This window comes from Cupressus sempervirens, chromosome 3 (assembly GCF_028749045.1).
Source record: "Cupressus sempervirens isolate cs-2001-9-10 chromosome 3, ASM2874904v1, whole genome shotgun sequence".
In the NCBI taxonomy this organism is placed as follows: domain Eukaryota; kingdom Viridiplantae; phylum Streptophyta; class Pinopsida; order Cupressales; family Cupressaceae; genus Cupressus; species Cupressus sempervirens.
Window position 1 is genome coordinate 63,631,634 of NC_143120.1, and position 144,179 is coordinate 63,775,812.

Consider the following 144,179-nt stretch of genomic DNA (forward strand, 5'->3'; position numbering starts at 1 on the left):
CCCCAAAGTTCTAAATTACATCTCCAAGTTCTCCAAAATACTGGTCAGGGTTGGAGGGACATTACACCCCTTTAAATTAAGATACAAAAGGGAGGAGAATTAATTAGAAAGAAAAAAGAAGGGGGATAAAAAGAGAGGACTTAATGAAGGATTAATAGAAGAGCAAAATAATTTGAAAAAAATAAGTACGCAAATATTTTAAAAGAGAACAATGATGAAAATATGACCTTTTGATAAGGTTGTAATTATGAAGAGTTGTATCTTTTTTGAATGGATTATGATTGTAAAGGAGAATATAAATACAATGGGCACACATAGACACAAACACACACACACATATATGAAAATTGATCATATATCAATAAGTAAAACTATTATAGTATTAATATCATTTATAATAATGGGATTGTGTTATCATAATATCAATTATAATTAAAAAGTTAGAAATATATATCCACATTCCAATCCTATTGCTACTTGGTTAAGAAGGGAATATTGAAGTGTTTCCAAGAATGGGATTGTGTAAATTCCAAGAAATAGATCTTTGTCCAAAGACAAGATAAGGGTTATGTTGATCTCAGATTGGTTTTGACAATTGAGTGTCAACACACTTAAGATATTTACTAAGTTCATGTCGAGCTAGTAATACATGCCAAGTATAATATGTATAGATATCGAGTTGAAATGAATGTTGAGTCACTCAAGTGCCAAGAAAATAGACCATGCCGAGTGAATTAAGTGCCGAGTAAGTAGTCAATGCCAAGCAATTCACGTGCCAAGCCAGAAACAAAACTATAGTATGTGTCAAGCATTAGTATTATCAAGTGCCGAGTAACACAGATTATATCTAGTTGTTTGTGATGGCACAAACAACCATGCAAATCATTTTTATGCTGACTTATGGATAAATCTCGAAGCTTTGAAGATACGGATGAATCTATTTGGATTCCCTATGCAATCAACATGCAACCAATCATAAAATTGGAAGGGATTAAGAGGCAAAATCAATGAATCTCAGTTGTAGATTCATACCTAACCATAAGCCACCAAAGTCTTTATAAGGAAGATGAAGCCCCATAATATAGTATGCAAGTGAGGGAAGAGTAGAACGAAGAAAAGGGGTGAATTGATTAGAGAGCATTCAAGGTGACTTAGTAGAGTGAAAGAATTGTAGAATCAGTTTATAGAACAGAGGATCGAAGACACAGCATTGGAATATCAGATCATAAAGGATTAAGAAGGACAGAATGGTGATCTAAAACTAGCAAATTAAAGTTGTAAGTCATTAGATCAAACATTCTACTGTTACTTTCTAACAACTATATCAGTAGAGTGAAATCCTTTGGACTAATGTTGACTTAACAGTCATTGCAAAATCCTTTAACAGGGTGACATTCCAAGTGAATGTTCTAAAGTCCTTTAATCAGGAACACTTCTAATAGGGAGTTAAAATCCTTTAACAGGGTGGGCTTAACAATCTCTTGTAAGCCTTTAATAGGGCAGGCCTTTCACAGGGTAGATCATGTTTTATGGTCAACTTATTCTAACCTTAATTAGTGACACTTTATTGCTACAGTAGTGAAGAATTTTGGGTGTCATCCCCACCCCAATTTTACCTTCTCATTTGGAGGGTTTCTATGTAATCATATTAGGTCTAAAATGTGTGTATGCTTATTTGATGCATTTGCTTTACATTTCATTTCATTTTATTGCATGCATCTAATGAATGGTAAAAGAATTTTAAGTGATGAAGTTTGAACTTCTGATTCACACCCCCACCCCTCCCCCTCTCAAAAGTATATGTTTCCCATTTGTAATTCCAACAATTAGTATCAGAGCTGAATTCTCAGGAGGAGAAGCTTTACAACTTGGAGAAAAGTTCTTGAAATGGAAGTCTACAAGTTGGGAAAGACCATTGAAAACTAGCAGATTGATATACATCTCATACTACACCAACTGAATGAAGCCAACGATGCTTTGAAGAGTTCCCTGAAGAGAAGGAAAGAGATTGCTATAGCAGAAAATGACACACAATACAAAGAGATTGACACCACAAAACTATTTACAGATGGCAACTCCAATGAATTTGATATAACAACTGCAGATCTGATGGAAAAGAATAGAGCACAAGCTAAAGAGATCAGAAATCTCAAGTTGGAACAAGAATCACAAGCTATACCATTGTGTGAGGCGACTGAACAAAAGAAGAAAGCTATAGAAGACAAGGCCATGATTGAAGAAGACAAAAGAATTTTGACAAAAAGATTGAAGGAAGAGTTAGCAGAGCTATCCAGGATCTAAAAAATGCAATTGGACACCTTAAGCCAAATGATGAATGCTCATCATGAGTTGAATGTCAAGGACATTGAAATAACCACTTTGAAGCTACCAGAATGAACAACTACAGAATGACTTGAAAAGAGAAAAGGAATTTGTTGAAAGTTTCAACAAGACAAATGAAGCCATTAAGTACTTTGAGAAACTACTGAAATCCCCTAGGTCTAATAAAGATACATCAGGATTGGGCTACATAAGCACTGAAGAAGGAGAATCATCCAAAGCTACTGAGGAAAGGAACAATAAGGTAAAAACTCTAAACCTACTTGTCATCATTGTGGTAAGAAAGGACATACAGCTAATGTTTGTAGGAGCAAGAATGCAAAACAAAATGGTAAGCCAAAGAACATGACTCATTGTCACAAGTGCAACAAACAAGGTCATTTGGCACATGAATGCAGAACTAGAACCATGCATGAAGGACACTGCTACAATTGTCAAAAGTATGGACACAAAGCCTTTGAATGTAGATCCAAGTCCACATGGTCATCAAGCAAGCCAACAAAGGTAAGAAGCTATGAAAATTCCTATAACTGGGATTACAATACAAGATATAGCTATCACTATCGTCAAGAATATGGGCATATACCTAAAAATGGCAGTAGAACACACTTCAGTGGTAACTACAAGAGATGGTTGAGTCAAACCACATGTTTTAGCTATCACAAGATTGGTCACATCAACAAGCATTGTCCTACTAGGTCAAAGGCACCCAATTCTAAATTTGACAAAGGTAAAGGCAAGATGTTTTGCACATCAAGAACAATATGAACAAGACATAGAAGAAGAAAGATGTTGGGAGTACATCAAAGGTAGAAGGGACCACTTCACTTAGTGGGTCAAGTGGTCATACTTCATCAAAGTAAGAAAATAAGAGGTATGTGGGACTGATATTAAAATTATTGCATTATACATCAATTCCAAAATAAATTAGCACTGAAATGATTCCATTAGCATGAATTAAGATGCAAGAATTCAGGTAAAATTCAAGGTTAAAATCTTCAAGTTTTCATTTTGTTGTCGAGTATGAAAAGTCTTCTCTATATGCCGAGTAAATACTAGTGTGTGCCGAGCTATTAGTCAAAGTCAGTTGGAGTCGAGTCAACAGTAGCTGCTGAGTGAGGGAAATCTCTATAGGAGCCGAGTAAAGGTAATTCCAATAGTTTTTGAGTGGTGGTAAAATCAATGGATGCCAAGTTTTATAGTTGTACATAACTAAGCATTAATTGCAAAGTTTTGAAGGGTATATGGTTGATTTTCACGTATTTTTCATCATTACGAACTCAAATCAAGAACGAGTAGAGAAAAGAAGTGATCTACAAACTAGTTTAAAGCATTTGCAAGGATTGAGCATCAATTAATCGAATCTAAAAGGTATTCTTCATAAGCCAAGTTGTGCAGTTTTAAAATTTGATAAACCCTGTTTTGTCAAAATGGCTTCTAGTTCAAAAACTATGAAAGACGAAGAGGCGTTTGATTTTCAATTAGTTAGCAATGAGGTTAAAAAACCAGATTTCAAAGCTATTCCATAAGTTGCCTATAAAAATGACCCAGCTAGAGCGTTATCTATGATCTCACCTAAGGTTATAATGGTACAAGATGTAAGAAAGTGCTACAACTGCAAAGTAGGAGCCATAGGTGACATGGAAATAAGACAAGCATATGAAAAATTGTGTGAAAACGAAGTTTTGAAGGAAGAATTCAAGATTGTGGAGAGAAAGGGTTTGACCTGTGCCCTAGATTTTCCCACGATTTTCAAAACTAAATGGATTAAAATAGTTCTGAGTAGAATACATGATGGATATCTATGGTTAGAGGGTGGACCAATTAAAATTTCAAAGAGAATTGTCCATAGGGTTACTAGTTAACCAACCCTAGATCAGCCCAAGACATTAAGAAGCCACTCCAAAGAGGCAATAGAGAAAAATATAGGTGTTATGTGGAACAAACATGGAATGACCATTGACACTATTATAGATCCACTTCTTGATTTTGCAATAAGCGTCATATCACATAAATTTTATCAATCAAGCAGGTTAAACAGTGTTCCTTGCATAGCTGTTGATGTAGGTTATAAAATTGTCAAGAAGGATCATACTTATGATCTAGTAGAACTCCAATTGCAGCAAATAATGGAGAATCTTGGAGCTATTAGAAGATCAAAGAGTGCTCAATGCAAGTTTGGATCAATACTTGTATGTATGTTTTTCTATGTACAAATGAATTTCCATCTTTTGGAAAAGTAGGATAGAAGACAAATAGGTTAGTTGTTGTTCAAATCAATGAGTATATTGAGCAAATGGGAGACAATTTTGAGTCAATTATGACAAGCTATTTTGAAGACTTTAAGAAGTCTATGAAGCATAGGTTAAGGATTCCTATTTCCCTAGTTGAGTAATACTACAATGACATTTGTTTCCTTGTAGATATTGATTACACTTACATCTAGGCTATTGTACCTAGGGTTAGATGGCTAAGGCCCCTAGACTATGAAATAAATGTTGATGAAGCCTCAACTACCATTACTGCACTCCTGGTTGAAGAAATTGACAAAAGTGCGAAGATATTTGGCAATTATGATGTTGTGAAGTCAAAGGTTGAGATGAAACTGAAGAGAACCTCTACTTTGGAATTGAAGGACAAAATGGTAAGGAAACTGAAGGCCAAGTTTGGAGAAGGTGCAGGTGATGATGAAGAAGATGAAGAGGAAGAAGAGGAAGAAGAGGTGCAAGGTCAAGAACCTTTAGCTTTAACCCAAGGCATGGGTGAAGACCAAGAAGAAGAAGGTGCAGAGGAAGAAGAAGCCAACGAAGCACTAGTAAAACCAAAACCTTAAAATAAGGCTAAGGCACAACCTGTAGCCAAACCAAAAGCAAAGAGGGCTACCAAGCCAAGCACAACAAAGCCAATTGCCCCAATAATAAGGGCTAGTACAAGGGCCACTACTCAAAAGGCCAAAGAGCAGGCAAAGGAGAAAACAAAAGCAACTGAATAGAAGGGCCCAATGCAAAAGAAACAAAGGAGAAAGCATATTGCACAACCTAAAATAGATGATGAAAAGATAGACTCAAAAGATACAAGTCAGTTTAGGGTAGTAAGTCATGCACCTAAATCTCATCTTGATAATATTTGTGATAATGTAAAGATAATGCAGATATGATAGGATTAAAGAACATTAATTTTGGAAAACTTGCTAGAGAAGAGAAAAACAAGGTAGAAGAGTCAGTGTATGCCATGATGTCTAAGTTCAAGAATACTCCGCTTGAACTAGATGACACAATGCCCAAGGAGCTCTGCACCCTTGAAGAAAATAAGTAGCATTATTGCTTAAACCTGGAAAAGAAAATAAGGGAATCAACCCTAGCCCAAGTGATGCCTGAACTAACAAAGGGGAAAATTATTAAGGCAACTAAGAAGTATGGTAGCATATTTGCACCCAAATATAGGGCATTCAACATACTTCAAAACAACATTGAAGATGTTGTAAAGAAATCCATTCAAATGTTGAAATTGATATATGGGTTAACAACTATCAAAGAAGGAGAAGAGGATCCCTTTGAGGGAAGAAATGATGGAGAAGGAGAGGAAGAAAAGGAAGAGGAGACAAAAAAAGAAAAAGAAGATACCAATGTGGAGGAGACACAAAATAAGAAAGATGAAATGGACATAGCTGAAAAATAATAAGAAGAACAAAACATGCAAAACACACAAATGCCAGCCATGAGCCCTCTACATGATACAAGCACACCTATAGAAACCATAATAGTAAAGGATGTTCCTAATAACTCACCTCAGAACATCAACCCATTAACTATAGAGGACCTGAAGAAAATCCTTGACCAATCCACACTACAAGCCAGATTGTGTGAGAATCCTATGTTGGTCAATGTTGAAGAGCTTCAGAAGGTAGTAGTTGATATAATAAGGGATAAGGTGAACACATAAGAACCATCTTCTTCCATCCCTTTAGCTACCAGTGCTCAACCTCTAGTGCAGACATCAGATGATACATTTGCAAATGTTGACACTATTGTAAAAGTTGACATGGTTGAACAACAAAATCAGACTGCACAAGAAGAGAAGGCTCCAGAAGCACAAGCAGGACAAACAGTGATATATGTACTTGAAACACAAACACAAGGAATAGGTCAAATAATAATGATTGATCAAGATAGAACTGAAGAAAGGGACATACCAAAGGAGAAGGAGCAAGAAGCCATACCAACATTTGGCACTCCAAAAAAAGTCCTTCAAAGATCGAGCACTAATGCAATACCACTGCAAATTTTAGCACTAGGCTCCAACTCATCCAAGCTTACCAAGGTATTTCACTATGGAGATGCAATTTTAGATGAAGAAATAGTGATACCAAAATATTACTTTGGAACCATGACACTAGAGAAAATAGGCATAATGCAAGAAGTCTTAGAAAAGAAGAAACAACAAGAAATACTCAGAAAGGAGTATAAACAAAGGCAAGTATTACAAGATATTAAAGACATCTTTTTAGATGCTTTTAGCTTGCAAACACCTGATGAATCAAAACCAATATTAGAACAATTATTAGAAATTGTGGAACAGGTGAGTAATGAAGACTAGGAAAGCCAATGTCAAACTAATGGAATGATCTAAAAGAAAATTCCAAGGGAAAGTCAGTGAGAAAATATCAAGTGATACAACACTCTCACAAGTTGAATTGGCCACAAAAATTGAGAAAGTGAAGAAGGTACTTGAGAATATATTTTCATTGTACACAAAATTTTGTGATCCCACACTCTTCACATAGGAAACAAGCCATAGGATTCTGAGTCAGGAGAGAAACTTAAAAGTATTAGGTACACAATTATCTAAGAATATAGCTCAAAGTGAGAAGCATTTCCATTCATTGCTTCACACACAAAGTCAACTAGTTGTGTTAACAGTAGAAGAGGCTAATATAAGAGCCAAGTTGACTAGCATTCAAGCCTCCCTTACCCCCCATATGGAGATACTCCACAAGGAACTAGGATATGCAGAGACCTTGATGAAGAAAGATCCAAATCTTTCAACATCAAATGGACTAGTTCATCTTGCAACAAAGATAGCCATCCAAATAAAATCATTAGATGTTGCATTAGACAATTGGGATGCTACTTTAAAGATTATAATGGAAGTCCACAAGAACTTTTTGGACAAATACACAATCAATGTATAGACCCTTTGATATAAGTGTCAAAAAGGGGGAGATTATATAGAAGGGGGAGATACACAAATATGAAAGGGGAGATATTAAGAAAAAGGGGAGAATAAAGATAGAAAAAGAGGGGGAGATAAACCAAAGGGGGGGAGCACACAAAAAAGGGGGAGCAAATAGCAAAAAGAATAGAAAAAGAATATATATCAGATAAAGAGTATTAGTATTTTTGAAGCCAAAGAGTATCAGCAAAAGACAAATCTATGGAGAACAGATTTTTGATACAGAACAGGCACATTAACTCAGGGGGAGTTACAAAATTTTGAGGTATATAAGTCTATTACAGAATTGTGATTTTTTTTTGAAGTTTTGTGTATATGTCGAGCTGTGAATGTATTATACTTGAGGAGATTATATCTATTATATATAGTTAAGTGTTTTTGACACTCATGTCAAAGGGGGAGATTGTTGATCTCAGATTGGTTTTGACAATTGAGTGTCAACACACTTAAGATATTTACTAAGTTCATGCTGAGTTAGTAATATATGCCGAGTATAATATGTATAGATGCCAAGTTGAAATGAGTGTTGAGTCACTAAAGTGCTGAGTAGATAGACCATGCCAAGTGAATCAAGTGTCTAGTAAGTAGTTGATGTCGAGCAATTCAGGTGTCGAGCTAGAAATAGAACTATAGTATGTGCTGAGCATCCGTATTATCAAGTGCCAAGTAACACAGATTAGATCTAGTTGTTTGTGATGGCACAAACAACCATTTAAACCATTTTTATACTGACTTATGGATAAATCTCGAAGCTTTGAAGATAAGGATGAATCTATTTGGATTCCCTATGCAATCAACATTCAACCAATCAGAAAATTGGAAGGGATTAAGTGGCAAAGTGAATGAATCTGAGCCGTAGATTCATACCTAACCATAAGCCACCAAAGTCTTTATAAGGAAGACAAAGCCCCATAATACAGTATGCATGCGAACGAAGAGTAGAAGGAAGAAAAGGGGTGAATTGATTAGAAAGCATTCAAGGTGACTTAGCATAGTGAAAGAATTGCAGAATCAGTTTACAAAATAGAGGATCAAAGAAACAACATTGGAAAATCAGATTAGAAAGGATTAAGAAGGATAGAATGGTGATATGAAATCAGCAAGTTAAAGTTGTAAGTCATTAGATCAAACATTCTACTATTACTTTCTAACAACTATATCAGTAGAGTGAAATCCTTTGGACTAATGTTGACTTAACAGTCATTGCAAAATCCTTTAACAAGGTGACATTCCAAGTGAATTTTCTAAAGTCCTTTAATCAGGCACACTTCTAACAGGGTGTTAAAATCCTTTAACAGGGTGGGACTTAACAATCTCTTGTAAGCCTTTTAACAAGGCAAGCCTTTCACAGGGCAAATCATGTTTTACTTATTGTAACCTTAATTGGTGACACTTTATTGTTGTAGTAGTGAAGAACTGTGTGTGTCATCCCCACCCCAATTTTACCTTCTCATTTGGAGGGTTTTTGGGTAATCATATTAGGTGTTAAATGTGTGTATGCTTATTTGATGCATTTGCTTTACATTTCATTTCAGTTTATTGCATGCATTTAATGAATGGTAAAAGAGTTTCAAGTGATGAAGTTTGAACTTTTGACACCCCCCCCGCTCTCAGAAGTATATGTTTCCCATTTTTAATTCCAATAGGTTAGCCTTCCATAGTCCTTTATGATATGAACTTGAACTTTTAAACTTTGAGGGAATCCATTTATAGTGGTATCTAGGTGACTTGGTTAACACCCACTACTTTTGTCATGAGATGGAATAACTAATAAGGTTGGACATAAGTGTTAAAGATACCTTTAGGAGTATGATGTTACCAAGGAGGTGTTTGCATAAATTCAAGTTAATGAATCATATCCCAATAGATGGTAGAGGCTAGTGTTTCATTAACCTTCATTGATCCCTTTGAGGGAGTTCATAGCTAGTGTCTAGGCAACTTGGGTAACATCTATACCATCCATCCATAAATCAAATAATAGTATGATTGGTTAATTACAATTATTATTATGGACACATTCTTTAGACTTCTACACATTATGACTGACTAAATAAGTATCACTCATGATTGACCCCAAAAAGAAAATATTACAATTTGATTGACCAATTGCCTCCTATACAAATATACCCAAATTTAACATTTTTGGAGTGAAAATATTCTTTACTAATTGGAAAGAACATCAATAATTATCTTTTTTGGTTCTTTTATTGATGTCCATTATTTATTGTTAAATTCATACTCTAATGCATTTATCTAGATTTAGGTGTAAGCTCATGAAATTACACTTGAAGTTTCTTATTTTCAAAAACTACTAGATCATTGGGAGAATGTTCCCTACACTATTTCTAGTTTTCCATATCCCATCAATTCTTAATGAGAGTATCAATGTGAGTTCAATCAATCTACAGTATGTGATAGTGGATTGTGTTGTGGTCATTGTATCTCTCAACCTTAACTTCTAAGAATACTACTAATCTTGAAAAATGAGATTGACCCTCCCAAATGCCTCCATCTCTTCTTATGGTTAGTGAGGTACTTTTAGTTGGCATAAATTAGGCAAGTTTGTTCTAAGTTGGCAATCTTTCAATCACTACCTAATAATATGCAGACAACCCTAACGAAGAAGAATAATATGGTATCATTGGTTGGGAGTTGATTGATGATATCAGATGATAAAGATCCTCTTCCATCTAATTTTTCTTTAGTTGTTTAGGCTTTGTTGGGCTTCATCCATTTAATGTTATTTCATCTTTGTTTTTGACATTGTCTATTTAGATTTTGTGTACCTATTTATCATTGTCTTTTTTTTGGTAAATCTTGTACACTAATCAATAGATTAAATAAAAAATATTCAAATATATCAAACATTATTACTTAACAAATTTCATTACTATAATTTCATAAAGTTTTCCCTTGTATAATGTGCAATCATGAAACCTCACTTACTTACAAACCACAAATTATAATATTGAAATGTTCAAAACAACCTTTGTAAAGTTCTTTATACACATTTGACTATGGGTATTTAATCTATGATTTATTTTTTTCTTAAATTGAAATAGTTTTCATTATTTAGTCAATAACATTTGCTATTTAGACTTTATGTAATGTATATTTTATTCTTATTGTATTTGTCGCAGGCTATTACTATTGCAATCACTTGTAGTTAAGAGTGATTAATTTTATCTACTTCAACGAATAGAATGCAAGTATTTTTATTTTTAATTTATAAGTTTTGATTTTTCTAATGTTTATATGTCATATTTTTAATTTATAAAATTGTGAAAATTATTTTAGCTAGTTTGATTGGCTCATATAATTTGAGTCTTATAGGAGTAGATTTCCAGAAACCACTATCCATATTGTATGGTGAAATTTGAGATGAAATATATACAAATATATGAAACTGACAATATTAAATACAATTATAATACTAACATTTGATAAATTAAAAATTACTTTTAATTATAAATATATTTAAATTAGAAAAATATTATTTTTCAACTTCTTAAATATGTTTGTAGATGAATGATCATTTTTAAAACCTTAATAAACTAAAATTTTGTTTCTATTTTTAAAAAACTTTTATCACAATCAATCTGTGTAGTTACCAACTTTTTAGTAACTTTGTAAATGTCACTAATTCTCTTATAATTCTAAATGAAATATTATTATAGGCTAACAACCTACAACTCCAATTGTTAAACCTCCCAACTAGTTATTATCATTTTTAAAATACAATTCTTTTGATAAAAGAATATTTATATGATTCAAATTAAATTATAATAAATTTTATATGGATATAACTCTTACCACTCTTACATCATTTCTATCTCTTATAATTTTTCCTACAACAAAATCAACATACCAAAATAAATATTGGTTAAAATATATTAAATATTTTCACTACTTTTTTCTAACTATTAACATTACAACAAATACAAGTCACTACGTGGCACTTGTTTATAAATTTCATTTAAAATATTAATCTTGTAATAGTAAATTGTTGATTAATTGGTATAACTTAATTAGATAATAATAATATACCCGCCAACAACCAAAAGCTAACATATTTGTTTGTTCAAAAAACTTAATCTAGAATTGTTCTTCCCATAAACTTTATTAAAAGAAAATGTCTTTTATTCTATGTTTAAAATAACTGCATCTATTGTTCAAACTGCTACCCAAAAATGGGGACCCATCTCTTGTTCAAAATTATAGACCTATAACCTTATTAAAGCTATCATACAAGATCATTGCAAAAATATTGGCAAAGAGAATTTTAGATATCGTTAAATCCATTACCTCTAAGACCCAAACTAGCTTCATCAAAGGGAGATGTATTCTCATAACCTCACAACAAGCTGGGCAACTATGTGTTAGGCCAAGATGGATGGTAAATCTATTTTTTATGATTTTGCTTGACTTCAAGATATCATAGAATGGGTATTTGTACAAGAAATGTTGAAGGCCTTTGGGTTTCCACCTTACTTCTATGATTGGGTTAAAATAATTTTCAAAGACTCTTCAACTGTCAATGAAGTAATGATGAACTGTCAGACCCTATACCTCTTGATAAGTCTATCAGAAATGGATATCCTTTGACACCGACTCTTTTTATAATTATTGTTGATGCTTTATCCTACATCTTCAAAAGCTCTCAAAATTGGTCATCTTGCCAAAGGAATTGCCCTTCCCAATAATGAGAATCTCTCGATTGATCAATTTGTTGATGACACAACTATATATGTTGAACTCAATGAGGACAATTTTAATAACACTCTATTGGTACCCAATATAGACCCAGTGATTAAACTTTCAGTGTAGAGTCTTGAAACAGTTCGAAGTGGTTCAAATTGATTGGAATAGGTTCAATGTTTCTTTTGGCTTGACATTGTTCATCTTGTAGGTTCAAGATAGAAGCTCGGTGGTTCAAACTTCAAAAATTGAGATGTACAAGCAAAGTTCAGATTCTTAGTTCACATGTGCAGTTTCCTTGAATCTGAAGGCTCAAATTGAGACCATGTGAAGATATAATCAACCTCTTAGTAGTCTAATATGGAAAGGAATATGATCCAAATCATATGATCGAGCACACATCGAGGTCACTGATCAATCACTTGATTTAGTGCTTGCATCTGATGTGTCTTTTAATATTGAGACCCCAGATTTTAGAGTTGATCTTATGACTAATGAACTATGCTCTATTTTGATGATTCAACATGGATAGTTTTAAGAACTATCCTCTGTTGAATAGATTTAATGTCCCCTAGTTAATATGACCATTAGCGTCAATAGATTAGCCTATGATAGGAGTTTCTGTAGGCTAATGAAGTGATTGGGGAGCTCATTTGGCAGTATTTTTAGGAGTTACTATTTTAGTAAGTTAGTGGGAGTCAAGTGATATGGAAATTCGTAGTGTTCAGCTTGGTGAATTTGGTTGAGCTCTTTCCGACGAGCTATTATACATGGTATTCTGAGTTCGACTCTTATACGATTTTATTGTCAAAGTTAATTTACTTTCTTATAAAGTAATAATTAAATTAAAATTTTATTAATTAAGTCACTTATTATAAAGTTGTTTTAAAAAGGTATTTTCCCATTTATCCCACATTGCTTATGCAAATGAAGCCAACTACTTGGAGGGCTTTATATTCTCTTGGTTGTAATGAGTTGGGGCATGCTTAGATGATATTATTGTTATGCTATTGGATTTTTGGGAAATCTAATTGTTGAGCTTGGAGGATGAAACCCCTCTTTACTAGCATTCTATTTATTGTTGAAAGACACAGTCAAGAGGATTATCGAGTGTTTTCATTTAGGAAATACAGTGGGATTTAATGGTAATTTTACACATGATTTAAGAGCTCTAAAGTTCAGGTTATGCAGTCGTGAATAATGATTTTGCTACAGTGCATGTGAATAGTACTTTTGCTACAATGTGCATGAATAATGTGTTTGCTACAATGCCCATGAATAGTGATTTTTCTACAGTGCACGTGAATAGTGATTTTGCTATAGTGCGAGTGAATATTGTTTTTGCTATAGTGCCCGTGAATAGTGATTTGGCTACAATGCATGTGAATAGTGTTGCAATAGTGCATGAACAATATTGCATTGAGTTTTCTTGCCCACTCTTGCCGGTTAAAAAGTTGGGACGTTATCATTTCATCTGCAAATCACTGCTTCCAAGTTCCTTCCAACATACTATTCATTTTAGGCATTGTAATTGTTAAATATTAGTATAAATATTTGCTATAGCCTATAAGGCAATTGTATGTAAACAATTCTATTGCAAAATCAATATTTTTTCAGCAAATAAGGAGGTTGCAGACTTTACATATTTACCATTGTATGTTTGCTTAGTGTCTGTCAAAATGCCATGTTGAAAATAACACTCTAATTGATAATACTTAGTAATCTACAAGTCTCCTCAAAAAACAAAAAAAGGGGTGGCCATTACAATAGATGTTCCATGTTTAAATGTATAAACCAATACAATGAAGGTGCATTCTATTATTACAAAACAAGTAAATCATCACTTTCGGGCATGCATATTAGAGATAGCATTGTGGGTGTGAAAACATTACAAATATGTTCTAATACACTTGACTAGTTCAACACTTGTTGGAAGATAGGAGACACCAAAGTTATGAAAATTGTGGGAAGTGCATAGAACACATATTGATTGTGTGAGGCAAGACATCCAAATGCCATCAGCTTATATTGATAGGTGTAAACCCGAGTTTCTCAAGGGTCCGTTTGGTTCATGGAAGATGACAGGAATTGGCTTTTTCAAAACTTGGATTTGAAAATTTGTGCATTTGTTTCAAAATTTGCAAAATGGAATTAGCATACGCGACTTCCAATTTTGCCTCAAAACCAGGTTTTCCAAATTCCTACTAGCAGGCAGGGATTGAAAATCAAACCTGGTTTTATTTTTTAAGGAGTGTAAAAGCAATAGATTGGACTACTTTTTGAAATTTTCCTTCAACTCCAAGCTTACGCACTTCACACGCATCTTCCGAGTGAAACAAACACTTTCAGTAAAATTCCAAAAATTGGAATGAAGATATGCAAAACCTTGATTTGGCTAAACCAAGATTTGTAGAAATCCAGGGTTTTTTAATTCCACGTACCAAACAGACCCTAGGAGAAGGCACGGGTTAGTACCGAAGACATTCACTCATGCTCGAATTTGAGAAGTATACGGAGACAACTAGCACCATTGTGTACCGTAAGGAAGAATTGAGGCATCATTCTGACAGGCAACATAGAACGTCTCTTTATTCTCCTCGGATGTCCTGATCCGTGATCAAAATGGGCAGTTCCATCCATTAATCTAAAGCCACAAAAGGAGAATGATAACTAGAGTTTTCATCGTTCTCTACATTTTCTCAAGACAGTGATTTCATGACCCGATCAAGGATCAACTCAAAGTTGGGGTACCAGACCTCTTTCAAATCTTTGGGCAAGTATGCAGTGTGCAATACGAGGATGCATTGCAAAAAAAGGTGGAAACAACTCTGATATGTGAACCAAAGCCTCCAAGTGCACCCCAATCATAAAAAACTACGGAGGATACCCGATATCTATCTTTGTTAGCAGTATCTATAAAAATTATGAATCTATCCATCCATATAAGACGTAAAACATATACCATTCAAATGAAGAAAGTTATTACCTCGATGTGCAAAAGCATGACGGGTAACTGCCAATTGTTTGACAGAATGTCAAGCTTGGTAAGAACAGAGAGGTAGATGCGGAATCGTATTAGGAAGTGACACTATTTTAAAGATTCGAACCCACACATGACACCTTGAATGGGGATAGTTTCAGTGAAGAAAGTGTTGTGAAAGTTTTTAAATACTTCTTCCACACCGATAGAAGGCTTCAAGTGCAGACATGAAGGAATGAATGCTCGATTTGGGGGAACAAATTGGATGGATCGCAAACCCATATGGAGGTCAAATAAATATGAAAAACCAAGTCCACCTACAATGAGAAATATATAGGACCTGAGCTTGGAACAAGTGTCAATACAGATTTAAACACCTGATAGTTGATGGGATGCCACAGTAAGGCACGATGCACAACGCATTGCCATTGGATGTGATGGGTGCTGATGGTAGGAACATCACCCGCAGCCCCTCACAGACTCAATGTCACAAGGACAGGCAGAGATGTGTGTTTACAGTGACATCAATGGGAGCAATGCCACTAAGTACCCAAAACCCGACTGGTCAAGCATATAGGTTTTCATTTTGTTACGAGGTAGTCAAGCCATCAAAAGCATATTTATATGTTTAGGATGATGATCAAACCACAACCAATGGGGATCATCACACAATAGAAGAAATGCATAATGAAGGGTGACTGTGCATATTGATCAGACACTCAAACCATGAAATCGACAATTGATGTTCGAGAGAGGCCAAGATTATGATAAGCCCTGCTCGGGTGGTTATCTATGTACTTGGACATGCTATTATTGTGTTTAGAAATAGAGATCCTTCCATTAAAGCATTTGATCCATCAATGGTAATCTAATCACTCCGTGTAGTTGATTGGAACCTTTGGGTGCCCCACCATGAAATGATAAACTACCAGGATGTTCAAATTGAAGGGAGGCGGCATGAAGATAAAGGCACATCACAAGTGGAACACGAAGACTGAAAGATATGGCAAGATCGTCATTACACCATCAAGTTGTATAGTCTGGTTATTCAGGTAGCCATCCGCACACAACAAAGAATGGACAATTACATTCAGGCCCCGTTTGGTTGGGGAAGATGAATTTCTCTCATAACCAAGTTATCTAATAACCAGGGTTTTGAAAACCTGGTTATGTATTTTAAGAAGATAGTTGGACCGTTTGGTTGACACGGAAGATGAATTTTCAAATCCATATTCTACGTTTGGTTGCCAATTTAGAAATTGGAATTGGAACAGAATATGACTGGGAATATCTTTTTGTTGCGTTTGGTTGTTCATTTTCTAATTGGAATTGGAATTTGATGTAAATTTTTTTAATCTTATTTGATTAGTGAAACACAAGGATTATAATGAGTAAAGTATTAATATTTATGATTTAATTTATTTATAATTAGACTACATTATTATTATTTTTTATTCTTGAATATTCACAGTTTTATTTTGTTAGTCAATAATAAATAAAATGATTATTATTTTTTATTTTAATTCTATTTATTAGCAAAGAAAAGTAAAAAATAATCATACATGCAATCATTTGTATGAAGTTATTTTTTGTCCCATTGTTGGAAATTGTGATCATATATATTATATATTTTTGAAAAATTATGTGAGACAAATTTATCGTCGAACTGAATTTATTGTCAAGTTCATCCGAACTTCATAATTGTCGAACTCGAACTGAAACTTGAACCTTGTGACTTAGCCGCTAAATATGTGTGTTTGTGTCCTCCCTCTATCCCTCCCTGTGTTTGTGTTCATCCACGTGATTTGGCAGAAGGATTGGACACAATAAATGTTGTTTATGCAGATGAATTATTGCCTACACTATATGAGAATTCTCGCATCTCTTAAGACTAGTTGCCGACACAGAGAGGGATTGTGAGGCGTGTTGTGGCTCTTGGTCGGTATCTTCAGAATCCATTGGCCATGGTTGCAACATTATATAGTCTTGGCAAAGAAATATTATCATTGAAGCTTCATTCACTGGAACATTTCCTTACTCGAGATGAAAAGTATGAAGCTATTGAGCAGGTAATAGTTACAGCAACCAACTGAAGAGGCTATGAAGCGACTTGTCTTTATAAATGCTATTGGTTTTTTTAAGGGTTAGAGGGAATGGACAAGTAGCATCCGAAAACCATGTTATGGATCCATTGGATGATACTAGAATTCATCCAAAGTCATATGAATTTGCCAAGAAAATGGCTAAGGACATATATTGTGAAGAAGTTGGACATGATATAGATGATATGGATGAGGAAACACAAGAAATGGTTGTTGAGCATGTCAAAAAATATCCTGATCTATTAAATGCCCTTGATATTGATGAATATGCTAGAAGTGTGGAGCAACGGACATCCAATAAAAAGCAGGAAACCCTTGTTGACATAAAGAGTGAATTGTTACATGGATTTCAGGATTTGAGATCGCCATATAAAGAGCCATCCCAGGATGAGGAATTTTATCTGCTGACTGGAGAAAATGAAGAGACCCTGTTAATGGGAAAAATTGTCCCTGCAGAGTCCAAAATCATCGTATAATTTGTGATCTGGAATCAAGCTTGACATGAATAATATTGAAAGAGGAGCTTTCTGATGATCTAGATATAAATCCTGTAGAAAAAATTGCAGAAGGCAACATCCTTACCTGTTGGGTGAAAACTATGACAAAAGTGAAGTACCTAGTTGAGTTAACTTGCAAAGAGAGTTCACTGAAGAATGATAACTATCAGGGTGAATAGGATAAGGATAAGGAGGTTAAGGATCCATATTTTGCGGAAGAGGATTCCATTTCACGAAGTGAACAAGAGAATGAAACCATTAAGTTCCTAACAGAGAAAGAGCCAGGAGAGAGTATTATACGTCCAAGCTTGAAAGGGCCTACTCACTTAATTCTAACACTGAACATTTTCAATGGAGTTTATGCACACAAGGATATTGTGGAGGGAGGAAAAGACCAAAAGGATTTTGCTAGCTATCTTCGACTTGGAAAATACTTTCAATTGGGGAGGAGACATTTGAAGATCTTGATGAGGTCATAGACAGATGTATATTCAAGAGAGGATAAGATATTTCAGTATTTTGTTCTACTGTTTGGTGAGTCATAAAACACACATCAATAGACACCTTTCTACAGATGCAGGAACACACAAGCTCCTCTCTCTCTCTCTCTCTCGCTCTCTCTCTCACTCTCTCCCTCTATCCCTTTGTCCCCCCTTCTTATCCCGCACTCTCTGCCCCTCTATGTATCTCTCCCTTTTAATAAATTTATTAAGTTAGTTAATTATTCAACAAAATATGCAACTAAAATTTTACGTGAAATATTATATAGGAAAAAATATACCATTTTACATTCACATACATTAAACATTTGATGATAACTTTAACAAGAAAAATGATGCTTTGTCAATAATTGCTCTTAAAAAATGTGGAATTTTGGCAACATAGATTTTACATGCAATTTTAAAAAAAAGATCATGAAAATCATTAATCATATAAATCATATTTTAACATCATGAAATTCTGATAATGAATTTCACATAATTACTACAATATGAAAACTTGCTAACTTGATGGAACAATATCCATGATTTGATGGTGGTGTGAAAACACACCGTTAAACACGAAAACATTGAGAAATCCACGATGTATGCCTTTATGCCCCACATTCGACGACACACCGTTACATACGAAAACACTGAGAAATCCACGATGTATGCCCTTATGCCCCACATTCGACGGCAACCCTCTCATGCTGCTCAATCTTCCCATTACTGTTTGTATTGTTAGATGGTCAATCTTGCATATATGAACTAAACATGCTTGAAAAATTAAAACCTGATTTTTTTTTTAATCGAATACACCAAGGAGTGGCATCAGAAATATTGATCGTTTACAAACACAGTAAACAATCATCAGATAGCTCATTTTTTATCAGCATGTGTGGTCTTGCAATATTAGCAAATCAAGAGCAATAAAAAAATACAAGAGAAAGACACTTTATCAATACCGTTGACAATCTTGGTAAGAAGCACGTACATAGGAAACCAAATTGTGAAAAAAATAAATAAGAAATTTAAAAAATATCCAAGCAAATTAAGAATATACATATAACATGGGACAAAATCATGACTGTACAATCATCTACCAGAAATCCTCAATACTTTTGATAATCTTGTCAACGAGAACATACATAGGAAATCAAATAGGGACAAAAAGACAAAAAAATAAAAACATATGCAAGCAAATTAGGACTATAGATATAGCATAGGATAGAATCATGAACTATACAATCATCTAGCAAATCACATTTCTATATGCTTTCAAGTTCTACAATTGAGCATTCATCATTTGCCACTCCTTGTGAATTCCACGTATGTATGGTTCAAATATAACTCTAATTAACAATGCAATGAACAACTATACCAAACGTTTACGAGATCATAAACTACGTGTTGTGAGAGATCAATGCAATACCATTAAACAAAGCCAACTAACCCTCTGGAATTATTTCACATGCCAATCGTGTGAATGCCAATGAAATGAACAACTAAACTATGTATTGACCAATGCCAATCATGTCAATGAAATGAATGACTAAACTATGCATATATCAAGTATGTATACATACGTACATACATGCGTGAACATACATATGCACAGACATACATACATACGCACATACATACATACATACGCATGTACATACATACACACATACATACACACATACAGACATACATGCTTAGCAAAATAGAAAAAATGTGCTTAGTAATGATTTCTAATATAGTGTTGTGACAGATCAATGCAATACCATTACACAAAGCCAATTAACCATCTGGAATGACTTCACATGCCAATCGTGCAAATGCCAATGAAATGAACAACTATCCTGCGTATTGACCAATGCCAATCATGTCAATAAAATGGATAACTAAACTATGCATAGATCAAGTTTGTATACATACGTACATACATGTGTGTACATACATATGCACATACATACATGCATACATACATACATGTGTGTACATACGTATGCACATACATACATGCATACGTACATACATGTGTGTACATACATACATACGCATATACATACATACATGCTTAGTAAAATAGTAAAAATGTGCTCAGTAATGAGTTCCAGTATAGTGTTGTGAGAGATAAATGCAATGCATATATAGATCAAGTATGTATACATGCGTACATACATGTCTGTACATACATACGCACATAATACATACATACGTACATACATACATACATGTGTATACATACATACTGTTTGTTTCAAATCTGTTTAGCAAAATAGTCAATATGTGCTCACTAATGAATTACAGTATAGTGTTGTGATAGATCAATACCACTGAAATGGACAACTAAACTTTGTAACAGTTTCTTGCCAGTAATGAGTTCTAGTATAGTGTTGTGAGAGATGAATGCAATACCATATAAATAGAGCCAAGTCATAAACTATGTATAGATCAATGGCAATCATGGCTTTTATCTAGACATAATCAATATGTGCTCAATATGTGCTCAATCATGAAATTTACAAGTATATCAGTAGCTTTTATCTATACATAGCTGACCTATACATAGTTTATCATGGTTCTATTTCTATCTACTATCTGCTTAGCATAGTCAATAGATGTGGTAACTATTTGTTTCAAATCTATTTAGCAAAATAGTCAATATGTGCTCACTAATAAATTCTAGTATGGTGTTGTGAGAGATCAATACCAGTGAAATGAACAACTAAACTTTGTAACAGTGTCTAGCTATTTGTGTCAAATCTATTTAGCAAAATAGTCAATATGTGCTCAATAATGAATTCCAGTATGTGCTCATGTGATTACTTGTATATATCATAATGACAATCATAATAGCAAAACATGGCAATCATGCTTTTATCTATACATAGTTGACCTATACATAGTTTATCATGGTTCAAATCTATTTAGCAAAACAGTCCAATACATGTTGTAACAGTTTGTTTAGAATCTGTTTAACAAAATAGTAAATATATGCTCACTAATGACTTCCAGTATAGTGTTGTGAGAGATCAATGCAATACCATTAATCAAAGTGAATCATGCCAATAAAATGAACAACTAAACTATGGATATATCAAGTATGTATAGATCCATGTAAAATCATTCAACATACTTATGACATCATAAACTATGTACAGATCAATGCAATACCATTAAATGCAGCCAACTCATAAACTATGCATGGATACATGTAAGATCAATGACAATCATGGCTTTTATCTATACATAGTTGACATATACATAGTTTATCATGGTTCAAATCTATTTAGCAAAACAGTCCAATACATGCTGTAACAGTTTGTTTATAATCTGTTTAACAAAATAGTAAATATATGCTCACTAATGACTTCCAGTATAGTGCTGTGAGAGATCAATGCAATACCATTAATCAAAGTGAATCATGCCAATGAAATGAACAACTAAACTATGGATATATCAAGTATGTATAGATCCATGCAAAATCATTCAACATACTTATGACGTCATAAACTATGTACAAATCAATGCAATACCATTAAACGCAGCCAACACATAAACTATGTATGGATACATGGAAGATCAATGACAATCATGGCTTTTATCTATACATAGTTGACATATACATAATTTATCATGGTTCAAATCTGTTTAGCAAAATAGTCCAATACATGCTATAACAGTTTGTTTAGAATCTATTTAACAAAATAGTAAATATATGCTCACTAATGACTTCCAGTATAGTGCTGTGAGAGATCACTAATTAAATAGTCAAAATGTGCTCAATAATGAGTTCCAATATAGTGATGTGAGATCAATATAGTTTCAGTTTAGTGCTATTAGAGATTTATGCAAAACCATTGAATAGAGTAATCATGCAGCATAAGTCATTGCAATCCAGTCAGTAGCTGAAATAGCTAAATGGTACCAAATGTCATTGCAATCCACTCCACTCTCTCCACCTCATCCATCATCAAGAACCCTTTGGCTCTTTCACGTTGAAGCACGAAGGTATCATGTGCTTTCACGAAAATTGCTCGACTCAGTTCAGGGACAGCTTTGAGAGCAGTATATGCAGTAGTCAAAATATTATCATCTTCATATTTATCCACTTTTACAATCTGAGGCTTAATGAGGCCATCTTTCAATTCCTTCATAGTTTCGCATATCACATCCAATGATGCAGCCAAAGATGTCTTCTTCCTCTTTCCCCTCCTTGATGATGATGGTGGAGGAGTCACTCTAGCACTTGCACTCGACTGATTGGAATGATATAACTCTTCATCAATATTTGGTTGGTTGTCAAGAGGTGTACCACAATTGGTATCATCCTCATCAAGCACATTAAATGCATTGTTCATAGGGTGCCCTTCTTCAGCATCAAGGGGCGTTGTAGATGCGAACCCTTCAACAATGTCATTACCGACAATTACAGCCAACTCATTGAAATATTGGAAAGGTGACCTCTTATACATTTTTGCATTTTTGAATTCTCTCCTCTACATATAAGCATTAATAGATGGATTAGGTTGTAAGTTTTTCATTATTAAAATAAGAAGGGAAAATTTCTTCAATGAAAAGAGTACAAAGATCATCCTACCTTCAAAAGGTCATCCCACACTGAATCCTCAGCATCCACAGTTTGAGTTTCTTCATTCCAAGCTAACCCACTTGTATTTTTCAAGTCCTTCATTACTTTATATCCTACTTTCCATATTTTCAGCTTATTCTTAAAATGATCTCGTGACAGATTCAAGTTCATCGCTGCATTGAATGTCCTCTCTATCGCAATCCACGCCTCTTTTTTAAACCCACCTTCACCTTTCTGTCCGAGATGGACTTGTTCAAGGAGCAAGTCTAAAAACTTGCGTTCCATCGATTTTGTCCACATTTTCTTCTTTGAAGAAGAAGATTTGTTGCTCACAGCGAGGGATCCATCTATATCACTCAAAGTAATGGGAGAACACATCTGGTTCACATGATATCAGAATAACGAAATCACACACCATCATTGTATATGCATACATCAATTTAATCATATAAAGCACATTGCTTTCTAATAAATCATTTATTCTTGAGATCTATAATCTTCCCACATCCTATTTGCTATATCTTCTCGAAATTGGGCCCACTCATTTCTATCCTCCTGAGACAACCCATATGTCTCAAGTAGTGGCACCTCTATCCCATCACGGTCATCTTCCTCTTCAATAGCTTCTTCCGATGGAAGGCCATCCTCTATCGTAATGAAATTGTGAAGTATGCAACATGCTAAAACAATATAGGATTGTGTCATGATATCATAAGACGTTGCATGTCTTAAGATTGGAAAATGCTACTTTAGAATACCAAATGTACACTCTACTGCATTTCTAAGAGAGGAGTGTCGATGGTTGAACAACTCATGTGCAGAGTTTATTGGGTTTTCTCTTGACCACTCTTTCAAGTGGTAGCATGTACAACGATAAGGATCAAGAAATCCAGGTGCATTTGGATATCCAGCATCCACGAGATAATATTTTCCTATATGAAGAAAGTATATTGTCAATACTTGAACCATTTAGCATAACCTTGAGTATATTAAAATGTGATTTGGCTTACCAGGGGGAACTACAAGTGGATCTGATCTAGATAGAGCTAAGGCTAGAACACGGCTATCTGCAGCAGAGCCTTCCCAACCAGCAAGGCAATACTGAAACTTACAATCAAAGGAGCAGACACCCATAACATTTTGCGATAGGTTCCCTTTTCTATCATGATATTTACCCTGTATGTCGACATCAACTCGCACTGGAATATGGGTTTCGTCGATGACTCCAATGCAATCCTGTGGGATATCATACATTGATCAAATGTATGCTCAAGTAATAATAAGATAAGGACATCATTCTAGACAATAAACTTGTAACAATGTGTGATTTACCTTGAAGAATGGTTCAAAACGATCCTTCCCACTAATTTCAGGAGGAGTGCCTGGACTAGGTGGTATGAAGTAATCTCTGTGAAGGGCTAAGATAGCCATCAAAACCTTGTGGAAGTACCGACTGACTGTCTCTCTTGAGTGCCCAAAGTTATGGGCAATCTTGCGGTTCCTTAGATTGTGCCCAAGGGTGTGGAGGAACATCACTAGTTGTTCCTCTAACTTCAAGTGGATCGTATCTCTCAAGCTTCCTTTCAGCCTCAAAATACAAGCTAGAGAAAAGAAGGCTGCCCTACTCATTCGAATCTAATCATGACAATCCACCTCATTCGAATGAACAATGTCTCTACAAAAGGAATTTCCTTTTCTTATTCGTTTACCCATTTGACTGCCTTCTCGGGCTACCGGTACTTTGGCTATGCCAACAAAAGCAAAAAGAATTGTGAAAATGTGGGTGTATGTGGTCTTCCTTACTATGCTTCCTTGGACCTCTATACTCTCCATAGGATCCATCAGTGACCTGAAAGGTGGACAATTTAAACACTATCAGTTATGAGATATCAACTATCACCTATCGAGATACAACATGATTATTTGCTAGCCCCATTGCATTAAGAAGTCAATTATTTATTCAAATACAACAAGGAGTACCAACTACAGAGGATCATAAGCCCATAAAGAACAAATTACAATGTGTCATTATACTCCATGTAATCTATCTATACCAATGAAAGCATAATATTGATTCCATTTGTCTATATGTATACACACATGTATGTATATATGTATGTGCACACACATGTATGTATGCATGTACGTATACACACACACATGTATGCATGTATGTACGTACACACACACACATGTATGTATGCATGTACGTACGTACACACACATGTATGTATGTGTGTATGTACATACACACACATGAATGTATGTATGTATGTATGCATGTATATACACACACACACACATGTATGCATGTATGTACGTAGACACACACATGTATGTACGTACACACACATGTATGTATGTGTGTACGTACATACACACACATGTATAAATGTACAGACACATGTATGTATGTACACATACACATGTACAAACTATAACCTGAATTTGGGCTTTTATGAATGTGTTTTAATAAATCGCCGGGTTCGCTGAAACTGAGGCTCATCATTTAGAAGATGAAAAGTAGCATTGTTGGCAATGGGAATAGAGTTTCTTTCTGCATTGATCTATACATAGTTTGAAATCATGGCTTTTATCTATACATAGTTTATGACCTCATAAGTATGTTGAATGATTTTGCATGGATCAATACATACTTGATATATCCATAGTTTAGTTGTTCATTTCATTGGCATGATTCACTTTGATTAATGGTATTGCATTGATCTCTCACATCACTATACTGGAACTCATTGGACTATTTTTCTAAACAGATTTGAACCATGATAAACTATGTATAGGTCAACTATGTATAGATAAAAGCATGATTGCCATGTTTTGCTATTATGATTGGCACTATAATATATGCAGGTAATCACATGATCACATACTAGAATTCATTATTGAGCACATATTGATTATGTATAGATAAAAGCCATGATTGTCATTGATCTATACATAGTTGATCCATACATAGTTTATGATTTGGCTCTATTTAATGGTATTGCATTCATCTCTCACAGCAGTATACTAGAACTCATTACTGGCAAGAAACCGTTACAAATTTTAGTTGTTCATTTCACTGGTATTGATCTCTCACAACACTATACTGAAAGTCATTAGTGAGCATATATTGACTATTTTGTCAAACAGATTCTAAACAAACTGTTACAGCATATATTGGACTGTTTTGCTAAACAGATTTGAACCATGATAAACTACGTATAGGTCAACTATGTATAGATAAAAGCCATGATTGCCATGTTTTGCTTGATTGGCACTATGATATATACAGGTAATCACATGAGCACACACTGGAATTCATTATTAAGCACATATTGAGCACATATTTATTATGTATAGATAAAAGCCATGATTGACATTGATCTATACATAGTTGATCCATACATAGTTTATGACTTGACTCTATTTAATGGTATTGCATTCATCTCTCACAGCAGTATACTAGAACTCGTTACTGGCAAGAAACAGTTAGAAAGTTTAGTTATTCATTTCACTGGTATTGATCTCTCACAGCACTATACTGGAATTTATTAGTGAGCACAAGTTTATGACTTGGCTCTATTTAATGGTATTTCATTCATCTCTCACAACAACATACTAGAACTCATTACTGGCAAGAAATTGTTACAAAGTTTGGTTGTTCATTTCACTAGTATTGATCTCTCACAGCACTATAGTGGAATTTATTAGTGAGCACATATTGACTATTTTGCTTAACATATTTAAAACAAACAGCCAGAAACTGTTACAAAGTTTAATTTTTCATTTCACTGGTATTGATCTCTCACAGCACTATACTCGAATTTATTAGTGAGCACATATTGACTATTTTAAAAATAGATTTGAAACAAACAGTTACCACATATATTGACTATTTTAAAAATAGATTTGAAACAAATAGTTACGTTTGAATGAACCAAAAAAACTTTAAAAAATCCAGTATGCAAAGGTGGGTGTGAGAAGAGAACCGTTTACCGCCGTCGCTGTTCAAAGTGGAGAAGAGAAATCACAGAAAATGCCACGGCCACACGCCACGGCCACAGGAAACCATGGCCATAGAAAACCCACAAACCAGAAACCCTTGCCAACCACAGCCACAGAAAACCCACAAGCCCAACAAACGCAGCAAACCAGAAACCCTCGCCTTCGCACAACAGAGCACGAAAACAATACAACCGTCGTCTTCCAAAAAACCCAATTTGTTCTTCCAAAAACCTAAGGCGGATTCGGCGGACCCGACGATTTATTCAAACGCATTCATAAAAACCCAAAACCTGGTTTTCATTTCAACTTCCACCTATTTCCTGGAAGAAATTTCTTCCAATTTTTGAGTGAAATTGGCAGACGAAACCCGAAACCAGGTTATGCGTTTGATGAACCAAACGCCACCGTTTTCTTCCATAACCCGATTTTGGCGCTGAAAACCCTATTTCGCGCTCGGTATTCCCGTAACCAAACGGGGCCTCAGAGAATGGACTCCCTAAAAACTATTTCCAAGAATGTCGACATGTCACCACATTAGTATTCACCTAGACATAATGACAAATGATTCCACGTCAAAATGGGCATCTTCTACACAAATCATCTCCTAATGACTTGGATGTCTAAGGGGTGGTGTTTGTTTGGTAGAAGATTTATCCTACATAGATAGTAAGAAGAGTCTTCATGTATCTAATGTCAAAAGCTTGTGTGATTGGTCTCAGAGGACATACAACATAGACTATAGTTCCCTTGTGTTAAAAGAAACAGAGACACATGTGACTTAATGTTTATATTTAGAATTGGCATTGAGAATAAACCAAATGAAGTTTGAAGGTTAAGTGATTTGACACGTGTCATTTACAACAACTTAACAACATTCCAATTTATTCAATTCACCATGTGTTCCTATATATATATATATATATATATATATATATATATCAAACTCGATAAAGAAGATAGGAGTTATAGAATTCTTTTTATGTTGAAAACCCGAAAGAGCCATCAAGTGGAAAGTTAAAAACAAGATATTCCAAGTTTTTCCAAAGGCTTCCCAACAACTCATCAAGTTTAATAATGACTTAGCATTATGATAACAAGTGTTATTAAAATGAAGATGCTTGGATACACAAGGAAAGAGGAAAATAGGTCAGTTATGATAACTGGAAAGTACGGGAAAAGAAAGAGATAAATAAGCTGACAAAAGAAAATAGAGAGGTTCTAGTTCTTCAGAGGGGGGAAAGAAAGCAGACTGTGTGCTATGCAAGAACAAAGCTTTTGTTCTTTTTTTTGGACTTTGTGCTAAGGGAAAGGGGGAAGTCTTGATTTTAAGCATAATGTAAGGGAGAGAATTTCTGTTTCTTCTAGATAATAATTCTGATTGCAAATATGTAATAAGATCTATATAATCTTTTACGTTTTAGAGAAGAGAGATTTGAGAGATAATTGCACATCAAAACTTGGAGTTTGGGTAGTTATCTTTCCATTGATTATGGTCTTTGTATAATTTTCAGTTTTGTCTAGATGCATTTTAGTATCATTGTTTTCTAAATATGTTTGATTTCAAGATCTTTGAAACTTTGATTCTTCACTCTCTCAAGAGGATGGAAAGCTCATTCCTTGTTTTCATTCTATTTGTTATGTAAAATATGGATAAATGGACTTTGTGTCATTTATTTCCTTTTAGTTAGTTTATCTGCATCTATATCATGTTTACGGATAGATGTTTGTAAACTTTTCTTGCTTTTAGGTTAAAAGCATTGTCAATTATAGTATAATTGATTTATTGTAAATTATACATGGGGAGTTGTACCCAGATAAATTCAGAGGGCACTTACACTTTTCAATAGAAAAGTGACCCAACTATTAGTGCATATTCAGTCTTTCTATTTGGGCTTTTTTTTTGGGGTTAATCTGTATGTATTTCTTTGGAGGATAATCTGTTCACTATAACACTCTAAATAAGATACAATTGTTTTGTCTAGCCTTAGGTGCTAAGTGTATATGAGCAATGTTAGTATGCTAATAGAAACCAAATTTAAATAAAGCTTCTACAAACTAAACAAAATTTATAAACTTAAAGATAGACTAAGATGAGCTCTCAATTGAAAATATGAGCCATTAATGGGCTCTCTCAATGAAAAGCTCTCTTGTTGAGTGGCTTTATCTAAATGGATAGGATGTATGTTGAATATGCTTCCAAAGGCTTCAATGGATGATTGTGGATTTCTGGTGTGGATAGATGGCTTTAGTATGATTTTGATGTAAAATGGCTTCTCAAAATGGCATTATGACTTTACTTCATGGATTGTGTTAAAATGGCTTGGAAGAGGATTCCTTAAATAGGCAAAAGGCTTGAGGGATGGAGGGCTAAGATGCAAGGATGAGAAAAAGCTTATGGAGGGCTCAGATTGCATGAGAGGAGAGCACATGGATTGTGCTTCCTTACAACCAATTAGGGAGTGACACATGTCACAAGGTGAGAGGATGGAAGAAAGGGGAAGGATGAGTCAACAAAGGAGGCTCAAGGGATAAAATCTTCATAAAGACCCTCATAATGGCTTGTAAGAGCAATAAAAGGGCTTGGAAGAGTCATTTATGGCCTAGTGGGCTTCATAAAGTTTTATGGTTGAGATATTTTGAGGGAGATGAGAGCAATTTCGACTTGGGCTTGATTAGGAAGGTTTTAATCTTGCTTAGGATTGTGCAAATGATTAGAGGATGGATTAGGATGGTTTAGGATTAGCTTAGGGATAGGCAAGTGGATGGCATTTAATGAGGGTGGGTGAAGGAGGAGATATTTGTTAACTTTGGCTTGGGTTAGTAAGTTTTAACCCATGTTTAGGGAATGCGACAAGGTTAGGAGGGGATTAGGATTAGGTTTAAAGACATCTTCTAGAAGAGTCTAGACTTTGGATGAGGATAAAAACTTTCTAGAATAGTCTAGAATTTCCTAAGATGAGGATGAAGACTTTCTAGAAGAGTCTAGAACTTCTTAGGATGAGGATAAATTAGATTTTTAAGAAATAAATAAAGTTTTATTTATTTCAAAGGTTTGGGTTGAGGAGATATTTATTAAAACTTTTTTAATAAACATGAGGATTAATATTTAATCTTAATTAAATATTTTGAGTTGGGATTAGGGGTAGGAAATGATGGGATTAGCCTTTAATTAAAATTAAAGAAGGATTAGAAAATTTTGGAAGAGGTTAGTGGTCTTAAGGAAATTGGCCAAGTTTTGGGCAAAAAATAATTTTTTTATTTATTTTAGAATTTTTGCTCAATTTATTAATTAAATAATTAATAAATAAGGAAATAATGTTTAAATAAGATTTAAACATTTTTCGGAGGGATTTCTTAATTAAATATTTTTAATTAAGATAAATGGATTTAATGACATAAAAATAAATAAATTAATTAAATAATTAATTAATTAATAAATGATGATGTCATCAGAGACTTTTTTTTTTCAGAAAATAAAAATATTATTTTCTAAAAGATTTTTAGGTGTCTACATTTTGCCCCTCTTTGATGTGATGCCGCAAGTGGCATGGCATCAAAGATAAGAAAATAAGATGCCCAAGACTAGAGCAGAAGAGGAGAGAATGGACTGTGAGATGCCCCCTCAAGAAGGCGGCAAGGAGAGAAAGTGAAGCTCAACGACTTCTTGAAAAGTACAAGAATTCGAGATGAGCAAGGAGACTCAGATTGACAAAGAGAAGAGGTTGAATTAGCTCAAACTCTCACCATGGGAGAATGACAAAGGAGAATCAGATGCACAAGAGGAAGCAAGCTTAAGACTTTAGGGAAGGTGGAGGATGAAGGAGTGGAGTGCTATAAAAAGGAATCCAGGATGGGGAGATGGATGAGGGGATTAAAAAAGCTGATGCAACAGGATTTCAAAGAGTCAGATTGGCGGAAGATGGGTTTCGGAGATCCCTAGGACTAGGATTGTGGATCTCGAAAGATGAGGCTTGGTGGATTGATTTGGATTAGTGGATCCCTAAGACTAGGATTGTGGATCCCTAAAGCGAAAGGTGAGGAGTGATTCAAAGAGATACTGATGCATAAGCTGGGGTAGGAGAGATGGATGCTAGATAGGGATGGGGGATAATGGAGATGAAGGAAAACCATTGAAGCTTTTTGAGCGGGGGGATACTTCAAAGAGAAGTACCACCATGTAGTTGAGCACTAGATTTGCTATAGGACTGTTGGTTAATTGCCAAGGTTACCAAGAACATCAAGGCCTTTTCACCAACTATCCAGAGGACTGACGGACTGACTTAAAACAAACACACAAGGATTGCCCCAGTATTACACATGAATCTCGAAAGAATCAGAGTGGAACCGACACTGGGTAACCCACAAGCAGAAAAGAAAAACAAACAAAAGACTTGATCAAGACCTTACGCTCTGATTGCCCCATTTGTAGCATACCATGATATGGAAGATCGTGGCATCCTTGAGGAGGGAACAAGGAGATTGCTTGGAAAAGATACTTCAAGACCCAAAAGGGGAGATTCCAAATCAAAAGAAAGTGAAAATCCAAAAGAGAGTCGTTTGCCAACGAGATGGGTAGGACGAGGTACTAACGGACCAAGATCAGACATGAGGAAAGCTATATCCTGCAAGGACCTATCGAAGAGCACCTAAGTTGGTGGATTGGGATGAGTGGTGCGTCTGGCAAGCTGAAATAAGAAGGATAACACTTTGGTGACAGGAGATCTAGCTAAAGGATGCATTGGAATAGCTAACCAAGTTGTGCGGTGTGTACAAGATGCTGATCAAGGACAAACTGACACGAAAGATGGATAGATACAATGGTACTAAGTTAAAGAGGATGTACAAGCTGACAGACCAAGATATTTACAAGTGAGCTAATCAAGATATGGTACAAGCTAACAGACCAAGATAGTTACAAGCAGGCAAAAGCTCAGGATGATAGGATAGCGGGATGGTTCGATGTTGTGCAAGATGCGAAAGCTAAGGGTGGGGTGATAGCGAAAGATATGGATTTGGCAGGATGCATCCAATGATGATGAGAGACTTTGTGACCAAGGATAGCTAGAGGAGCAGGATGAGATGGCTGGATAGGATGGTAGATAGCTAGGATTATGATGGATATAAAGAGATGACATTGGGTTTGCATGAGGATAGCCTATAGCTAGATACCAATGACAAGGGAGGATGGACAAGACAAGATCTCCAAGGAATATAGTGCCCCCAATCAGAAGATAACATGCAGAAGGAGGTCTTATGATGGATGTGATAGGATTGAAGCTAGGATGGAAAAAGCTGAAGGGGCTAGGGAGATGGATGATAGCTGAGATGATTGGCTGAAGCTACATAAGATTAGTGGATGGTGTGAGATGGAAGCTGGAGGATGGAGGATAGGTGGATAGATTGGAAGATGGAGTTGGATGTCAAGAGATTACCAAAAGCATGAGGGTGATAGGCTAAGCGGGGGATGGCGGGATTACGCATGACGCTTGTTTGCCAAGTTTTCATCATGGTACTTGTCCAAGGTGCTTGAATTGCCAAGTTTTCACCAGTGGACGCTTTATTTTTCTTTACTTTTGTTTTTTTTTACTTTTTGACTTTGGACTTAGCTGGAATGATTTTGGCTTTCTTCAGCTATTTTGGCTTTTTTGGAATTTTTCACTAGCTGTTGGAATGTTCAAGTTTGTTGCTAGTTGTTGGTACATCAGATGTGTGATTTATGCAATAGATCGGATTGGATGGGATTGATGATAGGAGATGGAGGGATGAAAATGTTGGACAAGAGCATGAGATGGGGATGCTTGCAAGAGCAACATTGGCACATGTTGGGATGGGTGTGAAAAGAGCATATGGGGGATAGATGGTAGATGCGGGCGTGATGGAGGATTTGTGGAAGCGTGCTTGGGGATATAGGCACCCAAGATGGAGTTAGGAGATGGGGGACATGAGTCACTAGATGGGGGATTAGCAATGGTGGATGCCATTATGCATTGGGTTTCAACTTTTTTCTTGGGGATCCACATGGTTTTGGATTTTCTTTTCATAGGCTTTTGCATTGTTTTGCATTCTTTGATTGGATTTTGCCTTTTTGGAGTATGTCTCTTAGAATAGACATATGATTGCCTAGGATGTGGATTTTTAGCTTTATGCATTTTGAAGTTGGCATTTACATTGTTGTGGTAAGCTTTGGGAAGATGGTTAGGAGAAGCTTTGTGAGATGGAGAGGATATGAAAGAGCATGTAGGGGGATGATGATGGATGATGTGCCCTGATATGTGCCTTTGTTGATCTTGCATAGGAATGGATGGAATAGGATTTTTATGATGGCTAATAGGAGGATGGAGGATGGTAGATTTTGGGACATAGGGACCCAAAATGGATTTAGCGGATGAAGGGGGGATATGGTAGGTTGTTTTGGGTTGCAAAGATGGTGGAGGGGGGATGACATAAGATTTCTTGAAGGAGTGATGGGAGGCTGGCATGGTGGGCTTGGAGATAGGCTTGGTTTGGGGGTGTGGTGTACCAACACCTTTAGATGGTGAGCCTTTGGATACATATCCAAGACCATGAAATCCTAGATTTTTTTGTGCAATAATAGGCTCTCTGATTCCTTGCTCTTGTGGTCCTAAACCTTGACCTTGATAATGCCATCGATTGAGCATTTGAACAAGCTGAGGAAACTTTTTGCTTGCAGAAAATGGTAGAAGTGATTTATTAGGTGTATTGCAATGGGGAGATACTGTTCTTAATTCTTCTGCTGAGAGAGGGCCACCGTGGATGAATGTAAGTGAACCAAGAGGGTAGATTATAGATGGTGGAATAGCTTGGATAGGTGGTAAGATGGAAGCATGGAGTGGGGGAGATGGAAGGATAGGATCTTGATGTAGCTAGTGGGATGACAAGATATCTTGTAGTGGAGGAGATATGGCTTGAGGTTTTGGAGATGGAGGAGATGGTGACTGCACTATGGATGGAAGACATGGTAGGATGATATCTTCATTTATGCTTTGGGGTATGTCAACATGCTTTTGGGCAGGATCTTGATAGGATTGGTTTGGAGTGGATGGTGTGATAGGAGGTGAAGGGATGGATTCTTCAAAGGCAACAGATGGATAGATGGGAGATTCAGTAGTGGAGATGGGTGAGTAGAAGATGGATGCATAAGGGTCATTACGAGAGATTTGGGAAATGCTTGGAGGCGATGTGGATAGGATTTGGAGGGATTTGATAGGTGGTGGGATTTTGATGCTTGCGGGAAGTGGAAGGATTTTAAGCAATTTGATGGATGGTATGGGGATGATAGCTATGGGAGATGGAGGTGATATTATAGATGGGGAAGCTTCATCACTGACTACTTCACATGGTTGGATTAGATGACATGGCTTATCGACTGTTGGAGACAACTTTTCTTGTATTTCCTCTAGGAGATTCCTTGGAGACTCGTGTGTCGAAGGTGGAGGTGGATTGACAGGAATAGCTAGTGTGATGGGGGTGGAAGATTGGAAGCTTGGTTGATGGGGTGATGGAGGGTAAGCTAGAATATCAGATGGCATGACTAGATAGTTTGGAATAACTCTTGGATTTTGGGGGATGCTTGGGGGACTGTTTCTAAGGCTTTCAATATACCCATCATAGTCAACAAGATTTTCATCATCATTGGAATAGGAGGTGGCGGGAGCAAGGACAATGCGACCAAACACATCATGATAGGATTGGTACTTCATGCTTTGATGATGAGTTTGATGGGGATGGGGTCTTGCGTATGGATGAACACGAAAGCTCATGGTTGGATTTGGGTTAAGCACAGATTTTGGATTGGCTGATGAAAGATTTCCTAGGGAGAGTCAAAGTTGCATGACAGACCTAAGGAGGATTGGCTAGAGATTTTTGGCTTTCCTGTGGATGGAAGACTTCAAGGGCATGCTATCAAAAAGTGAGAGTTTTGCTTTCCTATGCGCTGGATTGGTGGAGATTGTGTTAACCTAAGAATAGACTAATGATCCTATGTGCATGACACAAGATTGATCACTTGTGGATCCCAACCTTTAGCTCAAGGTGATGAGGGATAACAGGTGACAAAGCTAGATTACCCTAGACAAAGCTCTGTCAAAAGGATAACCGTGGTGAGGCTCGTGGATTGGTTGGATTGATTGGATAACAAATTCTAGCAGAATGACAACAACTCTCTAAAGGTTTGGGTGTGATTTTGGATTGGGTTTCTAGTTGGCTAGGGGGGGATGATTTGGAGAGACTTTGGATTTGGGATTGTTCTAAAGCAAGGAACTAGATAGATTTGGTTGTAGCGGGGGAGCTTGGATGATTTTCTGATGAGGCAGTAACTACGCTAAGTATGCCTTGAGCTGGAAGATTTTTGCTTTTTTGGGATTTTGACCAAAGTTGGCAAACATTCATTCAAAAGCTATGAACAAATAAGCAGACAAAAGTTTTGAGCAAGCACGTCAAACACACCAACATCCTAGGAAGCTTTCTACAAGGATGAAATTTGGTTTAGCTAGGGAGTCCTCGATATACGCAAGGTACGTGAGGCCCAAATCCGTAGATGAAACCAAAAAGATGTCACACAGCCAAGAGGAGCGGTAACCCACTTCTCCTCTTTCACTTCTCAAGGGTATAAAGTTCCTTGAGGCTTAGCCCGAGTGACAAAAATTTGATCCCAAGAGAGGTGTCTTTGGATTCACCTCTCGATCTTTATACTCTGTCGGAACGCTGGAGTTGAGGTCGTCCCAAGGGATGATGAAATTCCCAAGTAGGCCTCCTAAAAAGCTAAGACAAGATTTTGGATCCTAATCTTATGCACCCAAGATGGCCTCGAAAGACGACAAGGGGAGAGAAGACTTGGATGACCTTGGGCTAAAAAACACGCTTGTTCTTTTACCAACTGACTCTTATGTGTGCTAATCTAGATTTTGCAAGCACTCATGTTTAAGAGACAATGTTCAATTCCAACTTGAAGCGCCAACAAAAGTAAATCGATCGAAGAATGCAAACAATAAGAAGAGTTAGGGTCAACAAAAGAAAACTCGCGCGCCCGGAGGCCCTCCACGTCAAGTATCGATTAATTTCCTTTAAAGCATTCAAGAGTTGGTGTGATTTTGTTTTAAGCCCAAAGCAAAGATGTGTGAGACTCGATTTTGTCAAGCGCGCGCCCGGAGGCCCTCCACGTCAATATTTGTTCAATTTTAGTGCCCAAAATTGAAGTGTGATCGATTTAATCTAGAGTTTTGGTCATTTAAAATTTTTGATAAAGTTAAAGAAAAAGTTCAAAGACCAAGTGAGTGAGTTAGATTGTGGAACATTTAACACCTTTTTCAAGTTGACCCATCCCCATGAATGGTGCTGAGATTGCAACCAATGGTTAATATTTGATGGGTGATTAGAAAAGAGGTGAGTCCAAGGAACTACTCAAATTGATTTTTGCAAATTTGTGTTTAACTTAACGAAGTTTCTCAAATGTCCAAAAATCAAACTTTGCCTAAATTGCATGTGGAAAAGAGATTTGTTTTGTTCAATTTTAAAAGCTCCAAATGAAGTGTTTGATATTGCAATGGTTAATTGATCCTTGGCATTCAAGATTGGATTTGTTGTTTTAATCATGCATTCAAGGAAAATTTGATTTTAATCCATGGCATTCAAGAGTGTGTTTAGCAACATGCATTCAAAGACAAGTGATTAAACATTCAAGTTTTTTCCTTTGAGCATTCAAGATTGAGATTTTGTGTGTTTTTTTAAGAACTTTGAAGTGCTTTGTTTAAACCTTAGATCATTCAAGATTGTTTTGGACTCAAAAGTGAAAATGACTCTTTGGACTTTGGTTTTTATTCAAGATTTTGTGTTCTAGTTTGCATATTTTAAGCCCAAAAATGATATTCCTAGATTGTTTTGATGCATGAAAAACCTAAGAAACATTCAAGATTTTGCAACAAGACATTTGTTTGGAACAAATAACAAAGCTTTTAGGACAATTTTTGGCAACCATTTAGGACTCTTAGTTTTCATGAGATTTTTAAAAGAACTTTAAAATATTTGCAAATGAGGTTCATTTTATCCTTGATTGATGCTTTGAGTTTGATTTAGATTTTAGTGTGCACTTAGTGTTCATTTTGAAATGGAAACTTGAAGTTCTTTTTAAATTCTCAAAAATAAAGTGTTCCTAACTTTGCATGAATGCATCTAAAACCTTGATGTTGCAAGGATGCAAATGATTAGATTGGTTTAGTTTCACTTGTTAAAAGATTTTTTATTTTTTGCAAATTTTTAATTTTTTAATGGATTTAAGTATGATTTGGGGGTTCATTTTAAGCACTAAAAAGAAGTGTGTATGATTTTGCTTCCTTAAAAAAAAAAGAAGGCCAAGATCTCCCACAAGAAGAAGAAGAAGAAGTAGATGGAATAAGAAGAATATAGACAAGAAGAGGAAGAAGAATTCCAAGTGCTTTGTCCACCTATAAGCTTGAAAAATCTGCAAATACTATGAGATAGACTATGAGTTCCTTTGTCTTCTTCATGCTCATGTGGACCTACAAAACCAATTTATACAATCCTACCAATCACAAAAACAAGCAAAATTAGCCAAAATCAGCAAATGACATACAGAACTTGACTAAAAAAGCTAATGAAGATGACCCATGCGGGGTCCCACTGGGCGTGCCAAAATGTATATGAGCAATGTTAGTATGCTAATAGAAACCAAATTTAAATAAAGCTTCTACAAACTAAACAAAATTCATAAACTTAAAGATAGACTAAGATGAGCTCTCAATTGAAAATATGAGCCATTAATGGGCTCTCTCAATGAGAAGCTCTCTTGTTGAGTGGCTTTATCTAAATGGATAGGATGTATGTTGAATATGCTTCCAAAGGCTTCAATGGATGATTGTGGATTTTTGGTGTGGATAGATGGCTTTAGTATGGTTTTGATGTAAAATGGCTTCTCAAAATGGCATTATGACTTTACTTCATGGATTGTGTTAAAATGGCTTGGAAGAGGATTCCTTAAATAGGCAAAAGGCTTGAGGGATGGAGGGCTAAGATGCAAGGATGAGAAAAAGCTTATGGAGGGCTTAGATTGCATGAGAGGAGAGCACATGGATTGTGCTTCCTTACAGCCAATCAGGGAGTGACACATGTCACAAGGTGAGAGGATGGAGGAAAGGGGAAGGATGAGTCAACAAAGGAGGCTCAAGGGATAAAATCTTCATAAAGACCCTCATAATGGCTTGTAAGAGCAATAAAAGGGCTTGGAAGAGTCATTTATGGCCTAGTGGGCTTCATAAAGTTTTATGGTTGAGATATTTTGAGGGAGATGAGAACAATTTCGACTTGGGCTTGATTAGGAAGGTTTTAAGCTTGCTTAGGATTGTGCAAATGATTAGAGGATGGATTACGATGGTTTAGGATTAGCTTAGGGATAGGCAAGTGGATGATATTTAATGAGGGTGGGTGAAGGAGGAGATATTTGTTAACTTTGGCTTGGGTTAGTAAGTTTTAACCCATGTTTAGGGAATGCGACAAGGTTAGGAGGGGATTAGGATTAGGTTTAAAGACATCTTCTAGAAGAGTCTAGACTTTGGATGAGGATAAAGACTTTCTAGAATAGTCTAAAATTTCCTAGGATGAGGATGAAGACTTTCTAGAAGAGTCTAGAACTTCTTAGGATGAGGATAAATTAGATTTTTAAAAAATAAATAAAGTTTTATTTATTTCAAGGGTTTGGGTTGAGGAGATATTTATTAAAACTTTTTTAATAAACATGAGGATTAATATTTAATCTTAATTAAATATTTTGAGTTGGGATTAGGGGTAGGAAATGATGGGATTAGCCTTTAATTAAAATTAAAGAAGGATTAGAAGATTTTGAAAGAGGTTAGTGGTCTTAAGGAAATTGGCCAAGTTTTGGGCAAAAAATAATTTTTTTATTTATTTTAGAATTTTTGGTCAATTTATTAATTAAATAATTAATAAATAAGGAAATAATGTTTAAATAAGATTTAAACATTTTTGGGAGGGATTTCTTAATTAAATATTTTTAATTAAGATAAAGGGATTTAATGACATAAAAATAAATTAATTAATTAAATAATTAATTAATTAATAAATGATGATGTCATCAGGGACTTTTTTTTTTCAGAAAATAAAAATATTATTTTCTAAAGGATTTTTAGGTGTCTACACTAAGATTGCTCCAAATAAGTCTATTATGTTGGCATGTTTGACATTCCTCTAAAATTGGCTCATAAATTAAGGATGGCAATGACATGCATTTATCACTATTATGAGTTGAGATTTCCCCTTTCCTTAATTCATTCAATCAAGGATATGTGGATTTGGATTTTTAAAAAGATTAAAAAGAAACGACTCAAATGGAAAACCCATATGTTGTACATTGTTGATAGAGCACAAGTTGTGCAAAAGGTGATATCCTCTCATGTAATTTATTATGCTTTGGCTTGGATGTTGTCTGACTACCAAACTAATAAACTGCAAAAAATATTGAGGGAACTCCTATGGTCTGATGGTATGGGCAACAGAAAAAGACATTATGTTAAGTGGGAATGGTGTTGCTCTCTAAAAAAGCATCGTAGGGATGTGTCTTAAAGACCTTAAAATGAAAGGAACAACTCTTGCCTCTAAACGGATAATCAAGGCTTTAAATGACAATGGACCATGGAAGATATTGATAAGAAACAAATGTGTCATCTATCAAGAAAGACAAAACTTGGAAGAACATCCCTTTTTTAGATATTTTGTTTAGGGACTTTTAAATTGATTTTTTTGGGACCACTATATTCTCTACTATTTGGAAGGCTTGGTGTCAAGTTAGACTAGTGATTTGCACCAAAATTTCTATTGGAAAACAACCCTCATATGCTATGCTAGATAGATCTATTTGGCGGGGCATTTATTTTATTGATAAACCCCTTCTATTAACTTAATGTTGTTCAGTTATAAGATGACATAATTTAGGCATTTCTCTTATTCAAGATATAGTAATTGACAAGCGTTTGGGGTCATGCAAAAAAATCAGATGCAAATGTAACATTCCTAATTCATACAAAAAAACATATACACTCATCTCTAAGGCAATGGGGGTATTCTTCTCAGGAAAAACAATGAACTCTAAGCAGTGGCTTGATCGAGTAAAATATATAGAGAATGATGGTTTAAGTAGATATTCCTACAATAAAATTTGCAATATGCTTAACCATGATGGAGATATTATTACTAGGATCAATCAAGCCTAGGGCTTTAATTGGTTGAACAATATATGGCACTTTATCTTTGATGCTTTTTGGCACTCTTCTATTGAGCCTAATATTGTCTACCCTAGATGGATTTTACTCCTTAAACAACTTGCTATTGTGATTGTTCTCTCTTGTTATGGTTTACAACCTATTTCTCGTTCTCTTTGTATCTGTCATTAAATATTTGAGCACCTCTTCTTTAATTGCATATTTGCTAAAAGGATTTGGTCTATTCTTTTTGGTCATCCCATTACTTGGAATAGCAAAATTGGTCTTTCGTGGCATGAAATTATTCCTAGCTTTGTTCCTAATTTTGATTTAAAGTTGAATAGATTTTGGTTTGTGCTAACATTTGAAATCATGTTGCTTATTTGGAAGAAGAGGAACGAGGAGATTTTCCAAAACAACAAACATGACCTTACTAAGTTTAACTTTAAACTCACATATTTCTACATTGTTTTATAGGCAACAATCACCATTGAAATCTTCAAAGATGGATTCTTATCTCTTCTCAAAGATGGAGCTATGATAATTTTCAAAAACAATATTTAGAACTTCATCATGATAAAGAAAAATAAGATAAAATGTTCTACCACTAGCATCACGTACAACTCATGAGAATAGAGAAAATCTAAATACCAATGATCCAACAACACATGTCAATACTATCACCAGGCAAGAGGAAAATATGATCAAGTCTGCCAATAGTGAGAGAAGTCTTTCTGATGGTCAGGATAATTTAGATGGATGAGACTATGCTAAAGGCTGGAACAATGGAAGTGAATAGAATAATGTTGATATCAGACTTCATGATGATAATCAATGAGATTAGATTCAAAACAAGTTATATATTCTACATTTTTTGTTGAATTTCTGTTGTTAAAAATGTAATTTGTTAAAGAATATCCATCTGTCAGCATAGTATTATATGTACTGGTGACTTCCCTATGTTATAATGTATTTCTTTTTAAGTTGATAAACTATCTCAATATAATTATTTTAATCAAATCAAGCCATTTCTTCAAAACTAATCATCAAATTCATAACCTCCAATAGTCCATGCTTCATATTAGTTTTATTATAAATTAAGGTAGAGATATTCATGAAAATTTCAGCCAACCTCTCATCTAGATTTCACCTCAAAATCCCCTTTCATATTTACATTTTACACCACAATGTGGTTGAATAGTTTTCATACCCCTTTAGGTGAAAAGACACCACCCTTTTAAATAACAATAACTCTAAATCCTAAAATTGCCTTAGCTTATGTATATAACTACCATTTTACAAGTTGTTTAGGCATATCAAATGAATATTAAGGTTATTTTAGGGGAATATAATGGATAAATGGTCTAGAAATGATGTTAATACTCTCTCTAGTGCTTCACAATCCATTAATTATGGTCATCATTGTAATTATGTTTCGTTCCATATTCTTCCACATATTACTTATACCTTTTGCTCTTGAATGCATCTTATAACCATCCTTTGTATATTAGGGGGATTTTATATTTTGCAAAAATTTCAAGTTCCAACATGAGCTTAATTAGGTATTCTAGGTTTAACTCCTCTTTAAATACTCATTCTTTTCATTTTACCCTTTTATTTTCTTTAATTTTTATTCTCTAGTATGTCATATTCTTGTTAACATTTTATTCAACGATATCTTGCCAATATATTACACATACATATTTACATACAAATACATAAAGGTATACATATATGTGTGCACCCATATATGTATATTTATATATATTAATTAATAGTTTCCTTAGGTGATCTAAAGATTGTGTGTGTTAAAAAATCTAATATTAATATTAACATCTAAATATTTTATTGCTATGTTAATATTAGATTTTTTAACACACACAATCTTTAGATCACCTAAGGAAACTATTATTTACTATAATTATCATAAAGATAATATGAAAATCATAAGCAAAACCATCGCACGAGAACCAAACCAATCATTCGAGAAAGGACAAGAAGAAATATGCCAAACGAATGAAAAAACTAGAAGAGACAACAACTCAAACCATGTACAAATCCACCAATCAATAATGAGTATGAATATAAGACCATAATTAAGCCCATTCTGGGTGAATGGTGAATGCATTAAATAAAATCCTATTTCCAAAAAGGGAAGATTTATGGGGAACCTTGATACTACCTCCAAATCAACAAATTTTGAGGTTTTTAAGACATGCTTAAACCTATACAACCAGGTAGAGTCGATGCATGGTACCTACAATTTCCTACATCACTAAGACAACAAAATATATACATGCATATATACATAAGCGGACAATAATACACAAGGAAGAGGAGTGTGACATGTGTAGATCCCCTAAAGGATTCAATACGACTACCTCCCTTCATCCTATAGGCACATCACACATGATCTGTTCTAAATGATAGATAATTGGTTCGTATTGTTAGCCCATAAATAATCATAATCTTATAAATGCAGTAAAGAAGATAAATCATTATTATTGATCGTGCATACATGTGGACATATACATCATTACAAATAACTTAAAATGATACTTAACTAAATGATATTCAAGATCATTATCAGAAATATATCGTCAAGGACATTCCTATAGTATCTAATCATCTTATTCAAGGAAAACATAAAAGCGTACTTATCATTGTCGCGCTAAATCATAGATAGGACATAATATATAGATCCAAGTAACTTACAAAAAATTGTACATTTGTCCGCAAAATAGCCCCAAAGTTCTAATTACATCTCCAAGTTCTCCAAAATACTTGTCAAGGTTGGAGGGGCATTATATCCCTTGAAATTAAGATATAAAAAGGAGGATAATTCATTTGAAAGAAAAAAGAAGGGGGAGACAAAGAGAGGAGTTAAAGAAGGATTAATAAAAGAGGAAAATAATTTGAAAAAAATAAGTAAGTGAATATTTTAAAAGACAATAATGATGAAAGGATATGACCTTTTGATAGGGTTGTAACTATGAAAAGTTGTATCTTTTTGAATGAATTATTATTATTATTATTATTTTGATCGATAAATGGCCGAAGCCTACATTAATTATTATTATTTGTTGGAATTAATTATTATTATATGTTAAGCGAAGTTAGATTTGAACCCAAGACCTCCCAAATGAGAGGCTCGCAAACTACCGTTGCGTTGTAGGCTTTTGCCTCTTTTTGAATGAATTATGATTGTAAAGGAGAATATTAATATAGTGGGCACACACAGATAAAGACACATACACACATATACGAAAATTGATCATACGTTGATAAGTAAAACTATTATAGTATTAATATCATTTAGAATAATGAGATTGTAACATCATAATATCAATTATAATAGAAAAGTCAGAAATATATATCCACATTTCAATCCTATTGCCATTTGGCTGAGAAGGGAAGATTGAATTGTTGCCAAGAGGGGACTGTGTAAATTCCAAAAAATAGATCTTTGTCCCAAGACAAGGTAACGGTCAGCCTTTTGTAGGCTTTCATGATATGAACTTGAACTTGTAAACTTTGAGGGAATCCATTGATAGTGGTATCTAGGTAACTTGGTTAACACCCACTACTTTCATCATGAGTTGGAATAGCTAATAAGGTTGGCCAAAAGTGTTAAAGAAAACTTTAGGAGTATGATGTTACCAAGGAGGTGTTTGCATAAATTCAAATTAATGAATCATATCCCAATAAAAGGGTAGGGGCCAATGTTCCGTAACCCTTCAGTGATCCCTTTGAGGGACTCCATAGTTGGTGTCTAGGGAACTTGGATAACATCTATACCATCCACACATACATCAAATAATAATATGATTGGATAATTAGAATTGTTATTATGGACACATTCTTAAGACTTCTATACATTATGATTGACTAAATAAGTATCACTCATGATTGACCCCAAAAAGAAAACATTACAATTAGATTACCCTTGCCTCCTATACAAATGTACCCAAATTTAACATTTTTAGAGTGCAAATATTATTTACTAATTGGAAATAACATTAATAATTATCTCTGCTTCTACTACCATGGGTAGAGTGGACCTTAGGCATGGTAATAGAAACAGATTTTACCCACGTCTCTACTTCTATTACCATGGGTAGAGTGGACCTTACATGGGGCCAGTTCCCAGAAACGGTGGAAAGAGCCCCCTCCCCTACGACGGTGTCCTCTTCGGCTAGGGCGATACCTAGAGAAAATATTATTTCTAACCCCCTGATTTTGCAGGATAACGACATGGACATGGTGGAGGGTAATTCAGGCGGTAAGTTGGAGGTTTTTGAGGAGACCCATAAGTTGGAGGTTAAAGATCAGAGAGAGAGGATGCAGGCTCTGGAGGAAAGGTTTGTCAAAGTTCACCATCAAGGTGACACACATGATGACCACTACGCTACACCTGTTAAAGGATAACCAAGAGGAGGACTTGACTCACGAGGACTCCAGAATGCTGTTCAATTTCGTGGCAAAAGATTGGGCCAACATCCTCCTTAAAGAGAAGGATGAGAAGAAGCCCAATTAGGGCCTGCTCCTCTCTATTTTTTGTGTTTAAGGGTTTGCTAGTTTAAGGACTTAGTCAGTTTAAAAGCTATTATGCCTTTGTTTAAAAATTATTTCCATTTAAGTAGTACTATTTCAGGCAATCCTAGTAGGATGCCTGGTAGACTTTATTATTATGCTCCTTCAAATGATGTTTTTGTTTTGATAAGCAATAGTAGGGGGTAATTTTTGTTTGGATGGTAATCTACTGGTTGTAGGCCAGCTTGTCTTTTGTAAGGGCCAACCCCCTTATTTTGGTTGCTTTATTATTCAAAAACATTAATAATTATCTCTTTTGGTTCTTTTGTTGATGTCCATTATCTTTTGTAGATTAAATTCATACTCTAATACACATATTTAGATTTAGGTGTAAGCTCATGAAATTACTCTTGAAGTTGCTTATTTAAAAAAATGACTAGATCATCGGGAGAATGGTCCCCACACTATGACTAGTTTTCCCTATCCTATCAATTCTTAATGAGAGTATCAATGTGAGTTCAAGCAATCTACAATCTACGGATCATATTGTGGTCATTGTAGCTCTCAACCTTAACTTCTTAGAATATTACTACTCTTGAAAAGTGAGATTGACCCTCCAAAATGTCTCCATCTCTCTCAATATATTAAATAAGAAATATTCAAAAACATCAAACATTATAACTTAAAATTTTTCATTATTATAATTTCATAAAGTTCTCCCTCGTATAACATGCAATCATTAAACCTCACATACTTGACAAACCACAAATTATAATATTGAAATGTTCAAAACAACCTTTGTATGAATATTTAGTATATAATTTATCTTATTCTTAAATTAAAATAATTTATATTAACTAGTTAATAACAATTGCTATTTAGTCTTTATGTAATGTATCATTTGTTCTTATTTAAAAAATTCACTTCAAATATTAATCTTGTAATAGTAATTTGTTGGTTCGTACAACTTAATTATATAATAATAATAATAATAAAAAACCCACCAACAACCAAAAGCTAAATCACTTGTTTGTTAGGAAAACTTAATCTATGTTTAAAATAACTGCATCTCAATTATTATTAATCTCTGTCAGACTGCGACTTTTCCTTGCATTACTGTTCCTTACTGTTGCATATTGAAATTGAATAAAATCTCCAAATCTTTTTTAATTAAAGCGATAAGCACGGTTAAACAGTTGATTTGGCTCGACACCAACAATTTTTTTATTGCAAGATTAATAATTGAAATGATGGTTTTTGTAAACACAGAATAAAAGGTATATTAAAATGTGGAGATTTGATTTGATTTTAATTTCAACATGCAACGGTCCGGCAACGAAAGGTCTGTGTCTGACAGAGATTAAAAATCCACTACATTACCTTACAAAAATCAACCCCATCTAAATTATTTTTTCCAGCGCTGCATAGCCGGTGCCCCTGTTTTCCGGATCTGCTAAGCAATCAAATATTCAGGGTGTTTGATTTTTGAATAATAGAGCAAGAATGGATGGGTATTCCACAAGCAACATGGAGTACGGCAAATTCTACCCGGAAGATACCCCTTCGTCAAATGAGGTTAGTTCATCTTGTCACATTTTCGTTCTGGGCGCTGCACTAGAGATTTGATGTTTTATTTTGATAATCTGCGATCATCATAGTGAAGGGTTATCTTTCTTTTTTTCCAATCTTACAGACCCTGGTTCTGTCCCAAGGGTGTGGGAGGGAATCTAGAGTCTTAACACATGCATAGGTAAGCTTTTATATGCTAAATTCATCCGAATCGTGTTATTTATTACAAGTGAGGACTTCATTCCGGGGGGTTTGAATGAAAATTTGTTTTCATAATTTGGGGAATTCATCCCAGTCCAAAGAACACAATATTTCAGGTACTAAAACTATGGTAGTTTTCCGCTATACAGCACAAATTTTCCTCAGCGGATGCTGCAAATGTAAAGAACGTTTTGCTTCGATAAGAACTAAATTTGAGGTTTGTATATAATTTTTATTCGGGGAAAATACTGTCATCTGAATTAAATCTCCACACTGCCATTTGTCGGGAAAAAACATCTTCTTCAAATTCTCTGTACCTTCTTCAAATCTTTTGTCCGTTACACTTAGCAGCGGTTGAAATGTGGCCTTCAACAAAATAGCCACATAGAATTTTAAGGATAATATTTAACAGTAGGGTTCTCATGGAAGAATATGCTGTTGCTCTTGCCATACTTCCTATCTGTTTCCAGAGTTGATTGAATTGAACGGAAAAAAATGAAAAATTTGGTGAATTTGAGAAGATGATTAAACGTTTTTTGAAAATTTCCAAAAAACAGGTCAATAACGCTTAAAATGAAAATTTTGTTGGGATTTGAGTGTTATTGAAATATGAAAGACTGGCATGCAGTTTTTTGTTTTTTCCTGATCCCATTTATAGAACACGTGATGCCATTTTTATCATTAACAATTTAACATTTGTTGTGAGGTCTTCTATGAAGATTTGCTGTTAAATTGTTATATGTGCTACCTCTGCATTTTGCTGGTGTTTTACCTCTGTGTTGCTGCTCTCGAGGAGCTATTATTTGCCCCCATGCTCTGTATTTTGTAATGCTGCTGCTACTACAGCAGCTCAACGCCTATATTTTATGGTCATATACATCTATTTAGCCTAGTGACTGGTACTGGTGCTGGTAGAGGAGATGACTGCTGTTTTGGGTTTGTCATATTTTGAGAAAAGTAGGAGAGAAGTACTTGGAGATTTCTGTGTGTGTGTGTGTTGAAACTTCAGATACACATCGAGTTTAACGAGAGAAATTGTAAAGTTAAATTGTTGGCTGTTTAATTTTTTTGACAATCAATACCACAAATCATTATGTTTATTTAATGGATGAAGTTCTTTTCCTGCATCAACCTTTGTTGTTGATTTCCAAGTCCTCAGCTGTGATGCTCTCCAGATACTCATTTCTCTCAAGCTCAGGCTCCTTTGTAGGCAATAGAATTGGGGGTTAATCATGAAGGCCATTTTGATCAACCACTTATTCCTTCAAGTGTGCCACTGCACCATTAGGTGGAGAAGAACTCTACTAGAATAAATTAAAAAATAAGATCAATATGCAGAATTTGGCTTCTTTTTGCTCTAGGATCCTCATATTAAGAATGTACATAAGAGAAAAGGCAAAGTGAGCAATGAACATAAACTTGGTTCCTTGCTTTCTTTGATCACAATGAGTTTCTCTTCAGTGAATGAATGAAGCATATGCAATCCAATTCCTCTTGCAAGACGAAGAGCTGGCTACTTGTTACAGCAATCTTATTGCAATGGAAATTTGCAAGGGTGGTAACTTGAGATAAGTTCTATCATGACACTTGGAATTAGCATATTTTTTGAAACCAAGTAAGGAGGCATCAATCCAAAAATCAATTTCCTTTTGCATTGACTATATCTGCAAGAAACCGCCTTGGTTGGTCCAACCCTTGCACAGGTTTATGGATATTTATTCAAGGGAAAGTATGTAAATGAGTTTTACATTTATTAAAGTGAGAATTAGAAGCACGCCACACATCTATGACCTTAAATAAATTTATTTCTTTTGATTTCTGAAATGATATTATATCTTTTTGGTTCACTTTAAATAATCTCACATTCTGTAACTAGTCCCATTAGGAAGTTTCTAGAAATATCCAAAATTCTTCTCAAATGCAAAAGTCGATAACATCAGCTCTGCAGTTTCAAAGGATCTGCGTGTTGGTTCCTCTTGTATGGGTGCTGCTCCTGGTGACCATGTTGATGATAAACGTCCAAAGAAAATGAGGAGGATGATTTACACCTTGGGACAACTGTGTAGGTGGTGGCGAATCATGATAATATATGCACTTATGTTCAACCTGATGGGCTCATTAATGTAACTGACGTTGTGCATTTAATTGTTCAGCTTGAAGAATGTGAACCCTTTTTGGGTATGCTCCTATATTTTGATGGCTATGATGACAATGTATATACATTGCTTCCCTTAAATGTTGATAACATCAGCTCTGCAGTTTCAAAGGATCTGCATGTTGGTTCCTCTTGTATGGGTGCTGCTCCTGGTGACCATGTTGATGATAAACGTCCAAAGAAAATGAGAAGGATGATTTACACCTTGGGACAACTGTGTAGGTGGTGGGGAATCATTATAATATACGCACTTATGTTCAACCTGATGGGCTCATTAATGTAACTGACGTTGTGCATTTAATTGTTCAGCTTGAAGAATGTGAACCCTTTTTGGGTATGCTCCTATATTTTGATGGCTATGATGACAATGTTGATCTAGATGAGCAGTGGTTTGTGGTTCTTCTCTTGATAGCTGTTTGGATAATTAAGTTGGTGTAATTGTATATGCACAATGTTGAAACCAATGGATTAGCTCTTGAAGAGGATAATGGTGTTCATGGTTGTTTGTAGTGAAGAAAAGCTAGAAATATGTGTGTGTGTGTGTGTGTGTGTGTGTGTGCATGCATGCATGTATGTGCGTATGCATGCATGCATGTATGTGCATATATATATATATATATATATATATATATATATATATATGCATACATATACACTTATGTTGCCGGCACCATTATAGGCATGGGTACGGGTACAACAACTGGGTACATGGGTATGGACAAAACTTTATTTGGGTTTTGAATATGTGGGTTCAGGTATGCATGTGTGTGTGTCTTTTTGGTATTTATATATACCAAAAAGATTCACAATACAAATCTTTTTGACAAATAGCTATATTCCTAGATTCATATGAATATAGCTATTGTCAAAAAGATTTGTATCACAAACTATTCGGAACAAGTAATGAAGATATTGCAAATAAATGCCCTGCGCTGTTATAAATGTTACATATCAGCTATTAGATTGTACATTTGTATTTGCATTTGTGAATTTATTATTTTCAAACAAATGAGAAATATTGGAAAATCTGAATACATTTCCATGTCCCATACAAACCTAATAGAACGAAGACCATTCGCTTAGTTCAAAATAAGGAAAAGGAAAATTTAGGTGTGGTTATTTGAAAACTAAGCTGGGGTACACATAGGGTGTGATTCAAGTCCCCCAAGTGTGCTTGCGTACACTGGCTGTGTACCCACAGCGCACCCAGTATGCTTCTGACAGACCCTGTGTGTACTTATAGTGCACTAGGCGTGCATGCCCAGACCCAGTTCGTGGGTATAGGGTGTGAACCGTGCAACTAAGATATATACATATACATACTGATACACACACACACACACATGTATGTATATTCAGGCGAATAATCATAGCACAATACTCAAGCTGACCAATTCATCCCTAACTCAACGGTGACAATACCAAGGATCCTGTCCTTAGCAGATCAGAGTTACAGAAAGACCCTGTCATTCCAAACAATAGGTCATATGTTAAGCCCAGACCCTGTCTGGTTTTCAAATGCTACGTAGAATTCAAAATCAATCTTTTGAATAATAATTGACTGTTTTAATAAATGAATCTTAAATGAATTTCTGAAATTATAGGTATAGAAGAGTGTATTTCTGAATTTCTGCTTTGAATTCACAATTTGAATTATTTTTATTGGTTTTAGATGATTTCTGAATTTATTGTTGTTTGAGTGATGAATTGATTGATGCGATAGATTGATTCATGCCTTATTGGATTGATGATTCGCACTCTTTCTAACACCATCACTACTCTTGAAAAGATAATTTACTTACAAATTCACATAATATTCTAGTTCTAATCGATTGATTGAATGCTTATTTCCTTTTCCCCTGGAACGATCTTGCCTTAAATTGTAATTGCAGCTTTTGAGAATAATAATGTATTTTGATTTCCCAAATGATGATTGAAGGATAGTTGGATGTTTTTCTTATTGGATGCCCTTCTCAACTGAAATGTTAGCTCATTTGTGTTAAACATTGAACCAGAATATAAACAAATTTCACAACTGAAATGAAAAACTTAAAACAAATGACTCAGAAGATTTATCCTTGGGAAACCCTCCTCCTGAGGGAAAAGACCAGCCCACAAAAGATAGTACCTTTATTGAGTTCTTCAAAGTCAATACAAGAATTTCTCATTTCTGATTGAGGGTGTTGAAACTCTCAAACAAAAGTCTTATACAAAAATTGCTGTCAGATTCTGCACTTGAACATAAATTGAATAATTAAAAACATGAGATATCAGAATCTCATTGATCATACTTCAAAATACATATATATAATTTCACATAAACCGTATACACTGTTCATAATCTAACCACCAGCAATCTCTGATCAGTTCTATATATTTAATAATCTCTAGTTGCGTTATTTTAACCTCACACAAAAATTAACTCTAAACTGGTTCTGATTTCCTGTGAATACCAAAAGAGCTCACATTGAAGCTGTAGAAGTTTGTGTGGAATACCAAACAGCCACCATTACAAGCACCGACCAAGTTATAAGTACATGACGGTGATGCAATGGTAAAACTCATTAATATGAACCATGAACAGACAATGCCAAGTACACAAGGAAATGATGTTGCCAACATATACATCTCTGATGCAAAGTCATTGTATTGGCAGCGGTGGAGAGGAATATAAAGCATGAATAATGAGAAGGAGAGAATGCGAACACAATTAATGGCTCCATCAATAAAAGACAAGTCACAGGAGGACTCTGCTGACATTCACTATGAGAGCAGGAAGCTGAAACACTTACGGGTACATAAAATATCTCCTGCAGGTACCATAACATTAACATTCCCTCTTAGCAAAAATGATGTTAATCATATGTCCTGTCATCTCTCAACATGACAAACATAATAAGCTGTAACAAAAATGTCAGTAACAAAATCTCATTACAAATTTCCTCAACATAATATTTTCATCTCAGGATGACATTCACCATGACTACTCTCGGAGGGTGAAAGAAACATAAAATAAGTCATGGATTCTCTCACATGACATCCATCATGGTTCCTTTCAAAGGGTGGATCCACCATAGCTGCTCGTAGAGGGTGGAACAATGGCTTCCACCTCAAATTTCTTTTGCAAAGAAGAATTTAACAAGGGATTGCATCTCAAACTTCTTCCTTATGGAGAAGAACTGATGAACAAGGGACTGCACCTTGAGCTTCTCGCTCTCAGAGAAGAACTTATTTACAAGGGATTGCACCTCAAACTTCTCCATCTCAGAGAAGAACTTATTAACAAGGGATCGCACTTCAAACTTCATTAAAAAACAACTCTCAATACCTTTATTAGTTCTCAAACATGTAAACAATAGATGCAACAACCATAGAAAGATAACCATGCACAATAACACTAGATACATTAACTAGGGAAGCCCTTGATCAGAGGGAAAACCCCGGTGGGAATGATGCCCACAAGATGATGTACTAATATGAAGGTTCCTTGTAAAAGGATAGACTTTGTTAGGAGCCAATGAAATGCAATCAATACATATGAGTCCCTGTTATGAGACTTTGAATCCTTGTTAGAAGATTCCAACCCTGTTAGAAGCTGTGCCACCCTGTTAGGAGTTGAAAGGAGGACAACTGAACACACTATTCAAATAGTTTCAGACTGAATCAGTTATCAAACTATCTTCACCAAACAATCTTCAGGATAATCTATCCAAGTTTTGAACTGACTAAACAACAACTTCTTTTCCAATATAGTTCCTTTGAAGCTCACAATACATCCTCAACATCAATCTCTGCTCTGATCTTTAGCCAAGTTTGTATTCAAGCTCGCATAAACAATAGCCATCCACACTGGACCATATGCACACTTTACCACAAGGAAATGACCTTTTCTTTATAACAAGTCCTAAAATAAGTATTGTGTTGGCCTTGAGGCTTTCTCAATTTACAAAGAATAATATAGGACCTCATTAAGATATAATATTACAGGTTACATTACAATTAACACTTTCTATATTGATTTTATTAACAATCGGCTCATTGTAATCAATACGTTGAACACTTCACAAGTCAGCTCAAACTGCATATTTGATTTTGCTATCTTGAACATGTCTTTGACCATCCTCCAAGCTCACTTATCCAAATTCCATCTTTGTTTAAAGATACAACTGTTTTACTAGTACCTGCTTTCTAGAAACTCTCTCTGAAAGCTTCTTTGAGAAAAAATCACATAACTCTGTGATATCTTCTCATCTCTTTCTGTGCAATTAACTGTAGCATCTGTACACATATCTGAATATTTACTTAAGTGCGCAAAACCCAACTCATAATTTTTTGACTGTGTTGAACATATCTTTCTCTACAACTTTAGTAATCTTCATTGAACAATGTATGTATTGACATGAATGACAAATACTGTCATGAATGCAACACATAAGTACTCATCATGTCTCCAACAATGCTAACATACTCCCCCATAGGAATACCATCAGCATTCATGCTAACAAGGTTTTGGGAGGTAACATCAAAGAAGGCCTGACGAGTCGTGAAATTTGGTTAAGTCTAGAATTTTTTAGAAAACCCCCAAAATCTAGAATCTCTTTTATAGCTCCTGTAAATTTGAAACTTAGCTCAAACATCCTTAGAATTTTTTGGTGAATACTGTTGCCCCACTTTTTACCATGTTCCAATTTTGCAAAGTGGAGGATTTAACTCGTATTGTGTTTAAGCTGGTCTAGTCAGTTGGTCCTTTCTTCTTCAAGTGTTAAGTTTCTCCATTGAGTTTCCATCCGTTTTCCTTTTTCCCGCATTATATAGCCGGGTGGGTATTCCTTATTGTGATGAGTCATATGGGTAGTCTAGATCCTTACTCGATGGAGATTCTTGAATAATGCTACCTCAGATGAATTTATTTGCAGCTCATTTGATCCGAGTATAAAGAAAGTTGAACTGGCGAAAAATAAAGTTTCTTCTTCTCCATAGCGAATTTTCGCACCCTGAAGCTGAAACTCCACAAGGATATACAAATGCTATTTGTAGGCTGAAACAAGGAAAGGTGAGTAATATTATGGATGAATAATTCAAGTATTATCATGTTTTCATAGTGGGAATCGCTCAGAACTCACCAGGATGATCAGAATAGGCATCGGCGGAAAATTCAGAAATAGCTTCTCCTTTGGTGGATTTCGAACCAAGAAGTAAGTTTTCCGAAAAGGCCTAAATAGAAGGGTAAAGTTATTAGCGGGCCCCATTTTTTGCTTGCGAAGCCTTCTTTATGTTTTCCGAAGGCTTATAGTAAAGTGCTTAAGGCAAAAAAGGTCAGACAAAAGCGTAAGCGGAGAAGTGGAAATCGCCTTCTCCATTGCGGGTTTTCTACCCTCGAGAGCAATTTTCCACATCTAATGAAAAATCACTCTTGCAAGCATGGTAAGCGTTTGAATTGATCACAAGATGTGTTTGGGACAAAATGGAAGCAAATTAGTGAAATTTGTAAGGATATTTTGAGCAAAATCTAGCCAAGCGGATTTTGCTCCAGGAGGTACTCCGTTCTTGCTTTTCCGAAATTGGGTGAAAACGGAAAGGTAAGTCAGTAATAAAGGAGAGTTATCGTTGGGCCAACGGAAACAGTGAAATGACTAGGAGAAATCCGTTAGAACTCTTACATTTACTAATCCAACGGATTTATCCTTAAATTCGCTCGTGTGGCGCGGATTGGGAAATTTAACGGGCATATCAAAGGGTTTTTATATAAAGAAGAACATAACAGAATTTCAAATCACCGCTTTACTATTATACTGTTATATTGAATAGTGCTTCCAAAAAACTTTGAAGTTTAGGGTTTGTTTTCTTACATTATCACAATTGTTGAATTTTTATCATTCTATATTAGGCAAGATGGCATCAAGATTCTCCGGTTTTGATGGGCTGGGTGGAATCAAGTCAACATGGCAAAGTATATCTGATACTTCACTACGTTTCTTTGATATGCAAGATTTTTAGAGAAGGCTGAGAACTGAGCCAATTCACCCTATAACGGAGAAACTCCGAGGAAGTGGACTGGTGGAGGCAGCCGGGTTTCCTGTCGCAGTACAAGCTCCGGAGCTAATTGTGGAATGTATCAATCATTACAACCCGGACACCAAGCAGATCCTATTGCCTGATCAAACGGTATTGATTTCAATTGATAGGCAAGCGGTGGTGAATTGTTTGCGGATTCTGGAACGAGAGGAGTTCTCTGAGCTAACAATTGGAGGAGCCATGTCTGAATTCTCCCTGAAGAAGATGGTGTGGCGGAAGGAGATCATGAATTCCTGGTTCCAAAAACCCAGAGGGGCAAAGAGTAAGGTCCCTAAAACCCTGTTTGGCACGGATCTTAAGCTCGAAATTGTGGATATTTTGGTCCTCCTGCATCGACTAAAAGGTGAGGTAGAAGCACTCAATTTTATAGAACAATACTTCTTTATGGTGCAAATTATCTGCTCAGACACACAGTATGTTGACTGGGCGTATGAAGTTAGTGAACATCTTTCTAGGGCTTTCAGTGCAGCTAAATTTTACAATTCATTTTTTATATGTCATCTTTCTTGATATACATGTTGGCTTCCCTACAATTGTGGCCGGGACTCCCCAGAATAGAGAATTTTCTTGAAAATGTAGAAAGTTATGAGTTTTATCCATGCTTGCAGTTACATAATAGCTATGCGGAGTATATCCGGGTTAATTATGCATTCACTACGAGAATCTGCAGGGAACTCCAAGGGTGTCCGGAGCGGAGGTTCAGCCTAGAAGCAATGGTGGTCATCAGCCAGTTTGGCTGTTATTTTATTCAATTCTCATCTTTCTCTTATTTGCGTCTTGTAGCGTTTGACGGATTTCTCCTGAAGCTGCCTAGATATCTGGATGATATGATCGTGCTCATCGAGATCGTCAGGCAAGCAATTCAAGTAAATGTGCTGAGCGCCAGTTTGAGAAAGAAGGGGTATGAATTCCCCATACAAGTTGGGGCTTATAGTTGTGAATCTAGATTTGATGCAAAGAACATACTCAAAGCGTTCGAGAACAAATACAAACTGGAGGAGTATGAAGTGGTAAGGCCCATGTTTGATCCAAATGGGTATGCTAGAGATGTGCTTCAAATCGGAAGCGTCATCAAACATGTAACTACTGTAGAAGATTACTGGGCCGATTGCAGAGATGAGCTAGAGAGTCGGGACCGCGCCTTTGCTAGACTTACAATAGATCAAATTAAGACATATGGCATCAACTTGGATATAGAAGGGCTAGAAGATGATGGTCAAAATATGTATAGTAATACATATTTGACCAAATTGAGAAGCATTCCAATCAGCTCTGAGCCATGTGTAAATGTAGAGGAAGATATTGATGGTATGATGGCCCGGATCATCAAGAGAACCGGGAAATGGGTTGAGTGGACAGCAAAAAAGAGCTAGAGCAAGAGCAAGCCTAATCAAGCTTCTCCAGCTGCTGCTACTCCCACTTCCTCTCAAAGCGCCACACCTAGTGCTACAACTTCGGCTACTCAAGGGCCGACTCAATCTGCAGGTTGAGGTGATCAACCCTTGGAGAAGAATATTTCAATAGCTCCAACTTGCCAAGGAGGTTCTCTACCAGTGGTTGGAGCTCAAGTTGGTACTGAAGAAAGAGGGACAGAAGAGCCGAAAGATGGAACCACCGCTCCAGCTTCGCCTCCTCACACTACCCCAATTCCATCTCCTCACACTACCCCAATTCCATCTCCACATGTTACCCCAGTTTCATCTCCTCATCATAGCCCTACTCCATCTGCAGGTGCTTCTCTTTTGAAGCCAACTGGTTCTCCTATCTAGATAGTGGAAATTGGAGATGATAAGAGTAGCAGCAGCGAGTCCACTGAATCCGATGAAGCTGCAAAGAGAACTCAAGAAGAAGAGAATGTCTCAGGTTCATCTCGGCTTCTCTCTCAAGATCCGAAGAACCCCTTCTCTGCAACAACATTAGCGATGACTCCAGTAAAGAAGAAAATGTTCAGCATAGAGTCACTTGGAATGGCTTCTAAGGTGATTGGTACAGAGTCCTGGCTAGAAGACACCTTAGAAAGAAAAAGAAAAAGAAAAGATGAAAGTATTTCTACAAAGGGTGTTGTGTCTCAAGCGGTACGCTCTGGGTCAGCCATGGTAAAAGCTAAGAAACAAAAAACTTTGTCCATACTTGGGCAGGATCTAGAGATCAGACATTTGACTATGGAGATTGCAAAACCAAATAAAGCAAGGAGGATTGAGGATATGACTCCTGAAGACTTCACTTTGCATTCAATTGATATTGGAGAGGCCAGGCATGATACAAAAGTTGGCTTATGGAGATTAGGCAATGAGATAATAGAAGGCCAATTAGAAAGCCTCAAATTGTCAAAGATTAAGATGAAAGCTGAGATAGAAGAACTCAAAAGATTCATTAGGCAGCTAGTTGTTCGATTGGCAACCATTACTAGTGTGCCTACTATTGAAAATCCTACAGTAGAGGAGGTGCAAGCGTTCATCTCACAGTTTCAGAAAGATAGACATTTTGGTCAGATTGGGAAAGAATGGATTGATAAACTCCATGCAGATGGAGTTGCTCTGATTGATCAAATTGGGAATGTTATCCTTCGATTGGAGACTGAGAAAGACAATATCTCGTCTAATCAGCACACTTTGACTGGGGAGATGGCAAGATGTGATGAGTGTATTTCTCTCCTGAAAATGATTATCCAGATGAAAGCAAAGGAAGCGGTTGAAGTAAAAATTTTGAAGAAAGGAACTAAACCCCTGTTTGAATGGCTCCAGGGTATGCAATTCAAGCTAGAGATGATTCAAGAAGCTGAAAAAGGACTTAAAGAAACAGGAGATAAAGTGAAAAGAACTCAAGATAGGGCATTTGAACTGATGAAAGGATTACACACTGATCCAAAAACCAGCGGTCAAGGGAGAGCCCTTATTGGAGTGGAGATAATGAAGAATAACTTCTCCATGTATCTAAAGTAACCTGTCAGGAATGGCTTCGAGCGTCCAAAACAGAGTGACAAAGCTACAAACACTAGGTGGATGCATACATGTAGCTTCTGAAGAATTGACAGGACATCTAAATTCTGTGAAAGAGTTGGCTCGAGAACATTCAAAATGGCTCTTAAGATTCACAAATGTACACGTGCCTAGTCATGAGGAATTAATTCCCATTATAGTCGCCGCTGAGGCATATAGGGCGAAAGTTGAAAAGGGGAAGAAGTCCAAATGATTCGATGATGCCTCCTTTTTCACCTTCTTTTGCGACTTCTACCAATTTTGTAAATTTTGTAATATGACAAATTGGCATCTTGCCATTTGTCTCCTCAGAAGATGAATCGATTTAGATTCCTATTGTAACGGTCATCTCTCAAAATCTATATGTATGAAGTTGAATGATTAGTGAAAGGTCGGCACAATTTTGCTGTGAAGTACTATTTGTTGCAGAGACAATTAAATGGTATTTTATTTTCAATCATTTTCCATTCCAGTAGGTATTGTGATTAGTTAGTATTCCCTTTCTGTATTGCAGAGAACTAAGGAAGAACATAGTTTCATTTTCTCTGTTTTTTAGAATACAAATGAATGTAATAAGTATTGTTATAATTCATTTGACAAAAGGATTTTGTTAGTTTTTTCCCGATTCATCAGTTGTATTTCAGATTTGAGTTTGACTTAGTTTAATATCAGTTGATTATACGAATGGATTTATGGATTCATAAGATGTGTGGGTACATGAATCTGTTTTAGTATTGAGATGTTTTTCTTGCCTGAATTAAGTTCTAGTTAGGCTTAATTTGGTTTGCCTCTTCTGCTCTCGGGTTAAGAGCATATCCCGCATTAGTTTTAGGAACAAAACATAATTCCTTGAACATCATTCACAAAGGGAGCTGTACCTTTCAATTAAGAGGAAATCTATTGACTCCATGATAGATTATCCAACTGTTGGCATCTAATTGTTCTTCCAGATTTGGGCATTTTGGGAGTTTATTCAAAAGAACAATCTGTTTACCAACAAATACCCAAGTAGGAATGGAATCCTCTTGTCTTGGGTAATTTTACCCAAAACTTAGAGATTTCTACCGCCTTCATTTGGATAAATCTTTTGGTGCCATATAATTCGTTCTTGATTTGGCCAAATTCAATGAGGAAATAACTAGTGGGTTGGGAATTTGGTAAGAATGACCAAGGGCTTCACTAGGAATACCCAAGGAGTGGAATTGATGCAAGAGCATCAAGCTTGGATTTTGCGGACCATATGGGTTGCGCAGTTGGGGATGTGTTCGAGGCATATTGGGGGACCTTGTCCTATGTTTGCGTATTCTTATGTGGTCTTTTGAGTTAGTTATGCATTGTAAACTTGGCGCTTGTCCTAAGTATTTAGTTGTTTCACATGTTTGTACCGTGCGTTAACTGCAGCAAACGTGAGGGTTAATGATTTGTATTTCATGTTTGCTATGAGCCGACTTGTGGCTTAAATATGCATTTAATGCAAGGGGTTTATTTAATTTGGAACTTGCTAGGCCGACTTGTGGCTTAGTTGGGTATAACTATAGGGGTCTTGTGGAGTCTTAAGTCATGTATTCATCCAGCTTGGAGAAGAGGATGTGGTAGAGGAGTGAACTTTGAGAAGGGCTAGTGGTTGCAGCTGAAGAAACAAGGAGGTTGCTTGGTGGCTTGTGAGCACAAGTTGAGATACTGGAGGTTTCTACCAGAGTGTGGTTTTGGACTAGCTAGGTTTGGGTTTGAGTTTGGATCATGAGGGATCTTGCAAAACTGTTATTGTAATTGCTATTGTATTGGGCCATAACCTAGAAGGCCTTAAAACCAAGCACATTGCATGTAAACAATTGTTTATGAATCAATGTTGAGAATTCTTATCAGATCGTGTATCTTGTGTTGTGTTTCCGCTGTGTGGTTATTTGTTGGGGGCTAGGACATCTCCTTTGGGGGCTCTCCTGCCTTCCACTGTGTTAGGAATCCACCTTGTCTTGGATAATTTTATCCAAAGTCAACAAAGTTTTGCCCCATAACTTGAGCATGATTTGAGGCGTTCATCAAATTGGACAAGGAATGAAAGGTTTTGGAATCATCGGGTCTAATCGATTGTGTTAAGAAAAGGGTAACACTTAAATTTTTGGTGAGTACCTAAGTAGGAGTGGAATCCACCTTGTCTTTGGGTAATAATACCCAAAAACATAAGATTTCCACCCTAGGTCTAGGCTTGGAGTTTATGAATCAGATCAAATTACAAGAGGCAAATGTGTGAAGTTTTGGAGTCAAGATCTCATTGAATGGTAGTTTGGGTAAGTTTATGTTGAGAGCATTATCGGAGGAGTGGAACACACCCTGTTTTGGGTATTATTTGCCTAAACCTGTCCAATTTCCACCCCCCTTAACTATACTTATTTTTACTCTAGATCATTCTTTGTGAAGGTGGGGGCATTGATGAGTTTATTGTTGCCAAGTTGGGCATCCTAGGGACATGTTTACTCTTGGCAACCAAGGCTTTACCCAAGAGAGGGCAGAATTCACCCTCTCCTGAGTATTCTTACCCCAAATTTGCTCACCTCTGCCCAATGACTGAGCATGGACCAGATCAGCTAGCATGGAGGGGGTCCAAAACATTTAATGTTTGTCATCTAAATGGCCCAGCTCAGCCCTCTAGGGAGACGTGCCTTTTGGTCCCAACAATCACCTATATAAAAAAGGCCTTGCAAATCACCCTTGTGAGCATCACCTAGATCCAATGAGTGCTAAATGTTCCATTTATTCTCATGAGAGATGGATTCATGTTGAATCACTACTCATGAAACACGGGTCATCAAGTTTGACTCAAAAATCACACAGTTAAATCCTGATATTCACATCACAACTTGCAAATCATTTCAATACCAATTGGGACCTCTTATTATTTGCTCTTCAAGGCAGCTGATCCCTCTGTTAAGCAGCATATTTCCCAGAAATTGGCAGCGATTTTGATCTCTAAAAAAGCAGCGACTTTGTCAACATCAAGAGGGCCGGTGATCTGTCTTTGACAAGCAGCAAACTCCTCTGTTTTGAATAGTGAATTCTTCCTTCATAGAAGGCGGTGATTGCATTGAGTAATTTTAACAAGGAAGAAGACAAATTTCTGAGTTTTTAAAGGCAAATCTATCTCTTAAGGAATCAGAGATAAGAAAGGAAGAGAGGAGTATCGAACTTCATTATTCTTTTCCAGATTTTAGTATGATACTATTTCATCTCGGATTCATAATGCAAAATCAAAATGTTGAGTGTTTAATTTCCTAACTTTCTTATGCCAAGATGATTAACATCTCACAAGAAAAGGAATTAGGATTGTATTTAAATCTAAATATAAAATGCTAAGACTCATTTTGTGTCATTTTTGTGAACTTTGTGCCTCTTTCTCTTGTTTTTCAAGGTAGGAATCCGAGTGGATGATACAGAGGGTTGGCTTATGCTCGAAGGTTACAAGTGAGAGGGAATATCCAACATCAACAACACCAAAGTGCAGATTTAGATCGGGGTCAAAAGGACAATTCCATTCACATGGGGACTTCGAGAAGATCAATCAAGTTTACAAATGCAAATTCAAGTTTGAAAATGAGGATTAGAAAGTTCAAGTTTGCAAATCCAAGTCAGACCATGAAGAAAATTTCCAAGGGATGAGGAAGATTCTAAAGAGGAAACATTTTGAAAGCAATAGACATCATGATCACCCTCAAGAAGATGACAATCTTGGAAGAGTTAATCAAAGTTACTTTCTAACAATCAAGAAAGAAATATTTGCAGTTTTAACAAATATCTTCTCAAGCCAAGACCCCAAACATATGGTTTAATAAATCTACAAGATAAGGATGATGAGGTAGCAGTTGGCTGTCTTTTCCAATCAAAAAATTCCAGATTCAAGCTCAAGTAGTCAGCCAAGTGTCCTATTTTCTCATTGGCTAGAAAAATCATTGTAATTTTCTCTTTGGCCCATGATTGGTGTCCTTGTGTAATTGACTGTAAATTTGGCAACCCTAATTAGGGACTGTTTGGATGGATCTCTGTCCTTGATCTTTTGTCAATCTTGGCCTTCTCATTTCTAAGGAGTGAGAAGGTTAGAAAGATAGACAGTCGGTCGAGCTAGAAGCTAAAGAGCTAGTAGTAGAATTAGAGTAGGCTAGCTAAGGGAAATTCAAATACTTGATCAACTTGTTCCTATGATGATTTTTGTAAAGTTTCTGCAAATTCTGTACTAAATAATTCAGACTTGTATAATATCCTTTGTTGCTGAATATGATCTTCTTAATATTTTGAAGTAGGGAGGAGTTGTCACCTTTAACTTTGATCTGAATGTTATTTATCTTTGCAATATAATTGAACTGGTATTATTGCTTGAGGGAGCAGACTTGTAATTATTGTGCGTCCTCAAACTACAATAATACCTACCTTTAATACCAAGACCAAGGGCATGTCCCTCAAAGGGGTATGACCCTCTCTAAGTTGGCCCATACCATGCTTCTAGAAATTGGTGACCAATCTAGATAAACTAAATGTTAACTAACAAAGTGTTAAGTTATGTTAGTGTTTAAACATTGATATCTTATCAAGAATCGCCACCTATCATTTCATGAACTGCTAAGTATATAATGCCTTAACCGGTAGTAAAGGGAGAAGATTATGGTGCGGTTTGCACTCTCTTAGACTAGTATGATATCATAGTTATAAACTTAACACTCCCTCTTAACTTGATAATCATACTGAGAGATAACATATCTAGCATCATCATTTACGATGAATAAGCATAGATTGATACTCTATATCTATCTGAATCTTCTTGAGCAAATGGCATCATGGAACACATGATATTGAGTCATATAACCTCTTGTGATATGACTTATCACTTATACTAGTGATGTTAGTATTGCATGTAATGCAATACACACAGGATAAAATCTGAAGAATGATTAAATTCTTCATTTATCCAGGTTGTGACTCATAGGTACTGGTAATCCTATATCACAACTTGATCTTGAGTTAAGATCTACTAGAGAACAGGTTAGAGTCTGAAGAATAAATTCTTCCTTTATCCAAGTTGCGATTAATAGGCATAGAAATGCTTATTAATCACAAATGATCTTGAACTCACCTAGATCTAACAGTAGTTCTATACTGTTCAATACATTATCTAAGGGATCATCATCTCTCATAATGTCTTTTATACGAGTATTCATTATCTTAGAGATCGTCACCTCTTAAATAATGAATACAGATGGTGGAGTCCATAACAGTCAATAACCTGACAAGTAAAATTATTTTATTAATAATTTAAAGAATAAAAATGGATTACAATTCAACCATACCAAGTTTTCTCCTGAAGTGGTCAATCTTCACCCTAGATAGAGGTTTGGTGAGTATGTCTGCTGTCTGATTTGTAGTGCAAATGTATTCTAATTTTATAGTATTCTTGTCTACCATATCTCTTACATAATGGTAAGGAATTTGGATATGCTTGGACCTGTCATGAAAAATTGGATTCACCGAAAGTTTGATGGAACTCTGATTATCACAATGAATAGTCGTAGGATTCATGGCTTGCCCAAATAATCCCACAAGTAAACTCCTTAGCCAAACTGCTTCTTGAGAGGCCATTGCTGCTGCAATGTATTCGGCTTCTGTGGAGCTTTGAGCTATTGAAGACTGCTTTTTGCATATCCAAGATATCATTGCTGATCTCAAATTGAAATAGCATACTGAAATACTTTTCCTGTCTTTAACACTCCCACCCAATCTGAGTGAGTGAATCCATGTAAATCTAAGGCAACTTTATCATATTTGAGCCCAAGATTAAGCGTGCCTTGTAAGTATCTCATAATGTGTTTGACTGCAACTAGGTGAATCTTCTTTGGCTCACACATAAACTGACTTCAGGGATTAACAACATAGCAAATATTAGGTCTTGTATTTACCAAGTATATAAGGGACCCAAATCATCTGTCTGTAAAGAGTAGAATCTATGGAAGGTGATTCTGCTGCATCTTCTTTAAGTTTATGTAGATTAGTCTCCATTGGAGAAGACATAGACTTGCAATTGCACATTCTAAATCTCTTCAAAATATCGGATGTATACTTGCCTTGATTAGGTATAATGCTGTTTGAATTCTCTCGTACTTTCAGTCCTAGGAAGTAATGAAGGAGTTCTAAGTCTTTCATCTTGAATTCTCTAATTATATCTTTTTTGCATTGATTTATGAGATGATCATCACTTGTTATTAGTAAATCATCAACATACAGTATCAGAATTACCATATCATCTTTATCTCTTTTATAATATAAATTTGGATCAGCTTCATTTTTGGAGAATCCTAAGCCGGTGAGATATTTATCAATTCTTTCATACCAAGCCCTTGGAGCCTACTTAAGCCCATAGAAAGCTTTCTTGAGCCTGCAAACAAAAATGTTAGGATCATGAGTTTCAAATCCTTCAGGTTGCTCCAAATATACTTCTTCTGTAATCTTTCTATTTAGGAATGTTGTTTTTATATCCATCCAACGTACTTTCCATTCCTTTGATGCAGCAATGGCTAGGACTGCTCTTACATAGGTGTATTTGGCAATAGGAGTGAAAGTTTCTTTATAGTTAGTCCCTTATTTCTGAGAGAATCTGTCGGCTACAAATTTGGCTTTATATTTTTCAATACTATCGTCAACAACATGCTTTATTTTATATATCCACTTGGAAGAAACAATAGATTTTCTTTTAGGTCTTGGAACAATTTCCCAAACGTCATTTTCCCAAACGTCGTTCTTCTTAATAGATTGGTATTCTTTTGTCAGCTTCTTTCCAAGCTGTATGTTTAATAGCATTTGAAGTATTAGTTGATTTTGATTTAGACAAATCATTCATGTTTGTTGTATAACTAGAAAATCTTTTGGGTCTTTTTACTTTCTCCGATTGTTCCAGAAGGTGTAGCAAAGTCTTGTGCTTCCTCGACTATTTTGATGGTCCAAAGTGGTCTTTTCTTTGAATTTTGATTTTCTCCAAGATTTAGGTTTTTAATTTCATCTTCAATTTCTTTTATGTTTGTATTTCTTTCAGAACTAGGTAAAATAGAGGGTTCTTCAAAACTTAGGGCTCTTTTGAATGCTAGATCTTCTTCAAAAATTACATCCCTACTAATCTCAATACTTTTCTATCTAGGTATGAAAATCCTATATGCTTTGGATGTTTCACTATACCCTACAAAAATACCTTTCCTTCCGGAGGGTTCTAACTGTTATCTTTTCTTTTGGAACATGGATATATACAGGGCATCCAAAAATCTTAAGATGATTTATATTGGGTTTAACCTTAGTAAAGACTTCTTTAGGAGTTTTATCTCTAAGGTAGGAGTGAGGGCTTTTGTTTTGAATATAGACAACAGTACAGGAGGCTTTTGCCCAAAGATAATATTCTAGATTTTGATCAAATATCATAGCTCTAGTAGCTTCTATAATGGTTCTATTCTTTCTTTTTGCTACCTTGTTTTGTTTTGGATTATAAGGAACAGTGTACTCCCTCTTAATTCCTGTTTCTTTACAAAATCTTCTAAACAAATTTGAGGGGTATTCCCCTCCATTATTAGTTCTAAGAGTTTTAATTTTATGTCCTTATAAGTTTTCAGTTAATGTTTTGAATTCTTTAAATCTCTTTAGGATTTCTTTTGATTCTTTGCACTTTAAAAAGTAAATCCATGTTTCCCTAGAAAAATCATCTATTAACAAAATATAGTACTAAAATCCTCCAAGAGAAGGAACAAACATAGCTCCACATAAATTTGAATGAATTAATTCTAAAACATTGTTGGTTTTTCTAGTGCTATCATGAAATGAACTTTTGGTGTTCTTACCCAGAGCACACCCTTTGCATATGCTTGAGTGGTCTTTATTTAGTTTAGGTAAACCAGTAACCATCTTCTCCATGGTTGATAAGGTTTTGAAATTTAAATGTCCTAACCTTCTGTGCCATATTTCATTTATGTCTGCAGCTTCATGAATTAAAGCTTGAATAGGTTGACTAGGATCTGAATTTAATTCATACAAATACCCTTTTCTCTGACCAATCAACTTCACTTTCTTAATTGAGGAGTTCTTAGCCTAGGTTATTACTTTACCGTCCATGAAAGGAACATTATGTCTATCATCTTTAAGTGCTGTAACCGAGATTAGATTTCTTTTTATTCCTGGTACGTGGAGCACTCCTTTGAGAAGGAGAGAATTTCCTGATTTTAGTATCAAGATGTAGTTTCCAATTCCTTCAATAGAATGTGCTGAATTATCGCCAATGGTGACTTCCCCATTAACCTTTTCTAATATAAAGTCTAGTGCTTTTTTGTAACCTGTTATATGTCTAGAAGATCCACTATCAATTACCCATGCTTTACTTGAGATTTCATTTGATAACGACAAATACAATACACGATTTTTGAGATCATAGTTATCTTCTTCCCTAGTAACATTTGTATAGTTCACTTGTTTAGAATTCTCAGGACAATTAGATCTGTAGTGTCCAAACTTTTCACATCTGAAACACTTTATTTTGGATAGATCTTTCTTAGGTTTGTTATTCTTTTGATTTCCCCTTTTCTTTTTAAAATGCTTCTTCTTGCCCTTATAGGAGTTTGTATTAAGAAAATGAAGTTTTTCATCTTTTTTTCAATTTGCCTCCTTTCTTTAGTTTTCTGGATTCTTCTTGAAGACAATCTCCCTTAAGTTTGTTGAAGTTAGGAAGTTTATCTCTGGCACTTACTCCTTGTGCGAAAGTTTCCCATGAATCTAGTAATCCATCTATAGCGATCAATGTTAGTTCCATGTCACTAAGGATGGTCACTATACTTGAAAGTTCATCTCTTATACTGGCAACCCTTAGGAAGTGAGAATTCATTGATTCTCCTTTCTTTATTTGTATGTGATTTAGTTATCTTTTCAGTGTGAGAACTCTAGTTGCATTGTTGACCTCATATGCATTTAGTAATGCATTCATCACATCAAATGCTGTTTGATGTTTCGTTAGCATAGGCACAACCTCATTTTTTCACTCCATCTAATATGATCTGAATGGCTTTTCTATTTCCTTTACTCCATATAGTTTTATGAGGTTCAACATTAGGTTGTTTGGATGCTAAATCAACAAATTATTTTACATCATTTTCTTTAAGAATCATCATGATTCTGAATTTCCAGGCATAAAAGTGTTCTTTCCCATCAAATCTGTCCTCAAGTTTGATTGTATATGCCATTGAAGATAGGAGAATGATGCTAGATATATAAGGTCTGATTACTTAAATTTGCAGAGCCTAGGTTCGGCTACTAGAGCTCTGATACCATGTAAAGTTTCTGCAAATTCTGTACTAAATAATTCAGACTTGTATAATATCCTTTGTTACTGAATATGATCTTCTTAATATTCTGAAGTAGGGAGGAGTTGTCACCTTTAACTTTGATTTGAGTGTTATTCATTTGTGCAATATAATTGAACTGGTATTATTGCTTGAGGGAGCAGATTTGTAATTATTGTGTGTCCTCAAATTACAATAATACCTACCTTTAATACCAAGACCAAAGGGCATGTCCCTCAAAGGGACATGACCCTCTCTAAGTCGGCCCATACCATGCTTCTAGAAATCGACGACCAATCTAGATAAACTAAATGTTAACTTACAAAGTGTTAAGTTATGTTAGTGTTTAAACATTGATATCTTATCAAGAATCGCCGCCTATCATTTCATGAACTACTAAGTATATAATGCCTTAACCGGTAGTAAAGGGAGAAGATTATGGTGTGGTTTGCACTCTCTCAGACCAGTGTGATATCGCAATTATAAACTTAACAATTTTGAAACAATGGATGATTCATTCTTGGTTCTTCATGGTAAATTACTTAATATTGATTTTAAGTGTTGCATGGTTTCCTCAATCTTTCACATGGAGTAGATTTCATTTCGTGTTGTTTAAAAGTCGTTTAGTTGGATGAAAGAAATTGTGGATGTTTTCTTGCTTGACTGGAACAAATTTGGGCCACTAGCCTCTTACTGATGGTAGGAATGCCTTGTGTGGTAAGCCAGTGATTGAAAACACTTAACTTCAATTGATATTCACTCTTTAGTTTGCTAGTTTGCATCCATTTGATGGGGTTGGAGAGGGGGTATTGATTTGAAAACCATTTGAGTGTTCCTTAGAAGCTTTATCTAGGTGGGTGGAGTTGCTAATTAAGATGCATCTAGTAGAGTCCAAGTTCATCTTGTTAGAAAGTAAAGTCCACCAACACAAATTTTTTTTTGGGGGGGGGTGTTGGGGGGATGAATCAGTTGTGTGCTTAAACAACTTAAATTAACTTCACCAAATCCAAATCTTATAACCAATATATGCAATAACCACAATATAAGAATCATGCACAATAATACAAGATTTGCTAACTAGGGAAACCCTTGACGAGCAGGAAAAGCTCAGTGGGAATGATGCCCACAAGATGATGTACTAATATAAAAGTTCCTCGCAAAAGGATATGACTCTTTAAGGAGCCAATTACGTACAGTCAGTACATTTGAGTACTCGTTAGTAGACTTTGAAGGCAACGTCTATACAGCCACGAAAATGCACTTCCTTACGAAGGAGAGGACTTGGTCAATTTTTCAAAAAGTTAAAAAAAGCAATGTAAAGCAAGTGCATTTTCGTGGCTGTATAGCCACGGGTGACTTTGAATCCCTGCTAGAAGATTCCAACGCTGTTAGGTGTTGATAGGAAGTCAAGTGAACCTATTGTCCAAATTGCTTCAGAAACGTTCCACAAAATAGATTTCTAGGATAACATATCAAAGGGTGAATTGATCAATACATCAACTTCTTTGCCAACACAATTTCTTTGAAGTTCTCAATACATTTCCATCATCATCTTTTGCTTTGATCTCCTCAAGTTCGTATCCTTAGTATCAATACATCAATTACAACTACAATCACACTAATACACTTACTACCAAGGAAAACATATTTCCTTTATACCTTGTCCTAACAACTAATTGAGTTAATCTTGAGGCTTCCCCAATGTACAATGAATAATATAGGGCTTCATTAAGATATTATAATACACGTTACATTACATTTACAACTTCCAAAATAAGTCCAACCAAAAAGTCGGCTAATAGTGAATAAATTACACATTAACCTTCATCGGCCTTCACCAAGTGAACTCTAGATTCTGCTACCTTGAATGCATCTTCACGAACATGTCTTTGACCATAATCCAAGCCTACTTAACCAAATTCCATTTTGCTTAACATATAAAATTGATTTATCAGAGCACTATTTACTGCAAACTACTTTGTGACCAGTCTTTACATAATCAAATATAACTCACACAATCTTTCAAATCACTTTCTGTGCATGTAGACGTACTATCTAGACATATCCACGAACATGATTCTAAGCTTGCAGAACATAATTCTTCACTTACTGACCTCGCTGAACAAATCTGCTTCTGCAACTCTGACTGTCATAACCAAAATACATATATATTGACATCAATGACAAACCTAGTCATGAATGTAAGACATAAGCAATCAATCCAAGTGCCAACCACTCAATCATCTCTCCAAATATGTTGACAATCTCTCCCTTTGATACCGCTAACACATCCATGATTCCTTGCATTTGTAATTATGAGTAGTAAGTTGAAGTTTAAGTAGAAGAGGAAGTTGGAAATCGAGCTATATTTTCAGTGCATGAAGCTAAATCTTTAGAAGTGCAAGGGTTGATATCCATTGAATGAATAGCGTAAGTCCCCTAAGCGATTACTAGCAAATCACCTTATTCACTAAGTGAGTATCCACAATACAAGGAAACTTGAAGTCATTTATTTGATTTTATGTTGCAAGCTTAGCATGAGAAATGATCTTATATAAAGAGAGGATTGAGTAGTTGATGTTTCATATCGAAACATTGGGTATTTGATTTTGCATGTTTTAGTTAAGAAAAACTCACATCAACAATAAGAAGCTTCATCATAGATTCTACCCTTTCATATGAATACCTCACTTGAAAAACATATTCGACTCCTGATAGACATCAGTATTCTTCTAGAATCCAATTGTTCTATTTGGGTTTGGACCGTTTCCTTAAACTTGGCTCTTATACCATGTTAAATATTGAGCCAAAATATAAACAAATTTCACAACCAAAATGAAAAACTTAAAACAAAGGACTCAAAAGATTTGCCCTAGGAAAACCCACCTCCCGAGGGAAAAATCCAACCCACAAAAAATAGTACCTCTATTGTGTTCTTCATGGTCAATACAAGAATCTCTCACTTTTGATTGAGGTCATTAGAACTCTTAAAGAAAAGCCGTATACAATAATTGTTGTTAGATTTTGCGCTTGAACATAAATTGAATAATAGGGAAAAAGATATATCAGAATCTCTTAGATCCTTCACATGAAGATCAGACTTTAAATTGCATATATATAATTTCACTTAAACTGAACACACCATTCATAATCTAAACACAAACAATCTCTTATCAGTTCTATATATTCAATAATTTTCAGTTGCTTTATTTTTACCTCACACAAAAGTAACTCTAAACTGGTTTTGATTTCCCGTGAATGCCAAAAGAGCCCACACGGAAGTTCTAGATGCTTGCGTGGAATACTAAACAGCCACTGTTAAAAGCATTGGCTAAGTTATAAGTCCATGACATTGATGCAATGGTAAAACTCATGATTACAAACCATGAACAAATGATGCCAAGTACACAAGGTAATAATGTTGCCAACACATACCTCTGCAATGCCAAGTCACCATATTGCTAGTGGTGGAGATGAATATAAAGCATGAATAATGAGAATGAGAGAACACAAACACAATTAATGACCTAATCAATAAAAGACAAGTTGCACGATGGCTTTGTTGGCATTTACAATGAGAGCAAGAATCTGAAACAGATACAAAAAATATCTCCTACTATTACCATACCATGACACCCTCTTCGCAAAGGAGATATTCGTCCTATGTCTAAACATCTCTCAACATGACAAACATAAGAAGCTGTAACAAAAATGTCAATAACAAAGTCATATCACAAATTTTTTCAACGATGAGCACGATATTCACCATAGCTACTCTTACAGGTTTAAAGAAACAAAAAACTAAGTCAAGGTTTATCTCACATGACATCCACCATGACTAGTCTTAGAGGGTTGATCCACCATAGCTACTCCAGACGGTGGAACAAGGGCTTTTACCTCAAACTTCTTTCGCAAAGAAGAATGCATTAACAAGGGATTGCACCTCAAACTTCTTCCTCATGGAGAACTCATTAACAAGGATTATATGTTGAGCTTCTCCTTCTCAGAGAAGAACTCATTAACAAGGGATCACACCTCGAACTTTTCCCTCTCATCAAAGAGCTTATTAATAAGGGATTGCACCTTGATCTTCTCCCTCACAAAGAAGAAATTAGTAACAAGGGACTGCACCTTGATCTTCGCCCTCACAAAGAAGAAATTAGTAACAAGGGACTGCACCTTGAACATCCTCCTCATAGAAAAGAAATTATTAACAAGAGATTGCACCTTGAATTTCTCCCTCATAGAGAGGAACTCATTAACAAGGGATTTGTAATGCCCCCTTTTTGGGACATTAGAAGATTCAAAGACATTCATATAATATTAAATTTTTTTATGAGAGCGTGAATTAAAAAGGCAATTTAATATTATAAGGTGGGCTAAAGGTGACAAGGAGGGATAAGACGAAAAGCTAGGAGGGGAGTTGACGGGTCACAACTTTGTGGATTTAAAGGAGAGGCTCATTCAGTTAGGATGCTTGTTTTATGATTCAGATTCCAATTTCTCTCTTGTGAGAGTTTTCAAAAAGTTTTAGCTTTCAGCCAGTGTGAGGATGTAGTCCCTCGTGCCAGCAGATAATGGATGCAAACCCATTGTTCGTGGAGACGTCACATCAAGTGTCTCGAGTGTGCTTATAGGTTCTTTTCGTAGTGTTCCAATCTGACTATAACACTATGTTTAAGATTGGACTTTAAATATTGGTTATTGTATTGCTGTTGTATAATGCAATAACTGGTTTTATACTGTTGGTTTGTAACGCATTTTCATATGCTTGAATTCTGAATATTATTAAAAATAAAGAAATGAGCAAATGGTATTAGAGTTGAGTATCCTGCCATCCTGTGAAGTTAAATCAGAGCATATTTACTATATAGATTTCACCATTGTTAGGGAGTTGGAAATTATTTATCAAGAAATTTAATATCAGAAAAAATATTTTGGCGGGTCAAAGTATTGGTTCCAAGATTCAAGAAGATTTTTTTTTTGCAAAAGGCTCAAACTATTAATCTCTGTGAAACGACTTCTAAAATAGAAGCTCTTGGCTTATGAATTGGTTATATTCGTTACTATTAGGGAGTCACTATCGTAACAAGGACTCTCTAGGTGTTGTGAATAAGAAGATACGTGAAGTGATGATCAACAGTTTTGCGTGGAGTTGAGGATTGAAGAAGTCGAATTGTAGAAGCTCGCGGATTACAAAAGTCAATAATAGTTGTCATTCCAAATTGTTGGGCGTTTCTTGGAGTGGAAGACCAATACAGTCCCATTGTGTGTGCAATAAGATTTGCAAAGGTAGCTTTCAAGACGTTGAAGAGAATGTACTGAAGTCGTTACACAGAGGTATCAACGATTGTTAGGATTAAATGATTGATTAAGTCTCAAGATTTCATATCAAGATTATATCATTAGTCGAGAAGGTGTGGGGAGACTGTTCGTCTCCACTGCAAGGGGTTTTGGAGCACTCTTTCTATGCTCGTCTCATCGAACCGCTAAATTGTATGTAGGAGGATTACTCACATTTATCGTGCTGTGTCCCATCAAAATAGAACTGGACATATGAGTGCATACTCAACAGTTGTTTGGGTTGTGAGTTGGAGTTCGGGAATGCAATATACAGATTATCGCACATCATGAGGAAGAAACCGATGCGTTAAAGACAAGTATTTGAACCTATTTTGGTTATCGACGGAGTTGGTAATAGGAGTCTTTCCTTGGTACCATTGTTGGTAAGCTGGAGTGCGGGCGGATGAAGTTCCTTGGTAGCGTTTCACTGGTTGAAGACGTTGTCGATTGTGTAACTCCTGAGTATGTGACTGCCACATGGATTCTCTTGGGATCTATTTCAACCATGTTAGCAATGTGGCTGCTGGAACACTGTCAACTTGCAGAGATTTTATACTGTTTTTTTGCTGGTCAGGATTTTCTATCTGCTCTGAAATATGCTTGGTTGATTTGAAACTGCTATGTTCATGTTGCCAAGTGTATAACAAATGCAGAGACATTTTTGTCTTTGAGCTCTGTTCTTAGCATCAGGTTGGCAACTATTTTTGGACTGTGGCGATTTAGGCTGGTAGAGTATCGTGTGGAGTTCACCAAAATGAAGTCAGTAGCAGCGACGCTAATGATAGGGGCTTTTCATCATATAAGGACATGATAATTCTTTTTGGCTAGGTGCTATGCTTTGATGAAACGACAAAGCAGCATAATTAGTACATTATTGATTTCAAAAACCAAAAATATGTATGCTTGGTAAGATACAGGTGCTGTTTTTGAAAAACGATGATCATGGTTAGAACGTAAAAAACTCTAGAGGCTATACTGAGTCGGAAAGGACAGATATACCTTCCAACGGTTTTAAATCATTGCTTTTGCTTTGTTTGATTGTTCTTCTGAAGATTCTGCGTTTTTATTCTAGCCTGTTGAGGGTTGATGGAAGAAAAAAGGTTGCTTCGGACAGTGATAGAGTGCTATTGAATGGAAACATGTTATTGGACTCCAATAATGGAAGCTTTGCTCTTGGCGTGGCAAGTCGATGTGGGTAGATGTATAGAGTGGTGTTGGATGTTCCCTTAGTATAATGCTTACTCAAAGTGGGGTGCATTTTGGCTTTCAAAAAGGAGTATGTGGATGTTTTTTGAGTGCATATATGCATTTTTGAAGAGTACAGAAAATTGGCAAAGAACATACACAGACAAGAAGGAAGTTGGATGGTAGATATGCATGCAGTGCAAAGTACTTAAGAAATTGTTTTGTTAGTCAGTGGTGAATCTAGACAAACTGGAAGTGTTTATCTATCTTGGTACGATTGAGTGATGGTATATACGAAGAGCAGTTAAATTTACTTTCAAATGACTTGCAGCTCTTCGAAAACCGTGGAGATTAATGAACTTGGAGTTTGACTATCAAGATTATCTTCTATTGAAAGAGTGTGAACGATGCTTACAACTTGGAAGGGTTTGATGCTGGAAGATTGGTAAATATTGCCACTGTCATAAAGTGCAATTTGTGTCTACATTTTCAGGCGTTTAGCACTGCTACATCTAGGTGCCTGGTATTCTATACCTGGGCTTTCATAATTTTAGTAAACCATTCCCTGGCTGGCGACAATAATTGTTGCATCTTGGGTGTCCAACATCTTCAATTTGTTAGAACTGTTACTGCATTTGAGAATGCCAGATTCCTGATTATTGGCATCAAGTTTGCTGTTGGTGTGGTTATACCTCACACCCCTATGTTTTCCAGATTGGGGTTTGAGCTGAATACAGGAGGAAGGCTGCCATCCACCATATGAGGCAACGTTCGTGATCTGATTGGGCTGTGTTCAGTTTTGTGAGCCTGTTGTAAACATTAGAGGGTATGTGCGGGATATTTAGAGCCCTGCTTTGAATAATTGGGGCCCTGCGTTGAGTTTTCTTAATGTCACATTTATGTCTCAAGGCCAGCACAACACTTATTAGGGACTGCAATCATCCAGAACATGTCTGTCATTACTTAAGTCTGCAATGTCATGTTGATACAAAGAAGTGTTATTCTGTATAATCTGAGTCAGATTATATCCACCCCAACTTTTGGATATATTCAGTATTCAAAATCCATGAAGTAATTTCAGGTGACCAGTAAGTGTTGGGATTTCATAAATATTATTGTGTTTACAAGTTGTAGAAATCAGATTACAAAGAATAGAACAGATAACATTGTGGAGTTCATATTTGAGAAAAAATGGAAGCTTTGAAAAGTAGTGTTTTTTCAGAGGAATTGAACAATACTTTCAATGGCCCTCAGTTAAGAAACTTGCAGAAAGAAAAACAATCGGGTCGGCTATACGTACTTGGGTTGCAATTAGAACAAATGAAATTTTCAAATGATGTTCTCTCCAAATTGGAAGAGATAGAAGCCTATTTGACCAATGTAGAGTAGGCAGATAGTAGACTCTTAAATTGGGCGTTACAACCTTCAATGGTGACCTTGGTCCAGCCCAGATTTATGGAGCATCTAGATAAACAGGTTAACCTTGTGGTTGCTTCTTGTCTCAATGAGATCTTGCAAATAACATCTACAATAGCCTACAACGATATGGTGATGAAAAGAGTTTTGCAGCTGATAGTGAAGAACTTGAAGGATTTACAAGTTAAAGGAATCCCTATGAGTCAGGAATAGATTTGCGCAACACATGATGACACTACCACACCCGATCCTGTTTGTGGGAACCATAATAACGAAGAGTAGGCAAAGGAAATTTAGATTAACGCAGGGAAAAATGTAGATAAGATGATTTCAGATGTGGATAAACAGTCCAATATGACACCACAAGATGATGAATTGTATCAACATGATAATAATGAGATGCACGCATTAAAGAACCAATTGAAGGTTAGTGAAGATGTGGTGGTGACATCTTTGACTTTTTTGTTTATTTTAAAAATTTTTTGTGTTAAAAAATTGGGGACAGATGCAAGTCCCCAATGAAGTCCCCCGGAGGGGGACGTCCCTGTCCCTGAAATGCTGGCTTTTTTGGGGGGGACGCGTCACCGGGGATTCACAAATTCTGTCTCAAGGCTGCAAGCAACACTTCCATGTTCATTTCTACAGTCCGCATGACTTTGCATGTAATCTGTCATCATCTTGTTGCTTCTTGATTGGTCCTGGAAGCATTTTTAGAGAAATTAGCAATAACTTAGAATCAAACTATTCATGAAGAGAATATATACAGATTAATGCTAAAACCATACATGATTCACTGTACTCAATATTATAGCATGAATTAAATACATAAAATTCATGATCAATATTCAAATACTTATCTCTGTATTGCCTAAATTTCCTCACAATCCACCAATAGTTCTTTTGCCATCACACAGTTATAGTGCAGGCAAAGAATGAAAAATATGAACACCATTACATCTGCTATCCTGATAGACATGAATGCCAACCATGTAAGCATAGATGAACATGAAAACATCCTCCCTGTCCAGGCAAGAAGCTTCATTCAGAGATTCTACCGTCTCAGCATATTTGACTCATATTAGACATCAAGATTCTTGTAGATTCCAATTGTTCTATTCTGGTTCTGATTGTTTCCATAAACTTTGCTCTGATACCATTTTAAATATTGAACTGGAATATAAACGAGTTTCACAATTGAAATGATAAACTTAAAACAAATGACTCAAAAGACTTATTTAGGGAAAACCCTTCTCCTGAGGGGAAAACACAGCCCACAAAAGGTAGTCCCTTTATTGAACTCTTCAAAGTCAATACAAGAATTTCTCAGTTCTGATTGAGGATGTTAAAACTCTCAAACAAAAGCCTTATTCAAAATTGTTCTCCAATTCTGCACTTGACACATAAAATGAATTATAGAAAACAAGAGATATCGTAGTCTGTTTGATCCTTCACATGAAGATCAGACTTAAAAACATATATATATAATTTCACATGAACTGAACACAATATTTATAATCCAAACACCAGCAATCTCTGATCGGTTCTATACATTCAATAATCTCCAGTTGTGTTATTTTAACCTCATGCAAAAATTAACTCAAAACTGGTTTTGATTTCCCGTGAATGCCAGAAGATCCCGTATGGAAGCTGTAGGGGCTTGTGTGGAATGCCAAATAGCTACTGTTGCAAGCACCGACTAAGTTATAATTCCATGATGGTGATGCAATGGTAAAACTTGTCAATACGAACCATGAACAGACAATGCAAGTATGCAAGGAAATAATGTTGGCAACACATACATCTGCAATGCCAATTCACCATATTGCCAGCAGTGGAGAGGAATTAAAAGCATGAATGATGAGAAGGAGAGAATATGAACACAACTAATGGATCCATCAATAAAAGACAAGTGACATGATGACTTTGCTGGCATTCACGATGAAAGCAGGAAGCTGAAACACTTGCAGATACAGAAAATATCTGGTGCAGCTACCATAGCATTAACACTTTGTATCTTAAATTTTGAGGGAGTCACACATCTACATCAAAAGCATTCCCTTTGCAAGAGTTATACCCCTTCATCAATGCACTCGGACAATAATTTTTAAATCTTAACAAATTAACTCGCTAGTGCTTCTGTTTATTACTATGACCACTTAATTATTAGGTTATGAGGGCTATCCATTAATTGCTGAAAATAATTTGTGAGCAAATTGTTAACAATGGTTGGAATCTTGGTCCGGGCATGACAGTTAGCAATTGCTTTTCTTTAGGTGTAATTTTTTTTGAGATCTATATTGCTCTTACTGATCTTGATTGATGTTGATTCTGCTATAGTCATATGACGATTTTATATTAAAGAATGGAAGGGTTAATTGATGCACCTGACTTAAGAAACTGTGTTACATGATTCTTGTTAGTATAATAACTACCCAACCTTTGTGAACACTAAGATCTTAGATAATACCAGAGTCTAGCAATTTTGTAGTTCTGATGCAGCTGACCTGAGAGATTCCTGGAAATAATTTATGATCTGTATTTTTCATAAAGGTTGGGATCTTGACGGGGGCATGTCAGTCAGCAATTTCACACGACAGTCAGTGATTTCATTTCTTTAGGTGTAAACTCTTTTGAGATCGATATTGCTCTTGCTGATCTTGATTGATATTGATTCTGTTATAGTCTTCTGAGGATTTGTAGTTAAAGGATAGAAGAGTTAATTGATGCACCTGACTTGAGAAACTGTGTTACATGATGCTTGTTTGCATAATAACTACCCAATTGTTGTGAACACTACAATATTTGATAACTCCAGGATTTAGCAAAGCCTTTTTGTAGTTCTGATGCAACCATGCAACTGACGTGATAAAACCTGTTACTTGATGCAGGGTTGTACGTTTACTATTTTTGTCTTTGTATTTATGGTTCTAGGGTTTATAGAACCTTTTTTATTAGTTCTGAAAACTCATTCAGTTTGAGAATTGATTCTTACATGTTTTGCATTTTTTACAGGCATATACTCTGGGGCTGGAAGCTGAAGTAACACAACTCAAAGAAGAGAACAGGGAACTACGAGGAAAGCAGGTATTTCTGCAGGCGAACTTAGTATCCACAAATGAAGCAAAACCAAAAATATTTATGGCTAAGAGTGTTTAATGGGACCTTTTGATTATTGGTTGCTCTTTGTTCTCTATAATAGTATTACCATTGCCTCTATCATAATATTATGTTGTAGTGTTAGTTTTGAAAAAAAATAATAGGCCTTTAGAAACATTGCATCCAATCATTTAATACACTAGGGAGGAGTAGACAAAATTGAAACCAGTGCATGCCTCACACCAAACATGCATTCATTTGGTAAACAAACTGCTTTAAACACTGAAACAGGCACTCTGTCAGTAATGCAACCATCAATTTGCATGATCAAGGTGCTGCTGGAACAGGGAAATTATTATTGACTAATGACCTCAAGATAAAACCTTTTAGAAGTGTTTCCCATAGCAGCAAAAATCTTTTGAGAATCAGCAAACCAAAAAGTATAAGATTTTTGGAAAAATAGGGAGTTAAATGGGAAAAAGATGGATATAATAAAAAGTGTAGACAAAGGGACAAAAGCTACCTGTTTTTGAATTTTACAGGTATGTTTATAGCTTAGAGACAGAAAATGGATAAAATTGAGAGTTTAGCCCATGAATTATTGAACATGGATTTTTGTTTATGTTCATTTCATTGACTACATTGTGTTGTACAAAACATATTTCATACTGCATAAATAATAACTAGATGCTGACATTTAATAAATGTTCAATTATAATCTAGTCTGTACAAATTTAACCCACAAACTAAGTACAAAGTTCTGGAAAACAGCTGTAGCCAATGACTGTTGTTACTACAAAGATAACTACAGTTGAAGGCTTTAGGTTCTTGATGACGAAGTTCCTGGGTCAGAGCGTCTCCTAATTTTGTCTATCACATCATTCCCAACGTTGGCCTCCAGTAAAATAACGTATTCCTAATTTAAATCTTAGGTCTGACAAAAATATCAAGAATATGTTTTGTGGGAATTGTATACAAGGTTATGTTTCATTTTATTTGAATAGGGTCACCCTGTTAATGTTGTAGCTTCAGTTGGATTGATTTAATGATGAGATACATTGTTATGATTGCTAGTGAATCATTCAGATTAGTAATCATTAGACAACTAATGTGTGTGTGTGTGTAAAATGAACAATTGTCTAATAATTATTAATCATAAATAATGAAACAATATGTGTTAATGAATAGACATTTCCCATGAAGGGATATGTCTCTCCTTGTCTCATCCACAATATAAATACAAGAGAGATTGCTGCCATTGGAACACATAGAAATCACAGGTAGTGCTTATTACGATAATAGATAAACGTCTATTATTAGTTAATGGTAATCTATTTGTAATCTATTGTAAATATTAGAATGTTTCTAATATTTATTTAGTTGTTAGCTTTGTTAGTTTTCTTTTAGCTAGAATAGAATGTTTCTATTCTTTGTGCTTGTTTCCTAAGGAAACAACGTTTTATTCTTGTGTATATATAGACCTCTTAGTCTCTGTTAATAATAGACAAATATTTTCCAATTACTTCGTAATATGATATAAAGCTAATACTTCAATTTTTTTCAATAAATTTATAATTTCTCTTGAAATTATTTGTTCAGTTTTTTTCGAAATTATTTCTGAGATTTTCTCTACAACCTGTAGGCTTTTTGTTCTTGAGAAATCGTCTAGGGTTTTGTGTGTTTGTGTTTCAAGCTCGCAATTTGATCTTGGTTCTTCAAATTGCGTCTAGGTTTTTTGAGGAAAATTTGCAAATTGGGACTTTTTTTGGTTGTTTTTCTTCTGCAAAACACGAGCTCCTAGGGTCGTTTTGTCTACTCACACATTTGCAATTCTGGTTAGGCATTTTCTTCTGCAACTCCAATCCGTAACGTGCAACCAACAATCTCTTAAAAAAAGGGTCGTTTTTAACGTTTTTCTGGTACAAACTGTGTCGTGACTCCGCTTAAAAACAATCTTAGCTCGGCTGTTTGCAACCTCATATCGCAATTTTTTGGCCTCCAAAAGTTCATTTTTCTGCAAATCCGAGCTTTCATGGTTGCTACCTAGTTTTTTTTTTTTTTTTGATTATAGATTCTCGGAGGGTTTTTCAAGAGCTCAATTGGGTTATCATCCATTTTTCTAATTGACTTGATTTTCATGCCGCAATTTTTGAGCCAGCGGATCCAGAAATAGACAACATAGTCTTTTTGAGTTTTTCAAGCCCTCTTTTGGGTCATCCTTCAAATTTTTTGGGTGTTTCTTTTTTTGCCTCAAAGAACGTGCCTTCACAGACTTTCATGTCTTTTCATTGAAGAACTTGCCATGCCATCTCTGACAAACATTTTGCTTGAGCACAACTCAAAATTCAATGGTCGAAATTATGGCACTTGGAAGTAGCGGATCATAGAAATCTTTGAATATCGAAATACCGATCAAATTGTTCTAGGGGTTACAAAGCGTCCGATTACTCTTCGTACTGATTAGGATACATGGGATTTGAATTATTGAGAGGTGGTAATGCTTCTCAAATTATTCGTGGTTGATGATCGGCTCTCTTTAGATTCCATCCGACAAGATAGCTGTCGAGATATTGACACATCTCAAAGGTCTTCATGAGACTTCTGACAAAAGCATAGCTTTCCTCTTGAAGAATACTTTGTTTTCCATTATCATGGATGAGCGAATCTCGCTTTATGCTCACCTGAATAAGATTCAAGCAATCCGTGATCAGTTGCTTGCCATCGGTCGCAAGATGGAGGAAGAGGACATTGTGGTTGTCACTCTTCGGAGTTTACCAAAGTCCTATGAGCATTTTATCGAGACTCTCAACATCACGTCTTCTGGTTTTGATTTGAAGTTCACTAATCTTTGCATACTTCTGCTTCAACAAGATCGGTGGAAACATCAACTCAGTAGCAGTTCCAATTCCACTGACATAGAGCAAGCCTTTGTTGCTAAATCCTTTCAGAAGGATAAAGGCAAGTTTTAGCAGTTGTCTCAGTAGAAGTCTTCTACTCCAGCTTCAGACAGCTTCCGAAAGAACATTCAATGCAACTATTGCCACAAGTTTGGGCACATGAAGGTTGAATGTCAGAAATGCTTAGCTGTACAATCTAAGCAATTAGGTTCGTAGCCCAAAGAAAATAGTACAGAGCACATTGAGTAGACAAAATCTGCCTTTTATGCCTTCATGGTTAAAAGATCTGCAGATCATGTGAAGTCGTCTACCTGGTACATTGATTCAGGGGCCTCTCGTCACTTCACTCACTGCAAAGATTGGTTCATTGACTATTAGCCTTATTCAGATTTTGTTATTTTTGGTGGCAGAGAAGAGTGCACCGTTGTTGGCAAAGACAACATTCAGATTCAGTCTGCTAGGAGGAATCTCATTTTTCTCGATGTGTACTACGTTCCAGGGATGGAACTAAATCTACTCTCAATCAATTAATTGTTGCAACGTTCTCCACACTTGGATGTCACCTTTAGTTCGCATCATTGTACCATTAGTGATTGGGCGACTCGATCCATTGTTGAAGTGGGTCTTGACAATCATGCTCTATTCCGACTTATTGATTCTGGTGATTCTCGGGGCTTAGCTATGGCTGCTCGGTGGTCTTCTGTTAGCACACTTTGGCATCAGCGATATGAGCGCTTAAATGTGCATTATCTCTCTCAACTTGCTCGGGATGATGTGACGTTCCTGACCTCCAAAGATTGGTTGGATGCCCCTCAAGACTAGTACCGTATGATATGCAGGATGTACGACAATGACTAGGTTGGAGTCTATACGGCGAGAGAGAGATAGTGGCACCATATAGTGACAACAAACAAGTGATAGCAAGGCCGTATAGTATGCACTATATGACAGTATGGTAGATTGAATGTAAGGGCTGTACAGTATGATGTTTGTAACTTCGTACAGTAGGCTGTATGCAAAGACCGTACGGTATGAGCGTTGCACAGTATGGTAAAGGTGAATGATGCATGGAGGGAAAAATGAAGACCGTACAGTGTAGGGAGAGAAGTTGTCCCACAAATAGTAATTAGGCTATACGGTAGGTAATGTAGCCACGGGAAGATGGACTTCATACTAAATGAAGTGGATGGTGTACAGATAGAGAGGAAATGCTCAGACATGCATGAACTTAGAGATCCAAATTCAATAGCCAAACAAAGAAATGCGATTAAACATGAATAATCCTTCAAATTAATATTTGCCAAAAGATGGTGCTCCGATTTGCGAGATCCAAGCGAAGTATTATAGGCAACGGAATAAGGTGAGGATTAAATCCCACCGAAACCAGTAATAGCCAAATAGGGAAGGTCTTTCACTACTGAAATGACGAACAATAGAGAATCCTAATGAGAATTCGCAATACAAAGAAATAATCCCGAATGCATCCCTAACGATTACCTACAAGCCGTGCTTAAATACCCGTCGGGGAAACCTTTCCTAGGCTGTACAAAGATAACTAATGGCTTCATATACCCACGGAAACAAAACAAAAATGGGTCTGAGATATACTAAATCAATCGGCCCATTAACAATAGTTTGATTTATTAATTTATTTTATGACGGGAACATTACAGTCCTCCCGTCCCAAATTTTGCTTGTCCTCAAGAAAATGCAATGCTAGATGCTATAGAATGTGTGCTCACCCTCCCACGTTGCGTTGTCCAACAACAAGTGTTTGTAGCATACCAAATATTCTTTCACCGTGAGGTTCCACGGGGTCTTTTCACAAACTTTGATGACCTCAGCCAGTTCTAATATGAGCTTCCCTTCTTCATTGAGTGGTGGAAGGCTTGTAGCTATCATGATGTTCTGTCCCATGGCTTTCTTCAGGTAGGAGACATGAAAAATGATATGAATACAGCTCCCCTCTGGAAGTTCCAGCTCATAGGCGACTTCACCGATGCGGCGAACTATATGATAAGGATCATAGAATCGTGGTTTCAGTTTTTCTTTCCCCTTTTCCTTCAACGAGGATTGCCGGTATGGTTGAAGTCTGAGATAGACCAAGTCTCCCACTTCGAAACTTCTCTCGATTTGATATCTGTTGGCATATATTTTTTGGTTATTCTGCGCGTGTTGTATGTTTTCCTTCAAACATCTTAGGATGTCTTGTCCCTCCTGGAGCCAGTGCCTCGCCCTTGATGAGGAAATGTCACTCAAAACTGTGTCGATGAAAGAAAGGGGTTCGTACTTGTATAGCGCTTTGAAAGGTACCATCTCGATGGACATGTGGTAAGTGGTATTGTAACAATAATCCCCTAGGTGCATCCATTTGACCCACGCCTATTGTTGTGCCAAAACGTAGTTCCAAAAGTAGCCTTCAAGTCACTTGTTCACAATCTCCGTTTGTTCGTTTGTCCGAGGGTGGTCACTAGTACTTGGCAAACATTTTGTTCCTGCCATTTGAAACAATTTTGTCTAGAAGATACTAATAAATTGTCCATCCCGATTGCTCACAATGTTTTGGGGTACGAAAAACTTATTTGAAAAACAAATCGGCTACCTGTGCAACCTGAAAATCTGAGGGGATGGTGAAGAAATGTGCTTACCTTGTCAGTCTATCCACCACCACAAAGATACAATCTGTTCCGTTCACTTTGGGAAGTTCAGTAATGAAGTCCATTGAGAGGCTTTCCCACTTCTCTTCTAGAATAGGCAGAGGTTGCAGTAACTTGACGGTTAGAGTATGTTTGGATTTGTTTTGCTAGTAGACCACACACTCTCTTACATACTGTAGTACGTCTCCTTTAAGACCTTTCCATGAAAACTTCTCCTTGAGACGTCTGTAAGTTTTGAGAAAGCCTGGGTAGCTCGCCAAGGGTGAATCGTGTACCTCCTTCAAGATTTTCTGTTTCAGTTTGGATTCCGACATTAAGTATATTAGATTCTTATAGTAAATGATGTCATCCACCATTTTGTATCGATCATCCTGGGTGTGGCCATCCATTAGCTCATAGGCAAATGTGTTTTTGGAATATTCCACCAACAAATGTGCTTTCTAGTCAGTTGAAATCTGGGTCAGTAAGTAGATGGCGAGCTTCTTGGACAAAGCATCTGCAACCACATTATTCTTTCCCTTCACATATTCAATGTCAAAATCAAAAGCCTGAACCTTGCTTACCCATTTTTGTTGCCTTTCATTCAAGTCCCGTTGCTCCAAAAAATATCTCAAGCTATTGTGATCCATATGAACGACAAACTTGGCACCCACCAAATATTGCCGAAACTTGGTCAGTGCATGTACAATGGTCGACATCTCTTTGTCACAAATGAAATATAAGCATTCGGTTTGTGTAAGCTTCCGACTCTTATAGGCTATGCGGTGTCTATCTTGCATTAGTACCGCAACAATGCCTTCTCCGGATGCATCTTACTCCAAAATGAAAGGATGAGTGAAATCAGGTGAGGCGAGTATGGGACAAGTGCTCATTACTTCTTTCAATTTATCAAAAGTGAGTTGCACCTTTTCATTCCACTGGAAGGAGCCCTTTCTTGTCATATCTGTTAATGGTACATTGAGCTGAGAGAATCCCTTTACAAACCTCTAGTAGTAATTGCACAGTCGAAAAAATCCTCGTAACTTAGAGAGTGATTTTGGGGGAGGCGAATCAAGGATAGCCTGAATCTTCTCCTGATGAACCTGTACTCCATATTTACTGACAACGTGCCCCAGGTATAATATTTTTGTCATACCAAATTCACACTTGGATCGCTTGGTGAACAAGGATTGATCCTTCATGACTCTTAAGACTTCATTCAGATGCTTCAAGTGCTCTTCCCATTTCTTGTTATAAATAAGGATATCAAAAAATACCAGTAAGTACTTACGCAATTGTTTGTTGAAGATGCGATTCATGCATGACTGGAATGTAGCGGGTGCTTCATTAATCCGAATGGCATGACTAGGAACTCATAATGCCTGTAGTGACACGAAAGGCCGTCTTCTCCATGTCTTTTTCCCTCATGCGGATCTGATGGTATCCAGAATAGAGATCAGTTTTTGAGAAATAAAATGCACCATATAATTCATCCAACAACTCATTGATCCTCAGAATTGGATATCTATTCTTTATTGTCTTATTATTCAATGCACGGTAATCCTCACACATGCGCATTCTTTCATCCCTTTTAACCAATATCACTGATGACCCAAAAGGGCTAGAACTAGGACAGATCCATCCTTTCTCAAGTAGTTCCTGGATCATTTTTTCGATCTCATCTTTGAATTTCTTGGGATGGCGGTAGGGTGTGGTTATGATCGGCTTGGCGCTTACTTCCAACTCAATAGTATGTTCAAACCCTTAATGGGGAGGTATGGCAGGAGGAATATCTATAAAAATTTCATCATGATCACTCAAGATATTTTGGAGATCATTAATTTGGGGAGGTGTCTGTTGCCCTTCAATGGGGTCTGCTGTGACAAAACAGTACAACCCAAGCAATGTCATCATGTCGAAAAATTGCCTCCGTCCAATTTGTAGAAACTTCCTTTAGTCCTTCATTGACCATTCCGCAGAGAACAACCTTCTTCCCATCGATAACAAAAGTGAAGTCCATTCGTTTGAACCTTTGAGTGTATTCATCAAGCGTCTCCATCCATTGTATGACCAAATTAACCTCGATATCATCTAGGTCCACTATGAATAAATCCTCTATCACCGTGTGATTCACCATTTTGATACTTAGCTGAGGAACAAGGTGTGTGCAGGGCAACATGGTACCTCCAACAACCTTAACTTGGAATCCCATGTGTGACTCAGTAGGCAGACCTCTTCGTTTCACTAGGGATGAGTTTATGAAGTTGAGAGTGGCCCTGCTATGGAGTATCGCCATGACTCTTTGTCCTTGAAGGGTTCCCCGTACACGAAACACCATACACCTCGAGCTCCCGGCTAAGGCGATAGTTCCTCTGCACTGTACTAATGCTGCAATTCTCTTCGTACGATTTAGACTAACCATTTTGGTATCTTCGTGGGAATGGTAGTCTTCGAAGGGTAGATCTTCTTGTTCGTCCTCATCATCGGACACAACTTCAATGTAGTGAATCTTTCCTTTCTAGAGGCATCTGTGCCCAGGTTCCCATAGTCCCTTGCAGTTGAAACATAGTTTCTAAATTCGGAGCTCCTGTTTGGTAGCTTCGTCCAACGACGACTTCCTCAGTGGAGGTTTATTGTTTGTCTTTCGAAAACATCGATGGTTTGGAATTTGAGTAACCTCGAGAGGATGATGCTGATGATGATGTCAGAAATGTCGGTGACCAAAATAGAGTTTCTAAAATTCCGCAATGTATTGGGCAACCGATCTAGTTTGCCTCAGCTGTGCCAAATCTTTGAAATTGAGTTCCTCATCTTTACCATCAAATCAATCTATTAGTCTCTCAGTGAATTCCGTATAGGTATTTATTTGATCACGCCCCACTATGATGGTGCCGTGATGCCACCACTCATGCGTTACTCCCTCCAAGTGTAAGGCCGCAAATTTAATTGCTTCTTTTGGCATGGGATTAAGCTGGAAGTAAGTATTCGCCTTCATTACCCATGCTTGCACAGATATGGATCCATATCTGTCAAATGGTGTAGAAACTTCCTTCAGTCCTTCATTGACCATTCCGCGGAGAACAACCTTCTTCCCATCGACAACAAAAGTGAAGTCCATTTGTTTGAACCTTTGAGTGTATTCATCAAGTGTCTCCATCCATTGTATGCCCAGAATAACCTCTATATCCTCTGTCTACTATGAATAAATCCTTTGTCACCATGTGATTCACCATTGTGATACTTAGCTGAGGAACAAGGTGTGTGTAGGGCAGCATGGTCCCTTTGGCAACCGTAACTTGGAATCCCATGTGACTCAGTAGGTAGACCTCTTCGTTTCACTAGGGATGAGTTTATGAAGTTGAGAGTGGCCCCGCTATCGAGCATCACAATGACTCTTTGTCCTCGAAGGGTTCCCTGTACACAAAACACCGTACACCTCGGGCTCCCAGCTAAGGCGATAGTTCATCTGCACCATACTAATGCTGCAATTCTCTCCGTACGGTTTAACCTAACCATTTTGGTATCTTCATGGGAATGGTTGTCTTCGGAGGGTAGATCTTTCTGTTCATCCTCATCATCGGACACAACTTCAATGTAGTGAATCTTTCCTTTCTAGAGGCATCTGTGCCTAGGTTCCTATAGTCCCTTGCAGTTGAAACATAGTTTCTAAATTCGGAGCTCCTGTCTGGTAGCTTCGTCCAACGACGACTTCCTCGACAGAGGTTTATCTTTGTCTTTCGAAAACACCGGTGGTTTAGAATGTGAGTAACCTCGAGAGGATGATGTCGATGATGATGCCATACTTCGTGCCTTCTTAATGGCCTCCGACAGGGTGGCAGGATTGAACCCTTTTACCCGCAGGATTGAACCCTTTTACCCAACCTTTCAGTGGTTCTATCAGTTCATCTATGAAGAGCACTATCTGTCTTCTTTCAGAAATGTCCGTGACCAAAACAAAGAGTTTTTGAAATTCTGCAATGTACTGGTCAACTGATCCAGTTTGCCTCAGCTGTGCCAAATCTTTGAAATTGAGTTCCTCATCTTTACCATCAAATCGATCTATTAGTCTCTTAGTGAATTCCGTATAGGTATTTATTTGATAATGCCCCAACGTGATGGTGCCATGATGCTACCATTCATGTGCTACTCCCTCCAAGTGCAAGGCCGCAAATTTAATTGCTTCTTCTGGCATGGGATTAAGCTGGAAGTAAGTATCCGCCTTCATTACCCATGCTTGCGCAGATATGGATCCATATCTGTCAAATGGTGACAGATTTACTTTACTCAACTTCCTCCTGAGATCATTGTTAAAATATTCTCTATTTCCGCCTCCCAAATATCTCATACTTAGATTTGCGTAATCTTTGTAGGATATATCTTCCTCCAAATTTGTATTCTTCCAGTCTTCTCTTAGTTGTTCTTGCATTTCTTCAAAGGTCGGCTGCTTCCCTCCATGTGGTGCCTCTATTTGTGGGGGAAAAGACAGAATGGAAGGTTGAGAGTGCTAGATGAGGGTTTGCTTTACCCGACACCGAGTCTGTGTTGTGACCATTTTGTTCATCGGATATTTAATTGTCTGCCAACTTGAGAGTTTCTTCCATGAGTCGTTGAGTATCATTGATCTGTGCCTGATTCCTCACAAGTTCTCTCAGTAGTGCCATACGTTCGGCAATTGTTGGTTTCGGTTCTGCAACCATTCTATCAACAGAATGGGTTCTTCTTCTCTTCCAGCTATAAACTCTCATTCACTGTCCACAGGTTAGCAAGATCAAAGCTTTGATACCACTATGATGTTCTTGACCTCCGGAGACTGGTTGGATGCCCCTGAAGGCCAGTACCATACAGTATGTAGGATGTAAGACAATGACTAGGTTGGAGTCTGTATGGCGGGAGGGAGATGTTGGCACCGTACGGTGACAGTAAATACACAATAGCAAGGCTGTACAATATGCACTATATGGCTGTACGGTAGATTGAATGTAAGGGCCGTATGCTATGATGTCTGTACGGTTGGTTGTATGCAAAGGCTGTACGGTATAGTGAAGGTGAATGATGCACAAAGAGCAAAATGAAGGCCATACGGTGTAGGGAGAGAAGTTGTCCCACAGAGAGCAATTAGGCCATATAGTAGGTAATCTAGCCACGGGAAGATGGACTTCGTACTGAATGAAGTGGATGGTGTACGGATAGAGAGGAAATGCTCAGACATGCAATAAACTTAGAGATTCGAATTCAACAGCCAAACAAGAAAATGAGATCGAACACAAATAATCCTTCAAATTAATATTTGCCAAAAGATGGTGCTTCGATTTGCGAGATCCGAGCGAAGTATTACAGGTGATGGAATAGGGTGAGGGTTGAATCCCAATGTAACCTATAATAACCAAATAGGGAAGGTCTTTCACTTCCGAAATGATGAACAATAGAGAACCCCAATGAGAATTCACAATATAAAGAAATAATCCCGAATGCATCCCTAATGACTACCTACAAGCTGTGCTTAAATACCTGTCGAGGAAACTTTTCCGAGGGTGTACAAAGATAGCTGATGGCTTCACATATCTACGGAAACAAAACAAAAATGGGTCCGAGATATACTAAATCAATCGGCCCATTAATAATAGTTTGGTTTATAATTTATTTTATGACAAGAACATTACAGATGACCTTGTCTTTGGATCGCCAGAGATTCAGACTCAACAACTTGGAGTTTGTGATGCATGCCAGGTTTAGAAGCAACATCGCACAACTATCACTATTGGCGATTCATGACGAGCTTCTCAGGAACTTTAGCTTGTTCATGCCAATATGTGTGGCCCTATGGCCACTCCTATTCTTGAGTCTAGGTATTTTCTGTTGTTTGTTGATGATTTCAGTAGAAAAATGTGGTTGTATTTTCTTAAAAAGAAATCCGATGCATTTCCTGTATTTCAGAAGTTTAACCTTTAGTTGAAAAAGAGTCTGGGAAATCTATTATTACTCTTAGATTAGACAATGGGGGGGGGGGAATTTTGTTCTAATGATTTCTCTAGATTTTTCGATACTCATGGCATCAAACGCCAGTTAACCACACCCCACACACCATAATAGAACATTGTAATTGAATGTCAGAACAAAATAATGACCGAGATGGCTCAATCCATGCTCAAACACGGACATTTTCCGAAGAAGTTTTGGGCAGAAGAAGTCAACACTGTAGTTTAGCTTTTGAACCGGTCACCCATAGTGGCAGTTAGGTAAAACTTTGGAAGAGGCCTGGTTAGGTCACAATCCCAAAATCAGTCACTTTAAGGTTTTTGGCTCTCTTGCTTTTGTTTGGATCTCGGATGTGTCACGCACCAAGGTGGATGCCAAGAGTCAAAAACTCATGCTCGCCGGATACAATAGTCTTCACAAAGACTACCACTTGATCGACATTGAGACATCTCGTCTCATCTATAGTCATGATGTCGTCTTTGATGAGCAATGAGGACCTTTCATGCCTATTTTATCCTGTTCATAATCCAACAGACTAGGCTATGAAGGCTCATGATTTGGGAGTTAGGCTTCCATTAGGTCCACCTAACGGGAGGGCTCTAGTTATACCAGTGATACCTATACAAAGACCTCTAGCTTCTCCTGTAGGATCTTCTCGATTTGTAGATGCTTCACCCGAGTTTGATCTAGATTCTTTTGATGGGGAACCTGATCACCAAGCATCTCCTGATACTAATGTTGGTCATTCTCCTCTCCGGCCTTAGTGTTGGATTAAGACGCTTGCCGATGTTTGTGATGATGAGCTCATTGATGGGAGAACTGCTTGGAAAAAGAGCAAACGTTCAAAGCCTGTTAACTTTGCTCTCATGGCCAACATTCATAGTGTGTTTGAACCTCAAACATATTCCAAGGCTAAAGGAATCCCAGAGTGGGAACAATCTATGACATCTGAACACTAGAGCCTGCTAAAGAATAACACTTGGGTCCTTTTTGATCTTCCACCAGGGAAGATACCCATTGGTTGCAAATGAGTTTATAAAATCAAATACAAATCTGATGGTACTTTGGACAAGTACAAAGCTCGTTTAGTTGCAAAGGGCTTTTCTCAGCGTCAAGGCATTGATTATGAGGAGAGAGTTATTGATGAGTCAAAAATTCATTCCTAACCGTTGAACAAGTGGAAATAAGGTACACGTTACTTATATTCAGCACTTGTTTATTGCCAAAACATATTTTATTCAAAACAAAAAGAATAGCATAAATGTTTTGTGTATTACACACTGAGATAGAGAATTGATATTTAGAAAGTGTAATGAAATGAAAAGGCTGAATGTAAATGTTCTCCCACACAAGCTATGAGAGTAGTTTTCACTACAAAGAATGTTCCTATCCTATGCAAGTGAAAGTACATAAAGAAATGAAATGCCAGAGCATAAGGATCATAAGGAGCCAGTCATTGCTTGGTTATGACTGGCTGGTCGCTTGCTTGTATTCTGGTTCATGCACTGTCTCCTGCTTTTCAAGATCTAGGATCCTGCAATGTAAGGAGAAGAATCTCTAAGCAATGCTAGCTCACCTCCCGTCATATACAAAGGTACTTCATTCTTTTATGTCCGTACTTGCGTAGAACGGATCAAGGAATCAGATTCAAGAGCATTTGTCAATAGTGGTGTTTTCAGTTTTCATGCACTGATAGATGGTTTTATTTCATAGAGATATCTAACTGAGCAAAAGAAAATGAAAGTATCTGGATAAGGCTAAAGTATTTCAGCAAGATGAACACACATTTCAGATTTCATCTTCGAGCATGGAAGCCAAAGAAATAGTGCATTCCAGCATGCCCCAAAAGATTGTTTATTGGCAAGGAGGAATCTGTTATCAAAGTAAATGTTTCGGTAGTCTTCCATGGTGAAAGAATTTTCCAGATGACCCTAACAGGAATTCAAGCCAGTGAGCATATAACAGAGAAGCAGAGTAATGCTGAATACTAAGAAACAATGGATGAATTCAAAAGATAGGAAAATAGTGCAGCTGCTGTATGGGTTAGTAGTCATCAAACTCTAGTAATGTCAACTACCAATTTTACAGAAGTGGAATTGTTGCTCTGTTAAGAAAAGAAAAAGAAAAAAACAAAAAACCACTTCCATTAGAAGGTGGCAATACAGATTTCATGGTATTCTTCTGAGTTTTCACAGCTAGATCTGCAAAATCAATATGATGATCACAAATCATGAGTACGGTCAAATGACAAGCTGGAGAGTATAGAACAATGAAATATACAACTCTATAAGAAATCAGTTCGTTATTTCCAAAAGCCCCAATTGCTTTTCCATAGTGGCGGTTTTCCAACAGATGTTTCAGAATGGAGACAAGAAATCCTGTAAGTCATCTTCAAATGGAAGTAATAAAAGAGCAGACTCCAGAAATCATGACATGGGAAAGGACTCTAAGGTGGCATGTGAAGGTACCCATAATAGCGGCTGTAAACAACCCTAAAAAATTAAAGTGATAGCTACATTTTGAGTCTTCAAAAAACTCCCAAGATTTCTTACTAATGGCGGCTCAATTAGAGAGAAATATATGGAAAAGAGAGAAATATGTTTTATGCCAAGTAACAACAAGAATTTCCAACCAGAATTTATAAGTTATTCATACTTAGAGTTGCAAAATCATTTAACCAGTCACAGTGTTGGCTCAGCAAAAAGATAAAGTCACGACACCAGGAGGGTTTACGGCATCAGCAAAAAGACCAATTCACGACACCAGGAGGGTTTATGGCATCAGCAAACTGGCCTCTAAAGTGGCGTTGAGAATGCCCAGAAATCAGACACGTGAAGCTCCAGCAAAGAGTGAAATAATTTTAGTAAACTCCAGCTCAAAGATCATGTCTGCAAAGAAGAAAATCCCAAGAATGGTATCATATTTCCAGCAAAAAGACCCAGGCGCGGCTATAAAAGTACTCCAGAATGGCATAAAAGATGCAGCAAACTAGGCAGAAAATCGAATATAATGAAGGCTAGAAGTTTCTCCATCATTGGTGGCAAGGGTTTTCTCAAATCCTATTCTTCTTTCTCTCATGTATAGACAAGAATGAAATGAAATAATGTGTTTTGGCTTTACCTTTGCCTTAATCATATTACGTTTAATTTCATAGTGATTTCGGGTCCACTTCTATAAGTTGGAAAATAACATTGTTGTTTCCTTTAAAATGGCAATATATGAATTTTATCATTTAAGTTATATTATCATTTTAATAAATTTGTTGTATGTCTAAAATTGTAATTATTATTATTTAATTGGTGCTTTATGAACCAATTAACTAATAATAAATTTTAAATTCAACAAAATAATGATTAAAAGGTAGCTTATGTCATTATATAGGTGGTATGGTATAATTGCCAAGTGTCCTAGTTGTCATTCTAAGACTTGTAGTCTTAGGGGTGACTTGTGAGCTATTTTAGGAGTGAGTTTTGCAGATCTTGGAGTTTTATGTGACTTGTCAGCATGCGACTATTGTAGAGTAACAGTTTGACATTAATTGGGGGTCTTTTGGAGTGGTTAAAAGGCCTATTTTTAGGGGTTTGATTCTATCCGATCTACACTTCCTATATTTATGAGTATGTTGTTGAGTTTGGAAGTTGATATATACTTCTCATTTTTGAAGGTAAGTGGGGTTCTCCCTTATGCAATTTTTAGTTCTTAATGATTTTCTTGGTCCTTTGAGCAGAATTTCTACATGATTTTGTAATTTCGTTGGTGATATTTGGAAGCTACCTTGGAGAGGATTTTGGCACATTTTTATCATTTTGTTATTTTGCAGAGTTGTTCTAGTATGATTTGATCTAACGGTTTGTGAAAGCTTCATTTTCCTTTCAGTTTTGTCTCACTTTTGTACCTATTCTGTGATAAATGTATGACACAGGTTGCAGGTTGTGTAAAGCAAATGTAGTGTGTTCTCCATCGTGAAAAGTTTCTTTTCCTTTATTGAGCAAATAGCCATTTCAGGCTTTCTACAAAATTTTTATGTGCATGCAGGTGTTAGGGAAGTTTTGTGAATTTGAAAATTGTTTCATGGTTTTCAAGTGTAAAAGCTCTTTGAATATCCTTGATTTGAACTTTAGGTGCGTCGCCATAGGTTTAGTTTTTGTTTTCCTTTATCTTTCTATTTCTTTCCCTCGTAAGTTTTTTCAAGTTTTAAGTGAAGCATCTGATAGGAACCGGCCTAGAACTCGGAGGTTCGATCAAGTCATTAGTCACCCACGCTTTTGATTGATCCCATGTTGCTCCAAAATGCTAAAGTTTCAGGACCTTGGCATTAGGGTGCAAATTTTGGAGTTAACAAAGACCGTTGCTCCTACTGCAAAGATGAGCACCATCAAATTAGTCCTAGCCATGCCAACTAAGTTTGGTTGGAAGGTCCATCAGATGGACGTCAAGAGTGTTTTCCTGAATGGTGATCTGCTATTGGTTTCAAGTTTGTCAGACGGGAACATCAAGTTCTCAGATTAATGAAAGCTCTCTGTGGCTTGAAGCAGGCCCCTTGAGCATGGTACATAAAAATTGATAAGTACCTTAGTGATCAAGGCTTGAAGAGGAGTTCTTTAGACTCAAATTTGTATATTAAGACTATTGACAATGACATCATCCTTCTGGGTATTTATGTGGATGATTTGATCATCATTGGCAGTTCAACATTTTTGATTTAGGGAATCAAACAAAATTTATGCCAGTGTTTTGATATGGCTGACCTTGGGCTCATGCATTATTGCCTACAATCTTTTGGTATTTTCATCTCTCTGTCCAAATATGCCGGGGCTCTGTTAGACAAATTCCTTTTGCAGGATTGCAAGCTTGCATCTACACCCATGGGGAAAGGTCTCAAGTTATCAGCCAAGTCCGATTCTCCTCCCGTTGATGATACTACATACAAGCAACTAGTAGGCAGCCTCATCTACCTCTCTGCTCTAGGCTTGACATTAGCTTCGCAGTTAGCCACATCTCACGCTGTATGACAACGCTTGAGGCTGATCATTGGATGACAACAAAGCGTGTTCTTCGTTATGTAAAGGGCACTTCAGAGTATGGACTTCTTTACTATCAATGTTTTAATCCTAGACTCAATGGGATTACAGATTTAGATTGGGTAGGCTTCGTTGACGATAAAAAGTCAACTTTTGGATATGTGTTCAGTTTGGGATCTGGTGCAATCACATGGACCAATAAGAAGCAGCAAGCAGTTTCTCTCTCCTCTACAGAGGCCGAATACAAAGGGACTATTAAGGCATGATGTGAAGCTGTTTGGCTTTGCTGGATGCTTTGGGATATGCACATGTCACCAGGAAGACTAACTACTCTGTTTGTTGATAACGAAGGTGTTATCAAGTTAGGTCGAAATTCAGTCTTCCATGAACGAATCAAGCATGTGGATGTTCACTGTCACTGCATACGACAGTTGGTTGAAGATGGGACAATAGATTTGCAGTATGTTCCTACCATAAATCAGTCTGCAGACATTCTCACCAAGCCTCTTGGTCCTGATAAGTTTGTCAAATTTAGAGGACAGCTTGGTGTTGTGGATAGATTAACCATTAAGGGAGGGTATTATGATAATTGATAAATGTCTTTTATTAGTTAATGGTAATATAATTGTAATCTATTGTAAATATTAGAATATTTCTAATATTTAGTTAGCTGTAGTTATTTGTTAGCTTTTTTAGCTAGAATAAAATGTTTCTATTTTTTACGATTGTTTCCTAAGGAAACATTGGTTTATTCTTTTGTATATATAGACCTCTCGGTCTCTGTTAATAACAAGCAAATATTTTCTAGTTACTTCGTAATAGTGCTATTACATTTGTAGCGAATAAATACCTTAATTTGGTATTAGAGCAAGTTTGAATGTCTGGGATTTGGCAACCTATGCTAGGCAACGTTAACCTATTGCCTTTATTATCAAGTTTGCTAGACAAGGAAGTCAGATTGGCAGTATGCTAGATCCTTGAATATAAATCATGATAAACACCAGTCCAATGGAATACACCATTAGGCTCTATCGTCAAGTCACGATGATGAAATATATATCACATTGAGTTTGGGAAAGTGGTGGATAGTGGTATTGACAAATTATTATAATACTACACACATTGTCAATGTGTCTCTGAAATTGAATGAAGACATGTATTTGTGTTTTAGTAAACATGGTTGAAGTTTTGTTTGGTTTCATTGATTCTGATGGAGAATACAAGTGTTTTTCTTTCATTGCCCACTATTGAACGAAATATAAATTGATTCCTCCCAACATGTCACTGAAGACTTACCAATTAGGTTATTATTGCTATCGGGAATGAAGGATCTCACTAGAGCCGAGTGTTTTCTCGTCAGGGTCTGTAAATAAATATCATCTTCAAGGGGCAGTTATGTATACAACTGGTTGACAATATTCACCGAAAAATATCTATTGGGTTTTACAAACATTCTTATCATCGGTAATAATATTGTTATTTGTTCCTTGAAACCTGAACTCAACACCTATTATATGTTGTGGTGGTTTGATCAAAATTTGAAAAGCTACGATGGATAGAAATTGTTGTTTGGTGCAGCAAATTGGATAGTTCAGTTTGTGATTGATTTCAGAGAAGGCAATTTCTAGTGAATCGCATTAAGGAATATGTGTTAAGTCTGAGACTGTCGTGGCAATCTTATTAGCAAACGCATATCAGGCATTATTATTATTATGATTGTTACAATGTGAGGGGAGCTTAGCAAATCAGCATCCTACATCAATTATACCAGCATTGCAAGGTATATAGTCAGACAGAAGTGAGTCAGAGACGTACAGAGTTGCTTAAGTTTGGATCTCTGATTCTCTCCACACCAAGTGTAGGTGTTGTCTTTATCTGGTCTCAGAATCACAGGATTGCTATAAGTTCCGAGAACAACACAGAATCTTTCTTCTTAGGAGTACCTGTCAGATTTATTTTTCCATGAATGAAAAGACAGTTGATATTATTTGGAGAGTCACTACATTTAACACACTGTTTTGAGTTTGATATTTTGATCTTAATAATATTGGAGACAAAGAAAGGGTTTGAAGACTTCATGGCATATATTTTACCAGCAGTAATGAATTCATTGCTTCCATCACCTACAGTGTGGAATTGCGCAAACCACATATTTTCTTGGAGCTAATGGTGTTGATCCTAGTATTCTATTGTTTCATGTAACAACAGGAAAACTATCAATGCAATCATACACATACTAAGGAATAGTTGTTGGGCATGGCTCATATTATTTGGCAGAGATACCATTGTTCAAACTTGACTCTTGCATTGCTGACTCAAATCTGTATCATCCAAGCTATCTGAGGTAGCTTTGCATTAGAGTGTGGAAATCAAGTAGAATGGTTCATTAGAGCTTGTGTTGAAATTTTGGCGCTGGATTGAATGTGGAATTTTGTCTGAATCGGTGAGTGATGTTTGAAGATGCCATATTAGAATCTAAATTAAGTTGACTTCACTAAAGAAATGCTTTTACAAAAGCAAACATATAATTGGTTGGTAGAGAGACATTGAACTGGGATGTTGGAGATATTGACTAATTGGGTTGTTGTTTATCGTTTGGCAAATTCTTAGATTTCCAGTTATGTAAGATGAGCTTGAGTTCAGAAAATTTAATATATTTCCAAAAGCAAACATATAATTGGTTGGTAGAGAGACATTGAACTGGGATGTTGGAGATTTTGACTAATTGGGTTGTTTATCGTTTGGCAAATTCTTAGATTTCCAGTTATGTAAGATGAGCTTGAGTTCAGAAAATTTAATATATTTCCAATCTGCAAAAGAAACATGGTCTTGACAAAATTAAGGATGACCATTCAATTTCCTTCTCTATTTGGGCTGAAGATAAACTTCCTTTGTTACTTGAAGTAACCATCAACAAATGGAAATTAGAGATTGAGTTTCTGAACATAATCTTCAATGTCAACAGGCAACTTATTGGCACAAGATACTCAGAATTAGGCATTAAATGGACTTTGCTCATGATTAGAGGGTCTTCATCCTAAAACAAGTATAATAGTGAGATCTATCTTTAAGATTTTGAAGCAAGGTGACACATTCTACAAAGGGTAGAAATACCAAGTGGTACTTCAAAGAAGGAGTACTTAATAGCTTGGACAAAGAACTTTCTAGGAGTACATTTGACCCAAAATTGGTTACAGTGCAGGAATTGACATTCTCACTAGTGATCCATTAGGAAGTATGTTAATGAGCATCTTGAGATAAGTATTGTTGGTTATTACCTCTTGATACTATTTTTATTTGCATATCATAGTCAATCTCTTAACTATATCCATGCATGTAACATAAGAGTTATTTGCTTTATAGAGGGAGCATATAGAGGACATGTTTCAGTTGACTTTTGAGTACCATGTTGAGATGGACACTGATCAAGAAACTGTAGTAGTCAGAGGACCATGATTTATGAGATGAAGTTCCATATGTGCAGATTAAAAGGTCTGTATGCGAATGCCTAAACCGTAGATGGATACTTGGAATACTATTCATTCAGAGTACATTATTACTAAAGATCTGACAACCGATATTTTCTCCAAGCCTTCTGCCAAAGTGAAGTTTGTACATTATTGAAGACAAGCTTGAAGTAATGAATTGGGGAGGAGGGGGTGGCGGCAAATGGGGAAAGCTATATAAATATAGAGAAATTTAAAAATATGCATTAAAATTTGCAAATATCAATGTCATTCAAATGAAACTAAGCACAAAGCATGTCATCTAAACATTATAGAACCGTAACCTACACCATTTGAATGCCATCTATGAATTAATAACTGATTTAGTACTCAATAATAGAATATATATTAGAATTTAACTCTAGTCTATTATGCATTCATAAAGCAGTTTCAATTGTCAATATGTGAACTAAAATATAAGTTTAACAGTGAACAATATCATAGAAATCTGGAAATCTAAATATGCCCAAAGGCTAGAGGGCTGCCATAAAGTTTTATCATCATGTTCAAGTTCAACTTTAGAGTGCCATAAATATATTTCAGTTCTATTTTTGATGTATCTCAATTTTAAAGTGTGTTTTAACTATACATGTTTTATATTTGTTAATAACAGCTGAGCAGATTACCTATCATAAATTTCCAGTGAAGCCCTTTTAGAAATGTAGATTACCCGTTTTCAAAACTTGGTGTTTTTAGGCAGCGACTTGTCTCTGCGTTACATAGAAAAATACATGTGCACTCTTTAAACAAAACAGACTTAGAGAACTTTATCAGAATGTAGATTTAAATGATTTATTCGAATTTAACTGTATAATCGAGTTAATGTTAATTGAGTTGAATTTTATAAGTAATCTCTAACCAGATATAATGGTGATGGTTCATTTTAGCTTAGTGTTATCCCAGCGCGGTGGTGTGTCGGTGCGGGGGGACATTAGGACGAGTTTCGGGTGCAGGAAAAAAAGAGCCTCAATATGGGGACAGCAGGGGTGTGGTGGTAGGGTGTGGCGACAGGGTGCGGAGGCCGGGGCGGGGTGGGGGGGGGAGAGGTGGTTGCATAGTATATATATAATATTTATGACTGAAAATGCTAATTATGAAATGATACTTCAATATATTATATAACATACCAAATATAGTTTAATAGAGAAAATTGAAATGTGATTCACAAACCATAAGTTAAAACTTGAAACTTGAAACTTCATAATCATTACCAATGACCATTTAACAAATTATCTCAGTTTAAGATGCAAGATTCAAAATTTATTGTTCAAATATGAATATCATATATGATATATCATAAAGATGCTCATGACGACAATGAGCCGAGTAACATGAAACAGTGAAATGAAATAATGTATCATAGCCATATCAAAGTGAGTACAATCAACAAAATGACAAAATGTCAATAATGAGAATGGAATCATCCCAAGTGCTTTCTAAGCATGCATAAAAAACAAATTAAAAAAGAAAAGAAAAAATTACTTTTTAAATTTTTTTTTAGGCCATTCAGCCGGCCGCACTTCGCGAGCACCCCGCAAGCACCCTGGGAGCACCCTCGCACCCATGATGCACCCTCTCACCTGCAAACCACCTGGGTGCTCGACCGGTGCGGCCGAGGTGCGGTAGCGTATTTTCGGCCAGGGGGAGTACTCGTGTGCGGGTGCATGCACTTGCACCAGGTGCGTACGCGCACTGGGTGCTTCGGGTTTTTGACCCAGGTGCACGCACCCGGGTTACACTGTTTTAACTCTAAATAGGTGGTCAGTTTGATCTCAATCAAGTAATTTTCTGTGATCTATCTCTACCAGAACCCATTTCTCATGATCATGAATGTTCACTTGGACTCTTGTGAACCACTCAAGAAATATTAGATTTGGGTCGATTGAGACTGACTGAAAAAGTACACAGTTGAACTTGATACATCATGATGTAAATTTTAATTTTACGAATCCAATTATTTTGTTCTTTAAGTTGTAAATGTAAAAAAACTTATATAACAAAGCAAAATGGCATCTGTAGATGCAAAGGAAAGCACAAAACCTTTTTAGAAGCACAAAAGTGCATCCATCAGAACTACTTGGAAGAAGGTTCTCAAATAAAAAAGAAAATAAATCTACAGAAGATTTTCCGAGACAATTGGTCAATATTTGCATCCTTTTGCATTGTTTATATGAAAATGAAAATAGTGACAAGAAGGAAACATTTGTATTCTTCAAAGAAAATTAATTACAAATAAGGAGCTAAATTTTATTAAGATAGGTGGTGAAGAGTTGCCAAAATTTAAGGGTTGTTTTTCTTTTCTATCACATTGTTTTGTAAAATTACTGTTTTCATTTTTTAAAACTGCCATAATTAGTGTGTCGCAATTACATTGATAATGTTTCCTTGCCATTACTGTTACTACCTTATTATTATCAGAAATAATTACCTTGAAATGAATAGTACACAGATATTATCAGAACTAATACAGGAAATTACAGTGATGATTACTTAATAATGTTGCTGTACAGTGTAGTGGGAATCTTACATAATTATGTAAATAGAGGAATAACTCGTTTACATAACTTACTGAATCTTATTGTTTATTGATTGATCATGTCTCTGTTTCATTAAGTATAAGAAAAAGTTAAAAACAGCTCCCATGTTCTTGGCTTTAGCTACAAAGAAAACTTTTGTGATTTTATTTATGTATTTGTATACTAAGTGCAGGTTTGCATTCTATAAATGGTACCTTAAGGCTTAAAGAACAGAAGTTTTCCTTCCCTGCAGGCTGTAAGTGCATAAACCTTGCTGTTTTTCGTTGCAGGCTGCAAATGTGTTGACCACTCATGCCTTTTTGTGGCACTTATATGACTTTTACATCCAAGTTCTGGAAACTACATGCAAACAGAATGGGAAATATACCATGCAAAATCACATATACAATTCGCAGGCTGAAAATTATTAAATTGTGAGTAAAGTAGATGATTTTTCTCTTCTGACTTCCCCCTATTTTAAGAGCATCCTCATGCCAAAATCTTGTGGAAAATTGTAAGTCAAATATTTTGCTAAAAAATGTGATTTAATGGGGCGAAAATGACAATTCTGGCAATTGCTGATTTTTGTGATTCATCACATTTTTTTTTGTGATTTCTGCTTAGGTGTTCCTCATGCACATATACCTATCTTGTAGTTCCTCCCAATAGGTGTGGCTTCATGCAGCTCTTTGCATACCAATATATGACATGAACCCTCTTCCTTGTCAAGCTCTATTAACTTTTCAAGAATGCAAATATTTCATTCATTTCATTCTAATTGATGATATAATGAAATGATCTTCAATGGACCATAGTTGTTAGATTGCATTGATAGTGCATTCCCATATTACAGTGAAAGGCTATATGGTGGTTGCACAACTAAGGACAATTACCTCATGTGAGGGACACTGTAACCACAGCATGGAAATTGCTCCAAAATGTCGTCCAACATGATGATGACCCAAATCTAAATTTGTGGGTTCCTCCTAGACTTTCAACGGTGCATTTGGAAAAGTCATTTTTATTATCTACAAAAATGAGAGCAGGGCTGCCTGATCTTCACTCTTTGTTGTCATGAAGTTCCAATAATACTTTGGGCCTGTTTGGGACACATGAGGACACAACTTACAACTAATTCCAATTTTTGCACACACTCATGGTGGCTGATGGTGAATCTTCATCAAGATGTCTTGGGTACTGCGAATCCATAAAGCACAAGGTCTGACAATTAATAGAACAATTAGAGACATTGGAAACATAGACTTGTCAGGGTCCTATATTCACAGCAGTGTCAACACTTTTGAAGATTTTCTTATGTATGCTTCTTCCTGCAATTCTGATTCCTATGGTTTTCAAGCATGCAAAACAGTATGTACGTAATCCCAAGGCAGCAGAAGCAAGTGGTATCTGAAGGAGATCTCAGCACAAAATCCATAAAAATCTGTTTGGTTACAAAATTATGTAATGTAGAAAGTTGATCTGTCAACATTAAGGGGAATTGGGTAATTTTATGTCTCCTCTCTTCTCAAAATTATTGACGTGCCTTTGAACCTCAGGATGCAATTGCTAGCGATAACAGAATAATTTAAGCATAGTTCTTGGCAAGGAGATCTATTTACAAGTGCAATACAGCTTAACATCTTTATATAGCTGCAATGAAATGAAAATTCCGATCTTAGTTTTATTCAATGTTGCATTTGAAGGATTACAGTTTGCAAGGTGCTCATATTTGATATATCTATCAAATTCACTGTGTTGTTTGCACAATTAATATATCAATTATATATTTATATGATATATAAATAAACAGTACCTTTATATCATGTACTCTTGTCATCTTGTATTGTCTTATCTCACCATTATTGTACTTCTAACTATAAGCCAGTGCATCTGTTTCCATCAAATAACGTAGATGTTATGCATCCAATAGTTATTTGATCTTTAGCCTTGCAAATTTAGTGCAACTATATCATGCTAGTTTTTTCTGAAGTGCCTTATGGTTTCTGCTGCAGGCATTTGCAGAGTTTGAGAAGAGTAAAGCATCAGAAAGCACTGAAAACTATAACATATTCAATGTGAAAATAGATCCAGCACAAAAGCAGGAGGGCACACTGAAAGCTTCTGCATCTGAATACAACATATTCAATGTCAAAAAAGATCAATCACAACAGCAGGACCACAGACCTGAAGGTTCTAAGTTGAGTAACATTGAAAATTATGACATATTCAATGTCAAGAAAGATCCAGGGCAAAAGCAAGAGGACACATCAAGAGCTTTTCACTTTGCTAACACTGAAAATTACGATGTTTTCAATGTCAAACGAGAGCCAGGCTATAAAGATTCCCAATCAAAATCTCGTTACGCTTGAAATTTAAGCTCACACGTTATTCATGTGGCAGAGTGTTATAATTGTTTCTTTTCAATTAGCATTGTGATCTTCAACGCTGCTCAAACATTAAGGCCAGGAGAAGATGAAAGGAATTTCAACATGTAATATTCATGAGTAACTTGAGACTTCTTGGGAAGCTCGTAGTGATTTTCAAAATACAAAAGATTTATGTAGATTTTTTGATAGTGCATCGAAGTTAATGTTACTGAAATGCTGATGTTGGACGCGGTTACATAATTGATTTAAGGACTTATCCTACCATGTTGAAGATTCAACAAAAATAACTGGGCAGCTTTATTTTCTTTACAAGTTATCTTTGGAATCATAATGCTGATTATTAGAGTAATTTTGGTTTAATTCTTTAGATCAGGGCCCTTCTTCCCTGAAGGGACTGTGGAAATGGGATAAGAACAAGTAAAGGTGCAAAATGGGTAGAAAAAAGAAGGGAAGTATGGACAACGATTCAATCCCTATTTTCTTTGCAAATCATTTGATTCTTGTTTGTACTGCAAGAAACCTTAGCTCTTGGAAACGTTGAAACGACTTTTCTTGTTTATTCTGAATGGGGATTAGATGTGTACCTGTGAATGTTCCCTTTATCTACTTATAATTTAAAGGGCTAGTACATACCTTGGATTATTCTGAGTGGGGATTTGCTTGTTCCCTTATATGTTCTTCCAACTCAAAGGGCCAGTGTACCCAAGTTATATATACTGTATGCTTGTGCTTTAGGGAAGTAAGCCATGTAAATAAAAACTTTCCTTTTACCTTCGATTTTAATAGACTTAATCCAAACGAATGGTGCGTTGAATTTTAAATTTTATTTGCCATAGCTGAAGTTAGAATTAGAGTAAATGTTTAATTATTTATGAGGTGAAGTTTTACATATTGTTATTATACTATTATATCTTTTAATCGTTTACAATATATGTCATTTTTCATGAATAGCAGTTTACATGTTTGGAACATGTATTTTCTTCAAACAATGTAAAGTGATTTTTGTGTGCATGAAAAAAGGTATTCTACATTTAATTTAGAATTTTAAAAGGAACGATAAAATAGCTAATACAATTAAACTGATAAAATAGCCACTTCAATTAAACTGATAAAATATCTAATGCAGTTAAACCTTCGATTAATTGAGATGGAGTTAAAAAGAATCTTCAGATATGTGAAGAGTACCTTAGAGTATTGTGTGTTATTGTGGTAATTTTAGAGGAGATGATTTTTTTTTTTGATATTTGTGGGTATGCGGATTCAAATGAGGCAGGATATTGATTGTAGAAGATCCATTAGTGCTTATGTGTTTATATTATTTGGTGATGTAGTCAATTGGATCACTAGGTGACATGCTATGGTTTTAGTGTCCACTAATAAAGCTGAGTACATGGAAACTATTCATGCTTGTAAATAAGTTATCTGGATTAAGATACTATGTTTTAATACTGAAATAAAACAAGGTGTAGTAACAATTTATTATGATAGTCAGAGTGATTTGTGTAGAGAACCTGACTTTTCAAACCAACACCAAGCACATTGATGTTCAATACATTTTGTCAGAGATTTGATCAAGGATAGTAGGGTGAAGTTGGTCAAGGAAGAGACTTTGACAAATGTTGTCGATTCATTAACAAATGTTGTGATCACAAACAAAGATAAAGATGATGGTATATATTTCTTTTGGCGTTAAAGTGTGGGAAATACTTTTCTATCTACCAAGGGAGTCTGATGCAAGAGCATCTTGCATAGGAAAATTAAATTTAAAAAAAAAAAAAGAGAGAGAGAGAAAAGAAAAAAGAAAAAAAAATTGTGGAGGAGAGAGAAAGTGATGAAAATGGAAGGAAAATAATAAAAAATAGAAAATTAGTAAAAATGGAGAAAAGAGGAATTTCTATTTTCAAGGTGCATGGGTGGTATAAATAGAAAATAATAAAAATAGTTGTCATTCTATTAATCGAGGTGTGTAGGTGGCATTTTAGAAGTTTGTGGAAAGATCCTTAAATCATGTATTTAATATTTGTTGGGTGCTTAGTTGTATTTGGGTGGGAATTTAATATTTATTTAAAGGTAGTTGTATTTACCTTTTATCCCACATTGGTTGTGTTTGTAATGTCTTGGGTTAGAAGTTCCTATTTAAGCAAGGCTTATTATCATTTGTAATCAAGTTGGAGAAATAGAAGCTCTTCAAGTGAAGCTCTTCAAGTAGAAGCTCTTTGTATGTAATCTCTTGTAAGGAAGTTCGAGAAATGGAAGCTCTTCTAATAGAAGTTCGAGAAATAGAAGTTCTTCAATTGTAAGCTCTTCAAATGTAATCTCTTGTAATGAATTTCAAGTATTAATGGATGTTTTATGAAGCATTTTTTTCATCTCTCTATCTCCATATTTTTGCTTTTTTTTTTGTGAGTTGGTACGGGTGGTGTGGTTCGTCATCAGTGGTATCAGAGCATACCTTTGTTAGTGGTAGTAGAGTGTACCTTCATCAGTGGTATCAGAGCATACCTTTGTTAGTGGTAGCAGGGTGTACCTTCATCATTTTGGTTCCACATAGAGACATTAGGGGGCTAGCATCTTGAGGGATGACCAAGGTAACTTAAGAGTTGGCTCATGTGATGACACTCTATAGTATGTAGCCTGAGTATCCATGGTTTTTTTTGTATTTGCCTCTAGTGACATACTTGTTGAATATTAATTTTGATGGTGTATTTATTATGAGTTGTTACTCACTCCTTGGATGCCATTTTATTGTTGATAGTTAACTTTTATTAATGAATAAGTAGTTACTCATTGGTGGTGTTTTTATTGTTGGAGTTAGTGATTAGTTGTTTACTTTTATTGATGACAGTTGTTATATGTAGGTTATTGTGCTTATGACACTTGAAATTAATTTGGAGGTGGTTGTATCTTTTTAGTTTTGATATTTGATTTGTACTTGGTATTTGTATATTGATTTCATATATGGTGTTGGTATTGGAGTGAGTGTTCTTTTGATTTTAATTATCTCTTCTACTTGAGTAGTTTGTGTTACCTTTGAGGTAGATTTGGCTATCAAGATTTGTTGCCTAGAATTATTTTATGATTTGATTATCTATGTGTATATCTTACATTATCTCTCCTAAACAGTGGGAGTGGGAGCCTGATTAGGTGACCACGTGGTTGGGAGGTAGTTTCTTCTTACCATTTGGGTACCCCTTACATTGCTAGCTATTCAATGCTCATTAATATTGTGGTATCTTTACCATTCTTATTCTTATGTTGGACACATCTATTCATTTGATGTATCTATGTATCATGTGTTTTGAGATCCTATAAGAAATTGTATTATATATTAATGTACTTGTATCTATTCTCACATACCCTGCAACATATGTAGTGGATGTTATTCATTTGATAAGTTCTCATTGTATTAGTTGTATTCACACATTTATTTATGAGATGATTTATCTATTATTTCTTTATGATTCATGAACATGTACTGAAGACTTAAACTAATTATCATAAACTTCTTAAATGTGACTCAACATGAAGGAACCCTTGAAGTATGGAAAACTGTATTTGTAATATCTATGCGTACTTGATGTGTATGTATACATTTCTTTCACATTCTTGTTACTTTGACATTGTTTAAACATATTTTTAAAAAAATAGTACAATAAACATTGTAACATGTTAGGTTTATTTCTCTTAGGTTCCCAAGTGGGGCATTACATTAAAAATGTTGAACTCATTTGATATGAATTCGCCACCTCTATTTGATCTCAAACATTTCAGACTCTTTTCTATCTCTTTTTCAACTCTATCCAAGTACCACTTAAATATTTGAAATGCATATGATTTTTCCTTATGAAATATAATAGTCATCATTCTAGAAAAGTTATCAACAAAAAAAATGAAAAAATTATCACTGTAATATCTTTGCACTCCAATAGGACCACACAAGTCAATATGACCCAACTCCAAAATATCATCAGAAGAATAGGTCTTGCTCTTGAAACTAGACTTTGAGATTTTACCAATTTGACATTATTTGCATATCACTTTATTAGGTTTTTTTAATATTGGTAACCCTCTAACTCCTTTCATTTTACTAATTTTTACAAAATTATCAAATTTCACATAACATAACCTCTTGTTCCATAACCAAACATATTCACATTGTACAAATAAACAAGTATCTTCAGACAGGTCTAGATAGAACAAGTTATCCTTTATTTTTTCTCCACTTCCAACTAGTTCACCAGTAGAATCATAGAACTTTTGCCTTGTCTCTTAGAAATTAACTCTGTAGCCTAAACTTATCAATTGTGCCACACTCAACAAGTTATATTTCAAACCATCAACCCAATATGCATTCTCACAATTGACTTTGTTGATCTTAGATTGGTTTTGACAAGTGAGTGTCTATACACTTAAGTCATTTACTTAGTATATGCTAAGCACAACATGTATAAGATAGAGCATGTTGAGTTCATAGTGAGTACTGAGTCACTCATGTTCTGAGTCACTCAAGTGCCGAGAAAACAACATATGCCAAGTGATTCATGAGTCAAGTAAGAAATGCATGCTAAGTCATTCAGATGCCAAGTCATAATATAAAAATTAGTATATTCCAAGCATTAGAGACTTCAGATGCTGAGTAACACAATTTTGTCATAGCCTTTTACAATGGCACAAATTACTATGTAAAACATTTTAGAGCTGACTTAAAGATTGAATTATGATATTTTGGTGATAAGGATGAATCTTAAGTTGGAATCCCTATGAAGTACACACATCCAATTAGGTAAAGGGAAGGTTTAAGTGACAAAATGAATGAATCACAACCATTGATTCATACCTAACCCTAAGTCGCCTAGATCCTATTAAGGAGGATAGACCCAAAAATTCGTATGAATGTGGAATGAGTGAAGTGAGAAGTTTGCATGTGCAAATAGAACACTCATGGTGACCAAGGTATAGTGAATTGAAATTGCATTGTAGAATCAATTAAAGGAGAATAGAGGAAGGAAATAATGAACAACATAGAGACATCTGATCAAGAAGGATCAAGAATACATTAGTTTAGAGGTGATCTATTATCAAGAAACAAAGTGCTAACCGTAGGATCAATGCTGAGATATTCTAATAGGTGAATTAGTTAAATCTCTTAATAGAGCAGTCCTAATAGGTTGTATTGAAATTTTCTAACAAGGTGCTTACTTAATTGTGAGTCGAAGTTGTTTCACAATGCAGACTTTTAATAGGGTGTTGAAATCCTTTAATAGGGTAAGGCCTAACAGTCTTTGTAAGCCTTTAATAGGGAAGACCTTTCACAAGGTAGATCATGTCTTATGATCAAACATTGTAACCTTCATTGGATACACTTTATTACTATAGTAGTGAAGATTTGTGGGTGTCATCTTCACCCTAGTTTTACCTTCTCATTAGAGGGTTTTTGGGTAATCATATCTAGTGTCATATATGTGTGAATGCTTACTTGTTTACATGATTTAGATGTACATGCTTTACATGGTATTTTAGTTTACTTATTTAATGTAAAAGATGGATGTGTGGTGAATTTTTTGATGGTAAAAGTTTAAAGTACTAATTCAACCCCTCCCCCCCTCTTAGAATTTTACCTTTCCTATTGTAATTACAAAAACCTTTTTATTCAGTTTAATTGATCATTTACCTTTCATATAACATTGTGTATCATTACCAAACTTAACACTACTTCCATTATAATGTTCTAGCTTCTCAAGCTTACTTGTATCACTAGTCATATGATTTGAGAAACCACTATCAATTATCCATCTATCATTTTTACTCACATGTGAAATCAATGCAATTTAATCATCTTCATTATAGTCATCTTTCTTTGCAACATAAACAACTTCTTCATCTTGATCATCATAATTACTAGGAAAAAAATCTTATGTTGGACTAACTACCAATGTTTCCCTTCAGGATTCATTACATGGCTTAATTGCTCCTATGTTCTGTAAGTCTAGTGGTTTTATTGGGAATTGATAGGTTGATCTTTAGGTGCAACAAAAACTCTAAGTTGTAACAAGTGGTATTAGAGCTTGTTCATAGGTTGGAATATCCTCGAATAACACTGAGGGGGGGATTTTTGGACTAACCACCAAAATTTCCCATTGGGATTCATGAGATTTCTTAATCACTTCCCATGTTCTATGAGTCTAGTGGTTGTATCAGGCATTGATAGGTTGATCTTTTGGTATAATGAAAACTCTACTTTGTAACATCTTCTTTGATAATGTAACATGATTTATTACCTTTATCATTGTAGTCCTTGTAATCTTTGTTAACTTAGATTTGTCTATTGTCTCCCCTTCCCTTGTATTTAAAACCTTTCCTTTCATCTTTGTCATCCTTCTCAAGACACCTTGCCACAATATGACCTAAAGAGGATAATATGAAGTTTACCTTTGTACTTTCTTCTTCCTCTTAGTAGTCTTCTAACCAATAATGCTTCAAGTTCATCAAGGTCATCATCAAATTCATCGTTATTTTCTACATACTTTTTTAAATTTTTCTTTGATCCATCAAGAGTTAATTGTTCTTTGATGAAGATTATATTAAATAAATTATAGTGGTATTCCTTTGGGGGAGTATTCTAAGCATTGGATAGTATGTGGTAGTATTGACATGTTGCATTCATGACTATGTTCATTATTGATGTCAACATAGAATTAATTATATTAAGATTGGAAGAGTAGTAGATAGAGATTGATGTTGTATAGATAGAGTCTTGACATTTAGATGACACAAAGTTAAGGACATGCTCCTCACAGTGTCCTCATAGCAAGGTTAAGTGCATGTAGCCTAAATCAAAGAGATACAAAAGTTATATGTGATTTATAGAGAGCAGTGTAGAAATGAAGTGCATGTAAAGTAATTTTTGATGATTATGATTTATCTCTTTACAAAGATATAATCAGGATACACAAAGTTAAACAATGGTAGAAGACAGTCTGATGATGACATCTCTAAGTGCAAAAGTCCTTAAGTCACATGTGTGAAGAGTTGCATAGACTATAATTTGACAGTGCTATCATGATTGCAAAATAATTAATTATCTTATTGTGGTCCTATTATAATTAATTAAGAAAAAAGATAAAATTGTGAAGGTTAGTAGCACATTTGCAATTAGATATTTTCCTAAGATAATAAAGCCTACTAATATTATTTTCAAAGAATGTATCTTTGTTAAACAGAAGGTATCATTTTCTAGCAAAAAGTTAACAACTACAGAGAAGATGGAGATTGCTCATACAGATTTGAGGGGCCATACTAGGACAACGTGATTCTATGGAGAAAGGTATTTCATGATTTTTGTTGATGATTTCACTCGAATGATGTGGGTAGCATTTCTTAAAGAGAAATATGAAGCATTTGAGAAGTTTAAGATATTTAAGAATAGATTTAAGAATGAATCTAGTGTCAAGATAATTTTTTTGAGATGAAATAGAGGAGGAGAGTTTACTTATAGAGAATTTAACATGTTTTGTGAGGAGAATGGAATTAATAGACAATTATCTTCACCCAAGACCCCAAAGTAGAATGGGATTAAAGAAAGAAGAAACATATTAGTATTAGAGGTAACAAGAGAATTGATGTTTAAGAATGATGTATCCAAGACATTTTGGAGAGAAGAATTCAATGCAACAGTATACACCATGAATAGAGCATAGATCAGAAAAGGTATGAATAAGATCGCTTATGAATTATGGTTTGGTCATTCACCTTCAGTAAGTATTTCAAAATCATTGAAAGCAAGTGTTACATAAAGAGAGATGATGATGATGGAAAGTTTTATCCAAGAAGTGATGAATCTATGTTTTTGTTGGTAATATGGTTAGTTAGATGTCTTAATGGTTGTCATTTATGGCAATGTATACTCAAGATTTCATTTATGCATTTAGAGACAAAAAATTGTCTAAGTATTAGACAATGTACATGAGTACAATGAATAGATCTTAACAGCACCAATGATGCACAAAGAGTTATCTTATGCATAGTTGAGGAAAGGTTTGTGACATTTTCATGATGACGTGTACCAATGTGCATGTGTGTATGATCAGTATGGTGCAAGTTACAATAAGTTTAATCGTGTTGGTATTTAACACTGCAGAACAAAACATAGTAAAAAATAGAGTTGTACAACTTTAGGAAATATTTTGGTTTCAAAATAATTACTAAGTCATGTTAAGACAACTATGTGGATATTATTTTATATTATTTCAAGCATGTGAAGACATGGAAGCCAATTAAGAAATAATTTATGAATGCGAAAGATATAAGTAAAGATCTTATGTTGTGTAGATAATGAGAATGAAATTTTTGTAGTGAATGTGTGTGATGCACAAATATTGTGGAAGTTGCATGATTAGATGTGACATGAAAAATATTGTGAGAACCATCTACAAGCCTTATGTGATGTGGAATCGGATGTAAGATTAGAACAAGTGCGAGTTACAACAACAAGTATTGTGTGTATATCTATTTTTGTGAAGGAACTAAATTGTATAATTACATGTTAGGGTAGTGGGCTCTTCTTGCATACATTGTATTTGATATACCAAATCCTAATAGGGTTGAGGCTTCTAACAAGTCCTAGTCCTTTAACAAGGAATTGAGACACTATATTTACTTCATAGAATCCTAACAGGGTCAATATCCTTAACCTAGTCCTATTGTTTAGTGGATCATCTAGTGGGTATCATCCCCATTGGGGTTTTCCCTTGGCTAGGGTTTCCCTAGTTAAAAAATAGTGGTGTTATGAGTTCTCTTTCTGTATGGTTATATTTACTATTCACCATTGTTGGTTTAGTTTCATATGGAAGTTAGAAAGTAATTAACAATATTTAGTTGTGGGCAAAAGTTTGTAGAATATTGATTCACCCCCCTCTTAGTATTATCTATTTATAACAATTGGTATCAAAGCCAAATTACTTTGAAGAGGCTTAAAAACTTAAGTAAGATCCCAGTAAATATGGAATAGTTGAAGAAAAATCTTGAAGAAGCTCTTGAACATATTAAAATTCTTACTGAAGAGAGACAAATTGAAAGATAGATATAAAGATGTAGAAGATTACATTGGCAAACCAAAAGATGAAATTGATGATCTAAAATCTAGATAGGAACCATTTGCAAAGACTAGTGACAATGTTGATACATGAAATCTCAAGAAAGAGAATGAGCTCTTAAAACATGAGTTAAAAATTGTTGAACTAAAGTTGAGTCTTAAAACTAGTAGCAATAAGAGTAAACTTGATCTAAAATATGAGAATGCAAACCTTAGATCTTAGTTAAGTCAAGTGATAGCTAAATTAGATTCTATTTAGATAAAGCATGAAAAGTTGGAAAAATTCAACATCATTGTGAAAGTAGAATTGACACAAGCTAAACAATAGTTACAGAAACTTTACACAAGTTAGGAGAAAATTGATGAACATATATTTCATCAAAGACCTTCTTATGGAAAAATAGGCCTTGGATATCTTCTTGGAGAGAAGTCAAAAAAGAAAGATGAGATTAGGATAGAACCAGATTCTATAGCAAAAATCCCTAAAGAAAAGTTCAAGTGCTTTGATGAAGTTGAGAAAATCAAATTGATAGAGAAATTTGATGAACTTAGAACAACAGAGCAAGCTGATGAACCTAAGAAAGATGATTCATCCAAAGAGGTAAGACATGAATTCAAAGGTAGATGTTTCATATGAAATGAAGTTGAACATATGAAGAGAGATTGTACAGGTAAGTCTTTTAAACCTATTACTAATTTCTATTGTTATAATTGTCATGGTTATGGACATAAGGTAGTAGAATGTAAGAAACCTAAGTTTGCTGATGATAATAAGAATAGTAGAATGTTTAGAAATACTAACTCTATAGGAAATGGAAGAAGTAGATCTTAGAGCAGATCTAATGATGGAGAAAAATATAATGGTGAGAGAAAGCAGTTTGTTTGTTACAAATGTAACAATCTTGGACAGATTGCAAGGAATTGTAGAGCACCTAAAAGTTAGAATGGGAGCAATCAGAGGATAAATACACTTGTATGTCATTTATGCAATAACTTTTGACACATAGCAAGATTCTATAGAATAGATAGAAGGAACTTTAATAGGAACCCTAACCATAGAAGGAACAACATCAATCAAAAAGAAGTAGTCAAGGAACATGTTGAGGAATTTAGAGAAGCATTTGTGAAGGATTGTAATCCAAACAGTTCACATACAATATTGGAAGAACAATCCTTTGATGCACATTATGGAAAGTTGAAGTCATAGATTGTTTGTGGCTCAACCTATCTAAATTAAGCTATTGCAGAAGCAACAGAGCATCAGTGGTTAGAACTAATGTTAGAGAGTGAGTTAGAGACTATGTAGTTAACAGAAGGTATAAGACATAGAGAGAAAGCTATGGTTTAGTGTGCAAGTCTTGATGTGATCATAGTAAGTAGGAATTGTAAGATCAAGGTCACTAGTAAACAGAGATAGTATTCTAAGTTTGTGGTAGATACACATTTATTGTGTAGTGCAATTTGAAATTATTTAAGGATAGCAAATAAGATTTGATGTACTATTTTTTCATGTAAAGTGTCTTGAGAAAATTGAAGAGTGATTTGACAAAAATTGAAGTGTGAAGCAAGCTTGTGAAGATGAAAGTTGAAAAAGCCCTAAAATCCTAATTTTGAGGTATTTTACAGAGTATTGAATCCAATTTCTTGAAGTATATATAGTTATAAAGGAATGGCTAGTCAAAGAGTATATGATGTTAGTGATAGACCAAGATATAAGTTCAAGAAACACCCATTTGTTTCCTTATTATATGATCTTGTAGGCATATTTTTGCAAGTTCCAAAAAATGTGTTGCAGGTAGAAGATATAAGGAGTTATAAACATTTCAAAATTGAGAGTATAGGTGATGAGGAGATTCACAAGGACTTAGGAGTTGTGTAATAATGAATTATCCCTGAAGTTTGAGTATGCACACCTCGAAGACTTGAATTTGATGAAGTATATGTTCTACATAGAATTTGACAATCATGAGTGGAACCAAATTATATTGAGTAGAGTACATAATGATATGTTCAGGTTAGGTGATGTATAGATTATCATTGAAAATGACCTAATCCATATGGTCACAAGATTTAGCAATGAATATTGTAATCCTGTTAATGAGAAAAACATCAATAAAATAGTGGAGACAAACCTAAAAAACAATTTTGACAGAAGGAATATGAGGGTTGATCCTATTCAAGATAAAGGAGTCAAATTGTTGACCAAAATCTTAGGGTACAAGTTGAACCATGGATCAAGGGTAAACTCTATACCATCTAAATTCCTTCATACAACATATGTGATGGCCACTGAAAGGAGAAAAGAAAATTTGTGTGACATTGTCAGAGTACAGCTATTGGACAATATTACAAAGCTAAAGAAAACAAAGAGCACAATATTTAGATTTGAGTCCTTATTGACTCATTTGTTCTTTTATACTACATAGAAGTTTCCTAGAGTAATTTATTGGGATAGCAACGAGTGTGCAATGAAGATTGTAACTCAAAGCTACAAGTCTAAACTCGAGAATGTTAGAGATATTGATATTGAGAGGATGATGAAGAATTTTTATTCTAAGATGAAATTGAGGTATAGGATACCTCCCTCTATGGTAGAGAAATATAAGCATGATTTATGCTCCATGGTGGAAACTGATAACACATGCATGGAAGCAGTGATACCTAGAATGAAGTTCATTGAGCCTATGGGCTATGAGATTAGTGTAGAACTAGTTGAAGGGTATGCATAGATTGTACTTGAGTTTGAGAAGGACAGTGAATGTCCTAGATGGGGAACATATGATGAAAGATTAAGGATTGTAGAGTCTGAGCTCCACAACAAGGAGAGAAATAAGAAAGTAGAGAAGGAGATAGATTCCATACTCAAGGACTCTAGCATGACCAAGCACGAATTCAATGAGCTAAAAGGAATTGTACTAGAGATGAAGGCTAGTGGGTAGTCTAAATTGTTAGTAGAAACACCTATTGCTATAGTAGGACCTTATGAAGGAGTAATAGTGGTACAACAATGTGCGCAAGCTCACATTGTACCATATATAGTAGTTTCTCAAGTGCAACCTATAAGAGTAAGCTATGACATGTAAGAAGGAAGTTAGAGGTGTAAGAACCTACTATTTAGAGAAAGTGATGGGGATTGGTAAAGGTTAAGAAAGAACCTACACCTCAAGCAAAGAAAATAGTAAAGAAGATCAACAATGAGCCTAGTAAAAGGAGAAAAACTATGCAGGTGAGTAGTTCTGAAACCTTACATGATGATGATGAAGATAAAACTTTTGAGAAAGATGTGCAAAAAGCCAAGACAACCATAGGTAAGAAGGCCGAGAAACCAAAGGTATAGAGAATCTAAACATGCAGATTATAAATGATGACAATTTGTTGTATTTGAATAAATTTTATAGCATGTATAGCAGTATGGATAGGAGATGATTAGAAAATGCTATAATAAAAAATATGATTTTGAGAAATAAGAGATTTGATAGCATTTAGAATAAGATTCCTCAAGACCTATACAATAGGTTGATCAATAGGAAAAAAAGAGTGGTAGAAGAAGATTTGAATATTCACATCCATAAATAAGTTATGTGATGTTGGATCAAAAGAGGAATCTAAGAAATTTTTGAAGGGTATTGAGCCCTTGCTGAGGAACAAAAGAAGAACAATTCTTCTGATGGGAGGTAATTATTAGGAGGTAAGGCAAGAAATAGAGGAGGCTATAGTGAAATATATGTCCTCAGTACCTAAGGAGAGTAAGAAAGAAAAGGTTGATAGTCCAGTATATGTACATGGAGATACACCTTCTAGTGAAGAGAAAGAGGTAGAAGGGACACACTAAGCACTATCTCCACCTCACATTGTTATGGGTACTAAATCAATAGAAGTGGATAGTACACACATAATTGTGGATACAAAAGAGAATCTATTTGTAGTGTATGGGGCAAACATTGTTGGAAATATCACTACCTATACCAATTCTAATGATGAAGAGGAAGAGAAAAAGAAGAAGGAAGAAGAAGAAAATAAGAGAAAGGAACATGAAGAAAAGAAAAGGAAAGAAGGTGAAGAAAAGAAGAGGAAAGAAGAACAAGAGAAGTAGAAAGAAGAAGAGGAAAAGAAAAATATAGAAGAAGAAGAGAAGAAGAAGAAATAGGCCAAGTAAAAGAAGAATGCAAAGGAAAAAATGATAAAGATTAATGTATCTTTAGTAGTATTAGTAGTTGGAAAATTAGTGCCTATTTTGTCTGATGAGGAAGATTGGAAAGAGCTAATGGTCACCTTGAGGAAATTGTTTGAGAAAAAATAATCTGTAAAGTCGTTGGAGAAGATCCTTGCTGATGTCTTGGAGCATATCTAGAAGATAGTTTCCACAACTATAGCTAATCTAGACTTGAAAGCCAAGGAAAAAGAGTTTTTGAAGACCTTTGATAGGGAATTAACAACCTTAGTTGAAGTAGTAGTAGTGTAAGCATAGTGTAATCATGATGCAACCCTATTGAACATAGTGTGCACTAATGTGCATAATGATTTGAAGGTACTTGATTTAAAAATCAAGTAATTGATAAAATGTATTGCTAAAGGTAAGAATTTGTACAAATAGTTCTCAATGTCTTACACTTATCTAATTTTGATGCAAAGATCAAAGGCCATATGAGTGAGCTTCAATTAGTCACTACAAGACTGCATCAACTAGTGATCAGAATTAAAGATTATGAGAATAATTGAGAAGATCCACAATCCTATTAGAAGAATTGAATGTGAAAAGGAGAACGTAAAAAGAACATTCTCTATTCTTAGAGAATATTTGGCACCCAAAGTTGTAGTTTTGTAGAGGCATTTTGAGGAATGTCTTTCAATAAAGAATTCCTATGACAAATTCACCTATACTGAATTGAGCATAGTTGAAGTGGCATCCTATGCATTTTGTGCACTCATTAGTATATTAGATAAAATAAAAGGAAACTAGAAGAAGGACTTTGACGTACTGAAGATTGATTTTGCAGATTGCATATCCGAAATGATGAGATAATCAACAATAGGTAGCAAGTTTTTGTGATATAGTTTTTGACACCTTTTCCATTGATGTCAAAGGGAGAGTATTGTCTTATTATGTAGAGGAAAATTATATAGATGTAAATGTATATGTAAGGGGGATATTATGTATGTATCAATGTAAAGGAGTGATAAGGAATGTAATGATCCATCAAAACATGAATAAAATTATTATGTTTTGAAGGCAATTTTTTTGTAGTTATTTTATTTTTTTTTGTTTTGTATGAGATTATTTTCGGACTTAGCCAATTTTAAAAAAAATTTCCATCAATGAAAAAGGGGGAGATTATTGGAAATATGGTTAGTTAGATGTCTTGATGGTTTTCATTTATGGCAACATATACTTAGCATTTCATTTATGCATTCAGAGACATTTTTTTTTAAGTATTAGATAATGTGCAAGAGTACAGTGAATAGATCTTAATAGTATGAACAATGTACAAAGAGTTAACTTATGTATAGTTGAGGAAAGGTTTGTGACATTTTCATGATGACATGTACCAGTGTGCATGTGTGTATGGTTAGTATGGTGCGAGCTATAGTAAGTTTAACTATGCTGGTATTTAACAATGTAAAACAGAGCATAGCAACAAATAGAGTTGTACAAATTTAGAATTATTTTGGTTTCAAAATAATTACTAAGTCATGTTAAGATGACTATGTGGATATTATTTTATATTATTTCAAGCATGTGAAGACATGGAATCTATTTGAGCAACAATTTGTGAATACACAAGATATAAGTAAAGATCTTATGTTGTGTAGATAATGGGAATGAAAGTTGCATGGTTAATGTGTGTGATGGGAAGTTATTGTGGAAGTTTCTTGATTAGATGTCACATGTGAACTATTGTGAGAACCATCTACGAACCTTATGTGATGCAAAATATGATGTAATATTAGAACAAGTGCAAGTGATAGTAGCAAGAAAGTATTGTATGTATATCTATTTTTGTGAAGGAACTAAATTGTATAATTTCATGTTAGGGAAGTGGGATCTTCTTGCATACATTGTATTTGATCTACAAACTCCTAAAAATGTTGAGGCTTCTAACAAGGACTTGAGACACTATATGTACTTCATAGAATCCTAACAGGGTCAATATCCTTAACCAGGTCCTATTGTTTAGTGAATCATCTAGTGGGTATCATCCCCAGCAGGGTTTTCCCTTGGCCAAGGTTCCCCTAGTTAAAAAATAATGGTGTTATGAGTTATCTATCTATATGGTTGTATTTACTATTCAGCATTGTTGGTTTACTTTCATATGTAAGTTATAAAGTAATTAACAATATTCAGTTGTGGGAAATTTTTTGAAGAATACTGATTCACCCCCATCCCCCACCCCCTTCCTTAGTATTATCTATTTCTAACAATTTCTTGGTTATTCATTGAAAAGAAAATCTTATAGATGTTTTAATCATATAACCAAGAAAATAGTTGAATTTGCAAATGTAAAAGTTGATGAAAAGTTTAGAATTAAGGAAAAGATGATGGATTACAATTCTAATGGTGAAGTAGAAAATACTAGAATTGTTACACCAAATGTAGAAGTTTTCTTTGAGACTAACAAAGATTTACATAATGATGATGAGAAAAGAGGAGAAATATATGAGCCAAGAGAAGAAGTAAGAGTTGACTTAGAAACTCCTACCTCTAACATGAATCTAACAAAGAATCACCCTCCAAAGTAGACAATTGGAAGGAAAGACAAAGGAGTGATGGCAAGAAACAAAGCTAATAAGGAATTATGTTTGATTTCTCAAGTTAAACCTAAGAGTATAGATGAAGCATGCAAAGAAGATTGTTGTATTCAAGAAATGAAGGAAGAATTAGATTAGATTGTAAAGAATAACACATTGGAATTAGTTGAAAGACCTAAAGACAAGAACATTATTGGAACCAAATGGGTATTCAGAAACAAGATGAATGAACACGAAAAAGTTGTAAGAAACAAGGCTAGACTTCTATGAAAAGGGTATTCATAGAAAGAATGAATAGACTATGAGGAAACACATGCCCCTATAGCCAAAATGGAAGAAGAATGTTCTTAGCTTATGAAAAAAATAAAAAGTCCAAATTGTATCAGATAGATGTCAAATCAGCTTTCATAAATGGAGAACTAGAAGAAGAAGTATACATTGAGCAGCCTAAAGTTTTCCCTCTAATAGAAGATGAAAATATGGTATGCAAATTGAAGAAAGCTCTATATGGCCTAAAGAAAGCACTTAGAACTTGGTATGCAAGATTGGACAAGTATTAAGCAAAGCTTGGATTTTCTAAAGGTACAATATATAGTAACTTGTACTTAAAAGAAATTGAGAATGGATTGGTAATAATAGTAATATTTGTTAATGACATAATATTTGGAGGCAATGGTGAAACAAGTGATAAATTTTCTAAAGAGATGAAGAACAAGTTTTAAATGAGCATGATAGGAGAGATGAAGCTCTTTATCGGTTTGTATATTGTGCAAAATAGTGATTGCATTTTTAATTCACAAGAGAAGTATTTGAAGGCCTTATTGAAGAGATTCATCTTGGAAAGTTTTAAACCTATTGGCACACCAATGATAAATGGTCACAATTTATCTAGCAAAGATATGACACCTACAGTTGAGAAGAAGTACAAATCCATGATTGGAGGTTTGCAATATTTGACTCACACTAAACCATATATAGAGAATGTAGTTAGGATTATAGCATGATCTTAAAATGATCCTAAGGAGTATCATTATGTATTAGTAAAGAGGATATTTAGATATTTGAAGGGAACATCTAATTATGGAATATGGTATGACAGATCAAGTGATTTCACTCTATGTAGTTATACTAATGTAGATCAGCATGCAGTATGGATGACATAAAAAGTACTAGTGGTGGAGTATTCTTTCTTGGAGGAAGATTGGTTTCTTGGATAAGAAAGAAACAAGATTGTATTTTGAAAAGTATAATTGAGGCAGAGTATGTAGTAGGAATGAAAAAATTGTAATCAAGTTATCTGGATGAAGTAGATGCTGAAGGATATTAGGATGGAATTTTTAGAACCTATTATCATATATTGTGATAACACAAGTATGTAGTAAGTATATCTAAGAATCTTGTATTTCACTCTAAGACTAATCATATATCTATCAAGTATCATGTTTTGAGAGAAAAGGTAGTAGAGAAATAAATTAGATTCGAGTATGTTATGACTAAAGATCATATTGTAGATATCTTTACAAATCCCTTACCTAAAGATACTTTTGAGTACTTGAGAGGTATTCTTGGGGTTATGCCCCTACCTACTTTAGAGTAGATGATGCAAAGATTGCATCAGTCTAGTGGTACAGAGCACTATTGTTTGACTGGACTAAATGTTGATTCTTCTTGTATGGGGAGTATCAATGATGAGAAATGTCATTAAGGAATCTTGGTAAATTGGTCTTGGACAATGTGTTTAGACACTTGAGCTGGTTGAAGACTTCAAGGAGTTGATTGACATAATGAGGTCTTTGTCATTGATGTCTATGGGGAAGATATGTATGTGAAAAAAATCCTCTAAGTGAATGGGGGAGAGATAGTTGAATGAGGTGAGACATGAGAACATCATTATTCTTTATTATGGAGATTTAGAAAAATTCATGTAAGAAAGAAGAAGGAATATCTCTATGAGGGAGATATACAACATGAAGAATCTTGATGTATGAGGGAGAAGATGAGAGTTGTTAAGTGTGTGACCAAATAATGCCAATCACAAGAAGATGTAGAACATAGCATTGTTCCAAAGGATTTCATATTTGATTGATGAAAAGGATTTGAAAAGATGAGAGTAACAACAACATCAGAGTATTGTTTGGTATTCTTGGAACTTAGATGTTATCTATCTGTGTCACCATCAATACCAAAGGGGGAGAAATTTAGCATGAATGCTAATGTTATTCCTTTGGGGGAGTATCCTAAGCATCTAAGAGCATGTTTTAGTATTCCCATGTTTCATTCATGACTATTTTTGTCATTGATGTCAACATAGCAAAAATTTTGTGAAGATTGGTAGAGTAGCAAACACAAGTCAAGGTCATACAGATAGAGACTTCACAATCAGATGATGCAAAGTTAAGGACATTTTATTTATAGTGTCTTTATAGTGAGGTTAAGTGCACATAACCTAAGTTTAAGAGATGCATAAGTTATATGTGATTTATGGAGAGTAGTGTAGAAACAGAGTACCTTTAAAGTAATTTTTGATGATTATGATTTATCTCTTTACAAAGATATAATTAGGATACACAAAGTTGTACAGTGGTAGAAGACAATTTGATGATGACTTTTATAAGTGCACAAGCCTTGAAGTTGCATGTGTGAAGAGTTGCATAGACTATGATTCAACATTGCTATCATGATTGTAAAATAATTAATTATCTTATTATGGTCTTATTATAATTAATTAGGAAATCTTCAATTCGAACTCAAGTAATTATTTTGAGGATGCAGTATAAAGTAAATTATTTTCTTTGATTGTAAAGTGTGTAAAATGCAAAGCATTCAAGGAAATGTAGAAAAGAGAAGAGTATTTGGTAAATGTGAGTATGCAATCCAAGGGATTGTTGGATGTAAAGTTTTTGATCTAGTATCAAGATCAAAAGAGAAAAAATTTGGTTGATAGGAAAGCAAAAGAGGAAGGAGCAATACAGTTCAATTCTATTAATTTGCAAGGAATAATATATATATCATTTGGATAGTGGGTTCATTGGTTTTTCCCTTGAAGATGTATGGATAGTTGGTCCATCTACCTTCTGCAAATCCTAACAAGGTTGGCACAACTCCTAACAAGGATTCCACATCTCTTAATAGAGACTAATATGTACTGAATGTTCTATAGACTACTAATAGTGTCCATCCTCTAATAAGGAATATTTATATTAATACATCATCTTGTGGGTACCACCCCCACTAGGGTTTTCCCTCTGATGAAGGGTTTCCCTAGTTAACATATCTATTGTTATTGTGCATAAGTATCTTGTTATGGTTTTTGATTATATTTCTTATATGGTTAAGATTTAATAAGGTTGATAATTGTGATAGTAGTTATATAATCGATTCACCAAATCTCTAATATCGATTGTTATAATGATTTAGAATAACTAAGAGGGGGGGGGGGGGGGGGGAGGGGGGGGGGACCACTTACTCTTAGGTTTGGATGTATGAATTTAACTTTCACTAACTTTAAATAGATTAAACAATCTTTCACTAACTCTAAATAGATTAAACAATCTTAAATACCCACTTGGTCTATATAGCATATCATCTAATTGAACATTTCATTCAATTTCTGTACTCACTATCTCTTATAAGTGTTGACTAGCAGTAAATAAACTACTATAAAATATAACATGTATAAAAATAATATTCACACATGAAAATAACACTTTGACACCAAGATTTAATCTGGAAACCCAATTTGGGAAAAATCACCAAGTAACATGCTACCAATTGTTCAGTCTTTTGAAGTGGCCTTGGTTAAGAGAAAACCCTATTTAAAGTTATACAACACACTATTAAATGTGACTCTATTAAAGTATTTCAATCACCCTATTAGGAGTGGCCTTGTTGGAGGACTTTGGATCATTCCACTAGAATTTCACCTTGATTAAAGGATATAAAAAAATGATTGTTAGGTCAACCTTGATTAAGGGATTTTAATTGATATAATGGTTAGATTACAACAATAGGTTTAAATGGCCTCCATTAAAATCTTCACCACTAAGCTACTTAGGATCTCCTCAAATAGTCTATCTTCACCAAACTTTTCACACTTCTCCTCTATTATTCGTCTCTTTGAAAATTCTTCTTTAGAACACCAATAAACAACAAAATAACCTCAAAATAAAATTGTATTCCCTCATAATTTGATAATTTTTATCTTTTACCTCTTAAACATCATCGTTGATCTTAGTGTTAGGTCAGATTGATTGAATCCTTCCATATTTTTTTGGCCTTCTTATAGAAACTTATGGTCAAATCCTTGTCTTTGATAGCAAAATAAGTTCTCTTCATGCATTAAATATGCTAGCTCATCAATCCTTATCTTCTACATGATTTGACTCATTCAACATTTCAATTGCGTCAATCTAAAATTTGATTCTTTCTCAAACAGTAACTTTTGTTGTCACTCGACAATCACCGTGTTCTTCTACTTCATTATCACTATGTAACTCAACATACACTATACTATCTCAATTAACATGAACATGTTTTCTTGAACCATCACTATCACTCAACTTGACCTATTTTATTCAACTTTTACATAAGTTCTTTAATCTTCTATTTCAACTCCTTTGATTAACCAACATGTATACTCAGTCAAGCTTATCCTTTTCACTTCTTTCAACTCTAAGATTCATACTACTATCTTCTTCACTTCATATACTGATTGAAAAATTCATTATCTTGTCAATGACTTGAAATACCCCAAAATTGACACATTTCCTTTTTGAACCAACTCGGTGAATCAATCTTAGAACATTAGTTCTTTAATCAACTAACTCCTATTGTACTAGGCATTTATGATTCTAACTATCTTTATTTGATCTAAGTGTCAAATGTAGAAAACTCTTAATCTACATTAATCACATACTTTGTTTGATTCCTAAATATTGGCTAAATTAACCTTCTAACAAATTAATTTAATTACAATTCCTAGTACTTTAATTAAATTAAATTGACACCTATTTAACTAAATACACATGAAAATGCAATCAAATATATTTAATTTTATTAAATAGTCTCATCCTAATTGTTGAATTTAATTATTTAATTAATTAGAATATTTTATTATGAGGTCATGTTTAATTGAATAAATCAAATATCTTCACCAATATTCCTTCCTTGTTCATCTCATTCAACTCCTTCAGTAATGGAAACTTTCTATTTTGATTCAACTTTCCTAAAATCTAAACCATTCATCTCTAATCAAATCCTTTAATAATGTAGACTTTCTATTTTAACTCAACTTTCATCTAATTTGAATTCTTCATCTAGTTTGAGCTTGACTGTTGATTGGTTATGAGATTTTATAAAAGAGATCCTCGACCTCTCATTTGAGAGGATGCAATTGATAAGTATCAAATCACCATTGGATTCAATACTCAAGCATTTTGCATTCAAAACTCTATTTCTTTCATATGCTTTCTCATATAGATTACAATGCATCCATTTAGAGAAATTTTCTTATCTTATTCTTAGATTAATTTTCATACATATTAGCTTAGTCTTGTATTCATATAGATTAAATCCTTCATTCCAGTTGGTTTGGTTATCAAACTCTCAATTATGAGAGTGCATAGAAAAACCCCATCTAGATACACAACAACAAATCGCCTTGTGCACACATTCAAGATGAATAACCTCATGTTCATTTCTAGATATACCTAACAAAAAAGATCATGTTGAAGTGTGTGATTAATTTGGAGGCCCATATTTAACAATCACAAACCTATTGGTATGACAAAGTGTTAAATCTACTGGAGAAACACTTATTAGTAGTGTATAGTGTCATATTATTTGATTGATGAAGAAGATTTGAAAGGAAGAGATAGCAAGGTGAGTTATTGAGTGACGAGAAGTTAAGTATCATTGAAATACAATGGGCACTTAATAAGTTAGTCATGTGAGTGTTAAATATCGGCCTCCAAATTAACCACACACTTCAACATGATCATTTTTTTCAAGCACATATAGGAATGGGCATGAGGTTATTCATCCCGAATGTGTGCACAAGGTGATTTGTTGCCTTCTATCTAGACATGGTTTTATTATGTGCTCTCAGAATTGAGAGTTTAGTAACTAGACCAATTAGAACAAAGGATTTAATCTAGATGAATGCAAGATTAATCTAATATGTATAAAAAGTAACCTAAGAACAAGATAAGAAAATTACTCTAAATGGATGCATTGTAATCTATATGAGAAAGCATATGAAAGAAATGGAGTTTTGAATGCAAAATTCTTGAATTCTCAATCCAACAACAATTTGATACTCATCAATTATATCCTCTCAAATGGGAGGCCAAGGGTCTCTTTTATAGAATCTCAGAACCATTCAACAGGTCAAAGATCAAATGAGATGAATAGTTTAGATTAGAGGAAAGTTGAGTCAAAATAGATAGTTTCCATAATTGAAGGAGTTGAATGAGAAATGAATGGTTTAGATTAGAGGAAATCTAAGTCAATATAGAAAGTTTTCATTATTGAAGGAGTTGAATGAGATGAATGAGGAAAGAATATTGGAGAGGATGTTTTATTTATTAAATTAAATATGACCTCATAATTGAATATTTTAATTAATTGAATAATTAAATTTAACAATTAGGATGAGTTTATTTAATTAAATAAAATATATATTTATTCTATTTTCATGTGTATTTAGTTAAATGGGGTAAATTTGATTTACTTAAAGTGCTAGGACTTGTAATCAAATTAATTCGATTAGAAGGTTAATTTAGCCAATTTAAGTTGATATTTAGTAATTAAATAAAGTATGCGAATAATGTAGATTATGGGTCTTTTTTATTTGACACTTAGGTTGAATAAAGATAATTAGAATAAGAAATGCCTAGTACAATAGGACTTAGTTGATCAAGGAATTGATGTTGAACAATTGATGCATTGAAATTGGTTCAAAATGTGAATGTGCCAATTTCGGGGTATTACATTTGAAATTGAAAGTCTAAATCATAGAACAAGAATTGAGATTTTTTTGGACATTGATGATATTTTTAGGGTTGTTTCAAGAATGAAGCTTAAAACCTTGGAGTCCAGATAGAACACCTAGATATCAGTCCAAGATAATAAAGACTTTTATGATTCATAGGATCGTTCCCAGATGAGATCCAATCCTTAGAAGTCAAGGTTATGAGGTTTAGATACGTGTCCATTAAAAAATGAGAAGATAAATCATGATTCATAGGATTGTCCCTAGAATAAGGCTTAATCCTCACTAGTTAGGGTTAGAATACCCTGATACCTATCCATTAAATAGTGATTGAAAGAAAGCTTAGGATTATATTAAGAATGAAGCTTAATCCTCTAGAGTCTAGATTGAACACTTCAATATGGGTCCAAAAAAGAGATAATAAGACCTATAATGAGTCTTATAATTATCCCTATAATGAGGATTAACCCTTAGGAGTCTAGACAAAATGCCTAGATACTTGTCCATTGAGCTACGATATGGACTACTATGAGTTTGATCAACTAATCGATAAATAATATAGATAGCATATGATGCCATATAGAGGGAATAAAAATTCCCCTAGTGATGAGATACCCCTAGAAATGATTACATTAAGTCCAAATTAGACTAAAGAAAGATTTAATTGATTCAATGATGTAATCATCCTGCCCCTCAAGGAGAAAAATCGAGAGATGACACATGAACACAGTAATGTAAAGCAATATATTTTAAGATAGTAGTGTGATTAGAGATTCAAAAGCATGTGGAATAGATCAAAAGAGTATGTATAAAATTTTTATTTGATTCAATGTGATTTAGAGGTTTGTTTGACCAAGTTTGACCATGGTTGACTAGAGTTGACTTTTGATGAAAAAGTTGAAAATTTTGAGAAAATGTTGAGTTGATGTTGTTCTGAGATATTTAAGATGTATGAATGCATAACATAGATGACATGTGATGTATAATGCATATGTCATGGGTTAGATATAGATATGTGATGTATCTTTATGACATGATTTGATTATGGTGATATGTAACTGAATGTTATGATAATGTAAAAATAAATATGTACTAACATCTCATGTAGGTTTTGCATTTGTTGCTCATGATAGGTGGTCTTTCAAATTTGTAAAGATTGATTATGGGATTGAATGCTTGTGCAATCAAGATGAAATGTGATACATGTAAGAAGAATTCTACCTCTCGAGTCAAGGAATGTAATTGAATAAGTAGCTAAGATCATGCCATAATTCAATTATAGTATGAAATGTAGTCCTATGCTAGATGCAAACCCTAGGATAGGTTATTGAACTTGTAAGATACAATTTTCATCATAGAGCATTTTGTTAAGGCCACCAAACATGGAACAACCCTCACTGTTATTGCAATCATGAGAATATGAATATGACACAAATCATAGTTTTTTAAGAATTAGATATAAACATTAAGGCACAAGAACCTGGAATGACTAGAACAACTTTTCCTATTAATTTAGCAAGTGAACATAAGAATCAAAGCATACTCACAGTGGCCCATATTTTTGCTTCATAGGATGAGTATCAATATTTTACTGTAGCATAGAGAATTCACTCAAATATAGAAGGATAAGAACTAACCTCATCAAATTTTCCATATATAAAATGAGTCAAGGTACACATGGACATACAACACAAAATAGAGGCTCTTATATTGGACACCCCTTTTTAATTGATCTTTCAAAAAAATGAAAATAAACCAACAAACATAAAAGAAAGAAAAGATCATGCCACCAGTCCTTGCTCCTCTAGTCAAATTAGAAATCTTAGATTTTCTCAAAGGTAAATGACAAAGTGGAATAACCACACACATAGAGAAGCTCAACATTAGCTCAAACAATTTCACTTTTTAATTTCAGTGTAAGAGGATTGATGTGAAATTTTGAGGGTTTGAATGTATTGTAAGAAATACCTTGAGTAGATAGACAACAATAGACATATAGTTAGAAAAATTGGTGGCTGACATTGGAGAGATCTTCTTCAAGAGGAATCTCACTAGTAAACTAAGTGATAGTAGATAGAAATAGTTAGGAAAAATTGTGACTGATGCAAAAGACATCTTCTTTGAGAGGAATCTCATTAGTAGACTAAGCAAGAATAGAAAAACACAGTTAGAACAATTGGTGACTGATGCAAAAGAGATCCTCTAAAACCATAGGGTGTTTCCCCCTAGACTATGACCAATTTTAATCCATGTAGGTATGAGTAGAGTGTCAAAGATAACAAAGAGTGTATGCATGAGAAAAAAATAGAAAACTAAAATAGAAAGAAAAGAACTCAAGGTAGGAAAGTGATTGTATAGAAGCTAGAATATGTGTTGCAAGATGGAGCATTTCGAACAAGAGATGTCTGGTTACCTAGTTTTTACCTTCTTGGTAGAGACTATTTTTTCTACCAAGATGCTTATTTTCTATGTTTTCATCAATGACGCTTTTCTTGTTTTTCTATTTTCTATTTTCTATTTTCTTTCTCAAAGTTGTTTGGATTTTTGGTTTCTTCAATTTTGTTGGTATTATCAAGGTACCTATTGCTAGGTTTTCACTTGGATAATAGATTTTTTTAGGACTTTTTGCAATTTTAGACTTTTTTTAGGACACTTAGATATGTAAAAAGAGCTTCAAAGAGTATCATCTATATATCCTTTTTAGATGAAGGGTGTTGATTGGAACCTTGAGCAATTCTCCTTCAATAGTTGAGAGTTGATAAATGTCTGATCCGAACATTGTAACAACAATGTATGGACCAAGCTAGCTGGGATCAAACTTTCCCTTCTATACCCAATGTTGCTAATTCTTAAGATTCTCACTAAAAATGAGGTCACCCACTTGGAAGTCTCATGGTTTAGTTTTCTTATTGTAACTCTTGAACATCCAATTTTGGTAAGCTCATATATGATCGAATGCTACTTGCCAACATTAATCCATTAGTTCTAGCTCCTGTAGCTAAGATAATCTATAGTCATCATCAATAATGAGGCCATTTAGAGAGACTTGCAGAGTAGGAATGTTGACCTTAATTAGAAGCACAACATCCACTCTATTGGCAAGATGTTTTTCCCTAACATAGATGAGCTCATATGTATGCTTTTGAAAGAAATACTAAGTTAACTTACCAACTATTTGAGTTTCTATAAAATAGATAACTCTCTTCTTATATGTATGCTTTTTAGTATTATTAGGTGCAACTACCTTTATGAAAGATATTCATTAATTTTCCATTATTAGAGAATGTCTCTCACAAGAATTTTTACTATAAATACCAAAAGGTTATTGTTGACATGAAAGCTTGTAGCCTTGCAAAAACTCTTACCTAAAGGAAGCCTCATGTGACATGGAAACAATCTCAAAAGTGTGGGACTTTGCAACTTGAGATTGAGTCTCTAGAGAAGGCTGGTTTCCTTACTATCAAGATGCACCTAACTATTTTTTGAGAGGAAAAGGGGGAAGGAATTCATGAAAGAAAACTACCTAATCTAATCTAAGAGGAGGTGATACACCAAATAGTATGTTCAACCTTATCTCTACCCAAGAATGCACAGTCCATTAATATAACCTCAAAGTATACAAATTCAATCCTTTCTTAATCCAACAACCATATGTAGATCAAAATCCAAAAGAATTCTATAAGGAAGAGGCTTCACTTTATATCATTCAAAATTCAAGTAGATACAATCATATAGTTTGAGAAAATGAAGACAATAAATTAACACAAAGGCAAGAGGGTATTGCATAGTATACTAATGGAAGAACGAGATATGAAAGAAGGATGTATTAACTCAAAGGAAAAGGAAATTACGGTAGTAGAGCATAGGCATACAATGTTATAGAATCAAATAAAAAGATCAACCCTAAGAAGGGTTACAAAATTTGCTTTTATAGTGCAAGCATAACTCAGATAGCTTCTACCCTAAGGAAAAACTCAACAATTGCATTCAAGATTGTAGAGAATATCACTGCAAATCTGGGAAAGATTTGATCATGGCACACATCTAGACATAAGAAAAATCACTTCTTTATCAAACAAAGCCCTAAGAATATAGAAATGATGGCCATTAACATTTTGACTGATTAGATGTATCACTAGATGCTGATGGAGTTTTCCTTTACATTTATCAAGCATGGGGAATGATGAAAGTGGTTGAAGGACATCAAAAAGATTAGATCTATCATCAAAGAGTTGCTTCCTTTGTTATCAACACTCCAAATTAGCCATATCATCAATAAAATAGAGTCGACCTTTAGGCTTTACCATGTGGACCAATCATACTCTATCAATCTGCCACGTTGCCAAAATTCAACCTATGTTTCATGTTGACTGACCATGATCCCAGCTTTGCTACCACCTTTCTTCATTAGAAGTTATTCCTTGTGAAACTGTGACCAACTATCTATCACTACTTCACAACTCATCTTCAACATTCTCCACTGACTCTTGTGACCTGATGAAAAAGTGAAACTAACATCTCACAAAATCACCATTTGATATCTGACTTAGCTTTAGATGCTTGCAATAGTGGAAAACTATGATCCAAATTGCCAACATAATGTTTGCATCATCACAACATGATCCTTGACTTAACATGAAATGCCCATGACCAAGCAAAAATAGACCTAACCATCATTTCTTGCTTTTCATCTAGGTCTATTAAGACATGTGTTGCATTGTTATTATCCCACTATATAAATTGAGTGAACAATTTTCCATAATGACATAGTAACATGTGTTTATTTTTGTAGATAGAATGATAAAAAATATAATTGGGACCCCTCCTGCATAGTACAACTACTTGATCAATCAAGAACTGCCACATCACAAAGGTCATCCATATGATGTCATACCACAATTCCATGACCTTAACACAAGATTACTCTAAACTCATAATGACCATGTTAAAAGGAAGAGATGCACAATCATAGTACTAATTGTAGTTCAAGCCATAATTCTAGTGAAGCTATGATGACCATCTGATCTACCCATTTCATGTTATCGCTACTTTGCAGCATAAAAATTTATCCCATCACTAATCCCAGTGACCATGCACACAAGGTGATTCATGAATTTTCCATCCTGATCACAGTTTACACTAAACTCCCTATGATCATGCGAATGAAGAAGGGTCATGAACCATAGCATAAACTTGGAGTTAAGCTCATAACCTCATGACTGAGTGCTAAAGAAAGAGCACTACATTGCCACTCATGATTGGGTTTTATCCTTTTAAACTATGAAGCTGCATTACCACTAAAAAGATTGTGTCACACAATCGCACCTCCTCTGATGGTTAAGTGATAGACTATAGCGACTGTGTGATGAAAGATAATTGCATGGTTGCAACTTGAATTTCTAAGGGGATAAAGCATGAAAAGGTTGAGATTTAGGATATAAAAAGGATAAGCCAAAGTTTTAAATATATCCTTATGTCATTTGAATTATTTGAATACTTGAATAGATATGGTCATTGGCCATGCTTGACTAGCAAAACTCAATTCTTTTAGTAGGAGGACAAATGTGGCTAACAGTTATAACACTCAATTCATCAATATGAAAATAATGTGAAGTCTAAAAAAATCATTCAAATTTAAGAACAAAAATCATCCATATGATTATCTACTATTATGATATTAAATGTAACCTATACTTTCTTCCCTCAGTTTCTTTTAATTTGAAAATAAGACTTCATTGACAATAATTTTCTAGTTCTCATACATGGAAGTGAAAGTGGAGATATATTACTAATGAGGCAAAACAGGATATCCAATCCTATATTTCCACACCTCTTTCTCTTTTAAAAGCTCTCCAAGCTTTGCTTCATGCTTTTCTAGGTATTTTCAAACTTCTTTTGCATGTCTTTGATAATCGCTTCACTAGGATTGAATGAATCCTTCTCTTCTTTGGTGCATTGCTTATGGAACCATATAAGATCACCTTGGATAATGTCATCCACAACTTTGACCCAATTGAGAAATTCTTTGATTTCAGAGACACCTTATGAAATGGCTTCATTCCTCCATAATTTGATGCAGTCTTTGATCACGTAGAATGTTTTTTCATCTAACCCTATCACCAGTTGCTCTATGAGTAGTTTTTGCAAACCATACTCTTTCACTTCATCCATCCATGGAACTTCTTTGACCTAATTATGTTTTTCCTTCTCATGATAATTGATGTTTGATTCTATCTTCCTGGTCACATTAGTGGTTTCTTTTCATGTTTCATTTAGAAGGTTTATATATTTAATTGTCTCATCTTAGACAAACTGAACCCATTCCTCAAATGTTTTAGAAACTACCTTTCTCCTCTACAGATGATCTAAAAATTGTTGATTAATTGGAGCCTTAAAATCTATAGTAGCATGCATCTCATTAATTGGATTTGGTTCTAGATATAAGATAGCATTGATATATTGGGCCATGCTTTTCATTGTTTCATTTATATCTTGCTTATCCTTAGCATCATTTTAGATTTGGTCAACAATCTTCTTGTTAGAGACTTTGAAGATATTCATATTGATTTCTCTACTTCCTTTTCCAAGATCTATCTTTGATACTTGGTAACCTTGAGAAGTCATCTCGCCCTCATCCTTTTCTTGAAATGGATTGGCAATTTCTGCCAACCAATACCATGTGTCTTTATCAAACTCAAGCCTAGATTTTGTTTTCACTTTCTTGGTCTTGGATGACTTGTCCAAAAATTTATTTACCAAGTTGTCAATGGGTAGGGATAGAGGTATTGTACTTCATTTCTAAGCAATTGAAGTCTCTAGCTATTTTGGGTGCTATGGGGGTCTTTTATGACATTGTGAAGTTACTAGTTAGGGAAAGAGAATCCATGGGGATACTACTGTCTCCAGCTCATATTTGTTGATCTTCTACTATATTTGAGATGTTGTTACTAGGGACTCGCTCTATTTTAGGTTCTACCTCTAGGAGATCCAAATCTACCAATGTCTCATCTTTTCTTAGGACCATGTCCTCTTTGCTTTGTCCTAGTGCTCGAACAAGTTACTCTTTTGATAGTAACTACTTTAAGTTGAAATTGAACCTCATATATTGTTGGTTCAACTTCAAGTTCATGTTTACTTGCAATATAATTGTTTACACAATGGTCAAAGGAAATAATTAATCTTTGGGAAGGCTTCTTTTCTTTAAATATCAAGTGTTTCTTTGATGAATTAATGAAAATTTCTTGAGCCTTCTTTTTCTAAAGCCTTTCCTTTGTCCTTTTGAGAACACCTATAGTTTAGGATTTTAGGTCATCTTCATCTCTCTCACTCTAGTTTAATTTAGGGATTGAGAAATATCCAATTTTTCTAAGGTACAAAGGGTCTATTGCTTCCCCTTTCTCATCATATTTTACTTGATTAATGTCTAGGTTGATCTTGAAGATTTTCACCATAACCTTTTTACAACTTTAAATTTGTTAGAGTAGTTGGTCCAATAATCTTCCATATGGAGAACGTGTTAGAATCTATTTGTGACATTGAAATTCTCTTTGGCGTACCCTACATAATCAAAACCTTTCTTGGTGATATAAAGCTTAAGATAGAGGGTGAGCATATTTTCTTTCATCATCATAACATATTTGAGGCTTGAACACCTATAATGACCCAATTCTATAGGGAAAAGTATACCTAATGCCTTAGTGTTTTCAGATATATTGTTAGCAATGATTAGTTGTCTACATAGCTCCAACAATACAATACTATCTAAGCAATAATGGGGTAGCTTAAAGGGTTCACCATCAAAACCTCTAACCCAGAGATAGGTGAATCTAGGGAGCTAGATGTAATATAATCCATAAGTATTAATAAACTGCATGACTTCTTATGAGATCTTATAATTTTTTTCCTTTTAGTTCAAATACCAACCTCCCTAAAAACACATAATTGACTCTTTTGAATTCTCAAGATGGTTTTTGGGCCTATTAATGTTTATAGTATTTATATATTTTCATGTCTTCCATCTATGGCTCATGAGGAAGAGCTTACCATTATTTTGAAGTAGCCAAAATGTAGACAAGGTATGATGAAATGAAGAAAGGACAAAATTAGCTAGACCAAATAGCCCTTTGTGTAATCCTTCTATTATCAAATTTTCCAAGTCAATGAATTTTAAACCTTGTAAAATATTTTGTATGAAGAAGTACATCCAATTTTCCCAGTGAAAAGCATGTCCATTCCCTTAAACCTTGTAAACTATGTCAGCAATTTCCTTAATAAAATGTTTGATAGTGAGAGGTTTAGGTAACCTTGACCCCTTGTAGTCGGCCTCAACAACCAACTTTTTGTGACCATGGAATTGTAATCTTTCTTGTTTTCTTCATATAGTTATGCTACTTCTTCAAAGGTCCAGGGATCATAAGATTCTTTGTGAGGAATTTTCAAAGCTAATGCAACTCTAACCCTATCAATCCTTGCCAAGACTTCACTTGAAATCTTCTTTATGCACCTATTGTGAGGATCATAGTGATTTGCACATTTTGTTACTAACTTAGGAAATCGAATAGCAAGAAGAAAAGCCATGACTTTTAATAACCCTCTACTCATTAATTTTTGAGCTATGGTCCCATTTTGGGCACTTATTGTTTTTTATATTAATTCCATCAAGTTTACATTCACCAAAAACATATCTTGAATTTTAGGAAGAGAAATCAACAAACAAGTTTTTTTAGGTTTTTAATATTTTTGTTGAAGTGGAGACATGTTAATTTGAAAATGAAACCAATCCACCACATAAAATTGTCAAAATTCTTAAAGGAAAACCAAAAATGGAAAATCAAAGAAAAGGTTACTTGCTACTAACTAATTTCATGTGGCAAACTTATCCTACAAACCCTTACTAGCTTCATCATTTCAAACCCTAGAGTAGAAAGTTAGGGATAAATGGCTAAGAAATCACTACTTAACGTGAAATTTTGAGAAAAATCATGAATAGATACAAGAGTGTGAAATTGATAATACACCCACGCAAAGATTTATTGGACAAGACATTTTAGTCTTTTCAGTTAAATGATCCTATCAAATTAGCATAGGATATCACATTTAAATGACCTTGGCTTGTAATCACACTTCGTTTAATGATGACACATTCCTTCCAATTGACACTATCATTATGCTTTCAACATCTGATCATACCATTGTGTATAGTTTCCAAAGATCCAAAACTTAAATTCTTTTATGAAATCAGACTTGCAAGGAAAGTGGAGCTGCAATCTATCAGTAAACATTATTTTGAATTTGAACTTGAAGCTAAGAGGTTCAAGTTCAAGTTCAAGTTCAACTCTTCAAGCTAATAGACTATCAATCAAGGAGTATGATCAAAGGAAGATCTTTATTTTTAAAACTTCTACACAGCTAACTTGAACCTAAACTTGAACTTAAGATGAAACAAAGGTTCAAGTTCAACTTTGACTTGGAGATAGGAAAAACCAAAAAGTCCAATATGATAAGGCTTTTGTGAGTGTAACACACTTCATATACTAAAGAAAAGGGTGTTGTCCCCATAAGAATTTTGATAGTTTTTCTATAAGCCGATAGAGCTGGATTGACTTGAAGGTTCTAGTCCCTTCTAGATTTGTTAACTATGCAATGTAGGATTTTGAGAATATTCTTATTGGATCCTTCTACTTGTCCGTTACTCTTGGGGTAGTAGATGGAAGACCAATGTTGCATGATATTGAACTTTGAACATAGCACTTTTATATATTTATTTTTTAATTCTCCTTCATTGTCTTTGATAATGGAGGATGGTACACCATACCTACAGATGATGTAGTTGCGAATGACCATAGCTAAAAAATTTCCATTAGCCTCAGCAAGAGGTACTGCCTTTACCCACTTCATGAAGTAGTCTGTAGATGTTATGATGAGCTTGTTTTCACTTGAAGCAGAAGGATGACTCTAACCCACCAAATCAAGTGCCCATTTTCGGAATGACCAAAGTGTGAAGAAAGGAATTATCTCCCTAGGTGAAATGTGAACTAGATTTCTATGGAGTTAACACTGTTGCAAGACTTGGCATACATTATTGTCTTTTTCTCCATTTTTTGCCAATAGTAACCAACTCTAACTAGTTTGCAAGCTAGTGTTAGGCCATTTGAGTGTGATTCACAAGTTCTTTCATGTACCTTAGTTAACACATTTTTGTACTCTTTGGGTTCTAGACACTCAAGGAGTGTACCATCAAGACCTCTCTTAAACAAGATGTTAGCAATAATGTCATACTGTGAAGCATTTCAGATAAGTTGATGTTTCTCATTTCATTTCAAAGTATCTAGAACAATCATGTCACATAAGTAGGAGTATATGTGGTGGTAGCAAGATGAATCATGTCCTATGATAGAATAGATTATTTGAGATTTAGATGAGTCACAAGAAGGGTAGGATAATGTCTCCACTAGGAACCCACATTAAAAGTTAGTTTCTTGTATTTGTAACATAGAAGCTAGAGTGACCATTGCATCGGCTGCCTTGTTATCCACTCAAGCAATATGCTGGAAAGTAACATGTCCAAAGTACTTTTTCAAATCTTTGTCTAGTCTCTTGTAAGACATCAAATTTTTATCTTTTTTTAGATAGATGTCATTAAATATGTTGATTGCCAACTATGAATCTCCAAAGATGTTCAACATGTCTACCCTCTATTCAAAAATGATTTTCATCACATTGATGAAGCCGTCATATTTAGTAATATTGTTTTTACAAGGGAAAATAATCTTGTATGCCTTGGGTAGAGAATATTTTATCATTTTATGAATAGAATTTGAGCACCAGACCCTTGTTATGTGAATGATCCATCAAAGAACATAACCCATGTTTGATGTGTCGATAGTAGAATAGACTCATCAAGAAATTCAACATTCAATGGTTGGTGAATTTTCAATTGTGCTTCTACTAGTATATCAACAATCTCTTGTCCCTTGATGGCTTTTTGCTCCACGTACTCAATGTCAAACTCACTCAAAATCATAACCCATTTTGTTATCCTTCCTATCCCAGTAGATTTGCTAAGGAGATAATTTAATGGATTAATCTTTGCAATCAATCTTGTAGTATGAGCAAGCATGTAGTGCCTCAGCTTTTGGAAAGGAAAAACAACTACTAAGTAAGATTTCTCAATGATTTTGTAACTCATCTCATATGAGAAAAATGTACGATTGATTTAGTAAATAACATGTTCCTTATTGTTGTGATCCTCTTGAGCTAGTAAGACACATAGAGATGAATCTATTGCAGAGATGTACAAGATGAATGGATTCCCATGAATGGGATGCACCAGTATTAGTGGATTAGCAAGATTCTTCTTAATTTGTGTCAAGCTTTTTTAACAATTTATGCTCAAGTTGAATTTCTCATGTAGCCAAAATTCTTCAAATAATTAACATAAACATAATAAAGAAAGAGTACAAAATAATTTTGATAATTCCAAATTCTTCTTTATTATTTCTTCCAAATCTTCCTCCTCCAACAATGATATAAATTACAATTTTAAATATAAATCCAAAATTAACATTTTTGGCAATTTTTTTCATAAAAGTATTTTTTTGACATTTTTGGTCATTTTTAAAACAACTCGAAAAAAGCTATTTTTTTATGAAGCTTCCTAAAATTGAGATATGATGAACTGCCAACTAACATTCAAAATTGGAAGTAATATTTCAAGGTTATTAATAAAAATCAGCTTTCTAAAAACTAAGAAAAGCATTGAAAGCTTTATAAAGAACTACTAAAAGATCATGCATCATAAAACCACTAAAAGCTCATGCATCATTCTCCACTGGTTGAAAGAACACAACTCCTGCAAGTTGTTTTTTGAATGCGTATAGTTTCTTTTCTATAACTTTTCCTTCTATCATTGATTTTATTGACTCAAAGGAATGCAAGTTTGTTCTTTTTTCCTAGTCTTCCAATTTTTTGACATGTTATCATTCATCTTTGCAACTATCACTAGATCCCTGTTCCTCTTATTTTTCTTAACCCATATTCTACTCAACATCTTCTCAACCTTTAAAAGCCAAAATCCCATTTATCCTATATAAACCTTTATACCATAATCATTTATGTCTTCAACATATAATATATCATCATATTCTCCATTACCACAATTTTCATAATATCCTTGAAAATATATACATTCCATATTAAAAAACAAATCTAAAACATCATCATTAGAAACCTTTTTATAAACATGGACTTCCACTTTCTCATTCTGAACATAAGATTTAAATACTTGAGAATGATAGGAAGAGTCTTCTTCGACTATGTTTACCATGTCTTCTTTAGTGCTTGATATAGAAACAATCATAAATATACTTTCCATTTTTGTTTCTACCTCTTTCTCCTGCAATATTTTATTTTTCCTTTCCTACATTTTCCTCTTCTAAAAAATCTTTTTAACAGGCCATGTGATCTTCTTCTTGACTGGTAGGTAACATTTTTGCATTTCTAATTCCATTGGCTTTCTTAATTGTTTCCAACTTTCTTGTAATTCTCTTAACATTTCTTTCAACTCTAATCGCCTCATCTCTTCCTCCATCTTCTTCCTCTCTTTCTCTTTTATTTTATTTTCTTCTCTCCCCTTATGCAAATACATCATTAATGAATCTAATTCTTCAAATGAGTCCATTAACCTTTCTTTTTCTTTGCCTTTGCCTCAACCTAGGTATTTTATCTTCTCTACATAGTCTTTAGGAAACTAGTTCCTCTTAGGGGCCTAAATTCCATTATTTTAGTTATTTCCTAACTTAGGGAGCCCCTTAAACAAAGTCATCTTGAAGCAATTCGAAATTTTGAATTTCCCCATGAGAGTACCCTCACCATCCCACTTGGCCAACTTTCTTATTTTGGAGGAACAACAATGTAAGAAAAGGGAGGCTTGATATTTCTACTAAAAAATGGGGTAGCGAGGAGTCTTTTTAAGGGAGGGGTGTTGGGTTGTTCACCCACTCTCTAATTTTACAGACAACTAGGTTTTGGAGGGAGATTAAAGGAGCTCTACTTCTACTATCTTTACCTTAGCTTGGAACAAGGTTGGTGACTCAAACATGTTTTTTTTTCATTTCTTTCCTTTAGCATGGATAAGTAAATCTGCAAGTGTGAGAAGTTATCAATGGTATATGCATTACATTGTAAATGTTGTGTGATGGACTTTGTCATTGTGTTGTGGAGTGGTGAATGTGTCTTGTGATCTTGGAGATTTCTTCTTGGTTTTTTCTTTTCTTGTTTCTTCTCTTTTATTTCTTGTTTGAATGTAAATGTTGAATGTGTTTATGGGTGTGAAGGCTTCACTACCCTTGGGAGGGAAGAGAAGCCTTGGGTGAAGGGCATAAGTTGGGCTCGACATTGCAGTTGAGAGAATTACCTCATGATGAGGGTTTGTTTATACTATGGAGTATGGGATCCATTAAGGCCATAAATCTTTTTGTTTTGGGAGGTACAAGGAGGTTTTGGTGGATGAGGAAGGGATGATTGTTTTGAAGGCCTTGAGAGGCAAATGCAATGGCAATATTTTGTTTATGATTATGGTGGCCTTCAGAGGAAAAATGCAATGGCATTATGTTATTTATTTTGTTATAATATCTCCTCTTTTAAGAGCCCACCTTCACCCAACATTTTATTATTCCAATGGAGAATCATTGTGCAAGAAATGGGAGGGTGTTGAGTGTGTTTTGGTGTTGTGTTTTCATGCAAATTTTAGTGAAGTATGTGTGTAACTTGTTTGGTTCTTGTTTCCCCTGCTCGGTGGGTGGCTTCATAGAAGCTTGGGTTGGGAGGTGAGCCTCCATGGTTCCTATTTGTGTGTGTTATGTGCAGGCCTTGTGAAGATGCATACCATGAAGTATTAGGGTTTCACCCTAGTCAAATGAAGAAGATCCAAATGTGTAAAGGAGGCTCAATGTTCATGTTTCTCAATGTTCATGTTTCTCTATGTTTGTGTTTCTTCATGCTCATGATTTTGGAAAGTCTCTTGTGTTGTCTTTATGTGAAGTAAAGGGATTATGTTATTGCTATCATTTGAATATGAAGGGGGAAGTTTTTGAGAAGTGTGTACATATGTTCTTGTAAAGTAATGATCATTTGAAGTCATATGTGTTATGAAAGCATTAGTATGAGTTGTAGATTTACATTGGCATCATTGATACAATTTGAAAACTGAAAGAAAAGTTTAGGGAAGGTATATAATTTAGTAATATGAAAGAATTCATTGTAGAATTTTGATGAAACTTGTATTAAGATCCATTCTCTTGTCTTGCTTGCATATTATTTAGTGGAATTTTATGTTAAGGTTAAGTGTTGTAAATATGAGATGATCTATTCAAACAAAAAGTTTTCATGCATGATTGTTATTTATAGGAAATTTTCTATGTTCAATTTGATATGTTATGAAGGAAATTTGTATGAAAGCTTTCTCCTTCTAGTATTTTTAGATGACTAATTGATAGTAATATTCCATAGATGTTATGTGAAGGAATACCATTGGTTGTAATTGTACAAATTATAACTTAGTTGATTGCCTACAATTCATTTGTGCACCCAATAAATTGGGAGGAATAGTTATGTTGATAGCTCATGTTACATGCATGGGTATCACTTCCTTTAGTTTTCAAGCTTAATACAATTCTATGTAGATGAACCATGAACTCAATTCCATGATAGGATGGAATGAATTTGTTTATAAGAGAAAACACATAATACAAATCTATAAGACATGTTGCTGTAGGATTGCATTATCCTCTCTGGAAAATGTATGGGGAAGGAAAATAAATCCCCCTTAGATTACAAACCATTATTGAATCCAAGAGAATATACTAGGAATTATGTGTTTAAAGAATTAATAAAGTAATACATAGAGTAAGACTCAAGAATAACAAAGGCCTAGTCCTTGAAACTGTCTATGAGAAAAGACCTTTTTTGGATCACGTGATCATCATGTCATCTTTTTAGAAAATAAAATAATAATAATAATAATAATATAAAAGTATATGATTATAAATCATACTATGATTGTTAAGAAAAAAATTGACACTTACCTTGTTAAACTAGGGGTACCCTATAAGACATTCCCATCAACCATTGCAAATGAATACATAAAAATATTAGTAATAATATACTTTAATTTTAAATCCACCTAGAAAACTAGGAACTCAAGACTAAGGGAGGGGTCAATTTTGACATGAAGTCAAATCCCCCTTTCCCAAGCTTTCCCCATCTCGAGGCAAGAAAGGCATGTCCTTCTAGGGACCTGGGCGTCAATCCATGAAGTGCATATTTAAAACAAACAAACAAACAAAAAAAATCCTCTTTGACCAAAATTTATGCATACCATCCCTAAAAAAAAATGAAGTACACCATTATGAGAAGAACAGGCACTTGGGACATGTAGACCTAAGGAAAAAAAAGAAAATGTAAGGGGTTAGGTGGGGAAGCCTTGGAAGATGAACTAGGCACCAAACTTGGGTAGATGAAAGTTTTAGAGGATGGTTAGCGTAATTGTTATATTTGGTTATTGTGGGTGATAGGATATAGTTGAAGTGTTTAGGGGTTATTTTGGTAATTAAATGGGGCTTGGGGTGTATTGTAGAATTAAGGTGGTAGGAATAGTTTATTTTAAGAAAAAGACAAATAAGGAAATTATAATTAGAATGAAATAGATTATATTTGAAGTATAAATGTTTAGGGATGGGCTGATATTTAACTCAAGTGATAGCCTTTTATGGAAATTAGAAATGTTTGGAATTTAGAATACTACTATATGTTAAAACTTAGTGGTGGGTTAGTAATAAACTTCAATTTTTATTAGGTAATAATGTTTAAATATAGCATAAGTAACTTAATACTTGATGTATGTTAATTAATATTTATAATATTTCAAAACATGTATATGATGTTAAGTTGCAATAATAAAGTTCTTTGTGAACTATGACCAATAAACATAACATACTATAAGTAATGTGTAGTATGATTTATAGACATGAGTAAATTATGACATTGGAAGTAATATGTTAGTTAGGACATGGAAAAATAAAACAAAATAAAATCCATCATCGTTAAAGATATAATGTGAATAAGTCAATTGTTATGAATAATATGTAGCCTAATTCAAATTAAAGTTGATTAATGTTATGTGAGTAAGTTCTTTTATAAAATGTCTTCCAATAAATAAATTAATTAATTAACTAAAAAAAAAAAATTGTTGTGTTTTACTCGGCAAATTTAGGTCATGACATATAAATCTGAAAATGTCAAGAAATGGGTAAAATTGTGTACATGTCAGGGATAGAAGATGAGAATCAAAATGAAACTAATATAATTCTCATGCAATATTATTCATCTGAATCATCCCCTAGGTATAGCCACCTTGGTTTTTTAGAGCCTAAATAGTAGAAAAAAATCTTGGTTTTATTGAAGTTGGATCGAAGTGGTTCACTCACATAATTGTTAATTGGAAGTAGATGATCCCTAGATTATGTTAGTATTACCATTTTGGAATTGAGCATTTTGTTGTTTAGTAGTTTTGAAATCCAACAAAATGGTGAGTTTGATGGGGAAATAAACACTTAGTATTGTCATAAACTAAGCATATCATCTAATATCTATATATCCCTTGGGTAGAGTCTAAGGTAGACATTTCATATGATGTTTTCCATAGTTTTGGGGGTTATTTGCATTTTGCCTGAGATTGATTAGTGAAGTGATTGCAATTTATTTAGCAATTATTCCCATTCTAAAAGGGTGGGTCGTGACTCATAAGGTTTTAACCAGTGTCAATATTTAGGAATTGATTGATTCAAGTTATGTAAAATAAAATGAACACATAGGAAATAAGAAGAAAAACCTAGCAATTAAGTTACATACCAATCTTCCTCCTAAAGGAAAGAAAAATTGTGCTATGAAAGGGGGTTAGATGTAGATAGGAAAATATTCCTAAGAGAAAATAGCAATGAAAGACAATGTCTATCTCTCCATTATTGAGAGGAAACCCTTCTGCAAAGGTCCTAGATCTCATCTAGGCTTATCTGATGATGATTTTTTATAACACTCCTAAAATGATATATCAGGAGAATTTTGTGCAACCACATGCACTTAATTTGAATGATAGGAATAGTAATGATCTTTTTCAGCATAGTAGGAACCCTTTCATGTCAGATTACTCTCCTAAAAGAGTGAGACCTAAACATCTAGAGCTTGAAGGTTTCAATAATGAGAAGAATTCTAGTTTTGAGTTTACCATTGTTGATCCTAATGAGAATGAAGTCTTGAGAATGTAGCTTCTTGAATAGGAGGCTATTGATAGGAAATTTCAAAAGGAGAGGGAAAAGATGATCATGAAAGCTTATGAAGAAAAGCAAGAACTACTTAGGCCAATTGCCATAAAGAAGAAAAATGAGATAGTAGCTAGTGCTTGGTAGCCTAAGATTGTGGGTCAAGTTGAGCTATAGCTATAGCTGAAATGAACAATAAGATAATGCTTTTAGAAGGTGCTAGGAAGAGGTCTACAATTATGTCTAAAGATGATGTAAATGGTTGATCTAATGATGCAGATCAAAATATTACTAAGGTACCTACTTCTATCTTGTCTTCTTTTTCATAGAAAATAAATCTTAGTAAATCTGTTGGTGATGCTAGTAGTAGTCATACTTTAAATAATAGTAAGAGAAATGTTGTGGATCACCTTAAGATTGATTTTTAAAGGAGACCTATTCAGTTAGAAGGTTATAGTAAAATATGTTTTGATGGAATCTCTAGGTTCCCTAATCCCATCCCACAAGAAATGAGATAAAGGTTGCCAAAAATTGTTGGGAATAATGCTATCACTTGTGAGAACCATTTAAGGAGTTTTCTTGATATGATGAGTGATTATGAGGTTGAGGCTGAAGATGTTATCATGAAATTATTTGTTTAGTCATTAACTAAATATGCTAGAGAATGGCTCAAGAGACTTCCTAAATTATCCATTGTTGATTGGAAGGATATTGAGTATTGCTTCAAGGAATAATATAGTGACAAGCAAAACCAAAGCTACATCCTAAGTGAATTTAGTAACATTAAGAAGCTATCTAATGAGTCTATCACTGAATTCAATACTAGATTTTAGAAAAGGATGTGCAAACTAATGTATGCCATATGAGTTGATAACAAGGTATGTCTGATTAATTATTTGAATGCTTTTGATGGCAAAATACCATACCATCTTAGGGATAAACAACCTAGGACTTTAAGAGATACATTCAAAATTCCTATAAATGTGGAAAATAATTTGAGAATTTTAGGGAGGTTAAAAAGAAAAAGAGA

At 35.0% G+C, this 144,179-nt stretch overlaps 1 protein-coding gene across 1 annotated transcript; it reads left to right on the plus strand.

Moving 5' to 3' along the window:
- Window positions 1-45,811: 45,811 nt before the first annotated feature.
- On the plus strand, window positions 45,812-103,269 carry LOC149564794 (uncharacterized). Its single transcript, XM_089818378.1, has 3 exons — window positions 45,812-46,276; window positions 77,983-78,054; window positions 102,631-103,269. Exons 1-3 carry the CDS (start codon window positions 46,205-46,207, stop codon window positions 102,985-102,987), a joined length of 501 nt encoding a protein of 166 aa, XP_089674504.1. The 5' UTR covers window positions 45,812-46,204; the 3' UTR covers window positions 102,988-103,269.
- The last annotated feature ends 40,910 nt before the right edge of the window (window positions 103,270-144,179 follow it).

Coding starts and splice junctions, on each gene's coding strand:
- LOC149564794 (XM_089818378.1), top strand. CDS start 46,205: ATGGATGGGTATTCCACAAGCAACATGGAGTACGGCAAATTCTACCCG. Junction 46,277..77,982: donor ATACCCCTTCGTCAAATGAG/GTTAGTTCATCT, acceptor CATTTTTTACAG/GCATATACTCTGGGGCTGGA. Junction 78,055..102,630: donor GGGAACTACGAGGAAAGCAG/GTATTTCTGCAG, acceptor TTTCTGCTGCAG/GCATTTGCAGAGTTTGAGAA.